The following is a 121,663-nucleotide window of genomic DNA, read 5'->3' as shown; positions in this document are numbered from 1 at the left end:
TAATTGGAATATTATGCAACTAAAAAAATAAAAATAGACAAGTTAGAGCAGCAGAGGATGATGGGTAATGATGGAAGCGTTTGTTTGTCAGTTAACAGCACTTACGTCAGCTGTAGGACGCGGGAAAACCGCTGGATGAAGGCAGCAGCAGCAGTTACTTCCTGCAGTGGATGGAGAGCTAACTGCTAACATGCTAGCAAGCTAGGACTTATGCTAGCTGTAATCAGCCACATGAGTTTATTCCTCAGGATTGTTAGCTCGGTTGCTAATGGGAAAAAGTTCAAGTTCACAATTACTAAATGATGTTTTGATTCATATATAACTGAAATAGTTTAACTGAGGTCATGACGACACTAGCTAGGCAACTGTTAGCGCCTAGAAACCACAACTAGCCTAGAACTAACAGCTAATGTAATAGACCATAAAATTAAAACTTTATATGACTAAATTACAACATAATAACTTACCATCATTCTCCACCATCTCTGAAAACGTCAGCACAACTCAGACAGCAAGCTAGCACGTATGCTAGCTAAATCAGTCAGACTAATTTCTTCCTTTTTACTCTGAACTGGGCTGTTTACTCCTCAGGTTTGTTAGCTTGGTTGCTAATGGGAAAAAAAGGAAAGTTCACAATAAATAAATGGTGTGTTGGTTCATAAGATCACTAGCTAGGCTACTGTTAGCGCCTAGAAGGCACTAAGGCTAGCCGCTGGCCCTAACTAAAGATAGATTTAATAGATTGTAGATGCTAATGAAGGATAAAGTTAAAAAATGGGTAGCGCAAAAGGCTAATTAGCCTAGCCTAGCCTAGCCTAGCAGAGCAGCAGTGACGATATAATTAATTGTAGTTAATCAAACAGTTACAACATCAATACATTCAACATTAAACATTAATTAATTATTACAACAAGAAAATAATCACATTTAAATTACCATCAAAATCATATAATAATAATAATAATAATAATAATAATAATAACAACAATAATAATAATATAAAAATGTAAAGTTTACGTTTTAAATGACGGTAGGGCCCTGTCGTCTTATTAATGATTCTCTTCTATAATAACTGATTATAATAATAATTATTATTATTTGGAAGCAGCCTCTGTCTCTGTCTCTGTCCCTGTCTCTGTCTCTGTCTCTTCATGTCTCTCTACCTGTTTGTCTCCTCCCCCTCCTCCCCTTCCTCTCTCTCTCTCTCTCTCTCTCTCTCAGTCTCGCTGCTGCTGTTCAAACGGTAACAGCTCCGCCCGCCTCTCCGTCCGTCTCCGTCTCTGTCTCTCTCTCTCTGTCTACCTGTCTCTCGGTCTTTACCTGCCTCCCCCTTCCTTCCTTCCTTCCTTCCTTCCTTCCCTCATCCACCCATCCCTCCCTCCGTCCCCTGTCCTCCCCCCTCTCTCGGTGCGGACATGCTCCCGGGGCTCTGGAGATGAGGCTCCGAAATGTCTCCTTCCTGACGGTCTTGTTGTTCGGGCTGTGCGGGCTGGTCTCTCTGTCCTGGTACACCGCCTTCAGCAGCTCCAGAGGTAAGACCCGGACCCGGACCCGGACCCGGTATGGGGGGCGTGGGGGGCGCTCGGTCTGGCCGTCAGTGAGGGGTGCGCTCGGTTTTGTGTTGTGGATGTTGCAGGAGAAAAACGCAGGATGGTGTTGATGTGAAGCTCCATGGAGGTGAGGGGAGCGCTTGGTTTGTGGCGCATCACACGCCAGCAGCGGGAGGGGGAGACATATGATGCAGGTGATACTGGGGGGGGGATGAGATCAGGGTGGGGGGCGTTTGGTTTGTGATGCAGCACATACAAGCTGAGGGGGTCCAGGTGGGGGAGCCGGGTGGAGACTGTCTGGTTTTTATATTGCAGGGAAACACAAAGTGCATGAGGAGGTGACAGCAGTGAGGTAATGGGGGGAGCGCTTGGTTTGTGATGAATGACACGCCTGCTGCTGCTGCTGAGAGAGCGTGGGGTGGATGGAGGGGTTGGTTTGATTTAGTAGCAGCTTCGTCCTGATTGATCTGGACGAATGTCCTGTGCTTGTTTAAAAGGAGCGCTTGGTTTGTGATGCTAGACATTCCCGCTGAGGAGTCTAGATACTGGAGCACCGAGGGTTCGTTTGATTTAACTGTAGTTCAGTTCAGTGACTCCTTGTAGACGTGAAAACGACCCACAGGTTCTGAAGGGAGCGCTTGGTTTGTGGTGTTTGACAGGCCTGCTGCTGAGAGAGCATCGGGGTGGATGGAGGGGTTGGTTTGATTTTGTAGCCGCCTCGTGTTGATCGATAAAAAGAAGTTGTTGTACTTTAGTAAAACTAATAATGAGAGTGTGAAGGGAGCACTTGGTTTATGACCCCCCAGGAACAGACAGAGTAAGGACACAAGCTCCACATTCTGAGACGATGATGGGAAAGGAGCGCTTGTTGGGGGTCAAAATGGTGACAGCAGGAAGTATGTGGTAGACGGGTGGGGTTGTTTTGAGTCTGAACTCTGACAGAAGTAAAGGAAGCTGTCAGTCTGAGGTCGACGTTTGGTTTCAGATACATCACATGGCAGCTGAGGGGGGCGGGGTCTAAGTGGAGGTGGGCGACAGCTACACCATAAAAGAACAAACGACATGGAGGGAGGGAGCGCTTGGTTTACATGTGTAAACGAGGACGCACAGTGGAGGTGGGGTGGGGAGGTTGGTTTGATGTTGTCCGAAGCTTTGTGGAGCTCATGGGTGCGCTTGTTTTGAGAGTTTTAAGGGGACAGCGGAAGCTCCGGAGTCTGGGGCAACCAAGGGTGTGCTTGTTTTGTGCAACAGATGTTGTTGATGCAACAGATGTGAGGATGTTGAAAGTTTGGAGGAGCAGCTCCTGTGGTTAAAGGAGCGCTTGGTTCACTGATCCGTGATGCGCCAACAGAGAGGGGTGGTGTGAATAACAGAGGGGAGGGGATTAGTGCAGCTGCTACAGAGTAAAGGAGGGGAGCGCTTGGTTTATGGTGTGACATCTGATCTGATAAGGCTCATACAGGCCGTGGGGGGAGGAGACAGTGTTGTGTCCTTTGTTAACCTCCGCCCCTGGAGCAACTGTTAACACGCATGAAACCCCAGAAGAAAGAAGGGAGCGTTTGGTTTGTAACACATTACACGCCTGTGAGAGGGGCGGGTGGGGTGTTTACACTCAGGAGCGCTTGTTTTGGGGGCTGTGAGGTGCAGACCCTTTCAGTGAATGAGTGTGTGATGTGAAAAAGGAGCGCTTGGTTTGTGATCCAGCTCACAGCAGGGTGGGAACAGATGATGCTTGGTGTGTTTGTGACGGGGCGGGTGGAGACCAGGTGGCTCCTGAACAAACGGCGGGTGGGAATCAAAACAGTCTCTGAAGCAGCTGTGCCAGGGGTGCGCTTGGTTTAAACACCATCTCTGTGACGAGCGTATCTGTTAAAGCTCTGGGTCTTTCATCACTTCCTTCTCTGTTATTGTTTCATCACGTCTGTTTCTCTGATCATTTAACTTTGAGCATCATTTTCATTTATTACCCGGTTAAAACATTAGAACATTAGAACGTTAGAACGTTAAAACATTAGAACATTAGAACGTTAGAACGTTACGGACTGGCCCTTTAAGTCTCTCAGCTCTCTGCCCTCAGCTCTCAGACGTGTTCAGACTCGACCCAGAGTCTTAAACTCAGCTCAATATTTCCACAGAGACAAAAACTAAAAACAACGTTGTACTTCGTTCAGGATTCATGAGTTTGTGATTTAAAGAATAAAAGTTAGTGTCAGTAGAATATTGTAGCAGCTGCTGTCTCTAATGGATCTCTACCTACCGCTGGATCAGAACCATCAACAGCTGCTGGTTGACTTGGAGACATGATCCAGATGCTGGAACAAGATGGAAAGACTCTCACATGTTAAGATCTGATTTATTTATGATGGTAGTTATTTAGAGAAGGAAGGAGAGAAGGAAGGAAGGAAGGAGAGAAGGAGGGATGGATGGAGGGACTGAGAGAAGGGAGGACGATGCAGTGACGTCCTGAGTCGATTGGTTTTCATTCATCATTCAGTCTGATTCTCTCTCATGTCGCTCGACAAATAATTTCAGGTCGTTCAAGAGTTGGAGTCAAAGCCCCGCCAAAATAAAAGCATTAAAAGGTGCTGCTGACCTTTGACCTCTGACTGAACTGAGTGTTTGATCTTTGTGACCTCTCACAGTTTGACACGTTTAGTTGGAAACAGAAGAAGAAGAAGAAGAAGAGGCTTCTCTCCTCCTCTCCTTCATCATCCTCTCATTCTTTCTATTTCCTGTCTCATCTGAAATGGTTTTTATTCTCAGAGCTTCATCTTCACCTCCATCTCTCTCTCTCTCCTCTACTTCACTTCTTTCATTCTCTCATCCTCTTATTTCTTCTCCTTCACTCCTTTCTTCCTCTTTCTTTTCCTCTTTTCTTAAGCCTACGTTTCTTACCTTTCACTTCCTCTCCGCCCTTCTCCCTCTTTCTTTTCCTTCCTCTCTTTCCGTTTCCTCTCCTTCTTCTCTTTCCTCTGGTTCATCTGTGTTCCATCTCATAAAATGATTTCCACGGGTTTCAGGAGAAAACATTTTAATGTATTGCCATAATATTAGGAACACTGACTCCTGATGTGAAGGTGGAGGGTAGAAGAATAAAAGCCTCCCGCCGTGTGTTTGCTCATAAAGCTTTCTCATCTGTGACTGAAACGTCTCCATGGAAACCGGTCTTGGGGCTCTTATTTTGAAGGAGGAGAGTGTTGAGCTCTGGTTGAATTAAATGATTTGGGTGAAGAGCGGGACGTGTTGTGATGCGGCTGCAGATGTGTGCAGATGTTGGACGCCTCGGAGGCTGATGTTTGAGTCGGTGCAGATGTTGCAGCAGCTGGAGGATCAGCAGCTCTCAACGCTCCGGTTAAAAGTAAAGAAAGATTTAAATGACGCTTGTTTGACCGTCCATCAGCCTCAACCTCCTCCTGGTGTGGACTCTCCTGTCCTCCTGTCAGGCGGCGCTGAGGGCAAAGTTCTTGTTCTGAATTAATGATTAAAAACAAAGAGACGAGTAGAAGAAGAGATGAAGTGGTTTTAATGTTCCAGCGGGACGCGGCCACCACTACTACTGCCCCCCCCACCCCACCACCACCACCCCCCCAGGGCAGAATATCCTCAACCTGCCCCCGCACGCTCTAATGCAGCGGGACAGTCTCTGCTGGACGGGTCACTGATTCCCTCAGGACGACTCACAAGGTCAACGACACTCAGACCTGATGGGATCAGATCAGTTCTAGACCAGGACCTCTGACCTGCACGAGGACTGATACCACTCATCTGCTCAGTCAGTCCATCACCTCTTCATTCATCAGTTCATTCAGAGACAAATCTCTTTCTAAACTAACTCGTGGACTTTTTCCTTCTTTTATTTCTCCTGACCTCTTTTCCTTTCTTTCCACTTCTCACATTTCCTTCTGTCTCTTTCTTCATCTCTTCTTTCCTCTTCTCTTCTTCTCTGAATTCCTCTCATTTCGTTTCCTGTTTTCTACTTCTTCTCCTTTATTTTATTTCCTTTACTTTCCTCACTTTCTCATTTCCTTTGCTTCTTTCCTTCCTTCCTTTCATTTCCTCTTTCCTTCCTTTCTCCTCTGCTTCATTTTTCATTCATCTCTGTGTACAGGTGACTTTTAACCTCCGTGTCCAGTTATCCATATTTCCGTAAAGAAGTTGTATTTGATATTTATCTTATCGTTGAAGTTGATCCTGTCTCATAAACAGTTGTGGTTTTATGGCATCAGGAGGATAATAAAGTGTTAAACAGGTTTGTGTCTCCTGTAGAGGCCGAGGAGCCGTGAGAGGAGCTGATGAATATTTGATGAGGAGGTCGGTTTGCATCTGAACGGCTCAGACTTCACGTCCTCGTGTTTGAGCTGCAGACGTCACCGTTTAAAAATCTACGTCGACCTTTTAGAGGCAGAATAAATAAAACGAAGTGGACAGATAATCTGACATAATAATAATGAAACATGTTCATTCAAGGACACAGCAGTGGTCCTGGTCCTGGTTCAGGTCCAGGTCCTGGTCCTGGTCCTGGTCCTGGTCCAGGTCCTGGTCCTGGACTCTGTCACTATTTCTGTGTTTTCTCCGTCAAAGTTAAACCGACACTGCTGCCTGTTCTCTGGGTAACGTTCATATAGTTGATGGAGGTTTAGTGTCGTTAAAATAAAAGTCTTTAATGAACAATTCAGATGCAGGTATTTGTCTTAATGCAGAGCAGAGCTATTTAACTGTCAGACATGTTGGTCTATATTTAGATTGATTGGACTGAGTCAGATCAGACTGGAGGCAAAAAAACGTAATCATTAACTCAGAGAAAATAACTCGAGTGTAAAGATTAAGAACTGATTGTTTTTATTGGTGCATTCACACATTTCTTTAGATGCAGCTAATTATTTGAAAACGGCTGCAGACGATCCTGTTTTACCGTCACGGGCGTAAATGCAGAAACACTCTGGTGTAGTTCTGCTCCACTAACACGGTTTCACTGCTGTGATTTTGCTGCGTTTACTTGTGTCGAGCCGCTGCAGTAAATCTGAGCGGCGGAGGAACACGCTGTCTGCTGCGCTCGGGCTCCGGCGGCGAGCTGACACTGAGATATGTTGAGTAAGCCGAGTGTGTGCCAGAGGTATCAGGAGGACGACATGTGACCCACTGCCTTCAGCATGTGACGCCGAGTCTGAGAGAGATTTTATGTTTTTGGACGTGACCTCTGACCTCCTGTTCTTTTTTTCTGAGGGCACTGAGTCTTTGTTTTTCAGTCACAGTTCAAACATTCACAGAGAAACCTCTGTGTCTTTTATGAATTCTGTCTGATCACAGTGAAATTATTTCAGGTTTTATAACATTTATTGTGTCTGACAGGCTTAGAGGCCGACACACAACAACAACACAACAACAACATAACCTGGAAACAACTTAAACTGCGTCACAAAGATTGGGCTCAGATTATCTTGTAGTGTGAGGCGGTTACAGATCTGCAGATTCTCCACTGTGATTCATATTGAACATGTCAGATGTTTAGGAGGTCGGTACTTCCACAATAACCGATGTGAGAAATCTACAACAACACGGAACAGCTGACGGTGTTGCCAAGCAACGGTAAACATCCTAGCTCTCTAGGCTAACGTTAGCTGGCATGCTACTACAGATGGATAATAAAACTGACAGTTAAAATCTTAAACATGTCCAGATTATGTTGTAATAAAAGTTTATTATTTAGTGATTAACTGAAAGATTAATGGACGACTCAGAAAATAGATGAATCAAATGAAAAATAATTGATTTTGTGATCAGTTTCAGCAAATGTTAACGTAAAGCTAGATGCTAGCTGAGATGCTAATAGATTTCAAATGCTAATGGATAGCAGTGCAGCGCTGCTTTCTTTTATAGAGCTATAAAACTGTTACCAACCTTTATCAGATCAATAATAACAGCTGACTCAACACTATAGATGCTAAATAAATAAAAACATCGTCATCCTAATTCCTCTGAATAAACTTTGTGATCACGAGTCCCATCAGGTAAAAAGTAAAGTTTTAACGTTCATTCACATTGGAATAAAAGTTCAATGGTGGAAGTTCTAGTTATTATTTAAGTTAAAGGATTAATGGAGGAGATTATTCAGCAGACGTGTTGATGCTAGCTGAGAGCTAAACAAACCCCAAAGATCTTTTCTAACTAATTCTGTAATAGCTAACATAAAATAAATATATTTTAATATCATTTTAAGTGAATTCTGAAACGTTTGTGGACAAACATGAAGCCACTGATTAAACTAGAGAAAATAAAAGTAGGTACGGCTGTCGTTGGTCACAGTTTCACAGCTGGGAATCTAAATAAGTGTTTAAAATGTTTAAAAGAAAAGAAATGTAGACGATGAGTGAAAACAGATGAAGAGAAAATCTATTTAAACATAAAAGGAGGAAACAGTGAAGAGGAGGAGGAAGAGGAGGAGGAGGAGGAGGTGACAGGGAGTCTCTGCTGAATCAGATCAGCTTCCTCACACAGAGCGAACCATCTGTCGACCAGAAACCCTGAGTGTGGTTCACTTTCATTAGATTAGCTGTTTAAATCTCTCTCCGTCAAATCAACTCCGCTCAAATGGATTTATTGGCTCGAGCTCGGTCACATACAGTCTGACTGCAGCTCTCAGGAATATACCACGATATACATCAGAGAGGAGGAGGAGGAGCAGGAGGAGGAGGAGGAGGAGGAGTTCTTATAAAATACACGTTTTTATTAGATGATGCCACGATGCAAACAAAACCTCGTCCTCTCTGCTTCTGTCGTCTCTGAGGCTGCAACGAATCATAGATGAATACGTTGACGTGTCCTACAATACGTCTCAATGTTTACTGAAAAACATGAACACAAACCATGCTAATAGCAATACTGGTGATGCTAATGGTGATGCTAATGACAATGCTAACAGTTAGCATGCCAGCGCTACGTCTCATCAGTTTGTTTCAGTCATCAACAGATTGGTTCAGTAAATAAAGTCCAGTAGATGATATGAGAGGAGCCAGAGGAGAAGCTGAGGCCTGCAGTGAGACCTGATGTGAGGATGAGGTGTTGTGGTTAACTGGTTGGTATTCAGCCTCCCTCCAGATGTGGCCCCTCGCTCTCTAAATGCCCTCTTTGTGTCGGAGGCTGCTCCAGTCTCTCTTCCACAAACGCTCTCATTCACAAGCTGCTACCTGACTCCGTTCACCTCCACCTCCCAGACGGGTCGAGGTCGAGGCGACGCCGTCTGGGCCTCGGTATCCTGCACCCAGGCCCATTCAGATCCAGACCGATCAAAGCTGCCGTTATAACGAAGCCCTGAAACCAGTTTATAGTCAACATGAACACTCATGAAGCTCAGACCGACTGTTAATGTTTTAAGTTTCTACCTGAACGAATAAAACCTGCTGGAAGGTTAGCAGCTGTTAGTCAGTGACTAGTGTAGTGTGGATGTGTGGTGAGGTGGTAGTAGTTGATCATCTAAACAGAATCCATGGAGTCCACTCAGTCAAAGGCTGCACCCAAACAACAACAACAAACACTGAACGTTTAAAAGAAGAGAAAAGTTTCCTGGAGACCACCTCTAGGACATTTAGGACCAGATCAGGATCAATCAGGGTCCACTTCATTAATGTTTATTGGAAACAAAAGGTTTCCTCTGGATGTAATGAATAAATCCTCTGGTGTTGAGGTGAATCATGACCTTCTTTAACGTCAGCGCTCAGTCAGATCTAAATGAGATGATGGAGCGTTTTTATAATGTATTCCTGTGGTGGAGTCGTTCCGGATATAAAGTCCCTGATCAGGACATTAGTCCCTCATCCCATTCACATTAAATTCACATAAATCAGATTAGATGTCTGGGGGCGGGGCTCTGAGCCAACATGGCTGCTCGGTACTCATGGTGATTGCACTGCTGGCCGCCAGCTGCTCTGAGATCAGATGACTGATAATCAGCCAATCATCCGTCCGTCCTGTTAGTGGAGATTTATTGATCACTTTGACTCAGCAGCTCAGGAAATCTGTCTGTGGTTCAGAGAAAGAGACTTAAAGACTCTGAAGGCTTCTTAAACTTCACTCAGAATGAATCCAGTCAAATTCATGAGTCACATTTTAAAAATAACACTTTACACATCAGGACCTGCTGCGGGACGCCAGGATCCCTGACGAGGATCCACTTCATCTACGACTGTCCAAGAACATTTTCAAAAATCCTTCCAAGACTTTGAGTTGGAATGAAGTAGAACATCTCACAAGAACAGCCAGAACATTTTCTAGGACACCTCGAACCTCTCAAGATGGAAAACCAGAAGGGCTGCTGAAACAGGTCATTGATCTGGTTCAGTCCAGGGAGTCTACTGACTCAGATCCTCCTAAAAACAGATGGATGGACAATGTCCATCATAATGTCCCTATAATCTGTCCCAATAATCATCCATGAGAACCCCTGAGGAAACCTAAAACCTGAAACATCAACATGTTGAACGTCTGTTGAAGATTTTAACAAGAAAACTTTAATCCACTGAAACAAATTAATTCTTATAAAACCACAATCATCTTAAATGTACAGTAGGACCACTACAACGTCCTGGAGACTGTCTTTAAGACCACAGATGGACATTCCAATAAACAGTGAAAGTCCTTGAGACAGTAATCAGCCGTGGGAACCCCAGTAACAACCCTGGAAACATCTAGAACATCTAGACTTCTGAAACTCGTGGACCTCCTTAAAGACCACATCTGAATGTGGAGGAGGTTGAAGCAGCAGGACGACGGCATGATAACACAAGTTATTTAGAGTTCAGAATCGGGCCGGTGATCTTCCCGGTGGGGGGGTGGTTTGCGGGGGGGGGGGGGGGGCTGATAGAAAGAGTGGGTACTGTAGTAAAGTAGTAGGTCACACAGGCTCCACAGGGACCAAGCTGATTGGTTGAAAAAGATAAGAATCTCGTTACCATGTCAACGGTTGAGCGCCCTGTCTGTCAAACGTCTGTTCCCACGGTAACAAAAGCTCCCATTTCCCCTGTTGTACCCCCCACTCAACCCCCCCCCCCCCCCCCTCCACCCATGGGAAAGTTTCCATTCACTGCAGACTGGAGACGGGAGCAGCTGAGAGGACTCGCTTCTTAAACGGTGTGTTTGAGGGTTTAGTCTTGTTGTAGCGACGTTAACATTAATGAATATTAATTAGTTAATTATGTAGAACAGGACCATGAGAACATCCTCAGTACAGTCTGGGGTCTGGGTTAGATACTCCCCTGAAGCCATTAAACCTTTAAACCTGACATACATCTCAAACAACTTTTGGAACAAATGAAGAGTTTTAATAAGACGTCAGAAAACATGTACTGCATTCTAGTAGAATCACTAGAACATCTTTAATACCTGATGGGACCGTCCTAGAGACTCAAGAACCATCCATGGAAACATCAAACATCCCACTAAGAAACAAACTAAAACCAGAAACACACACTATGAACATATTGACGCAATAAATGAACGTCTTTGAAACTAATGAGACGTCAGAAAACCTGAAAACCTCTCGAGTCTTTAATACAACCATTAAACATCCTCAGCAGAGTCTGGGTTCTGGGCTGAACCTTTTGAACGCCCTAGAAACCTCTAACTCCATAAAAACAATCAGTGAAGGAGCTCCTCAAAGACCACAGATGGACTCTTCTACTAATCTTTGTTAGTCTCTGAATGTCCTCAGACATAAAACCTGAAACACATCATAAAACAACCTTGAACACACCATACATGTAAACAGCACCAGGTCTAAACATGTAGGACGTCCCACTAAACCTCTACAGAACCTGCAGACGTTACTCATGTTGTCAGAAGGATCTTTGGTCCCATCCATCGTCTCAGAGGAATATAGGGGGGTCTAACCCAGCTGGGACTGGGTAGCACCTCGCCAGGGTGAAATGCTTTGACAAACAAAACGCAAAAATTATTTGTATTTGTCTCTGTTTGGGAGCGCTGACTGCTCTGTGCGCCCTCCATCAACCCCGTCCTCCTCCTGGACACGTTTCATTCATTTAGATCATGATTTGCTGGAGACAGATTCTCCAGATTCAGATCATAGATGCAGTGAATGTTTAACCCGGTGGTAATATGTGACTGTAGGGGTCACGGGTCGTGGTGTCTCTGCTGCTCGTGGACGGGTCGTCCCGTTGAAGGGCCCGCTGAGTGGGAGGTTAACGGCAGTGTAACCCAGACACACTGCTGCCTTGTTTAAAATGAAGTGATACTTGAGCTCAATGAGAGTCTTTGTGAGAACAGGACGCTCAGTGTAAAGTCCATTCACCCGGCCTCACACACACACCCACACACACACACACACACACACACACACACCATACAGTATGTTCTTCTATACCTGTGAGGACCCTACATGAGTCTCAGACTGTCTCTTTGCTGCCGTTCAGTGTTTCTCTACAGTTGTTTTACACTTGTAGTCATTGTGCGTCTCTCACCAGATGTTTGGTGTTTTGTAGTTACGTGTGTTACGTGTGTTCTCCGTCATCCAGGTCATGATCTGAAAACATTAAAGGAAGGAAACGGGACTTAAAGTGAAGTTTCTTGAAGACGTTTCATCTGAGCAGCTTCTTTAGTTCTGAACAGGAACATCTGTGGGTAGAGGCCGTTAGAGACCGACTAGTGTCCATTAATGTCCAGATACTTACCTGATGTTGGGGGGGGGGGGTTGTCTCAGGTCCTCTTTCTCCAGTGAATGGTTCTCTAATGACGTATTATCAGTCAGAGGCTCCAGTATCAAGATGTGAATGGGGATGAAACTTCTTGGGAACAGAAGTTAAGGCTGGGTTGTAAACTGATTAAATCTCTTTGTGGTTGTTTTGTCTCTTTACAGTCTTTTTGTGTGTCTCTGTTCATTCATTCATTGGAGTTGAACCCAGAACCTTCTGGCTGTGAGGCATCAGTGCTCACCACCTCACCACTGTGCCTCTTGGTGCTAGTTTCATATCTTCTTTAGCTGCATGTGTCTCATTGCTGCGACTGTTCATCTATATTCAGACGTTTTGTGTCCTTCATTGTTTTGTTCTGCTTCATTTCTGACTTCATCAAACTCAACACTCATCTTTTCGTTCAGGGGTGTCATGATCAGGGTGGATGGTTATTTTAACTTTAAAGCTTAAACCAGATTTCACCCTGAACCAGATTCAAACCAGAATGTCCCCACTGTCCAAACCAGCAGTCCTCACAAAGACAGACAAACAGACACACAGACGCTGTGTACATTTTCTGGAAAGATCCACAAGCTGAAATTCAGAGAAGAGAGTTTCCAGTCGCCAGAATAACATCAGTGAACAGAAAACACTCAGATGAGTCCGTTTAAGTAAAATAACAGTCGCATCAAGTTGATCTGATCTGATTCTGGTCAGAGGTCTCTGTCATGAGACCAGGAAAAATGTATTAATGTATTAGGCTCAGAACTATGTGCACTGGAGGCAGGTACCTGGGTCTGAGGATCAAACCCTTCTACAGAAATAAAGACATGTTGGTAACAGACCAGATGACGTCCTCTCGTTCACACCAGTGTCATCAAATCATTCTAACGGCTCAAATGGACCAATTACAGGAGGTCAGGGAGCAGCCACAGGTCACCTGACTGGTGAAGGCCCTTATAGGGACTCACACAGGAAGTACCTCTATTCAGACAAAGATTTAGAGATTTTAATTAAATAAAAGACCAAGTTACAAAGAGAATTATTAGTTTATAATCGTTATTTATTCAAATTAAAAACCTGAAAAGAAACAGAATGAACACAAAGAGATGCAAAACATTTCCACAGTAACACAATGAGACACAACAAAACAAAGTGACTGGAAAACAACCACGGACAAATAACTGCAGAGACAGAGACAGAGACAGACCTGGTCCACCTGCAGAGACAGAGACAGAGACAGACCTGGTCCACCTGCAGAGACAGAGACAGGCAGAAAAGAAGACAAAGTGACAGTAAAGAGAGAAGTTATTCATTCCTACTCGTTGTTTATTTTTGTGTGCAGATGGAAACTGAAGGGTCTGGGTTATGACTGGGTCAGCTCCATTAGAGAAGAACTCCAGCGATTAGACGGAGCCCTGTGTTAATGTTAACGTGCTCTAATTAGAACCAGGAGTCGGTTTAATCAGAGCTTCACTAATAATCAGATCATGTGATATTAATTAGAACATGTTTAAGAGTTACTGAACATCTGAACCGTTCCTCTCCCACGGGTCGCCATGGCAACAGTCCGGCCGGGACCGGGGTCAAGTGGTTTAGAGCGCAGACAAACCACAAGATGTGACCTTTGACCCATAGCTCTCAGCTGACAGTCTGTGCCTCGCTCTACCTCTCTCTGTCCGTATCTAGTTTATGTGAGAGTTAGAAATAACTGAGTCAAAAGTTCATAAAATAAATATCAGCAGCACATTCACATCAATTAAAAGCAGAGGATTAGCATACAGAGTGCTGACTTGATGAGACGCTGAGAGCATCTGCTGACTGATTAATTATTTACTGAGTGTATTAACCTCAGTTTGGAGCTGAGTCTGCGTTTTTAGAGGAGGAGCATCGATGAGAGCTTCATGCTAACAGGTCGGACAGCGTGTGCAGATGTAACGCGTCCAGAGACGAAGAAGAAGAAACAAACCTGAAACTAAATACTGCAAATGAAACACCGTCCTGTTCTGAACTCAGTCATTAGTCGGTCTGAGGATCTTTCTGGCTGAAGAGACACGAGACACAAGCAGCTACAAGAATAATCAAGTCAGTGAAAGAAAGATGCAAAGAGCCATAAAACAGCGGTGGAGGTGGATGCTCCTGCAGGACGGCAGGTGTTGGTCATGGACCAACTGGAGGCCAATGAGGAGCAGGGAGGTCACATGTCTGGTGATGACAGGGAGGAATGCATGGACACGGGGAGGGGCTCTTTACTTTCTGCCTCCAGAAGACGTCTGGGACGTAAACAGCGTGGGAACAGAGCTGAGGAGGAAGTGGAGGCTGGATGAACTCTGGATAAGAGAAACATCTGAGAGCTGATAGACCGGAAACTATTATCATAAAGACAGGAAGACGTCTGTCCTCCATGCTGCAGATTAATGTCTCCAAGAGAAAGGAGGGGAATGAGTTAGATCGATCTAAAACTTTATCGATTACATCACCATCTGATGTTGATTCAGAACCAGGAACTTTACAGTTCTCTGTGTGCTACAGGACCCGTCTACTTCCTGGTATTTAAAGTTTGGTTTTAGACTTTAAAATAAAAAGTTGATTTTATTTTCTGTTTAAAATGCTAAACAAGTAAATTCACCGTTGGTCCTTTAATGAAACCAGGAACCAGTGGTTATTAGGTTCATAGAAGAAGAAGAAGAAGATGTTGTTTCCATCATGAATGAAAATCTTTTGTGTTGGTCTAAACGGAGCACGGACATGACTTTGGAACAATACTCATAGTTTAGAAACCAAATGGAAAAACATCTGTAGATGAATCAATCAGACTGATTAGGTTCATGGTTTTAGATTCTTCTCTGCGTCTTCGTCCTTTATCTCTGATGGTCAGATTACTGCTGCCAACATGGCCACCGTATTAGCATGTGTGCTAAAAACAAAGCAGAGTGTCTGAGGAGGAGGAGGAGGAGGAGGAGGAGGAGGCAGCGATGCGTTGAGGATCAGACAGCTGCAGGGAGAAGCAGGAATCTCGTCTGGTTACAGAGCGATGGACCGAGGCCGTCGGTCCGTCTGTCACTCACAGCATCCTCCCGTCTCCGTTACCATGACAACAGAGTCGGGAGGATGCTCCCACCGCCTCCAATCACACACACACACCAAACATAGAGATGAGGGGAGATGTCCTCCAGAACCACCTCTCCATCTGTCTGTCTGTGAAGAGAAGAGGTTTAAACCCTGAACACCGTCTCGTCTCGTCTCGTCTCGTCTTTCTTTGTTTCTCTGTCCATATGTTTCTGACTCGTTGTCGCAGGACAGAGATGCTCTGGACTGAGTTTGGTGGTTGAGATGTGAAGGTTCAGGTTTGATGGAGAAGCTGCAGCGTTGAAGACGCCAGCGCCACCTACTGTTAAAACTAAATAGTCCAGTACCATCCAGAGCTGGTCCCACTTTAACTGACTGGTCCTCAGAAAGACAGCTAAACACAGGCCATGTTAAACTTCACACCTTGTATTTATTCTTTGCTTGTGGCCGATGAACTGACGGTTTCTGTTCCTGTGATCAGAAACAGAAACTGAAATGAATCATTTAATGTTAACAGTTTATTTATGGAGCTGACATCGGTTTAAACCTGGTCAGCTGCACAGAGCTGCATCTCCTCTGGTTTCTGGAGGACGGACCGATCAAGGTTCAGAGGCTCCAGAGTCTCCATCCTTCAGACTGGTTTAGACAGGATGTCATAAAAATATGGCTCTGGAGTTATTCCAGCTGATTCCTTGTGAGATGATTCGTCTGCATAGAAGCTGATGAATGTAAGAAGTGTTGTGATGTGGAGCAGACTGTGTGACTAACAGGAATAAAAGGAGGGAACGAGTTCATGTTCTCTGACAGATTCCTGTCGGTCTCGTCTCTTTGTCCCGGCTCTGATGGGATGTGACAGCTGACATTGAGAGGAAGTGACATGTGAAAAAATGCCAGCGCTGCCAGACCGTCCGGTCTCAGAGTGTCCGACGCTGATAATGACTCTGGTTCATTTCAACACGCTCTCAGACAAACAGAGGCATCGACTAAAGGCTCAAATTAACACAAATCCACTCAACGCATCGACTGAAACCAGAGCTCAGACGGTTTTAGCTTCTCTCTCTCTCAGTTCCTACGATGAAGTCATGTTGTTAGAAGATACTCTGATCGATCAGCAGCCATCGGTTCATTCAGGCGTCATGCAGACTGAAACCAAACACCAGGTTTTACCCTCAGCAGCCAAATGAAATGAGAGAAACACGTCTCTGTCCTAAAAGGTGGAATTATTGCAAAGACACAACAAGTCTTCTTTGGTACCTCGATGCATCGGGTTTGTGATAAGAGGAAACGTCCAAAGGTTGAATTGTGTGTACGTTGCCTCCTGTAGTGGAATCAGGAGGATTTTGTAGCCAGATTCCCTTTCAAGAGGTAAGAACCCAACGTGGAACACTTTGGGTTCTTTGGTTCTCCACATGTCCAGATGGAGAGTGGGCCTGGTTCTATTGTTACTAGAACCTTTGTGGTATTTCTCTAAACTCTTGGTCCAGTTCTAGTCAAGGGGTTGCTGAATGAGTTCAGAATGATATCATTGCTATCAGGGTGTTTTCTACTATCTGATCTAGAAGATGTTTTAGTTGATCACTAATTAATCAGACACAATGTTACTGACACTGAAGTCTGACCTATCCATAGAGACCAGGGTCCATAGAGACCAGGGTCCATGGAGACCAGGGTCCATAGAGACCAGGGTCCATGGAGACCAGGGTCCATAGAGACCAGGGTCATAGAGACCAGGGTCCATAGAGACCAGGGTCATGGAGACCAGGGTCATGGAGACAAGGGTCCATAGAGACCAGGGTCCATAGAGACCAGGGTCCATGGAGACCAGGGTCCACGGAGACCAGGGTCCATGGAGACCAGGGTCCATGGAGACCAGGGTCCATAGAGACCAGGCTCCATAGAGAGACCAGGGTCCATGGAGACCAGGGTCCACGGAGACCAGGGTCCATGGAGACCAGGGTCCATAGAGACCAGGGTCATGGAGACCAGGGTCATGGAGACAAGGGTCCATAGAGACCAGGGTCCATAGAGCGAAGGGTCCACAGAGACCAGGGTCATAGAGACCAGGGTCCATGGAGACCAGGGTCCATAGAGACCAGGGTCATAGAGACCAGGGTCCACAGAGACCAGGGTCCATAGAGACCAGGGTCCACGGAGACCAGGGTCCATATAGACCAGGGTCCATAGAGACCAGGGTCCATGGAGACCAGGGTCCACAGAGACCAGGGTCCATGGAGACCAGGGTCCACGGAGACCAGGGTCCATGGAGACCAGGGTCCATGGAGACCAGGGTCCATAGAGACCAGGGTCATAGAGACCAGGGTCCATAGAGACCAGGGTCAACAGAGACCAGGGTCATAGAGACCAGGGTCATAGAGACCAGGGTCCATGGAGACCAGGGTCCATAGAGACCATAGAGACCAGGTTCCATAGAGACCAGGGTCAGGAATGTGGACCTGGTGGTTCTGGAGATAGTCCTGGTTTATTTTGGGTCTCTTCAGATGAGTTTAACCTTCCGGTCTAGGACTAGAGTCATCTGGGAGTGGTCATAATGTTTTGGGTCATCAGTTTGAACCTCTCTTGTTCTCCAGCAGATGTCTTTTACAGATGTATAGATGAACGGATGAATAGATGGAAAGAAATCATTCAGCATTTGGTTTTCATTTTCCCGTGGTCTTTAAGCCAGACTGGTCTTTAAACCAGACTGGTCTATAAACCAGACTGGTCTATAAACCAGACGCCGTCGTCTCTTCAAGGTGTCGTGATGACACCTGCATCTAAACGATGGGAGACATGAAGGAGCTCTGTGCTTCCTGACAGACACACCTGGCTCTGACGCTTCTTTTTCTTCCTCCATCATCATTTCTCCATCTGGAGGTAAAAGCTGAATCTGTCTTTGTTCTTCTCGTCCATTCAGCCTTTTTTTGGCTAACGTGCTAATGCTCCTAACAGCTTTCTGCCTCTTTAGCTTCTCATGTTTTCTGTTGTTTTCTTGGCCGTCCCGCTGCCTCGGCCCGTCTGGCTCGGATGCTAATGTTCCTTCCAGCTCTGATCTGTTTGAATTAATGGAAGGAAAGAAGAAAAGCGCTTTGTTTGGGTTTGTTCTGCTGTTCAAACTGAAGCTGTGCTCCAGCTCCTACCGTTTGTGTTTAGCTCTTATCACGCTGGCAGGTATTAGCTGTGGAGATAAGACGCTGGAGTTCACCCATCAGGTTGTTGTTTTATTCAGCAGAAGGTTATCTGAGGACGGAGATGGAGGGGGGGGGGGGGTTCTTCACTTTACAGGCGTTGTGTGTTAAATCACAGGCTAGGTGTGAACACTCACTTTCCTCAAAGTTTCCAAAGAATCTTTAATAACCAGCAGCAGAGGGCTGAGGTTCAGACGGGGGGCGAGTCTCCTCCAGGTTTGATCTCCTGGATGAAAAGGTTCAGTCTGATGAGGCTCAAACAACCGTCAGAGACATCTGGTCACTGTCTGTCTTTATATACTGAACTGGTCCTCGAGGACTTGGAGACCATGTCCCTCTGGTAGACCCAGATCCTGGTAGACCCAGATCCTGGTAGACCCAGATCCTGGTAGATCCAGATCCTGGTAGACCCAGATCCTGGTGGACCCAGAGAAGGAGAGATTATACAGAGACAGAGGGAGGGTTGTAGGGTTGGGTTGTTTAATGTGGATGTGCTCCGGGACCCATCAGGTTTATTTTGGGCTTGTTTCCATCTGTTAGCTCCAGGTTGGTTTAGACCAGAGGTTGAACTGTTCTTCTCACTGATCAGATTAGGAACCTGTTCAGTGTCTCTCCATTACCATCCAGACGTCCAGAGACAGAACAGAGGATCTGGACGATGATGGAGTTTAATAGAAAGACAGAGCAGAGGTTCATGGAGTCATCTGGGGATTGAGTTCATTCAGCTCTGTTTGGAATTAAAGCAAATGTAAGTGCTGCTGATGGATTATTAATCCACAGGCAGCTCGCTGTGCGTTAGTTTAGTCACGACTGGACTCACTTTGAGTTTCAGACTAAAAGCTGCTTCGTCTTTGACCTAAAAACATCTGTGATGTTCATTTAGTTCCATTTTTATTTCCTGCTGTCAGAACCTGTTGATGTGTTTGATGCTGTGAAGTTTCTACAAACTAAAGAGTCTTCATCTACTTTGGACTCTAGTTAGGATCAGATTAAAACCTCTCAGACCTGATGGACTCTAGGAGACGTGGTGGTAACCATGGTAACCTTTACTAATCAACATCAGGTGAGGGACAGAAACATGGAGGTAGAAAAACTAGATGAACCAAGATGGAATCAATGTGGACAGAGATGATGGCGACGTGGAGACATCTTGGTCGTCTTCTAAGACTCTACACATTCAGGACTGGAGGAGGACATGGAGGAGGACATGGAGAAGGAGGACATGGAGGAGGAGGACATGGAGGAGGACATGGAGGAGGAGGACATGGAGGAGGACATGGAGGAGGAGGACAAGGAGGAGGAGATGGAGGAGGACATGGAGGAGGAGGACATGGAGGAGGACATACTACTACAACTACAACTGCTCCCTCTACTCCTCTCCTTCCTCCTCCTCCTCCTCCTCCTCTTTCTTCTTCTTCAGTTCCAGTAGACGTGATGCTCCTCTACTGTGGTTGATGTTCTGATGTGAACTCATCTGATCACATCATCTGATCTGGTCTCCATGGTAACAGTTAAACCTCTGATCAGTTGATCTTTACGTCTGATTACTTCTGGATCCAGTCAGACCTTCAGACGCTCGGTCGTTGAATTTCCCACAATTCAGTGGGAAGTAAACGAAGACAAACAGAGAGTTTTGTGTTTCTTTGTCGATCAGACATCTTGAACCAAACTATCATCAGGTCTTAAACGATGGTGTCTCTGCTCTGGTTGACCTCAGATGAAACACAGATCCTGAGATAAAAGATATTTTTGAGTCGTTTGTTGTTGCTGACACTGATAAAGTCCTGGTGTTATATCTGAGTTTGTCGGTGATGACTGGACGCCGTCCTGGGACCCCCAGCGTCCCGTCGTGTCCAGCTGACTCAGCTTCACTTCCTTCCTTCGCTCTGACTCAGCAGGAGAACCTCAGCTCCTCTTCCCGTCGCTCCTTCCTGTTATTGTTTAACTGTGTTTGGAGGTTTCTGACGTTGATGATAATAATAATTCAGTGTGGCTCCGGTAACGAGGTCTAATGTCTGTTAATTTGGTTCAAAGGGCAGAAGCAGCAGAGATCTGACTGTTCCTTCATTTATCTCCCTCTCATTAAAGACACATTTTCCTCTCAACAAGGAAACTCATAATTTCCTGGAGCCGCCTCAAAACTTTGCTCTTTGGTTTAAATTACAGATTATTTCCTAGAATGTTTTTCATTTAGTACAAAAAGCCTGATCAGATCAGTGGAAATCTGATTTCTGTTTCAGTTTTACAGCTGCACAGAGATTTATTTGCCTCAAACAGAGAACTAATGAATTTCCTCTGCAGCTGAAAAGCTCCAGGAAACATTAGAGCTCCACCAACGAGCAGCAGAAACTTGAGTTTATTGATCATTGACTGATTATCTGGATGATCAGTAACATAGAGCAGGAGACATGAAGAGCTTCAGTATTACAACAATTTAAATGACGTAAAAACTATAACAACTGTTTTACTTGTTTTCTTTTCTAATTAGCACGAAACTGTGGAGGACAGATGTGGAAATGATTCACAGCTGTTGTTAAAGTTAAATGAAACTTAATAAAACTGACGGGAGCCTGAGGTGTGACGACGTAAAATATCAACTAATGGAAAGACAGAGGGATAAGGGTAGAGATGAACTGTTTCCATCTTGTTCCAAAATCTGGATCTCAACAAGTCAACAATAGCTGTTCATGGTTCTGAAACAACAGATCCATTTCAGCCTTTTAAAAACATTTTAAACTATGACATTAATCCCGTAGTGTGATGAAATATAAAATAAGATAATTTAAGAGGCACCTTGACTGATCCCTGCAGGAGACATTCAGGCTGACGCTGCAGCATCAGAATAAGACACAGACCATAATAATCAGCATGTGTACAGTGATGCTGTTATTTCCATATGTAATCTGTCCAGTAAACATGAAGCTGATCGGTACCGACGGTAGAAACAGTCCTGACAGGAAGAGCAGCAGCTGCTGTTGAAGCCGGTGGACGTCAGACTGATGATGATTTTAAATGTTTATTGATCGTGAGGAGCAGCAGGACTTATTTACACCAGACCTCCTCCTTCCTGCTGTTAGCTGAAAACCAGAAGACCATTAACTGTGACTCATCCTGTGAGTGTGGGTTGGATGGTATTATTACCTGTGATCACTGCCTCTTATGTTATTATACTCACATTACTACAGTATGAGTCAACCTGACCACTGCGGTGGTATTACAGTACGTTAGCGTCCATCTATCGATCTGGGTTCTCCTCTCTCTGCCTCCTGATCAATCTGAGTCCTCATAACGTCCAACATTCAGTTTCAGGGAGAAGAATCAGTCTGATGTTAGGATGAGGATGATTTTAGATTCTGTTTAGATTGAAGCTTTAATAAAGCGTCGACCAACCGATCAGCTCCAAGAGGCTCTGTACGACGGTTAGCAGCCTCCAAGCTAACAGTAGCTCCTCCTACTTTCCTAGCCTCCACACTAATATTAGCTCTTCTTAGCTTACTGGCTAATTGTAGCACTTCCTGTTTCTTCTTTTGAATGATGAATCCAGACTACTGCCACCTGCTGGTATGAAGAGTTATTTATGTACCAGCTGGTGATTGGCTGTTGAGTCCATGGTGCATTCAAGTGCTGCATTTTGGTCCCGATAAAGAAGACATCACACCGCCCTTTGTTTCTGATATGTCTTTAGGAGCTTTTGCTAGTGTTCAGTCTTTGTGCTAAGCTAATCCAGGCTAATGACATCGTGGCTCCAGCTCTGAGTATTTTCAGAAAGCTGACCTGTTCCTTTAAATGTGAAGTTGTTGTGTTAATAAATAAAACTGAGGCTTTTATGCAGCTCTAATGAAACTGTAGTTTTCCTTCAGCGTTCAGGAAAACAAGAGTTTGCTGTTTAACAGACGGACGTCTGCAGGAAGGAGATTATTTCATCAGAGGAGATAAATAACTGGGCAGGAGCATCATTAAAAACTCATCAGCGAGGAGAGTTGTGGGCTCGTTAATTCACTTCAGTTATCAGCCAAACAGATGTGACTATTGTTCTACATTAACGAGAGCTTTGAGGAATAATTACAGCTAAATGGGAAAGTGTTTTTACTTTTCCAGCTGTTAAACTTCAGCTGAGAGTCTGAAAGAGTCTGATCTCGTCCAGGAAAAACCATTTCTGCTGTTACAGGGCCCGTCTCTGTCTGACCTCCAGCGTCGTTAATGAACAGATAATGTTCACTGTTAAACTGAGAGATCTTCTGACCCGCCACCGTCTGAATAAAGTGAATGGAGAAGCATGCGTGAGTCCATCAGGGATTAACTGCAGCTTTACCTTCCTGTAGCATTAACCCAGCCAGGGATGATGGAGGGATGACCATGTTCACTGCAGCAGATGAAGGATTTAGTCTTTTATTTCCATGTTTTTGCTCAGATTATGTCTTTTTTTCTGTACCTGTTGATGTCGATGAGCCTTTAGAGTAATCCTGCAACGCTTCAGTCCATCTCTGTTTTACTCTCATTCTCAAACGCTGCAATAAATGAAAGTAATGAAATGATTATTAAATCTAAAAAAACGTCCTGTACTGAAATACAGTCTCACGCAACCAGAGCACACACGTTCAGTATTATTTAACCAGTGAGGACGAGTGGATCCTCAGTGAGTCCTGGTTGTGTTTTGTGTTGACACATCTTAGATCTTTTATCTAAGCAGCAGATTATTGTGCAAATATATTCTGTTGTCTCAATTCTCACTTCTGTATCTGTAGCTCAAAGCACAGAGCACTTTTTAATTTAACAGATTTCTTTGGCATCTTGTTTTTAATATTTTCTTCTTTGTAGGTTTTATATTTCTTATTTGTTTAGTGTTGTTGGTAAGGGAGACTTGCAGAGTAAGGATTTCATTGTATGGTCTCAGCATACGACAGTAAACAGCTTGATTCTTGACTCTGTTTCAGAACCATGAACAGTTTTGTCCTTTTTGTTTCCACATGATACAAAAAGTCAAAGATGTTGATCTGTGAGGACTCTTGTTCACCGGCAGCACGGGCTAATCTACATATTATATGATTTGTCAGGATGCAAAGAGATCAGCTGAGAGAACCTCTTCATCTAGTGTGAACATTCAAATCCACAAATATTTTGTTCTAGAATGAATCAGGTGTAGACCAACTGGTCGGCATGTACGACGGTTGGTAGCTCCTCCCAGCTAATAGTAGCTCCTCCTTGGTCAAAACAATGGTTCGCTGCCCTCTGCTGTTTCAGAACCATGAACCTTCTTTGTGTCCATATGGCAACATGATATAAATCATAGAACATAATGAACTGTGAGGCGTCTGACTCACTGAAATCACACACATATTATTTAATTTGTCAGGACGTCTTCACCTCTACATGTGGTTTCAGATTGATGGTTGCATCCTCAGTGGGTCTTGGTTCTGTTGGGTTCTGACCAGTCCATGATCAGATCCTTCATTTGGAGCATAGTAGATGATTGTGCTAAAAGCTGTTTGGTTGTCTCAAACCAGTGGATAAATAATGCTGCTTCATATTAAGCTAGTTAATTGTTTTTTTTATATGGATTGATTGATGTTAATTATTTTATTCCAACCAACACAGAAAATCATCCCAGTTTGCGTTGGTAACCTCGTCCCTCGTCCTCTGTCCCTCTACAGGAGATGTGGTCGATATTTATCAGAGGGAGTTCCTGGCGCTGAGGGAGCGCCTCCACTCGGCCGAGCAGGAGAACCTCCGACGCTCCAAAGAGCTGAACCTGGTCCTGGAGGAGATCAAGAGGGCCATCGCTGAGAAACAGGCCCTCAGAGACATCAACCGCACCTGGAGCAGCCTCTCTGGTCAGTCAGCCTCCCCACACCACGTTAGACTCATGGTCTCCTGCTTATGGAGGAGGTGTTGGGTTAGGAGGTGTTAGGCAACTTAACTGCTTCTTTGAGTTAAAGGTAAACTTCTCCCAGCTAATAGTAGCTCTCTCTAGCTTGCTAGCCTTTATTCTTCCTTATTTATCAGACAGATTTTAATTTGTCAGTTATGGAGTTGATTCTGCAGAACTTTAAAACAGGTGAGACCAAAACCCTTCTAACTGCAGAACCTGGTTCTAGGTTCTAGAGATAACTACACAACACAGGCATCTAGTAGTAACAGTTAGCTTAGCATTGCTATGTAGCATGCCTTGGTGACTGGTTCCCCTGGGGAGTTCCATGTGTGAACAACATGGAGGAAATCTCCATCTTCTTCTGGATTGTATAATGATCACAATGGTAGAATGTGATGATGTCCAGGAGAAATAAAATGTCCAAAGGTTGAATTGTGTGTACGTTGCCTCCTGTAGTGGAATCAGGAGGATTTTGTAGCCAGATTCACTTTCAAGAGGTAAGAACCCAACGTGGAACACTTTGGGTTCTTTGGTTCTCCACATGTCCAGATGGAGAGTGGGCCTGGTTCTATTGTTACTAGAACCTTTGTGGTATTTCTCTAAACTCTTGGTCCAGTTCTAGTCAAGGAGTCAAAGGGAGACCAGGGTCAGGAACATGGACCTGATGACTTTGTCTTTTTAGAGGAGCGTCACCTCCCAGCATCCTTGAAGACTCGTCTGTGGAGCCTCTAGTGGACGTTAGAGGAACGGCAGCTATGGCTCCATGTTTCATGTCCAGAGTTAATCTGGTTTATACTCTAGTCCTAACTGGTCTGGCTCTGGTAGCTCTGATAGCTCTGGTAGCTCTGATAGCTCTGATAGCTCTGATCTATCCTGTCGTCCTGACTCGGTGTGTTTTTGTGTCGTCAGAGGAGACGAGGCTGAAGCTGTGGAACGTGAGCAGCAGCAAAAACGTGCTGCAGCTTCCCTCCATCTTCCATCATCTTCCTCACCTGCTGAACAGAGAGGACAGTCTGCAGCCCGCCGTGCACCTGGGACAGGGACGCACCGGAGGTAAAATCAATCACACCTTCCTCATTTTTCCATGGCTAAAGAAATGCACCAAGTCTTTTCTGCAGGAGCTGAACAGCTGAGACTGTTTAGAGTTTATTTTTATTCCTGCTAATGTTCAACTGTAGATAAGGCGTCAGGGCCAGTTAAAGGACAAACAGGAAGAGGTTCACTTATCAAAAAATGGAAGCAAAAGATAACAGCTAGAAAACAGACAGAGCAGAATCATTCACAGACACAAAGAAGAACCAACATGGACAATAACGTTAACATCAGGGACACCCAGCCTCCTCCTGGAGAATAAAACAAACGCCTCCGACCAGCCGGGCCGACCAAGGTCACTGTGTGGAGCCTTAATCTGTTTCTAACGGGTGTTTTCTGCTTAGTAAAACATTTCATGACGTTCACTGGCCACAGATACATAAATACAGACTGAACCAGAGAGAACATCAGAAAGTGTTGGATGTGTTTGTGTAAAACACGTTAGTGGGACGGAGATAACGACCAAGAAAGAAGAAGAAGAAGAAGAAGAAACACGTTGTTTATCTTGTATTTGTGTGACAGATCTGATTTATTTGTAAAACCTTTGAAACCAAACAGAGAAACTGAGTCAAAGTCTGTGTGTGTTCAGCCTGGTTCAGTTTATAGAACGACTTTCTGTTAATTAACAAACACCTCTGGTCCAGAAAGACCCTGGATGCTTTTAATGTGAAAGATCAGAGCAGGAAATGAAACAAAGACGGACTGAATGAGCAATGGCTCTGTGTACTTCCTGGAAACTTCCCTTTGGCCTTCTTTAATACCTGTTGATGCCAGATCACCTAAAGGGCTCTGTGTATGTCCTGGAAACACTTCTGTACTGTGACTGAGGGCTCTGTGTATTTGCTGGGTTTCTCCATAGTCTCCATAGTGATGGGGGTCCCCAGCGTGAAGCGGGAGGTCCACTCCTACCTGACCGACACTCTCAGCTCCCTGATGTCAGAGCTCAGCGCCGCCGAGAAGGACGACTGCGTCATCGTGGTCCTCATCGCTGAGGTGAGTCTGGTCAGGGTGAAGGATCCTCCGTGTTCTAGTCTGAACCGTTTCCTTTAACCTCTGTTTCCATTTGTCGTTTTTTTTGCTCTGCTCTGATAAAATGTTTAAACTCCTCTCAGCGTCCAGAGAAATAAAGTGGAGAGCCGTGTAGCGTGAATATTACATGACTGGAGCATGTTACAGATCTGAAGACGAACAGATCCTCTGAACATCTAGAAAACTCCAGAAGATAAATCCTGTTCTTTGAGAAGATGTTTCATTTTCTATTGTAACTGGTTCAAAGTGGCGTCATCAATATTTTACTGTGACCACGAGCTGAAAACAGGAGAACAGAGAAGAGTTCCTCAAGGAAACACCGTCCACCATTTTGGTTCCTACCACCAGCTACAAAGATCTGAAGATGTTTATTTATTTAAACTCAGACACAAGAACGTGATCTCAGTCTAACACAGAGGATGAAGCTTTAATCGATGATCAGTCTCCTCCAGACAGATGAGCAGACAGTAACTAAGCCAGGTGGAGGATAAAGTGGGAGTTTGTGTCTTTTTTTGTTTACATTTTAAATATAACACAAGAGAAGATTATAATAATCAACTTATTTAAAGCCTCCACCTCAGTAATTTTAAGATTTCACGCTAGCTCTTCCTAGCCTCCCAGCTAACAGTAAAACACACCACAAATAAAATCAAAGAGGAAACGTTGTTCCATAACGTGTTAATCATAACTCCACTACGTCATCAACCTGATTAACCTGGTCATCTGCCCCCTGCTGGATTCATCCAGGCTCTGCACTCAGCAACTTTTGGCAACCATTTCCAAAATGGCCGCCTTCATAAAAGTTCTAGTTTCAGTGAAATCTTTGCTAATTTAGAAAACGTTTACGTTGTTACTGATATTTAATCAACCTGTAATCATGACGAGGAAACTAAATCAACACAAACAACAACCACAGAAAAGTCTGTTTGTTTCTGAATGTGTGAGAAAGTTTTTCAGTTTTTCTTTCCGTTCGGTGAAACGTGTCGTAGCGTGACGCTGGACGCCGTATTAGCCATATTAGCCGCGTTAAATGTGAAGAGTGAGAAGCCTCCTCATCCTCCAGCCGCTCTGACTGCGTCTGCTCCTCGTTAGCGCGGCGCTAAGCTCCACCCGGCTGGCACCTCCAGGACACCAGAACAAACCACAGAGTCTGCAGCAGGAAACATGTGTGACCACGGCGTGACCTGCACAGCCACATGATTGGTCTCACTGGGAGTCCATCTGCGCTCTGATTGGCCGGAGCGAGAGGCTGAACTCTGATGTCACTGATTGCTCAAGTTGTTGTTTAAGGAGGAAGTGTGTGTGTTCTCATTTCTGTTATGTTGTGGGGGCCACAGTCTTGGAGAGTACTAGTGTTGTGGGGACATTTTTCTGAACCCCACAACTTTGTAGAGGTTAAAACCAGTTCAGACTCAGTTCAGGGTAAAGGTTACAATGAGGTGATGACGGTGGGGGGGCTGGAGCGTGCATTATGTCAGTGGAAGGTCCTCACAAAGATAGAAGAACGAGTTTGTTTTGGTGCAAGAGGTTCTGGTGTTCAGCTTCTAAAATCTGAGAGAACTGTTGATTCAACTTGGCTGTCTATCTGGAGAACTGTTGAACTGACACGTGTTCCTAATATATTGGCTACTCCTAGCCTCCTAGTCTCCTAGCCTCCCAGCTAACAGTAGCTCCTCCTAGCCTCCCAGCTAACAGTAGCTGCTCCTAGACTCCCAGCTAACAGTAGCTCCTCCTAGCCTCCCAGCTAACAGTAGCTCCTCCTAGCCTCCCAGCTAACAGTAGCTTCTCCTAGCCTCCCAGCTAGCAGTAGCTCTTCCTAGCCTCCCAGCTAACAGTAGCTTCTCCTAGCCTCCCAGCTAGCAGTAGCTCTTCCTAGCCTCCCAGCTAGCAGTAGCTCCTCCTAGCCTCCCAGCTAACAGTAGCTCCTCCTAGCCTCCCAGCTAGCAGTAGCTCTTCCTAGCCTCCCAGCTAACAGTAGCTCCTCCTAGCCTCCCAGCTAACAGTAGCTCCTCCTAGCCTCCCAGCTAACTATAGCTTCTCCTAGCCTCCCAGCTAGCAGTAGCTCTTCCTAGCCTCCCAGCTAGCAGTAGCTCCTCCTAGCCTCACAGCTAACAGTAGCTCCTCCTGGCCTCACAGCTAACAGTAGCTCCTCCTAGCCTCCCAGCTAGCAGTAGCTCTTTCTCTCTTAGCAACTCTTTGGTCCAGACACAGAATTAAACTCCTAGAGTTAAGTTCTAATTAATTTCTTCTTCAAAACACAAAGTTTAATCCATTAGAAGAACTTCAGAGTATGTGATGGACGCAGACATCTGAGTAGAAACCCAAACATGTGTCTGGAGAGATTTAAAATTAAAGAGATTTAAAAGGTTGTAAACACCTGAACACCATCTGATGTTTCCTGTTCTGTTAATGATGTGTAAACTGTTTGTGTTGTCAGGCTGACCAGCAGTACGCCAGCAGTGTAGCAGACAACCTGAAGCACCTGTAAGTCCACGTGTATGATGATGGGATGCCGTTACTACGGTAACAGACAGATGTGTGTGTGGTGTTTGATGTGGTCCTGGGTGTGAACAGATGGGAGTGTGTGTGTGCAGCCTGTTAATGGACGCCTTCCTCACCTTTATCTTTATGTTTGTTAGAACAGGACTAGTTCTGCCTGGGGACACCTGGTAGTTTCTAATAATAGCAGGGGTCATCTGAGTCCTGCACCAGTGGGACATGTCCAAGTAAAGCTACCAACCATACTTCACATTTCATCTGTGACTCTGGTTTGTCTGGTGTGTGCTGTGTGCTGTGTCTGCAGCTCTTTCAGATGTTCAGTCAACATCAAAACAAGTTGGAGCTCTTATTAGCTTCCTAGCCTCTGAGCTAATAGTAGCTCTTATTAGCTTCCTAGCCTCTGAGCTAATAGTAGCTCTTATTAGCTTCCTAGCCTCTGAGCTAATAGTAGCTCTTATTAGCTTCCTAGCCTCTGAGCTAATAGTAGCTCTTATTAGCTTCCTAGCCTCTGAGCTAATAGTAGCTCTTATTAGCTTCCTAGCCTCTGAGCTAATAGTAGCTCTTATTAGCTTCCTAGCCAAGTAAAATGTCTGATATTAACTTGAAGCTTTACATCTGATAAAACTCAGAGTTCATTTCTGGATCACATGACGTTCCCAGGTAAACCGGATCCTCAGTTACTGTTGTTTGTTTGTTTGTTTGTTTGTTCTGACTCTCCGTCTCTTCTTCAGTTTTCCTGCAGAGATTCAGGCGGGTCTATTGGAGGTCGTCTCTCCGTCCGTCCACTTCTACCCCGACTTCTCCCGACTCCGAGAGTCGTTCGGAGACCCAAAGGAGAGAGTGAGGTTAGTCAGTTAAATAATTAAATAAATGGAATCAAATCATTGTAATTCATTAACTGATAGTCCTCTCATGTTAATGTTACTCCTCCTCACTTCAGATCCTCCCAGCTCACCAGCTAGCAGTAGCTCTTCCTAGCTTCTTAGCCTCCAAGCTGCATCTTTGACACTTTTGTCTCTCCTTACTTAACGTTGGAGGGGGCGGGGCTTATGGAGGGGCGGGGCATTACACCTATGTTACAAACGGCCACCAGGGGGCGACATGTTCACATTTCAGTTCTTTCTTTCTTTAGAGGCAGATTTTATGATTCACAGCTGATGTTTTCAGATTAAACAACATTTAATCTGGTTAAACTAAATCGATTGTTTCTTTCAAAATAAATTCAGAATTTAATTAATTATATTATTGTGTCTGAGCTCTGATTTAAAGTGACAGCGTCACCTCCTTTAACTTTAAATAACTGCAGCTTATCACCATTAACACACATGTTGTGTGTGTGTGTGTGTGTGTGTGTGTGTGTGTGTGTGATAACAGAGAGGGTTTGTGATGGTGTGTGTCTTTCAGTGTTTGTGTGTTTGTGTTAAATAGCTCCCCAGGCGTCTGTCAGCCTGTCATGGCTAATTCATGAGCCTCTGAAACACACACACACACACACACACACACACACACACACACACACACACACATACATGTTTAAAGGAAACTCATTCGTCAGAGTCAACATGCAGAAATCAATGTGACATCATGTTAGTTCATAAACTGCTGCTCCGCCTCTTTGCTCGTTCCCGTGGTAACGCAGGAGATGGAGGGAGGAGGGCGGAGGGGAGAGACAGGATGGATGAAGAAAGGAAGAAAAGATGGAGGATGGAAGAAACAGGATTGTTACAAGAACCATGTGTTGGTTCCACCATCATAGAGTCATGATCAGATCCACCTGACAGAGAACTGAGTTCTAGTGAGAACCATCTGACAGGAACTAGTGTCTACTGGTTCCTTCTTCATCCTCTTCATGTTCGTCAGTGTTGGTGCTGGTGTCTGATTGGCTGCCCCCTGCAGGATGAAGTCATGTACTGTGACCAGGCTCTTCTCTGTGTTCTTCATCATCTGCAGCCGTCAACATGTGACCACGGTGTCTGTCGTCGTTTTAGTTTTCATTTCAGTGTCTCTTTGCTGCTCATCTTCTCCTCTTCGTTGCATTTTATTCGTTTCATATCAGTTTATTGTGTCCTTCTATGATTATTGTGTCTGTTAGTTTTGTCGTTGCGCCACATTTAAGTGTTTTTATTCTGATGAGATGAACGTGTGAGTCGATAAATGGGATTATCTTTAGACATGAACTCTTTGACCTCTGACTTTAACGATGACTGATGATCAGAGACCGTTCTGCTTCACTAATTAAATGATTAGAGAGAGAATCTAGAAGGTTCCAGTTCTGTCTGGAAACACTGGTGCTCATTGTTTGGAGTTAAAAACCAGGAGAGAAAAGAAAGAAGGAGGAGGAGGAGGGGGAGGGGAGGAGAGGAGGAGGAGGAGGAGGAGGAGGAGGAGGGGAGGAGAGGAGGAGGAGGAGGAGGAGGAGGAGGAGGAGGAGGGGAGCTCATGTGTTCATCACACGCTACATAAACAAAGTGAATCATTTAGTCTCTGAGAACCAACAGCAGCGTCTCTACTGAGCATGCTCAGTGTGTGTGAAACAGGAAGTTTCACTTTTCTGTTGCTAATGTTTATTTTTTATCTTTCTCTTCTTCCTCCCCCTCCTCTTCTTCTTCATCCTCCTCCTCCTCTTCCTCAGGTGGAGGACGAAGCAGAACCTGGACTACTGTTTCCTGATGATGTACGCTCAGACTAAAGGAACGTACTACGTCCAGGTAAAGAAACCACAGAAGAAGAAGAAGAAGAAGCTTTGTCTGTTTTTCATTCAGCATCATTTTAATGTTTTATTTATTTCATGTCTGTTTGTGTTTGTTTTCCATCAGTTTTTCATTTTCCATAGTTTTTGTTCATGTTTCGTCTCATTGTCGTCCTTTCTGTCCAGTCGTGGTGTTGTCTTGTCCTCCTTCTTGTCCAGTCGTGGTGTTGTCTTGTCCTCCTTCTTGTCCAGTCGTCTCTTTGAGGTCGTCTCACGTCTCTCAGCTCTGTGTCCTCTGGGTCTCTGCTCAGTTCGTCCCCGTCGTTGTCTGTCCTCGTGTCCTCTGAGGAAGCTGCAGAGTTTTAAAGACTGGACCGGACGTCTGTGATGAAATGCTGCCGCCGTCTGATGAAACTGTTGCATTGTGGGTAGACTGACAGACAGATGCGTTAATGGGGCGGCTTCATCACAGACGCTTTGTTCCCGTTACAGATGAAAGAAGAAGAAACAGTTGGCTCCCCTCCTCCTTCTCCTCCTCCTCCTCCTCCTCCTCCTCCTCCTCCTCCTCTTCCTCTTCCTCCTCCTCCTCCTCTTCCTCCTCCTCCTCCTCCTCTTCTTCCTCCTCTTCTTCCTCCTTATAAACTTATTTCAACCTAAACAAACAGAGCAGATGATTTATTTAAAGATGGATTCCTTCTCTTCCTCCTGTTTCTTGGGCTCAGGTCAGAACAGAACAGAATATAAATAATTAAAATAACTTTAAGACACAGATTTAGAGACGTAACGTCTGCAAACAGCTGACCTCAGCTCTGTCTCTGCTCCTTTTACCTGGTTAATGATCAGTTTGTGTGGTTTTCTGTTTTTCTTTCATTTCATGGTTTAGTTTCTCTTTCTTGCCGTTTTAAATCATGTTGCATCACTCAGGTTGTCTCCTGTGGTTTTGTTCATTCGTTCAGTGTTGCATCAGTGTCTGTGTGTGTGTTCGTAGCTGGTTTCCTGGTTCTCTGGTCACTTCACAGAGTTCTTCTGTCTCTCCTGGTCGTGCTGATCTTGTCTCACGTCTCTCTCGTCTCATTGTCTTGTATCTTCAGTTACAATCAGCTGCAGAGTTTCCTTCAACCCAGAGGAGGAAAACTGGGACAGACTCCATAATTAGTTCATTTCTAAAACGTTGTGATTTTCCAGCTCATTTCCTGGAAGCTTTGCCCAGAATTTACTAAATCTTACTTTCGATCTGGCTGCAAATTAAAAAGAACATTTCCAAGTGTCTCCATCAGGGTTTGATGTAAATCTAAAAGGAAACAGAGAAAGCTGCAGCCGTTATTAAGATGTTCCTGAGCTACAGTCTGACGTCTGAGTCCTGTAAGCTCCTGGACCATCATCAGGTTTACAGCTGGAGTCTGATGAGACGTTTGTCTCATCCAGGTTGTTTGTAGACAGTTGGTTTAAGTCACTTTCTGTCACTCTGAGGCTGTGTCACGTCTCTTTTTGCTGCTTTTCATCAACATTTTACAGTCGTTCAGTCATGTGGGTCCCTTAGAGTTTGTCTCATGTCTCTTTGAGCTCATTTTCTGTCACATTTACGTCTTTATTGTTGTTTTTCTTTGTTCTGAGTGTATTGATCAGGTTGCATCACGTCTCATTTTGATCGTTTTATGTCTTTGTCCGTCTGTAGACAGTTGACATGCCCTTGTATTTGTCCTGTGTCTGTCTCCAGTCATCAGCTCGTGTTGTTATTGCTGCATGTCCTCATGCTGTGGTGATTTTCCATCGTGTCATTCTGAGGTTTCCTCTTTTCCTCATTCTTTTATCTCTGTAGTTGTTTTTGGATCAGCTGACGTCTTTGTGGTGTCTCATGTCACACTTTGTGTCTCTGTTCTCATGTAGCGTGGTTTGTTGGTCGTTCTGTCAGTCTGAGGTTGTTTCATGGTTTAATCTGGACTCGTTTCATCTGGACTCGTTTCATCTGGACTCGTTTCATCTGGACTCGTCTGTCTGTGTCTTCTTGGATCGGTCCACTGTGATTGTCTTGCGTCTCTTCATTTCATCATGTCCTGCTTGTCTTCAGTCTCGTCTGTGTCTGATTCTTTCTGATGAGGCTCAGGGTTGCCGTAGCGACGCCTTAACGAACCTGGTTAAACATTGACCATGTGGCTGAACTAACATCAGGTCAGCTGCAGTAATCTCTCTCTCTCTGTGTTGCAGCTAGAGGACGACATAGTCGCTCGCCCGAACTACTTCACCACCATGAAGAACTTTGCTCTGCAGCAGCCGTCGGAGGAGTGGATGATCCTGGAGTTCTCTCAGCTCGGCTTCATCGGTGAGTCATGATCTGGACAGACGTCTGAATCCATCCTTCATCTCCAGACGCATCGTTTTACTTTCAGAAAAATCAAAACCTGTTTTTATGTTTGTGAGTCGACGTCTTAGAAACATCTGGATTTTATTGTAACGGAGAGAAAAATGAAAGTCCTCCAACCAATCAGAGACGTTTAGTCACAAACTAACTCAGTCAACAGAAATGAAACACTTTATTTAATTATTAATAATAATCCGTTAAGTGATTCGTTGTGTTATCAAACCTCTCAGGAAGCAGAGAAATCCAAACACAGTGATTATTTCTAGACACTGAACAGTTTCTGATCAAGAAGGTTTTAAGAGGAAACTGAAATAAACAAACCAGGAAGTAAAATAAAAGACACAAGACGAAACAGGAAGTGAAATAAACATCAAGAGACAAGCCAGGAAGTGAACTACCTCATCTCTCTACATGTTCCTCCTCCTCCTCTTCCTCCTCCTCCTCCTCCTCCTCCTCTTCTGATCTTCTTTTCATCCTCCTCTTCTTCTTCCTCATCTCCTTCCTCCTCCATCTCTCCCTCTTCTTCCTCTCAAGTCAAACCTCAGAGTCATTGTGTTTGCTGTGACCTTTGGGATTTGACCCAGCGTCTCGTCCTCCTGTCTGTCCGTCTGTCCACAGGGAAGATGTTCAAGTCGGCCGACCTGTCTCTGATCGTGGAGTTCATGCTCATGTTCTACAAAGACAAACCCATCGACTGGCTCCTGGACCACATCATGTGGGTCAAGGTCTGCAACCCGGAGAAGGACGCGGTGAGTTTGATTCGCTCACCAGCACTAAGGCAGGAAACAGGAGGGACGGCTCACGACCTGCATCTATGAGTCTGTTACCATGGAGACCGGATCAGAACATCCATCACTGGAGGACCTCACTGATGAAGAGCATCAGATTATTAGATGTTTTAACCAGATTATTAGATGTTTATATCAGATTATAAAATGTTTTAATCTGATTATTAGAGGTTTATATCAGATTATTAGATGTTTTAATCAGATTATTAGAGGTTTATATCAGATTATTAGAGGTTTTAATCAGATTATTAGATGTTTATATCAGATTATTAGAGGTTTTAATATGATTATTAGAGATTTTAATCAGATTATTAGAGGTTTTAATCAGATTATTAGATGTTTATATCAGGTTATTAGAGGTTTTAACCAGATTATTAGATGTTTTAATCCGATTATTAGATGTTTATATCAGATTATTAGAGGTTTTAATCAGATTATTAGATGTTTATATCAGATTATTAGATGTTTAGATCAGATTATTAGAGGTTTTAACCAGATTATTAGAGGTTTATATCAGATTATTAGATGTTTAGATCAGATTATTAGAGGTTTTAATCTGATTATTAGATGTTTTAATCTGATTATTAGATGTTTTAATCAGATTATTAGAGGTTTTAATCAGATTATTAGATGTTTTAATCTGATTATTAGATGTTTATATCAGATTATTAGAGGTTTTAACCAGATTATTAGAGGTTTATATCAGATTATTAGATGTTTAGATCAGATTATTAGAGGTTTTAATCTGATTATTAGATGTTTTAATCAGATTATTAGATGTTTAGATCAGATTATTAGATGTTTAGATCAGATTATTAGATGTTTAGATCAGATTATTAGAGGTTTTAATCTGATTATTAGATGTTTTAATCAGATTATTAGATGTTTTAATCAGATTATTAGATGTTTAGATCAGATTATTAGATGTTTAGATCAGATTATTAGAGGTTTTAATCAGATTATTAGATGTTTTAATCAGATTATTAGAGGTTTTAATCTGATTATTAGAGGTTTTAATCAGATTATTAGATGTTTTAATCTGATTATTAGAGGTTTTAATCAGATTATTAGAGGTTTTAATCTGGTTCCATGTTGTTGAAGCTGTAGATGTTAAAGTTTTTGTCTCCTCTGTTTCTCGTCAGAAACACTGTGACCGACAGAAAGCAAACCTGAGGATTCGCTTCAAGCCGTCGCTCTTCCAACACGTTGGGACTCACTCGTCTCTGGCCGGAAAGATCCAGAAACTCAAGGTAACCATCACCTGTCACCTTTGTCATCATCACCATCGCCATCGTCATCATCATCGTCGTCAGACACTGATCCATATGTTGGTGCTAAACAAACAGCAGCTCTTCCTCTTCTTCTTTCTCTAGCTTCTTGTTCCTCCTCTTCTTCTTCTTTTGTCTCTTCGTCTTATCGTCTCCCTCCTCCTCTCCCTCCTCTTCCTCCTTTGTTCTTATTTGATTTATTTTACATTGAATATAACGTCACCCTTTCAAACTAAAACCGTCCTTCAGAGTCTCGAGGAGACAGAGATGATTGTGTTTCCTGTCAACGTTCCTTCCTTTGTATTGTTTTCCAGGATAAGGACTTTGGGAAACAGACTCTTCATAAGGGTCACGCCAACCCGCTGGCCGAGGTGACGACCAGCCTGAAGACCTACCAGCACTTCACCCTGGAGAAGGCCTACCTGGGGGAGGACTTCTTCTGGGCCTTCACCCCCGTGGCGGGTGACTTCATCCGGATACGATTCTTCACGCCGGTCCGCATCGAGAGGTCGGTACCAACAAACTAAAGCCTGCTCCTCCTCCTCCTCCTCCTCCTGCTCCTCCTCCTCCTGCTCCTCCTCCTCCTCCTCCTCTTCGTCCTGCTCCTCCTGCTCCTCCTCCTCCTCCTCCTCCTCCTGCTCCTCCTCCTCCTCCTCGTGCTCCTCCTCCTCCTCCTCCTCCTCCTCCTGCTCCTCCTCCTCCTCCTCCTCCTCCTCCTCCTGCTCCTCCTCCTCCTCCTCCTCCTCCTCCTGGCTCCTCCTCCTCCTCCTCCTCCTCCTCCTCTTCGTCCTGCTGATCACAGATTTATTTCACCTCCTTCTTTCAGGTATTTCTTTCGGAGCGGAAACATTGAACATCCGGGAGACAAACTCTTCAACACGTCGGTGGAGGTTCTGCCGTTTGATGTGAGTCTTTAGAACAGTTATCATGACTATAACTCAAGGAACCTACCGGTACCGGTTCATCAGAATGTTCTGTGACTAACTATCAGTCATACGACATACAACGAATGTCTCCAAAAGATCAGGCTTCAAACCAATAAAAATAACGTTACCCACAATCCTCTCTGCTCCACTCTGCCGTGCTGGGTGTCATTAGAAACTCGAGAAGCTTCTCTTTCCATTGATACCAAGCATCACATAGCTGGAGCTAACCAGCTAGCCTCAGCTAACAGAGAAAACACACAGATAAACTTTAAATGTCTCAGTCATCATGTCATCAAAACCAAAAACAACTGACAACAAATGAACCACATGGTGACTTGACTGATAGAATCTGAGCTCTGTGCCTCTGTTTCCTACTTTGCCTCCATCTAGTGGTGTAATGGTGGTACTACAGTCTGAGAGACCAGGGTCCATAGAGACCAGGGTCCATAGAGACCAGGGTCCGTAGAGACCAGGGTCAGGAACATGGACCTGATGGTTCTGGAGATAGTCCTGATTTATTTGATCTTTAAACCATTTATTCTCTTTGAACAGATTTTATTAAATGTTCTTGTGTTTTCCAGAATATTCAGGCAGAGAAAGAGGCCTTGACAGAAGGGAGGGAGAAGACACCAAAGTACCATCGGACCGAGGACGGATTCATCAGGATAGGTGAGCGACGGCTGATGAAGCTGGTCCTGATGGTTCATCTTTTCAGATGAGTCTGGAAATCGATCGTCTCCTTCGCTCTGTTCATTTCATCCAGAGTCAGAACGGAGGATGAAATGAATGTTTCACTGTGAAATAAAACTTCTTTTTAACATTTAAACACATTTCCATCAGAATTAAAAACATTCATTTAAATAATTAATTATTACTGTTAGAAGAAGACGTTGGTTAAATGATCTTTAAACCAAACAAATGAATAAACAGTTTTTATAGATACGCCTGAAGAGATGATCTCTGGAGATCAAAACTGTTTTAAGAAGCTTCATTAACCCGAGATAAATAAACCAGGAGACGTCCTTTAAAACACGACACACTGAAGCTTTAAACAAAAGGTGCTGGACATGTTGGACATGTTGGACATGTTGGACATGTTGGACATGCTGGACGTGTTGGACATGCTGGACGTGTTGGATGAGCTGATAACGGAGACATTAAAGGAATTAAATGATGTGTTTGTGGATGAGCGGCTGTGATTGGTCCGTCTAACGTCTCTGCCTCGTCACAGTAAAATAATCATTTAGCTTCAGAACTGATTTAATGACTTCAGTAGTAGAAGAAGAAATATGGACATCTGTCTGGTCCTCATGTCTCATGTCCTCATGTCTTTCAGGAACGTTCCAGAAGGGGATAGCTGAGGGGGAGGTGGACGCCTCCTTCGGGCCCCTGGAGGCCATGCGTCTGACGGTGCTGACGGACTCCCCGGTCTGGGTGATCCTCAGCGAGGTGAGACTTTCTCTGAGGGTCAGTAGACGTCTGATGGAGGGATGTTTGGAGGACAGGTCCTAGATGTCCTAGATGTCCTAGATGTCCTAGATGTCCTTGAAGTGGACGAGTTGGACACGTTGCCTCCTTCAGAATAAATGATGAGTTCAGGTTCATCAGGAACGTTAGAGATGTTTCATCTGTTTCCTTCTTCTATCGACGCTTTAGAGGTTTTATCATATTCTGTAGTACTCTATAGTACTCTAAATAGCACATTACAATACTTTGTAATGCTCCATAGTACTCTGTAGTACTCTTTAGTACTCTATATAGCACACTACAATACTCTATAATACTCTATAATACTCAGTACTACTGGGTACTGTAGAGTATTATAGTACTACTGAGTCAGTAGTACTCTATAGTAATCTGTAGTACTCTGTAGTGCTCTATAGTACTCTGTAGTACTCAATAGTACTGTGTAGTACTCTGTAGTATTCTGTAGTACTCTGTAGTACTGTGTAGTACTGTGTAGTACTCTATAGTACTGTGTAGTACTGTGTAGTACTCTATAGTACTGTGTAATACTCTGTAGTACTGTGTAGTACTCTGTAGTACTCTGTAGTATTGTGTAGTACTGTGTAGTACTGTGTAGTACTCTCTAGTACTGTGTATTACTCCATAGTACTGTGTAGTACTCTGTCTATAGTACTGTGTAATACTGTGTAGTACTGTGAAGTACTCTGTAGTACTCTATAGTACTGTGTAATACTCTGTAGTACTGTGTAATACTCTGTAGTATTCTGTAGTACTCTGTAGTATTGTGTAGTACTGTGTAGTACTCTGTAGTACTCTATAGTACTGTGTAATACTCTGTAGTACTGTGTAGTACTGTGTAGTACTCTATAGTACTGTGTAATACTCTGTAGTACTCTGTAGTACTCTATGGTACTGTGTAGTACTGTGTAGTACTCTATAGTACTGTGTAATACTCTGTAGTACTCTGTAGTACTGTGTAGTACTCTGTAGTACTCTATAGTACTGTGTAATACTCTGTAGTACTCTGTAGTACTGTGTAGTACTCGTATATGTCTGTGAAGGTTCTCAGTCTTAGTTTCAGCTTGTTCCGTAATTTAAACCGTGACCTTGACGACTGAGAACCTTCTCTGACCTCTGACCTCTGCCCTCTGACCTCTAACCTCTGACCTCTGCCCTCTGCCCTCTGACCTCTGACCTCTGCCCTCTGACCTCTGACCTCTGACCTCTGCCCTCTGACCTCTGACCTCTGCCCTCTGACCTCTAACCTCTGCCCTCTGACCTCTAACCTCTGACCTCTGACCTGGGTCAGTCTCTGTCCTGACGTCGTGTCCTCTCCTCCGTCAGATCTTCATAAAGAAAGCAGAGTGACGCTCGTCTCCTTCGTCGATACCTCAGCAGCCTTGGGTCGATCGGACCCGAGGCTCCGCCCACCAGACGACCCGCGGTGCCACAGCGCCGCCGTCTGGCCGGACCTGACGCTGCGGGCGCCACGCACACAGATGGACTTCCTGTATTTATGTGTACATACAGTAAGCTAAATGTTGAATACACTGGTTGCTACGGAGACGGCATGGTGTCTCCTCCCTGCGGGCCCACGGCGGGCGGGGGTCCAGACGTCGTCCCAGAGATTTGCCTTAATGAAGACGACAGGTTTACGTCACACGGCCTCCAAACATGTAGCGCAGAATAATACCCACAATCCTTTGCTGCAGCCTCGGACCTTCTCACTTCATGGTGGCTTCAAACTACTGACGATGACGACGGATGTTTCCTCTGCTTTCAGATCCTGAACAACGCTCACCAGAGTACTCTACCAGAGTACTTTATACTCTGCAGTACTCTGTGGTACTAGATTAATCTATGCTCTATAGTACTGTACCACAGTACTCTGTAATCTGGAGTACTCCACAGTATGCTATAGCACTCTATAGTACTCTAGAGTACTGCAGGCTACTATAAAGTTTTATAGAGCACATGAGAATACATCAGAGTATTGTAAAGTACTGTGCAGTCATCTGTAGTAGTATAATGTGCTGTAGTCTCCAGTACTCTACACTACTCTGTAGTACAGTGCAGTACTCTACACAGTACTCTGCAGTACTCTGTATAGTCCGGTAGAGTACTCTCACTGTCGTCGTTTCTTTCCTTCTCGTCGTCGTCCTGACGGCGGCAGACGTTCAGCTCGTCTCTTGGTTTTTATTCTGTTCCTTCAGATCGTTTCATCGTTTTCTCCTCAAACACAAAACAAGCAGACGAGCGATGAGGCGTTCAAGTGTCTCTCTTTAAAGTAGAAGAAAGTAAAGCACCTTAGACGAGTAGAGTTGTGATGTATTACTTCGTGGATCTTCTTTCATCTGAAGGAACATAATAACTGAAGCGTTTCTTCTTCAGATGAGTGACTGAGCTCAGATCTGACCGGCTCCAGGAAACATCCCAACGTGTTTTCTTCTGTAAGATGCACTGGAATGCATTGCTGTCATCTCGTACGTGTCTTTTTGTATCCTTTAGATAAACTCTATTTAACAGAGCTCACACTTCTATCTGATCTGTGAATTGTAATAAAGATAAAATTTAAACCAAGCTTCGTTTCTCTTCCAACACGTGTTTTATTAAATGGAGTGAATAAAATATGCATTAAAGGGTTGATCAGCCATAACATTATGACCACTGGGTGGATATATCAGGCAGCAAGTTGAACAATTCGTCCTCAAAGTTAATGTTAGAAGAGGAGGAGGAAGACGAAGAGGCTGAAAAGTGTGGATGTCCCTTTGACTCGTAGCTCGTAGCCCGTCGTCGCTGCAGACCATGTCCACCCTCTCATGGAGACGGGGTTCTCTCACAGCGTCTCTCAGCAACATAATGAATGAAATAATGAAACATTTGCAGAATAAACAAGGACTTTAAAGCAGCGTTCTGCTTCGTCACGGCAAATAAAAAAGATAAAAGGGTAAAAAGAAAGCTTTTGTTTGGTGCTTCTGCTCACATGGTCAGAGAACACATGACCCTCACAGCTCGGAGTCCACATGATCAGGGTTTAATGACAAAGAACTCCTCTGTAGTTTATTATTGACAAAATAAAACCAAACACATATTAAATCATTTTAACAGCAGTTATGATCAGCTGCAGTTTTTGTTGGGACTATTTTCTGCAGCGGATGAATCCTCTGTCCTCTCACAGTTAAAGAAACATACTCATTTATTTTATTAACAAATCACGAACAAACTTCTAAATAAAACAAATCTAAATCAGTTAAAACATTCTAAAACTACAGCAAACCTGTTAGCGGTGCACATTTTAAATGTAGATTACAACCAAATAAAGGTTTGCTTTTATGCGTTTACTTCACTTTTATTTCCTTTTAATGAATAAATATTTCCGCATTCATCATGTTGAAACTTTACTTTTACATTTTTTGCAATAATAAAGCAGTTTATAATCAAATAAGTGACCTCTGTGCTCTCAGTTTTGTTGAATGTGTTTTGATTGATTATTTAATGAGCTGCTGTCAGATTATATCCAGAATAAATTGTGTATTTGCGCTTTGTTTTTCATGTTGAAGTAAAGAAACATGCAGCAAAATGAGTTATTAAAATAGAAATGAGTATTTAGAGAATCTAAAACGGAATTAGTTTAATACATTTTTATTCAAACCTCTCAAAATAAATAGATTACATAAAAATGCCTTAAATCTCTCATACATTTTCATTTAATTAATATATAAATCAGAATAATGTTATTTTTCTTTTAAAATAAAATCAGTGTCAATCTCAACCCCCTTTTCTTAAGCGTCCTCACAGCCAATCAGCGTACACTTCCTCTCACGGCTCGTCCAATCATAGCTGTCCACGAGGTGCAGCTTCAGGGGCGGGTCGACCGAGATTTCCCTTCGACCAATCAGCGGATGACAGTTGACCGGAAACGTCAAACGTTGGCTCTCGCTGACCAATCGGTGGCCGAGGAAACCAGGCTGTGCCCTTCCAATATCCCACGTGACCCCCCTCAGTAGTTCCCAGGCGGTCACATCGCAGAGCCGGAGGTGAGTGAAGAGACGATAAATGACACTTTTTACGCGACAGCGCAGCGACAAAGCGCTGTTTTCTGAGAAATGTCGCTTTATTCCCGCTCCCTGTGCTCTAATTGATCTAATAACGTCAGTTTTAGCGGTTAGAAATAAATCTCCGTGTTTCCAGCATGCTGTTAGCATTCGGCTGAGTGGCTAACTAACGCTAATTAACCACAGGTGAACACAGCTAGCCTGTTAGGCTGCTGCGATGGCCTTTAATTACATTTATTAATCGACATAAACATTAAACATGATGCCATATTTATTTAGGTAGTGGTTTCACTCTTATAGTATGTAAATTTTACTTGGCTGGCTTACTCCCTTCCCTGGCAGTTGTCTCGTTAGCCACTGAGCTAACGTTAAGCTAATCGAATCAACCGTGTTTTCGTCGTTGCTCTGATATCGAGGCTTTCTGTCAGCCTTAATGAATGGATGGAAATTTTAACTTTTATTTTAAGTGCCGCCACAAGAGTGTAAACATATACGTATATATATATATATATATATATATATATATATATATATATATATATAATTTAATCCAATGAATGAGTGTGTGTCGGGGCTAAGCTAGCATGCTAGCTGCAGCGTAGATGGCAGCTAACAGAGGCTCCATCCTAGCAACCCAGTGTTATGCAACCTCATGCAGAAGTTAGTGTAAAACGGAAAGAGATAAATCCTTCTAAAGTCTGAAAAATAGAGGAAACGTTGCTAAACATGTGTGAAACTCTAGATTAGTTTCCTGGGTAAATTATTAGTCCATAAAATGTCCAAGATATTAGAAAATCAACATTAAACTAAACTAATACTTTCAGTTTATACTGATGTAGATTCATGAGTTAAATTTACTCTGAAAATATTATTATTAACAATATCTTTTATTTAACCGTTAAGATAATCCTATAGCTTTTAGATTTAGATGAAATTTAGATTTGTGTTTTTTAACAAAGTAAATTAATGTTATACTAATATTAATGCCATATTAACTCTACTACATTTTAATAACACGTTTTAGTTGTAAACACCTTTTTCCTTTATGTTACTTAGTGGTTGAAGATTCACTGAAACACAAAGAAACTAGATGATCTGTTTTGTTAATGATTAATTTACTCATTCACCAAAAAAAACAACATTTTAAGACAGAAATAATGAAACAAGAGATTTGAAATACTCTTGTTTCATTCATTATTTTTTGTATCTTTCAGGACGTCTAATAAATAAATGAGTTTCCTGTTATTTATTGCTAATATGTTGACACTAAAGTCGTCTGATTTTTATTATCAACTCATCTGTCAGTTAACTTTAGTATCTGACAAAGAAAAGAAACAAAACTTTCTCTTTTCAGATGAAGAAGAAGAAATGTGACGTTTATTTGCTCAATTATCAGAATATTTTCTCATAATTCGGTCGACTAAGCTCTGTTACGATGGTTCAACTTTACTTGGACTTGAAACAAAAAGTCAGAATGAGGTTTATGTGTTAGAATAAAGGACAGATGTGCTTTCACTGCCACATGCTGGGATCCAGTTCATCAGGTGAAGCCTGCAGCTGCATGACTGGTTCAACCCGCTGCTTCCTCTCAGGACGCGGAGCTGAAAACTTCCATTCCTCTGGTGAAGGGAATCGTTTCCAGTGAATCAGTCACTCTTTGTACTAGTCCTCAAAACACATGGATATCATGTTGGTGTGACCTTCACCTCCTGAAGATACCAGAGTGTCTCGGGGTGATCAAATGATTTTACTCTTGATCATTTTGTTATTGAGTATCAGCTGATCAGCTCAGTAAGTCTAATGTAAGGTTAAATAGCTGTTCCTACAGTGGAGCCTTCTTCATTATGCAAAATAAATAACGGTACAGAAAGTACAACAACAACACTTACAGCTGTTTAGTTGTTCGGTTTAGTTTTAGTTGTTTAGTTTGGTGAAGTTTTATCTTTGCCAAATTAGGTTTTACCTCTTACGACATCATACAACTATGGTGATGTTACCTTGACAACATGCAGCTAGATTTTAGAGCAGCTAATAAACTATTGTGTTCATTTTCACAGACGTTTAATTGAGTAAAAATGCAGATTAGAAGAGAAAGTATTCCTGGCAGCACTGTATCAATAAACTTATTACAAGCAGCTCTTCACACAAAAACATCAGTTACAACATTAGGATTTAAAATGCAAATTAAAACTAAATTAAAGCAAATTAGATGAAATTACAGCACAAGTACAGACGCATTTTAATCTTTGTATTAAATGATTATTAGACTGTGACATGATTTAGACAGATTTAAGGTTCAGCACTAAAACATTATCACTGGAATACAGACTCAGTGTGTTCAACAGGATGCAAGTGATTTATGGAGAGGTTCTGTTGTTGCAGCACAGACGGTTTAAAGTCAGTTACTCAGTTTATTTGCATCAGTTTAAATAGTAACCTGTCCTTCCAGTTTGATGACGAGTGAACTGAAGCAGGTCTGACTCCTCCTCATCCAGAAATACCCCAAACAGGGGTCTTTGGTGTCAAAACCATCTCTTTATATCTGTCTGACTTGACTTATTGTTTAACTGAATCTAATCCAAACATGTCAGGATGATGTTCTTTAAATGTGGAAACACATTCAAAATAGTTTCTTTATTTTTACGAGTAAAAGTCTTATTTTTAAATAAATGTTAATATTTATTGGAAGTGAAGCAAGTTTCAGTCTCTGGTAATTAATGATCTAAAATAAAAATATTAAAATATTTAAATTATGATATTTATATATGATTTGATTCATAAATGATAAAATTAAAGATTAAATATAAATAAATATAGATTAATGAGCAGATGAACCGCTGCTGCTCATGTTGTATATTATATATTATATATTAATTAGTCATTTTTCTGTGTGAACCTGGTTTGGAAGCAGCAGATGTCATTCAGGATAAACTCGACTCTAATGTCAGATTAACGGAGCAGCAGTAACTCTTCATGCTGCTGTCGCTCTGAACTGATTAAGATTAAATTGTTGTTTTCTCAGCCAATCAGAGGCCGGTTCAAAGCCTATTACACCGACACTGTGGCTGACACAAGAGAACATGAGATTAATTTATTAAATTAATTCTTCCTGCAAAAGTTAAAATCATCCTGTAAATAAATAAATACTCGTTTAGTCTAAAGTCCAACGTCTTCTTTACAAACTAAACATTAAATCCAGCAGGTCAGTTTCAGAGTAACACGGCCCTTCTCTTGCTCTGTCAGCCATCTTGTTTGAATAACCTTTATTGAACTGTCAGTTGACATAAAGAGACAATGACAGGAAGTGTTACGTCACATGACTCGGTCCCACCGCTGGATCAGAACCATGATCAGCTGTTTGTTGACTTGTGGAGATGATTTTAAGTTATTTATTTATTTCCTCGTCTTTCTTTGTTATTTTGGAGACAAACGATTTTAGAGGCTTTAATGCTAAGCTAACAGCTAATGCTGCTGGTCACAGTTACAGTGTGTCCGTTAGCCATGCATGCCAATCCTGCTAATCAGATTAGCCTTGCTGGGGAAGATGTGCTGATCTGAAAACGTACTTCCTGTGTCCGTCTGTGGATCTGTGGTCATGTGACCTGTCTGTGGATCTGTGGTCATGTGACCTGTCTGTGGATCTGTGGTCATGTGACCTGTCTGTGGATCTGTGGTCATGTGACCTGTCTGTGGATCTGTGGTCATGTGACCTGTCTGTGGATCTGTGGTCATGTGACCTGTCTTTGGATCTGTGGTCATGTGACCTGTCTTTATAGATTCACTTTAATAAAACTGATCAGATGAATGAATTAATGATATTGTTGGCTTCATTCATGAGCCGGTATAAATCAGACAATAAAGTTGACTCTTTTTGAGGATAAGCAGGTAAATGAAGACTTCCTGTACGTGCTGTTCTTCTTCTTCTTCTTCTTCTTCTTCTTCTTCTTCTTCAAATCTGTAGAAACAGGAAGTGAGTGTTTTTACTGCAGACTCCTGAGAGTGAACCACCTGTGGGGTGCTGCAGTAATCCCTCGGGGTGTAATCTCATTTAGGCCGAAGGAGCTCTGCGAGTCCTGTGGGTGCTGGTTGGTTGGTTGGTTACCATGGTGACGGGAGATGGAGGTTAACGATGGAGGGAGTCAGTCAGTGATTAATGAGGCGGGGGTTGACAAACCTGCTCAATGAATGTAAACAAACACAACAGGAAGTGAATTAACTTGATTGTAAATAATAATCATTTCTTCCACATTAAAGTTTCTAAACATTTTCTCCTAATAACGTATTTAAACATATTTATACTTTTACTGTTTCTGCTGTTGGCTTGCCCCGGGACCAGAGTAACTCGTGTCGTTCCACCTGATGTACCAACATCTGTGAAAAGACAATAAACTCCTTAAAGTTTAACGTTCAGCATTTGTTCGAGCATCGATCTGCTGTCGTTTGGTTTCATTTTATGTCAGAAACAAACTGCAGCTTATAAAGACTGCCATGCTAACCGCTAGCGTCTGCATTAACGTCTGCTCTAGAGCGTCTTTGTCGTCCTCGTCCTCAGCGTGTCCTCACTGTCCTCGTCCTCTCTCTGCAGACTATGGATCAGAGGCTCGGGTTGTTCGTTCTTCTTGCGGCGGGACTCCTCTGTCTCAGCTTGGCCCCCGTCTCTCGGGCCGACGATCTGGTTGAGGACCAGGGGGACGACATGGACGTGGAGGACGAGATGCACCTTGATTTGGCCGGAGCTGAGGAAGAGGATGAGCTGGAGGAAGAGGGAGACGTGCAGGATGAAGCTCCTAAAACTCCTCCGACGCCCAAGGTGAGATTTATTTTAAAAGTCACTTTTAGATTTGAGTGAAATGTGGAGGAGAGTGTGTTGTTGTGATTCGTGTCTGTTACTCATTTACCAGGAAGTGGGTTTGATCAGTGACCAGCTGATCCACTGACTGAACTGATTAACTTTTACCATGAGGAGGATCAATGTCCTCGATAAACACAAACAGTAGATTATTTCCAGGGGTTGATTAACTGAACAAAGACATGAAGAGAGAGAAGAGTTGACCTGTGGACGTCCTGAGTTTATAGTCTATGGAACTGATCAATCAACCTGATCAGAGATTTAACAAGGAGGCTCTGCTGGAAATAGAACAGAAGAAGAAGAAGAAGAAGAAAGAGATGGAGGGGGAAAGGAAAGAGAAGAAAAAGAAAGGAGGAAGGAAACAATGGTCAAGGGAGAAGAGGAAGAGGGAGGAGAAGAAGAATCTCCTCCTCCATGTCCTCCTCCTCCATGTCCTCCTCCTCCATGTCCTCCTCCTCCATGTCCTCCTCCATGTCCTCCTCCTCCTCCATGTCCTCCTCCTCCTCCATGTCCTCCTCCATGTCCTCCATGTCCTCCTCCATGTCCTGAATGTGTAGAGTCTTGTAGACGTGGAGACATCTTGGTCGTCTTCTATCGTCTCTGTCCACATTGATTCCATCTTGGTTCATCTTGTTTTTCTACCTCCATGTTTCTGTCCCTCACCTGATGGTGATTAGTACAGGTTACCATGGTTACCACCGCAGAGAATGGGGATTGGTTGTGGTTTAACTTGTATTTCTTTCTTTCTCTGTGTAAAGGTGACCTACAAGGCTCCAGAGCCGATGGGGGAACATTTCTTTGCTGAGTCTTTTGACCGAGGGACACTTGACGGGTGAGTTAGTCAAAGCACTGACCTCTGGTTGAGTCTGTAACAGATGACACATAAACACAAAGACTGTCCAGATTACGTTTTTGAGAGAGATTAACGGTTTAGGTTTAGATTGTGTTGCTCGTTGTCTGCTGTTAACTAGCTGCTGGTTACAGGTGGGTCCAGTCCAGCGCCAAGAAGGAAGACACTGATGAAGACATCGCTAAGTATGACGGTAGGTGCAGCTCCAGTGTCCTCTGGTAGAACCTGGATGCTGGGATGAAGAGACGTCCTGTTAATGTCTCATGATGTTTGATGAACAGGTAAATGGGCGGTGGAGGAGATGAAGGACAGTAAACTGCCCGGAGATAAAGGTCTGGTCCTGAAGTCTCGAGCCAAACATCACGCCATCTCTGCTCAGCTGCTGCGACCTTTCACCTTTGACACCAGCCCCCTCATCGTCCAGTAAGTAAAGCAAATGAACCAGGTGCTGGTTATGAGCCAATCACTGATTTAACATCAGCCTTAGAACGTTTTCGTTGCTGTCGTCCATGAGTCTGATTCTGTCCTCAGGTACGAGGTGAACTTCCAGTCCGGCATCGACTGCGGCGGCGCCTACGTCAAGCTGCTGTCTCAGACTCCTGACCTCGACCTGGTCAGTCCTCACACTTTATTTAGTCTTTAATCAGTTTATTAGGTCGACTCTCACAATCAGTCACTTTAAGTTCTTTATTTATTGATCAGCTGTACAATAACAAACTATATCTATTTTATTTGTAAGGAATAAACTAGGGATTAATTCTCCATGGTTCCAGCAGAACTGACGTTCCTCTTGGTGTGTTTGTGTTTCCAGGACCAGTTTGTGGATAAAACCCCGTACACCATCATGTTTGGACCCGATAAATGTGGAGAAGATTACAAGCTCCACTTCATCTTCAGACACAAAAACCCTATAACTGGAGAATATGAAGAGAAACACGCCAAGAAACCAGACAGTGACCTGAGGACGTACTACACCGACAAGAAGACTCACCTGTACACGCTGGGTAAGGAACTCTGACTCATTAAACGTTCTCTTCTCTCTTTGTTTCCGTCTTTGTTTTAACAGTAACAGTTATTTATTCTTTTCTATTTTAACGACAACCAGTCTTTATTGTCTCACTGACTCCTCCCCCTGTCGCCCCCCAGTGGTGAACCCTGACAACAGCTTCGAGGTGCTGGTGGACCAGACGGTGGTGAACAGTGGTAACCTGCTGACGGACGTGACCCCCCCGGTCAACCCCCCCGCAGAGATCGAAGACCCCGACGACCAGAAGCCGGAGGACTGGGACGAGAAGCCCAAGATCCAGGACCCCAGCGCCGTCAAGCCCGAGGACTGGTCAGTACCAGAGACGCCATCTTTGTTTAGGGTCACCATGGTTACGGACCCCCCAGAGTCTATAATAATAATAACTGAGTGTCTGTTTCCAGGGACGAAGACGCTCCGGCTCAGATTCCTGATGAAGCTGCGGTGAAACCAGACGGTTGGCTGGACGACGAGCCCGAGTACATCGGAGACCCCGACTCCGTCAAGCCTGAGGACTGGTGAGTTACCACGGTAACCAGATGTCGGCGCCGGTCTGGGCATCGTGTCCCGCCTCGCTCCGATAACAACGTCTCTGTCTTTGTCCGTCAGGGACGAGGACATGGACGGTGAGTGGGAGGCCCCCCAGGTCCCCAACCCCGTCTGTGAGGCCGCCCCCGGCTGTGGCCCCTGGAAACGGCCGATGATCGACAACCCCAGCTACAAGGGCAAGTGGAAGGCCCCCATGATTGACAACCCCAACTATCAGGTGAGTCTGTGAGCCGTGATGGCTGCCGTCACTCTTCTGGGTTTTAAATAAAGCTAATTTAAATTTATTTTTTGGTTTCAGGGCGTCTGGAAGCCACGCAAGATCCCCAACCCGGCGTTCTTCGAGGACCTGCACCCATTCAGGATGACAGCGTTCAGCGCCGTGGGGCTGGAGCTCTGGTCCATGACCTCCGAAATCTTCTTCGACAACTTCTTCATCACCAACGACAGGAACACGGCCGAGCGCTGGGCCACCGACAGCTGGGGGCTGAAGAAGGCAGCGGAGGGCGCCGCCGAGGTGGGTCCACGCCGGTAGAAACGGAAATCAGTTCAGGGTGATGAGATCCTCAGAGGACGGAGACAGAAATAGATGTCTACGGTTTCTAAAGGCTCATTCATCATCATCAGAGATGTTCAACGGACGATCCTCTGAGTCTAGACTGTAGCTGGAACATCTCAACATCGTATTTCTTTCTCTCTCTTTCGGATCCGTTGAGGTGTGTTCAGGTGTCGAGGTAGATGTGAAACACCTGAAAGCATCACATTAAAGACCATAAATCAGTGTTGAAGCTCAGGAGGATGATGATGATGATGATGATGAAATCCTCTGGAGACAGAGACACAGATAGACGTTGTGATGTTAATAGTTCGTCCTTAGAAACCTTCAGAGACGATGCCTTCAGGGACAATACGACGAAAACAGACGATCCTCAGAGTCTAAACTGTAGCTGGAAACTCTACGTTGTGTTTTCATCTTTCTTTCTTCTTATTTTCACCGTCTCTCTCTTTTGTTTTCTTTCTTTACTTTAATAACTCGTGACGTTAACAGTAATTAGACAAAGATTACTGGTGTAATAATCACATTATTAAAGTCACTGACAGATTAATAGTCAGATTAATTCAGGTGGATAATGATGACAGTGTAATAACGACATAAATCCAGATAAAGATGTGTAATAATGACTTTCATAAAGATTACTGATGGTGTTAAGAGTAGTAATCAGATTACTGATGGTGTTAAGAGTAGTAATCAGATTACTGATGTGTAATAATACCATAAAGGTTGTTAATGATTGTTGTTGTGTGTCTGCAGCCTGGTCTGGCCACGCAGATGCTGAACGCTGCTGAGGAGCGTCCGTGGCTCTGGGTCGTCTACGTCCTCACTGTGGCTTTACCGCTGGTCCTCATCATCGTCTTCTGCTGCACCGGAAAGGTAACGCACACACACACACACACACACACACACACACACACACACACACACACACACACACACACACACACACACACACACACACATTACAACATTAACACAGCTCTGAATTAAACTGACTTTCCATAATTTAAAAAACTAATTTCTGCTTTCATGTGTAAATAAACACAGTAGAATATTTTAACAGCTGTTCTGTCTCTAAACAGTTCATCACTATCTACTGTTATTTCAGAACCATGAACAATTGTTTGTTCTTGGTCAGAACCAGTTTTTGATTCCCACCTCGTCAGATCTGTTCGATCTGAACATTTTAAAGTAGTGAAGACGTTTTACTTTATTCTTTTACGTCCTGACGACGTTTTAATTATTTCTGTTTTGTGCTAAGAGCGTTAGCATCGTTCAGACCGGATAATGTCGTAAAGATTAGAACCAGTTTTTGGTTCCCGCCTCTCGTCAGTACTGAGTTAAACCTGGACGCCTGAAAAACAACCTGTTAAATAAATAAATGAAGAGTTCTCTGTGCTGCAGGATCAGTCTACTTTCTGGTATTTCTAGTTTGGTTTTAGACTCTAAAATATAAAGAGAAATCCATCTAGGTCAATGAATTCCCTTCCTTCCCAGACCAAAGAACACATGGACCCTATAGATGAGGTGATGTGTTCAGTGTTGATTCATCAGATTCTCTCTAAAACGTTAACTGACTGACTAACTGTCGGCGGTCGGCTGTCCACAGACGTCTTCGGAATCAGCTCAGGGTCATTTGAGTCTCACCGTCTTACAGGACGAGTTTAACGAAGCCGGACGTCCGAACCAACTGGCCTCGTCCTCCTCGTCCTCGGTGACTTTCACTGTGTCTCTGTGGTGCTGTAGCGTAGTTTTATCGTGTCCTCGTGGATGAAAAATGAATTTAAAGGTTGTCTTTGTCCTCAGAGGAAGAACAGCAGTCATTGAAGGTTAAACTAAACTTTTGTTCTGTTTGTTCTGCAGAAGAAGAGCGCAGCTTCACCAGCTCAGTACAAGAAGACAGATGAACCTCAGCCAGACGTGGTGGAGGAGGAGGAGGAGGAAGAAGCAGCAGCTGATGAGGCAGACAAGAGTCCAGGTTGATATGATGCCCAGATTCCAGACTCTTTATTTCCTTTGTGTCGTTAAATCTGGTTAAATCTGATTAAATCTGTTCCTTTCAGCTGCAGAGGAGAAGAGCGACGGAGAGGATAATCCTGCAGAGAAGGAAGAAGAAGAAGAAGAAGAAGAAGAAGAAGACGAAGAGAAGGACGCCACAGCTGACGAGGTGAAGAGACGACTTATTTAATTTCCTTTAATCTCTGCTGAAATCATTCGAATAAATCAGAGAACTATGATGTACCATCAGCCCACATGGACGACTGTCCTGTAAAGTTACTGGGGAACCATCAAGGGGCTGATCTTCCTGAGTTAGCATGCTAGCTGCCTGAAGTAATAAAACTTCTCTCTTCTCTGCAGAAGTTGGAAGACGACGTTCTGCGGAGATCTCCCAGAAACAGGAAGGTCAGAAAAGACTGATATCTCTGAAACAGCCCTGACCTAAACGTCTACCCCACCCCACCCAGCCCCCACCTCCACACCCCCCGAGTTACCCCCCCGCCCCTCCTCCTGTTCTTCTTCTACTCCTCCGCTCCGAGGTGATGAAGCCTGAATGGAACCAGTGGAAGCAGCGAAGCCAACGGGAAACTAATCAAGATTTCCAACATGGACGCCTGTTGTTGATGATTCCAGTATGAACAGGACTGAGTTAGCGTGATTTTTTTTTTTTTTTTGTGTGTTTTTTTTAAGAGATTAACTGAGATGAACTAAAACTTCCTGCATCATTCCGTGACAACAACTTGAGCAGAATAGAACCCGCGGGGCCCGATGCCCCGTCTGCTGAACCACCACCCTGAGCTAGCCATACCAAGCTGCCTAATTAGCCTGTTAGCATCTTGCTATTAAAGTCAGATAATTGGCACCCACAATTTGAGGTAGTCTGCCATGATGTGGCTTGCGTGTGTTTTTTATTAGCCTAGCAGCCAGATTATTCATCTGTAAGCAGTGAAAGTAGCTCAGGCTAATCAAGCTAATGAGGCTAAGTCAGATGGTCATGGATGTAAAAGCTGCTAATTAGCCACTGAACAGACAGGACATTTGGCTAATCTGAATTAGACCACCTTCAGTTAGCTTGGCCTAGTAACTGCCTGCTAATTAGCCTAATTAGCATTAGCAGTGAGCATTTTAAATGGTCTATAAACTGTTAAGTAATCTGCTAACAGCCAGGTAAGCTATCATCAGTCATTAGCTAGTGAACAATCTCAACTATCCAGCTTCCTGTTTGGACAAGCACCTGAATGCTAATTAGCCTGCCAACATGATGCTAATTAGGCTAGTGGAATTATTCACCAATGGTCAAGGAATCATCATCGTTATCAACATGCTGCTAATTGGCATCAATGTATAGTTTTGTCCAACTATCAACTAGCTTGTTAGACAACTCACAAGCTAACAGTGATTAGCTCTCTGGGATTATCCCACAGTCAGTCAACTGTTCAATTAGCTTATTAGCACCTTGGCTAACCTGTCTAATTTGCTTACTAAGAAATTGACAACTATCTTGGCTAACAGCTTTTTATTAGCCTTCTGTGAGTCTGGACGTTAGCCTACCCACAGTTAACATTAGCCTGAAACTGGTAAGGGAATATTCTCATGTAAAATGTTGCTCATTAATTAGCCTCTGAGCTACTTGGTAATCCGACTGCTTGTGCTGCAGGCTTATGTAGGCTACCATCAGCCCACATGGACTACAGAAAGGCTGCTTACTAGCCTCTAAAATTACTAGCTTACCGGCAATGAGCTACTAACTGTTCCTAGAATTTATGAATTAGCACGCTAGCTGCCTAAAGTAACCCAGAACATAGTGATTTGCCACAGTAGGCACCTAGCAGATATTTAAAACGATTAACAGGGGACACTCCTACATTTTCTTCCCTTTTCCATCTTTTTTTTTTCGTGATATATAAATGTGTTTAGTTCTAAAGCAGTTAGCTACATGTTAGCCACATGCTAGCTCCTCAGAAAACAGTTGTCTCACATGGATGAGTCGTTGCAGCGGTTCAGAGGTCGGCTCGGTCAGAGATGTGACTGTAAATGTAGTTTTGGTCTTAGAAGGTTAGATTGAGTTGTTTTCAGATGTGGTCGTATCACTTGGGTCATTGTACCGAGCAGCAGCAGCAGCAGACGACGAGATCAGAACGTTTTTATCTCCACTGTGACACCATTCGTTTAAGAGATTTCAGTCCAAACAAAGATGGCGGCTTCACGATTATCTTTAATAGGCAACTGACCAATCCTCCTTCCTCCCTCAGGACGGAGATCCAGAAATAAACATCTTAAATTGTGAGAGTCTTTCCAGCTTGTTCCCAAATCTGGATCATGTCCTCAAGTCAACAACAGTTCAGCTCAGTTTATGAAGCTGGCATCTTTGGTTTTGGACTGAAATGTCACCATCAGCAGGTGGACAGAAACCCTGTCCCTCTTTCACTGACCCCGTCTGAAAAGCAAAAGGCACTAAGGGATAAAAACACGGCGCTTAACCTCTCACCTGTCCACCTGTGACTCCTCCTCCCGACCCTCCACCGTTCACAGTTCAGCCCCATGTTTTAAAGACACGGCACTTGAAGGTGATTGTTCGTTCTTTTTACCAAACCCTCTGTAACTAGCTTTCAGTCACAGCTCATGGTCTTCATCAGGACACGGAGGACGACTAATTTATCTGCTCGGGGAGACCTGGAGATGTGGCTGAAAGCTAAAGATCAGGTTTTTCTTCTTCCTGTCACCAAACACGACTCCCAGCTCAACGATCAAAGCTCGTTTTGTCGTCATCTGCTGCTGCTGCTGCTACTTGTTTGTCCGTCCAGACGGTGTTTAGTGTTTTTATTTTAGATTAATGAGTCATCAGGACTGTCCATCATCCATCATTTATTAAGTGGTCAAAATAAGTAATCAAGTCAAAAACAGCTCTTTTTCTTCTTGAATGTCAAGTTGAGAGGATGAAATCTAACTGTTGCATTTGATTTGTTGCAGATGTGATGATATAAAGATGATTATTCATGTTGATTCACTCATTCTAAATGTGGGTTGTCTACTTTTATTGATCTTCTTGGCGACCAGATGTGATTGGCTCGTTCCACTGCTGACCTCCGCTGTGTCCGGCTGAAGCTGCCTCGCTGACAGACTGTAGACTGAACACTGTCATCTGCTGGTGAAACTTTACGACTCTAACTCTTTTTGCTTTTTCGTTTTTGTGTCGACTCGTTTTGTGTTTGATCGAACGGTCGAGTCGGGCCGCCGACCGGAATCTCCGGCTTTGAATAGAAATACTGTGATGATGGAGACGACGAGTGCGTGAGGTCAACGCTTGTTTTGATGAATAAAAAAAAGGAAAAATGGCCGAATGGAAACTGAAGCAACGTCTTTGTCGTTATTCTGTTCTTTAATGGACGTCTTCTATGTTTTACAGCAATATACTAATTATAAATATAAACAATAAGTCTTCAAGGTTAAAGATGGAGGTCCAGCCTTGTCAGCAAATAAATAATAAATCTTAACTAAAGTTTGCAAATGTTCCTTCAGAGTCCATCTGCAGTTACCAGTTTATCATTAAACCTTTTAGGAGGCATAAAAATATTATCTGATTAAGTTCTGTTTGTTCAAAAATATGTATTGCAAGAAGAGAATGCAGATAAATCACAGTAAGATACAGAGCTTCCTTATAAATCAGCACGATTTTAAGTTTTCTTCAGTAATTATTTTATAACTGTGTTTTCAACACGTCTAGCTGTGTGTGTTAAATATGAACTTCTAATAGTAAATTCAGCTGACTTAGTTTTCAAAAAATGTATATAAATTGTAGTTTTAGTCAAAGTGTAAACCATTAATACAAGGAAGGCAACATTACTTCCTATGTAGCTACTGTATGAAATGATCATATCGCTGTTTATGACAATAAATACACATAAATATAAATAGTTGACTAAAAAAATGTCTGCTTCTGTTGTCGGACCTCTCCTGCAACGAGTGGGCGGGATCTAAGCTCTGATTGGACCTCGTTCCTGTCAGTCACATTTGACAACGGTTCCTGCTTTCTATTGGCTGTTCTTGCTTGTCAGTCATCAATGAGGCGGGATCACGGGCATTCCTCCTGTCGCTGATGGAAAAAAAAGAGAAAGTTTCCAAGATGGCGGTGAAGACCTGCTTGTTCGCTGGAAAACAATAGAAGCAGCTCAGAGGGACAGAGTTAGCCAGTTCTTTCTGACGAATCCGCCCTCGAACCTCACACATCCAGGCGCGAGCTCGACCGGGAGACGGATTATCCGCGGCGGCGACTCGGGAGAAAGAAAATTAGACTATGATGATTTATTTAAACGTTTCGGGCTAGCCACCTTGCTAGCTAGCTAGCCAGCCAGCCCGCTAGCCGTCGAGCTATCGTTAGCCCGTCTACCCAAAACATAGCCGTTAGCCGCTAGCAGCTAACGGCTACAAGGAGGCGGAGAATCAGCTGTTTGCTACACAGATGCTGTAGGAAGAGCAGGCGGCTACACTTTCACAGTAAGTGGATTTTTTTTAAAACACAACTGAGCTTCAAATGTGTTGTTATGTTAAATTAAACGCGTCGATTTATATACACACACATATATATTTATATATATGTTTATTAACTGAGTAGTTGTTGCCAAGTTGTTAGCTTGGCTAGTGAGCAGTAGCTAACTGGCTAACTCCTTAATACTTGGTCAAAATAAAAAGTTTCAGACAAGTTGTGGAGCCGCTAGGACGTTCGCTGGGAGTCTAACTGTGTCCCCAGCGGAGGCGAGGACCTGGAGCCAGAAGACAGACTAATAATAACCTCCTTTAAATGACATCTTTGGTAGTTTTTTTAGGAATTTTCGTCGCTCCAACTTTGATTTAGAGTGGAGGAATGTGTGCTAACTCGACTTAGCCTAAAGAGGAGTTAGCTTGAAACAGGAGTCAGTTTCATTGAATACAAGTGATGTAAATGTTTAATACAGAAGTAGCAGTCATTGGTTTATTATTATATCATTATAGGACCGGGTTAAATTTGTGGTTTGGGGTTAAACTGAGGTTGACTGTGGCTCTAGCAGGACTCCAGCTGAACACAGCAGCAAGTTAAAATGAGCTGCTGTTTGTTTTTAACGAGAATCCGTTGAATATATGATTTAAAGTTGATAGAATCAGGAGGCTGGATGGTGCTGCAACCAAAAACCTTCATTTTCCTCTCCGGCAGTGAGTGCCGCGGTGACTGAAGGCCATTAGCAAGACAAAGGTCGCCTCCATGGAGCCAGCACAGGAGTCTTTGTAAAGGGCGAGGGGGGTGTATAGACGCCCAGAGAGAAAAAAGAGCCAAAATTCAGCTTTTTTCTTTTTATGGACGAGACCTGAGCCGGGAGTTTACTGCACGTCTTTATTGATGATGGCGGATTTTGTTACACCGCGACACAGCGCGGTGATGGAGAGGCTCCGGCGGAGGATCGAGCTCTTCCGACAGCATCACAACAGCTGCGAGAGCCGCTACGACGGCGCCGCGATGGAGCGACTGGAGCTGGAGCGGCAGCAGACCTTCGCCCTGCACCAGCGCTGCCTGCAGGCCAAGGCCAAGCGCTCCAACAAGCACCGGCAGCCCCAGGCCAGCGGCGACCAGGCCGGCCAGAGAGCGCCTGGAGGCGGAGGAGGAGGTGGAGGAGGAGGAGGAGGAGGAGGAGGAGGGAGCAGCGTGGACCACGGGGAGAGTGGAGGGACAGCAGCGGAGCAGAGCCGGAACAGCACCCTGATAGCGGTGAGTACAGGCTGCTGGAGCAGGGGTGGAGAAGACAACTGGTTTATGATCTACATATATTTATTCACCTCTTATTGTCTCACCATCGACCCTGCAGCTGTTTGTCCTAAAACATACTTTTAGTTGAGCTTCTTTTCCACCGATTACTGTGTTTATGTACTTGTTCTGTGTTGTCATGGGGACTAAACCACTATTTATATAAAATAATGTCACATGAAAATATTATAAGACGCCTCCAGTTTGACCTGGAGCACAGCAGGAAGGTTACACGTACAGTTTGATCAGTAATAGGGACAAAGTAAGAGCTTTCTAATTTATTTTTAAACCAAAGAACAACGGGTGTCGCTGCTGATTTCCTGATTCCATTCTACATAAATTCATTCAGTGATACTTCACGTTCAGAACAGTTTTATTTTCAAATACTTCAGTTTAAGACATTTATAGAAGTTTTGTAATATTTAAGTGTCAGTGTAATTCTATTTATTTAATTTAATCCGTAAAAACAAAAACTAAATCCCCGATTTTTAAAAATGTATTTCTGCAATAGGAGAATATCTAAATCAGGACATTTAACTGGAAGCCAACAGGTTCATGTTTAATACAGCTCAGTAGAATCACAGCCGTCGACATATTAACAATCACAGCTTTCTGATTTATTATGAAACTGAAGAATAACTTGTGTTGCTACCAGTTTCAGATATTTCAGTTTCAGAACAGTTTTATCTCCAGAGTATTATCCCTGTAGTCTCTTATCTTTCTACAGTCTAAGCTGTTAACAGTAGTTGAAGTGCTCCAGGGAGGTTTAGGGTTCTGGTGTGTGGAGAGGACGTTCCAGGGACAGTTTAAGATGTTGGAGTTCATTTATGAGCTGCTAGGGTTTTTTTTTTATCAGTCCTTTATTTATACAGGTCCTTTTAAATGCTCTAGTGTCTAATAGGTTGTTAGGGTTCGGGCTCTTTTATCGGTTCCTGTTATACGCTGAGGTTGTTCTAGGGGAACGTTAAGATGTTCATTACTGAGCTGCCAGTGGTCACTGAGGATGTTTAGGGTTCCTTTACTGACTTCCTGGTGTACAATGAGGTTGTTCTAGGGACAAGTTAACATTTTAGAAGTGCCAGGGTTCTTTATTGACGTGTCTAATAGGTTGTTTTAGGGTTCCCTACAGAATCCAGTGGTTACTGAGGAGGTTTAGGGTTCTTGTACCGGTTTGTGGTGTGTAGTGAGTTCCTTTTTGAAATGCCAAAGGTTCTGTGTGGTTCCTTCATGGATCCTTTATTTCTTGGGATCCTTTTAAGTGCTGCTATGGTAGAGTTGTTATTTTGTAGATTCAGATGGAACACGAGGAAGTCTCCAGAGCTCTGAGGAGTTTCATGGTTCCTTGAAGATGTTCTGGGAGCCCCTGAGGAATTTCTTGGTGGCCATTAAAACAGTTCCAGACTACTTTGAAGATTTCTAGTGACTACTGAGATTATGTTTGTCACAGATATACGTGTTGGTTTGTTTTCCACCGAGCGGAGTCCTGAGAGGTGACTCAGTCTGAACAGAAACTACCCTCCGCCCCCTCAACGCTGACTCACCGCTGGTTGGTCCTGAAACGCTGCTAAGAACATGTTAAAGAGTTCATACTGTCAACTAGTTAGAAGCTACACATATAATCAATCTACCAGGTATAAATGTAACTGTCAGTTTAACACAAATAGTCCTTTCTGGTTATTTAGTTTGTTACTAAATTAACATAAATGGATTATTTCCCTGATTTTCTTTAATTAGTTTTTCCAGAAAAGTGTCTGAAATTAAAGAAAAGATGGCAGCCATGACTTTTAATCTTTATTTTATTTATTCAACCAACAACTAAAAAGAGGTTAATACTGATGTATAAATGAAGAGAATGGTCTATGAACATGAACATTTGTGGCAGTGGTGTCTCTGTATTTGGGTTATAAAGGATGTGTCTGATCAGTAAACCAGTTTAAAAGTTTATAAATTAAAACACAATAAAATCTGTTAAACATGAAGTAAAAGCAAAGAGCTGCTCATAAAACCGTTGCTCTGACGCGTTGGTCTGCGTCCAGTAGACATAATAAATACTGAAGAAGTTTAAAATACCAGAGGAGAGGGGTGCAGTCACGCTGACACAGATATTTAGAATTTTTGCGGCTGAAAACTCAAGGATGAATCGCTGAGGAGTTATTCAGAAGCTCCTTTATCTGCTGAGCGTCGTGTCACAAATGAACTAATCGTTTTAGTTATTTATTCTGGATTAAAACTTTCATTTATAACCAGTTTAATTAAGGAAAGCAAAACATATTCACTCCAGTGAATGAATGAGTAGTAGTAGTAGTAGTAGTAGTAGTAGTAGTAGTAGTAGTAGTAGTAGTAGTATGAGGAGGACTTGTAGTATCTGTGTGACTAGTCCATGAACTCAAATACCCATAATCCCGCTGTGGTACTACTCTAACGTGTGTAACAGTAGTTTCCTTTACCTCAGGACTCTCTCTCTTTTTCTTTAGGTCTGTTTCCTCCCCCTCAGTTTATTATTATTAGTTATTTTAATCTTTTTCTTCTTTAATCAAATAATTAAAGATCTGTTGAATAAAATGTCTAATGTTAAATCTGTTCTTGTTTTAGATGCAGCTTTAAAGGCTTATTCCTAAATCTCTTTAAAGTTTTTAGCTACTCTTTCTAATCCTTGTTACAGGAGACCGTTATAGTTTACACAACATTAACTCCTCAATTAACCACAAAATACACAAACATTGGACCACGAAGCGTCGGAACCAATCACATTTAGAACACACAGAATTATAGAATAAGTTCCTCTCAAACCCGTGTGCTGTTGTTTTTAGCTGCAGCCTTGGAAGCTAGCAGTTAGCAGCGGTGTATGGCAGTTTACAGTCAATAAATTAGCATAGACGTTAGCTATGGAATCAGCTGTAGAGACCCCCTCTTATTGGCTGCTCTGAACAAGAGGAAGCTGCCTGATTGGTCCTCTACGATGCCGTTAACTCTTATCATGATTCGTTAGTCCAGCAGGTACTTCCTGTCTCTCCTCTGTGACTCAGTTTCTGTTGGTGTGAAACTTTCCATATTCTGAGAAATATCAGCTCCTTTTTATAAGAAACTGAAACTTTATTATTTTATTTGCCAAGTTCTAGTTCTGAGAATCAACTGGTTTCAGCCATTTTCACACAACGTTAAGTTGTGACTCTGAAGTTCAACAGATTCTGGTGGTTGTGAAAAAAATAAATTACTCAAGTAAATAATTTAATGTCGGAAAGTTTACTTCAGTGGTCTTAAAGTTGTTTTTCAGCTCTCAGGGGTTTGCTTCAAAACAAATGTACAACATATAATCCATAGGAAACATTACTCTTTACTGTGGATTATATCAGATTAAATTAAATAAGTAAATTAAGTAAACTCAGTGAATAATCCCAGTACAAAAACACACAATGGAAATTAAAATTTAAGAGACGAACGTTCACAAAAGAGAAAGTAGCTGACGACTAAACGGTAGAAACTGAAAGTGAGCGGTTTCCTCTGACAGACAGAAGTGTTAACCTGAGATCTAGTGGATGTGAGTTCACGTTAGACTTGGACGCCACGGCCCAGCTCCCCTGTCTGAATGTTTAGATGCGGCCATTTTGGCTCCAGTCGGGCTAATCAGGAAATTCTCTGCATATTTTAGGGAAGACGTCGTCGTTCTACTGAAACTTTGACACACTTTTTTTTTATCTTCTCCAAACAAACCTGATCTAACGGTTCAGACTGACCCTGACTCTGTTTCCTCCTCAGTTTAACAAAAACACACCAGTTATTTCTGTCAACATACTGAAGTGACGCTTGAATCATTTAGAGTTTAACTGAGATTAATTAAGGACTGTTTCTGTGTTCATCACTCTTGGAGTTAATTAAAAAGGAGAATGTTTAATATAATAATAATGAACCTTTAAGAGATTTAATGCTGCATTAATTCTCCATTTTCTTGGTTTTGCTGGTTTTGTCTGAGCGCGCTAACGATAATGCTAATAGTGACGCTAAAGACGATGCTAATGTTGAAGCTAATGCTGATTCTTGATTCTAAAGGTTCTGTTTTGTTGCTTCAGCTTCAGGAGACGGTGAAGAGGAAGCTGGAGAGCGCCGGTTCTCCTCTGGGCAGAGATCAGGTTAACGGCTACGGCGATGGTTACCCCCCCAACAAGAAGGCCTGCCTGGACAACGGCGCCGCCCACGGCTCTCCGCTGGACTCCAAGCTGGGTATCAGCGACGCACTCAACTCCAACGGGACCCACGGGTCGGCGCCAGGGGAGTCGGCGGACGGCGCCGGGGACCTGGTTTCAGACTTCCACCCGAAGGAGCTGAAGCAGGAGCCTGACGACATCCTGCCCATCATGCCCCCGTCAGGAGGAGGCAACAACAGCCTGTTCCCTGACCTGAACCTGAACGAGCAGGAGTGGAAGGAGCTGATGGAGGAGCTGAACTGCTCCGTGGCCTACGAGGACATCCAGGACATCCTGAGCGACAGCTTCGAGCACAGCAAAGACCCTCTTGATCTGGTACCCGCGCCCGGAGGAGGAGGAGGAGGAGGAGGAGGGGGCGGTGGTGGAGGTGGTGGAGGTGGAGGTGGCGGTGGCGGCGGCGGCGGCCAGTCATCCACGGGTCTCCTCCCTCCAGACTTGGCCTGTGTCAAGGCTGAGTTCTCCCCTGGCTCCCCCCACGTCAGATCCTCCTCCTCTGGGCCACCTCCTCACCCGACCAGCTCCCCCATCGCCGCCACCTCCTCCCCGGCTCTTCCTCAGTCCCAGACAGCTCCTGCCCCAAGACAGCTCCAGCCTCCTCCTCCTCCTCCTCCTCCCAACCACCACCTCCCCCCAGGGCCCCCAGGGCCCCCGGGCCCCAAAGACCTGACCCCCGCTCAGCAGCTCCAGCAGTTGGCCGCCCAGAGAGCCCTTCACAGCCACATGCAGCACAAACAGCAGCAGCAGCAGCAGCAGCAGCAGCCGGGGGCCAAGTTCCACAACCAGGGGCCCCATGGCCACCCATCGCCGTGGCCCCAGATAGCCAACCCCTCTCAGAGCCCGCTCGGGACTGCGTTTGGTATGGACAAACCCACAAGCCCCTCCCTATACCCACAGGACTTCAACCCCAACGCCCAGAAGCAGCTGCTGATGCCCGGTCAGCCCAACAAGGGGTCCCCGAAGGCAGGGGCCGGCAGCTACATGCCGGGGCCGGCCGGGCACCCCAACATGTTGGGTCACCTGACTTCGGGGCCGCCTCTCGGCCACCCGCCGGCCACGGGACCCCAGGCCCCGGGATCAATGCTGAACTACAGCAACACCAAACCTCTGACGCACTTTGAGGCGGGTCCCGGGCCCCCGCGGCCCCCAAACGCCCAGAACCACAACAAGGCGGCCCTGCTGACGCTGATCCGGCAGCAGCAGATCAAACAGAAGAACAACATGAACTTCCGTCAGCACATACCACACTCACAGGTGAGGAGCAGAAACATTAACAGATGATGCTAACAGATGATGCTAACAGATGATGCTAACAGATGATGCTAACAGCTAGCATGGCGCTGCTGCTTTCTGTCAGACCTCTAAAACTAAACCAGGTAGGTTTCAGGTCGGGGTTAGCTTCCTTCAGCCGATCAATAATTACACCAGACTCGGTTTCGGCAGATGCTAATGTAGATGCTAAAGGCTAGCATGTCATTAGCATCGACTCCCACTGACATCATCAGATACTTTGCTGTTGGACGTCCTGGGACGGTCCACCAGGTGCAGATGAAGTGCAGCAGGGAGTCCTTTTGTTCAGCTTCATACCGGCCCTGGGCCCCGGGCCCCCACCCTTTAACATCCAGGGATGTTGTGTGTGTTTGTGGGTTGAGCAGCTGGTTGCTAAGGGGTGGGGGGTGGCTGGGGGGCCTGGGGGGCCTGAGGGGCCTGACAAAGCAGCCTTTCATTTTCTGTCTCTGTGTTTTTAAATTTAGCTGCTGCTGCAGGACGCTCTGTTCCTGCTGCACTTCTCTCATTTATCCTGATAAACTTTATCGACGATGTTTTGCTCAAAGATAAAGATATTCATGATGTTTGTGAACACATGACCTTTGAGTTAAACATTTAAACTTTAGCCGTAGCTTTGTGTCGTTAACGTTAGCGCCGATGTTTAGCTCCTTCTTTCTCCGTGTCGCTCACAGGACCAGAACACCTACCCGGCTCCTCCACACGGCCCGGGCCCCTCCAACGCCATGACGTCGGCGCCCGGGAACAACGCCATGACCGCCCAGCCGGGGGCGAACGCCATAGCAGGTAACCACGGTAACGCGGCGGTGTACATGAACAACCAGGCGACGGTGGCGGCGGCGCTGAAGCAGCAGCAGCAGCAGCAGATGCTGGAGCAGCAGAAGCAGCAGTACCTGCACCGGCAGCAGCTCATGGCTGAACAGGTGAGACGTTCGTACGCTGGTCGGCTTTACGTCTGAGTCAGTTATGACGACATTCATAGACTTGTCATTGACTCTGTTGTTTTCAGTCATTAATAGTTGATAATATTTTCTAACCTCGGTTTAATCAGCTGTAAACTCAGATGTGATTCTTAGTTAAACTAACTTGTCCTTGTTGACACTAGAGGGCGCTGTCGGCTCATAAAGCTGCAGTCTGACTGGACCCGTCTGTCCGTCTGTCCTTCTTCTAAAGTGGATTTATTTCTGTGCAGGAGAAACAGCGGCAGCAGGACCAGCAACTGCAGAGACACCTGACCCGACCTCCACCTCAGTACCAGGACCAGCCCGGACCGCCGGCCAATCAGAACCCCTTTCCTCAGCAGCCAGTCAACCAGTTTACAGGTGAGTCAGGAAACTTCCTCAAACAGTATGTGTGTGTATAATAAAACATACCACGTTAAAGGTAAAACATGTCGTCACTGATCCAGACTAAAGCAATAATATTAGATGAAAACCAACGATGTTGAGACGGGAACTGATCAGAAGGGTTTCCTGATCATTCTTCTGTCTGGATAATCATTTTCCCATTGTATTATCTCCCCCTGGACTGGATGGCCCTGGTCCTGGACTGGTCTGTTCGGCCCTGGACTGGTCCTGGGCTGGTCCTGGACTGGTCGGCCCTAGGCTGGCCCGGACTGATCGGCCCTGGACTGTTCGGCCCTGGACTGGTCCTGGGCTGGTCCTGGACTGGTCGGCCCTGGACTGTTCGGCCCTGGACTGGTCCTGGGCTGGTCCTGGACTGGTCGGCCCTAGGCTGGCCCGGACTGGTCGGCCCTGGGCTGGTCGGTCCTTGGCTGGTCCTGGGCTTGTCCTGGGCTGGTCCTGGACTGGTCGGCCCTGGACTGGTCGGTCCTGATCTGGTGCTGGACTGGTCGGATCTGGACTGGTCGGCCCTAGGCTGGCCCGGACTGGTCGCCCCTGGGCTGGTCGGTCCTTGGCTGGTCCTGGGCCGGTCCTGGACTGGTCCTGGGCTGGCCCTGGACTGGTCCTGGACTGGTCGGCCCTAGGCTGGCCCGGACTGGTCGGTCCTGGGCTGGTCGGTCCTTGGCTGGTCCTGGGCCGGTCCTGGGCTGGTCGGTCCTTGGCTGGTCCTGGGCCGGTCCTGGACTGGTCCTGGGCTGGCCCTGGACTGGTCCTGGACTGGTCGGCCCTGGACTGGTCCTGGACTGGTCGGTCCTGGGCTGGTCGGTCCTTGGCTGGTCCTTGGCTGGTCCTGGGCTGGTCCTGGACTGGTCGGCCCTAGGCTGGCCTGGACTGGTCGGTCCTGGGCTGGTCGGTCCTTGGCTGGTCCTGGGCTGGTCCTGGGCTGGTCCTGGACTGGTCGGCCCTGGGCTGGTCCTGGGCTGCCCCTGGACTGGTCGGTCCTGGGCTGGCCCTGGGCCGGTCCTGGGCTGGTCCTGGGCTGGCCCTGGACTGGTCCTGGACTGGTCGGCCCTAGGCTGGCCCGGACTGGTCGGTCCTGGGCTGGCCCTGGGCCGGTCCTGGGCTGGTCCTTGGCTGGTCCTGGGCTGGTCCTGGACTGGTCGGCCCTAGGCTGGCCTGGACTGGTCGGTCCTGGGCTGGTCGGTCCTTGGCTGGTCCTGGGCTGGTCCTGGGCTGGTCCTGGACTGGTCGGCCCTGGGCTGGTCCTGGGCTGCCCCTGGACTGGTCGGTCCTGGGCTGGCCCTGGGCCGGTCCTGGGCTGGTCCTGGGCTGGTCCTGGGCTGCCCCTGGGCCGGTCCTGGGCCGGTCCTGGGCTGGTCCTGGGCTGGCCCTGGACTGGTCCTGGACTGGTCGGCCCTAGGCTGGCCCGGACTGGTCGGTCCTGGGCTGGTCGGTCCTTGGCTGGTCCTGGGCTGGTCCTGGGCTGGTCCTGGACTGGTCGGCCCTGGGCTGGCCCTGGGCCGGTCCTGGGCTGGCCCTGGACTGGTCCTGGACTGGCCCTGGGCTGGCCCTGGGCTGGCCCTGGGCTGGTCCTGGACTGGTCGGACCTGGACTGGTCGGCCCTGGACTGGTCGGCCCTGGGCTGGCCCTGGACTGGTCCTGGAGTTTGGGCTCAGGTTTCAGTTTTTGTGTGGTTCCTATGACGACCAGAAGGGGGAGACAAACCTCAGCTCTGTACCTTCAGTGAGAGTTTAGTTATTTTGGCTCAGATCTGATTTTAATGTTAAATAAATGTTTTCTATTGTGAAGAGAATGTTTAATCTCTGATGGAAGGAAAATTATTCTACAAGTGTTTTAAAATAAGTCATGAATTCCAAATTAAACATCTAATTAACATGAATCAACAAACTAGTTCTTATTTACACTTTATTATTTACACATTCACTATTTTACTATATTTCTTATTATTGTTCAGCTTCAACATTTTACGCCTCAAACAAATAAATGAGTGACAGACGACCTGAGCGTCAGAACAATAAGAACAAAGACCAGTCTGTTTTTCTGTGGAAATTATTTTCACCACTGATTTGAATGTGAAATGAAAGTAGCTCAGTGTTTCCTGTGTGTTTACGGCTCGGGGCGTGAGGCGGCGGCGGACCTGACAGGTGACGGTTAACAAACAGGAATCATTATTAATAATAATACTTTACAACACTCTTTTACAGTATCTTTCTTTTTTGTACAAATTACAGATACAGTTACTTACAACTGTTTGCTATAGTTTTATCCATTCATTCTCTGTGTATCTATCCATCTCCTTCCATACTTTTGTTTATTTATTTACCTATCTTTATCTATCTATGTTTTATTTGTTTCCGTACGTATTTATTTTATCTTACCGGTATCAGTGTTGTTCAGCCAGGAGGAATACTTCCTCTCCACCAAGTTTGCCTCGCCAGAATCACTTATGGTGCTTTAAAAAGAACGTGGATATTTTCTCCAGTGGGTCGACGCCACATGTCGTCCTCTGTGTCTGGTTATAGGTGTGTGTTCAGGTGTGTGTGTGTGTTCAGGTGTGTGTGTGTGTGTGTCGGCGTGGAGCTCTACCCACCGTAAAACAGAGAGGGGAGGAAATGAAATGAAATATCTTCGCTTGAATTAGATCAGAAACGTCATTATTTATTAACAGATCACGATCCAGGGACCTGAGATGACGTCTGCTGTGAGATAAATGAAGATTAACTCTCGGGGGGGCGCGGGGTCCTGTTGGGGGGGGGGGATTAAAGTTTGATGTCGTAAACACTTCCAGGTTTATTTTAAATCTCATTAATTCTTATTTTCTGCCGTCTAACTGCTGATTGGTTCTTCACAGCTTCCTCTCAGCCAATGGGCAACGTCGGCTCCATGGGAGGCCCCGCTCCCGGGTCCCGCATGTTCCCCCAGAACCAAGGCATGATGGGTATGAACATGGGTCAGGGCGGTGGGCCGGCAGGCGGCGTGGCTCCGCCCCCAGCGGCCAGCCAGGCCGACATGAGTCTGGCGTCCTGCGGCGGCGGAGGGGGCGGGGCCGGCGTAGACGTCCTCTACAACAACATGAACCTGCACCCCAACCACCCGGCCCAGCAGGGCGGCCTGCAGCGCCAGCCTCTGGGCCCCATGAGCGCGTCCTACAGGCAGAACCTCCTGGCTCAGCAGCAGCAGCACCTGAAGGCGCCGCCCAACGCCGCCATGTTGAAGCAGCAGCAGCAGCAGCTCGCCATCGCCCGCATGCCGAGTGCCATGCAGAGTAACATGGCGTCCAATCTGCCCGGATCCATCGGCCAGAGCGCCGCCTGGCAGCAGCAGCTCGCCAACCAGCCCCCCTCCAGTAACAACGCCTTCAACAACCCCCCCAACGCCTTCCACATGCAGCAGCAGCAGGCCCGCCTCTCCAAGCTGCCGCCCGGCGCCGTCCCGTTCGCTACCAACTCGGCTGGGCGGCCCATGGGAGGTCTGAACCCCGCGCAGCAGATGATGCAGACAAACATGGCCGCCGCCCAGCAGAGGGCGCCGCCCAACCCTCAGAGCCTGGGCCAGCCGATGGCCAATCAGCAACAGACTCAACAGCAGCAGGCCAATCAGAACCAGGCCGTCCTCTCTGACCTGGCGGCGTTCGGACCGCCGCAGGGCAACGGGCGCCAGGGGCTGCAGTGTAACCAAGGATACCAGGTGAGCAGGACTGCCAGCCAGCAGCAGCAGCAGGTGTCCTTCGGCTACAACGTGGCGTCGGGGAGCTTCGCCGCCGAGAGCGAGCTGGTGGACTCCCTCCTCAAGAGCCAGAGCACCCAGGAGTGGATGGCCGACCTGGACGAGCTGCTCGCCAGCCACCACTAGTCGCCAACGAGGACGTTTACCTGCTGGTTAGAGCGGCGCCAGAGAGCACTCGGGTCAGACCTGCTGGTCCTGGATCAGCTGGAGGCTTCAGACCAATCAGCTGTGAATAGAAACAGCTGCACTCCTGGTGGGTCAGAGCGGGAGGAATACGTCCACCTCGCTCAGACCAAACATTAACACCTGTCCAGGTGTGAACACTGATCTGGTGTCAGTCCACATGTGGAGCTGGTCTGGGACACACAACGAGTCCTGGGTCACATTAAAGACCACCTACTCAACAGGGCTGATCTGAGGAAGAGGAGTTTAACTCTTCATTCAACCACTAGTAGAAATGATCACATGATCAGATTTAACAAACTAAATAAGAAATAAATATTTAACACATTAACTTATTTGACTTGAGGAGCTGGAACCAGCTGTAAAGTCTCTCTCACTGGAAGCACATGTTAAGTTATTTTTATTTATTGATCATCGTTCTGACGTAAATAAATAAGAACCGTCTGCGTTTTCACTGAGAGAGAAAAAGACTTTACAGCTGGTTCCATGATGTGGATCATCTCCCCACGCCATCACACACGTGGACAGACGTTTATTTCATGTGTTAACACGGATCAGATGTTTGTGAGAGGTCTGAACGGGGTCTTTACTTACAGGAAGGAACCTCCAGGAACATGTCCTGCTCTTAAACTGGTTTCAGACTGGTTTCAGACTGGTTTCAAACTGGTTTCAGACTGGTTTCCAGCTCTTTCCTACCAGGAGTTAATCTGAACGCCTCCAGTCTGACCGTTGTATCGATGGAGTCGCTCTAAGACTACTACTGATCCTGTGGCTCAGTGTTTAAACCACTGTACTCGCCCCCCACAGCGCCACCTACAGACTGTTTCTGTAACTGACGTTCCACCTTAAATGCTAGCATTAAAGAGTCGCCTTTAAAGGACCACGGCTGTTTTTACATGTTTGATGCGTGTCAACAGGAAACCGGTTCTCGTTACGCCACGGACTCATGACCCCACTGTGGTGTTACTGTTCGTGCAGCTCGGTCATTTTCATATTTAAAAATAAATGCTGCCGGGCAAACTATTAAAATACCTCAAACAGTGGAGCTGGGTTTGTTTAGGGAAATCACCGCGCTCAGTGATTTCCTTGTGATAGACTTCTGTGGAGTTTATTTACCTTTTATAACCTTTTCTTTATGTTAAAACGTGTAAAAACAGAAACGTGGTCGCTTTAAAATGTGATGTTCTCCATGACGTTCTCCTGGAGAACCCCCACCGCTGTAACGCTGCGTTTCTACCTGAGAATCTAGACCCTGAATTTGGTCTAACAGGCTGCGTGCACGTTTGAGGTAAAAGTTAAAACAATGACGTTCTTCAAAAGAGGAACAACGATGGACCAACAGGTGGTTACGGCTTTAAATGAATTAAAATGTTCACTAAGAGTCGTTAGAGCTTTGAGGTGGAAAATCATTTCTGCCTGTAAGACCAGATGTAGGGCAGTAAAAACCTTTTATAAATGTTAAAGTTTAAAAACGACTTTAACTTTTAGACTTTGTTTAATGAACTTTCCAACAAAAAAACAAAAGACCTGAAACTATGAATGTGAACGGTTCCTGGTTCTAGACTCAATTTAAATTTAGTCAGAATTAACAAAACAAAGCCGAGTGTTTTAAATCATCTGATGAGTTTTACTGAAGCTCAGATTCTTCCAGCGCTCGACTGTTTTAAAACTTCTCTAAATGTCAACGTTGGAAACGCAGCGTTACAGCGCCTCCTTAAAAACAGTTCAAGCTGCATCAGCATCTCTGATCCTTTCTGACCGGTTTAAGGTGGACCTACGGCCAGTGGTCCGGTTTAAGGCGGACCTGCGGCCGGTGGTCCGGTTTAAGGCGGACCTGCGGCCGGTGGTCCGGTTTAAGGTGGACCTACAGCCGGTGGTCCGGTTTAAGGTGGACCTGCGGCCGGTGGTCCGGTTTAAGGCGGACCTACAGCCGGTGGTCCGGTTTAAGGCGGACCTGCGGCCGGTGGTCCGGTTTAAGGCGGACCTACGGCCGGTGGTCCGGTTTAAGGCGGACCTGATGCCTTGTGGCCCAGTTTAAGGTGGTATTCTTATCTACTGTACTGTTCAGACTCCTTCAGAGCTGCGTGTTGTCTGTCGTGGCTGAAGGAAGCGCTGGCGGCCGGTCTCTTCTGGTTCTGTCGTGTAAATGTCTATAAATATATTTTTTGTATGTCGGCCTTTCCTAATGATCTGGAGAAGATAGATGTTATTTTTATATATTGCAGCGGAGGTTTTGTAAGTATTTTATACTTTTGATATGTTCTCTGTAAAACAAAGAGTATTATGTAAATATAGTTCTTTAGAAACACTCGACTGTCTCTGTTCTTATTGGTCCCACACAAGTCCACCTTAAAACATCAGCAAAACATCATTTAAACATTTAAAACATCTAAAACTTCACAGTCGGTTTAATTTATTAAACTGGTTTAATCGTTCTTTTAAATGTTAACGTCTCATTCTAAGCCGTGTGTTTACAGGTCGTTAGGAATAAAAACTCCAGAGAAATAAAAACTGAATAAAGTTCTCCTCAGTTAATATTTGACATCATAGACTTATTACTGTTAGCTGTTGTAGTATTTGTACCTTTAGCCATTTAATGTAATTTAGTAGGAATTATAGCGACTCATTAATGAGCTCGTTAGCTGGAGGTTGATTAATGATTAGCTCAATGCTACGTTAGCTCCCAGGCTGCCTAGTTACATTAAACCCTTTTAATTTATTACATTTTACCTTTCATCGTTTTCATCCTTTGAGTCAAACAGTTTCATCAGGTCAGGCACTAACCTGGTCCAGACAGCAGCTGAGGTTAAGCCCCTCCCCCTGAGAGGAGGGCCCACCTGGCTGTCACCTGTACCCTCCTCTCTGTCTCTGTCTCCGTCTCTGTGTCCAGGTGAGTTGTTTCAGTCGTATCAGTTGCTTCCGTCTCTCGCTGGCTCAGGGTGACCAGGGTCTCGCTGCAGACATGTTGGAGGACGCGGTCTTCCTCGGCGCCGTCACCGTGCTGGGCGTCCTGGAGCAAGGTGAGGAGAGGGAGGGAATGCTGGGAAATATCAGGAGACTCTTAAAATCTGCAGAAAAATGAATGGAGTCTGGTTCAGGTTCTTTGTTTCTGAATTCTATTTCCTCTGTTTTATTCCATATTTTTACATGAATTAAGTTTTTTAACTTTTATTCTACTCTGACTAGATTTAGATTCTATTTCTTTTGTCTCATTTGTCACATGGACGTTAAACTCTGTTTGTTTTTCTGAAACAAATTTGCATCAACGTTAAACTCAGACTGACCTTCGCTCTGCGTCTCTGACTCGTTTATTCACGTATTTAACGTGTTGGTATGATTTAAGGTTCTTCTTCTGTGTGCAGCCTATTTCTCTCTGCAGGTCATTTACGCCAGGAGGAAGTACTCGGTGTCTCCGCCCACCACGGCCGGACCGCCGGAGTTTGAGAGGATCTTCAGAGCTCAGTCAGTTTGTGTTTGTTTGTGCTGATGTTCCTCAGACTGTGGAGACGATTCACTCAACTTATCAACATGAATCTGTTCTGTTTGTCCAGAGTGAACTGTTCAGAGTATTTCCCCATTTTCATCACGGTGATGTGGACGGCCGGAGTCTTCTTCAGCCAAGGTGAGGAGACAGGAAAGAGAGATAGGAGACGGGAAGTAGAGATAGGAGACGGGAAGTAGAGATAGGAGACGGGAAGTAAAGATAGGAGACGGGAAGTAAAGATAGGAGACGGGAAGTAAAGATAGGAGGCGGGAAGTAAAGATAGGAGGCGGGAAGTAGAGATAGGAGACGGGAAGTAAAGATAGGAGGCAGGAAGTAGAGATAGGAGGCAGGAAGTAGAGATAGGAGGCGGGAAGTAGAGATGGGAGACGGGAAGTAGAGATGGGAGGCGGGAAGTAGAGATGGGAGGCGGGAAGTAGAGATAGACAGGAAGTAGAGATAGGTGACGGGAAGTAGAGATAGGAGACAGGAAGTAAAGATAGGAGATGGGAAGTAGAGATAGGAGACGGGAAGTAAAGATAGGAGACAGGAAGTAGAGATAGGAGGCGGGAAGTAAAGATGGGAGGCGGGAAGTAAAGATAGGAGATGGGAAGTAAAGATAGACAGGAAGTAGAGATAGGTGACGGGAAGTAGAGATAGGAGACAGGAAGTAAAGATAGGAGACGGGAAGTAAAGATAGGAGACAGGAAGTAATGTTATGTGTATTAGGAAGTGAAGAATTGAGAGACAGTGAAAATGTGTGACAGGAAGTCAAGTTGTGAGAAATGAAAAGTTGACTGTGTGTGTGTGTGTGTGTGTGTGTGTGTGTGTGTGTGTGTGTGTGTGTGTGTGTTGTTTCAGGTCTGGCTTCAGTCTGTGGTCTGTTGTATTTATACGGACGCTTCTGTTACTTCCGTGGATATTCAGAGTCGGCTCAGGGACGGTAAGAAACCAGGTTTTAATCTGAGGAACCAGGAGAAAGTTCCTGAGCTGCTGGTTCTGGTTCTTTCTGATGATTCAGGAACAGAACCAGACCAGTGAGTCTTTAGTTGTTGTAAAGTTAAAGTTCCTAAAATCAAGTTTTTCTTCCAGTCTGGCTCCGCTCTACTTCAGCGCTCAGGTTCTCTGGGTTCTGATCGGGTTCTCTGCTGTCGGCGTTTTCCTCTCGTTCTGTCGAGTCTACCTGAACGTGGATCTTCTACAGGAGGTCTGCTCGGCCCTCGGCCTGTTCTGAGGAGGAGGATGAAGCTGATTGTGTTTCTGTTAAATCTTCATCATGTGATTGTCGTTCAGTAAAAAGTGAATTAAATCAGTTTGTTTAAGGTGGACTGTGTTCATGCACCGATCAGATCTGAGCAGCAGATGGAGCCAAACTTCATCTTTTGTCTCATCAGCTGTTCGTCTCAGATTCAAAGTTAAAACTGTTTCGTTGTGTTTCTGATCATAAATGTTTTTAAATGCCTTTAAACGTCACACGATGCCTTCAGGTGTAATTAACCCTCTAACACATGGTGCTGCCATCTGGTGAGACTCAAATAAAATGATTTTAATGTTTTATTGTGAAATTTGGTCTTTTACTTTGAAACTCCAAATATCTGATGTTTGCCTCATTTTCCATGAACATGTGACACTGCAGAGGTCAAGGGTCAATATTCAGAGAGAGTGAATATTATCTGGGTTTAGATCGTTTTCAGTGTTAATGTGATAAAGTTTCTGTAAAATACTGAAATGAAGGAACTCAGTTATATGTTGATATGACAGTAAAGTGTGTTCATAACGTACGGTGAGCTAGCTCCATAGCACTGGGCTGCTCTACAGGCACTGGTATTAATGTCTTTTATCCACATGTATGATGTATAAATAGTAACATTACTGAAGCATTTATAAGTCATAAAACATGTTAGCTAGCGAGGAGGCCGTTGGTCTACTCATCATTCATTCATTCATTCATTCATGTTGTTGTGGAAACATTTGAACATTCAGATGAGGTTCACAAGATAATCCAGAATCACAGACGTTAGCCGTCGGCCCGACACGGGTCAACATCCGTCTGTTAAAGATCCACCTTCAGAACCGAGATGGTTCCACCACAGGAACGTTGATGGTTTTAATCAGTTCAGGACGTTTCACGGTTCATAATGAGAAGAGGTCTGAGCTCCTGTTGGTCTCATCCACGTGGTTTCACCATGAACCTGAGCCTGTCACAGGTGGATTGTGGGTAATTTGTGAGTGGGGTTTGGGTTTTCTCACGGTGGACTGAAGTCTATTTGTACGGAGAGCTGCGGTCACGTCTGAACGTTATCACTCAGACGTGTTGATGTAGGATCCACGCAGACACACGCGTTGTTGGCGTCAGGAATGTGGATGTGGGTTTATTTTTAGCGTGTTCTTCAGCAGCAGTTGTTGTTTTCAGCGTCAGAATAACTTTCCATCCAACAACAGCTGTTTCATTTTCTGTTACCGCCTGACTCCGCCCACCAGAAACGACCACGGTCACTAAAACAAAGGCTTCCATCACTCGTCCATCGATCCAGAAGGATCAGGGACGAAACAACAACCAGAGACAAAACACTTTAAAGGAGACAAAGATTACAACAAAGAGTCAAGAAAATACAGAATGTTTTAAAAGATGTTTTCTCTGCCCTCCATCCACCCCGACCTCCTCCTGCTGCAGATCATTAACGGTGATACTGAATAAAGGCCAAAGCCTGAGATGACGTTCGCTCTCGGTCCTGATTGTCTCGTTGTCGTTGTTTTTCTCTGGTGTTGTGTTGAACGGCTTTATCTCCTGAAACTCTGCAGATGTTTGAGTTGGTGAGAAACGTCAGGAAAGAGTTGGAGATAAGGAGGTGGCCTGATCCTGATCCTTAGTTTCCCTTCATGAGATCATGGACAAACACCAGTAACCTGGAGATATTCCCTCCTCTCTGGGCCGCTCCATGTCCTCACTAGTGCAGAACAGTCTCAGTGTGTTTCAGGGTTTTACGAGCTTTACGTTTTCCTCGTATAAACGTCTATAAAACAGAAACAGGACGAGGAAAACATGGAAACCTGCAGAGCTGCACGGCCTTTAAATCCAGACCTCGTCCACCGAAACTCAACTTAAACTGTATTTAATGGACTTTCAGTGAGGAACACATTGACTCAAGTACTGAAGGAAGGTTTGAAGATACTGTGGGATACGCCCTGTACATATATCTGATCTAGATTTTAAAGAATTTTACCTTAAAAATTAATCTGAGTTCTACCTTGAATGATCTCAGTTATCTTATTTTAAACGACTGGAATCAGTTTAAACGAGATATAAATGTGAACCGCAGAACATCAGCCTCTCTGTGGTTTAAATAACGTAAAGTTATTTAAGTTATATATAAACCAAGACACCGTTTAGAAATGATTTCTCATTAGTGACCAAGCTAACAACACTGAGGAGTGAAAATGATGCAAGCTAGCATGTTAGCATTAGCTCTCCAGACCTCCAGTAACTGTTGGTGCCATCGTCATATTAATGGCGCCATCTTGTGGTAGTCATGACCTCACACAGACCAGAGCAGATGGGGTTAGCTTTAGCTAAAGCTAACTGTGAAGGCCCTTTCTTTTTCTTTTCTTTTTCTGTAACTGAATAATCATGTCATGTTCAAAAAGTCTGATTCTGGTTTTAAATCAGTTTTAGATTTAACGTGAAAATGTGATAAGTGGGCGGGGCTTAATATTTAAAATGTTATGATCTCAAGTAGCCTATTTTAAAGAATATTTATTTCATATTTACTTTCCATTGATGTGTAACATATACTGTGAGAATAAATTCATATTTGATCTAAAGTTAAAATGTAAATCTAAATTAAAATCAGATGATTGAGTTTAAAGAGTGACGTTCTCCTTTATCTTAATCATCATCTTCACCTTATTTCTTCATTTTTTAATATATTTATTATCTATATTACTTCTGTAATAACACTTTCCTCTTCCAGTCATGTTTACATCCTCCACGGTCTGTTTGGAAAGTTAAAACATTTATAACATCGTTTTTTTATTCTATTATTCTATTTTCTGTTTTTTGTTCCTTAAACGCGTCTCGTAGTTGATGCTGCTGACTTTAAAAGTTTTCTGAATCTGAATCTGAATCAAATTCTCAAACCTTTTCAAACAATAGATTCGCTAATGCGCATGTCAAATGCTGCTGCCTTCATGTGGTGTAGGACTTTATAACTCCAGGTCTGTTTGAGTGATTCTCATGTGAATAATAGAGAAAGTTTGGCGCCTTACATCCTGATTAGAGAATAAATAACTGTGTTAACGTAAACATGTGTCGAGTCTGTGTTTATTTATTGATCTGTGTCTTTCTGTTGTGGTTTTGCAGCTACTTTTAATCACGTCACTTCTCCTTTTTATTAGTTTGACTTCATTCACTGAGTCATCTTGAGGTTTAGTGAGGTTTGTCTCCCTTTGTGTCTCTTTGTAGACACATGGACCTGTCCTCTCATCTCACTACGTGCTGCAGCTGCTACATGTGGTTGAAATGAGAATAAAACCGCTTTAACCTTTGACCTTTGAGGTGGAATTAAAGCAGAAACTGAAAATGTCTCTTTTTGACCTCATAAAACGCGTACGTAGCTTTTCCACCGTTATCTCAACAATCATGCAACAACAACAATCTTCTTGTCGCCACCTCACAGCTCCACAGCGCTTCGTTCTCTGTCTCCTTCTTTCATTAAGTCTCATAAAGTGTTACACACAAATACAAACGAAAGACAAAACTCCGCCTAAAACAGTTCAAAGAACATTCTCAAACCAACAGATTATGGTATTTTTTCTGGTTGATAATCCAGATTAAACCCACGTAACCACATAAATACATGAAGATGCCGAGTGTCCCTGAAGGCAGCACCCGTAAGCTCCGCCCCCCGAGGCCAAGTGGAGATTTTCCCAGAGAGTTTGAAAGTTGTCAACAGAGAGAAGAAGAAGAAGAAGGAGAAGGAGAAAAGGGAGGAGAAGAAGAAGAAGAGTTATCGGCTTCATCCCGACAGCAGAGCTCGGAGGAGGAGGAATGGGCTGCGGCCACAGCAAGGTGAGAAACACCGGCGGAAAACGCTCGAGTCCCGGTAGAAGGTGACTGAGTTTCGGCGGGCGGGGGTTCATTAGCAGGCGGCCGGCGGAGGCTGCTGCCGCCGGGGCCGCGAAACGTGCCGGGAATGAAGGTCCGTGGAGCGGGGCGGGTGTCCGGAGACATCCCGCCTCATTCATCAGGTCATCACAAACCACCAGAAACAAGATGGAGGTTTAATCAGACGGAGGAGAGACGATAATCAAAATAAATAAAATCACCGGGACCGTTATGTTCCTCCTCTGAACATCTGTTTTTAATCATCGGCTCTGAATCTCACAGATTTCTCTCGGTTCCTTTTAAGAAGATTAAACGTTTTAAACCTCTAATATCATCCTGTTTGAGATAAACTGATATTTTAACGCGTTTATTGTGATTTTAAAATGAAAAACGTGAATGATTAGAGTCAAAACAGTCACTTTTCTGTGTGTTACTTCACTTTTGGGGTGAATTTAATGTCTAAATATTAATATTATGTGTTGTTAAATAGTTTATAATCGCAGTTCTTTAATTTCAGACACTTGAACTCAGCTGAAGTTTGACAGCTGGTGGTTATTGATAGAAAATGACTTCATGTGTTGTCCAGTATGAGGTCCGCGGGCTGATGTGTACCGGAGGCCTACTTTTATACGGCCACATATTTATTACATTTATTAGTTTTACGACAGAGTGCATCGGTTTTCTGTTTCTGGTTTTAGAGACTGAATCAACTGAATATTTGAAGCTTATTTTTGTGCCAGATGTGAGAAAAACATCTCTGCTTCTCGTCACTGTTAAGATTCGAAGCCAGAATCTGTCAGAAATGGGAGCGGCCATCTTGTTGGGGTGACAGTGAAGACACGCCTCCTCCCAAACATTAGGACACACCCCTTGAACGTCACCTACATTATCTAAATAACAGTACCTGCTAGCTTGCTAGCCATAAGTCAACTACTTTCCCCAATAGATTAGCTGTGCTCTTAGCTTGCTAGCTGTGCCATTAGCGTTTACTAGCTAATCATAGCATGGTTCATTTATGTCTCCCAGATTTTTCTACAATAGCCGAGTAATGTTGAGGTCACTGATGACAATGATGCAAACAAATCTGAGAAAGTGTGGAGACATACGGAGACCCAAACACGTGGACAAACGTATTAATCCAGATAAGGGACGTCCTGTAAGGAGCCCTTGGACTCTTGTTCTGAAGCTACAGCTAAGCCTTGTGTTGGTAAAGTAAAAACATTCAGATAATAGTTGATGACGTGATTCCTCCTTTGTCGGAGGACCAGTTTGAGAAGGTGTTGTGTCACATGAAAGCTGAGTGAAGCTGAGTGAAGCTTTGATTAGCTCAGAATAGAAACAGACTGCTGAAAGAAGCTTAAGAGTCTGAGCTGCTGCTGGAGGAGATCCACACTGATGCCTTTAATGGCATTTGAGAGTTTAAGACATGAAGAAGAAATGTATTTACGTGTATTTACTTATTAGAAACGATGATTAAGAGGTTTTTATTCCGTCTTTTTGAGCCGGTGTCGTTCCTCCTGTCGGTCTGTTGTGTTGCTTGTGTCATGATGTGTTTGCGTCTACACTTGTTCTTATAATCCATCCAGAACCAGTGTGTAGTTGTGCCTTATTTGGCCTCCTCTGATTGGTCCATTGACCAACAACCAGAGAGCTCAGTGTTTCCTAACAAAGCCTGAAACCAAATGTTAAAAGTGAAGAAATATATCAAACCCAGATGATGAATTACCAAACGCTAACGCTAACGCTAACGCTAACCCAGAGGCTGGAGGGAAGTGTTGCTATGACCACTCCCTGCTCCAGTGAGTTTAGTCTGGTTGTTGGTTGGTGGTTAGATCCTGGGAGTCACTGTGTCCTCATCAGCTGTTTTTGAGAAAAGATGTCAACAGAGACTCCAGGGCAGATGCTAATGGTGATGCTAATAGTTAGCATGTCAGAGCTGCTTCCCTGCAGTTTGTTTCTGCTCATGTAGACTCTAAAACTAAACCAGGAAGATTTCCATCAACGTTCTGCTCCGAGTGGATGTTAGCGACCCGTAGCAGTGGTTAGCATCGTAGCATGTAGGTTATGGGTTCTAACCTGCGGGCTGGTTGGGTCTTTCTGTTTAGTTGTGAACTAATTCAGCTCCACGTCTCTCAGATGACGTGTACGTCTACTGTTCCTCTTCTCGCTCCAACATCTGTAGTTTTACGGCCGACACGTGGAGCTCTGTAGGACAGCTGTCGAGTCATGATGGAAGATGGAACGGCTTCATTTTACACGTTTAAAGATTAAAATATAAGACGCGCTGGAGCTGCGTTTAAGACGCCACCTTGACATTAAGACGACCTGAACCTGAAACTAGATGCTCCAGCGTTGACTCAATATTTGTGGCGTGTGGACGTTAACAGCTCGTGTTGTGATTCACGCCCGTCCAGTTGTTTCTGCCAACAGATGGTCCGACCGACGCGCCGAGGCTGAAGTTTTCCACCGTCTGCATCGCAGACCTGAACGCCACACGGGCTTCATGTCTGTGAGCAAGATGTTTTTAGAAAAGTTAAAACCCTAAAAGAATTGAACGGACTTCTGTGTGGCTAGTTTCTGCTCCTCAGTCAGAACTAAATGACCTTTAAGGGTTTGATTTAAAGAAACTCCCCACGACAGGAAAAATAAAACAAAACAGGAACTACTAGAGTTCTTATTGAACATTCACCTTTCCACAGAAGATTGAGCGAGTCAGGAGGAACTGAAAATGACCCAGATGGCCAAATATTTCTATTCTCTAAATGAATGTAGTTTGGTTTGATCAACAGTTGAAAACTAGAGCTGTTCAGTTTGTTGTCATCTTTAACACAAACCAACAAAATGATCAAGAAGTTAGAAACTAACCCCTGACACACGTCTCGATGTAATCGCATCCGTTTGTTTCCCCAAACCTCAAAAGTGATTAAATTCTTTAAACAGAGACAAAGATGCCTGTAGATACTAAAGAGTGATGCTGCGTTATGCTACGCTAACGCTAGCAGCAAGACAACGAGCCCAAGAACACAAGTGGTTCTACAAAAGAACGGTTAAAGAAGAACAAGATGAATGTTTAGGAACGGCCAAGTCAAAGTCCTGACCTTAATCCAATAGAAATGTTGTGGAAGGACCTGAAGCAAGCAGTTGATGTGAGGAAACCCACCAACATCTCAGAACTGAAGTGGTTCTGTTCTGAGGAATGGGCTCACATTTGGGTCGTTTTTATGCAGAACTGTAGAACGTTCTCTGTCGCTGCAGCTGCTGCTGCTCATAATGTGAACGTACCATCAGCAGTAAAGTCTTTACTCATCTGAACCTCCAGCTCTGATCCTAACGAGCTCATTAAAACCAGTTAAACTCGTAAACTCTTCAAGGGAATCGACCGAATCTAAAGCATCGGTCGCGTTTAACTTCACAGCAGTTTCTCTTTTGATAGATTTTATTTAATTTTATCCTTGTGTCATAGCGAGCACTCTTCTTCTTCTTCTTCTTCTTCTCCTCTTCCTCCTCCTCCTGTGTCTAGCTGACCGCCATTAAAACACAAGCAGAAGTAGTCTTCCTCTTCTTCGTGATGAGCTTCTTCTCGTCTTTCAGTTGGTCTCTGGTTGGTTCCTGCTGAAGCTTCTTCCTGTTTTCACTCTTTGACTTCTTCCAGTAAAACGTGAGACATTCAACACGTTGAAGCTTCGTCTCCATGTGCGAGTTTAACCTTCGTTCACGGGACGTTGACGCTCATCCCGACGACCTCCGGGGAGTATTTAAACTCCCTGAGTATTTCTGACACGAAGCCGAGAGTCCAGGTTAAAGTCTGGTTGATTCAGAGGGAGGGTGTGGGAGGGAGCTCCTGAGACGTAGCACTCTTCATATTTTGTGTTCTTGTGGTTTTTCTGAGGAGGAAAACAGTCATTACTGTCGCACAGAGACACGACAGGAAGAGGTTGAAAAATAAATCAGGAGCGGCTGCAAGAACCTTTCAGATCCCAGTTCATAGAGTGATGCTCCATATGTGTTCTTAGAAGCTGCTCCTCATGATGCAGAACTACAATAATCATTTATTGTAAATACATTTACATGTGTTTGTTAAAAACTGGAGCTGCTCAGCTTCTAAACAGTGGTCTCACATTAGTGGTTGTAGTGACACTGATCTCTGCAGCGTCTGATGAGTTACAGGATGTGTGACTCGCAGGTCAAAGGTCAACCTTTGTTCAGATGTGAATCTGTCTTAAGTCCTAAGACCAGTTCCTGATCTGGTCCTAACTGTCCTAGAGTTGGTCTCCTGTGTCTTCCTAAAGTCTGTCCTTGTCTTCCTTGTCTTCTCCTATAGTTGGTCTCCTGTAGCTTCCTAAAGTCTGTCCTTGTCTTCCTTGTCTTCTCCTAGAGTTGGTCTCCTGTAGCTTCCTAAAGTCTGTCCTTGTCTTCTCCTAGAGTTGGTCTCCTGTGTCTTCCTAAAGTCTGTCCTTGTCTTCCTTGTCTTCTCCTAGAGTTGGTCTCCTGTAGCTTCCTAAAGTCTGTCCTTGTCTTCCTTGTCTTCTCCTATAGTTGGTCTCCTGTAGCTTCCTAAAGTCTGTCCTTGTCTTCCTTGTCTTCTCCTAGAGTTGGTCTCCTGTAGCTTCCTAAAGTCTGTCCTTGTCTTCTCCTAGAGTTGGTCTCCTGTGTCTTCCTAAAGTCTGTCCTTGTCTTCCTTGTCTTCTCCTAGAGTTGGTCTCCTGTGTCTTCCTAAAGTCTGTCCTTGTCTTCCTTGTCTTCTCCTAGAGTTGGTCTCCTGTGTCTTCCTAAAGTCTGTCCTTGTCTTCCTTGTCTTCTCCTAGAGTTGGTCTCCTGTGTCTTCCTAAAGTCTGTCCTTGTCTTCCTTGTCTTCTCCTAGAGTTGGTCTCCTGTAGCGTCCTAAAGTCTGTCCTTGTCTTCCTTGTCTTCTCCTAGAGTTGGTCTCCTGTGTCTTCCTAAAGTCTGTCCTTGTCTTCCTTGTCTTCTCCTAGAGTTGGTCTCCTGTAGCGTCCTAAAGTCTGTCCTTGTCTTCCTTGTCTTCTTCTAGAGTTGGTCTCCTGTGTCTTCCTAAAGTCTGTCCTTGTCTTCCTTGTCTTCTCCTAGAGTTGGTCTCCTGTAGCTTCCTAAAGTCTGTCCTTGTCTTCCTTGTCTTCTCCTATAGTTGGTCTCCTGTAGCTTCCTAAAGTCTGTCCTTGTCTTCCTTGTCTTCTCCTAGAGTTGGTCTCCTGTAGCTTCCTAAAGTCTGTCCTTGTCTTCCTTGTCTTCTCCTAGAGTTGGTCTCCTGTAGCTTCCTAAAGTCTGTCCTTGTCTTCCTTGTCTTCTCCTAGAGTTGGTCTCCTGTGTCTTCCTAAAGTCTGTCCTTGTCTTCCTTGTCTTCTCCTAGAGTTGGTCTCCTGTATCTTCCTAAAGTCTGTCCTTGTCTTCCTTGTCTTCTCCTAGAGTTGGTCTCCTGTAGCTTCCTAAAGTCTGTCCTTGTCTTCCTTGTCTTCTCCTAGAGTTGGTCTCCTGTAGCTTCCTAAAGTCTGTCCTTGTCTTCCTTGTCTTCTCCTAGAGTTGGTCTCCTGTAGCTTCCTAAAGTCTATCCTTGTCTTCCTTGTCTTCTCCTAGAGTTGGTCTCCTGTGTCTTCCTAAAGTCTGTCCTTGTCTTCCTTGTCTTCTCCTAGAGTTGGTCTCCTGTAGCTTCCTAAAGTCTGTCCTTGTCTTCCTTGTCTTCTCCTAGAGTTGGTCTCCTGTGTCTTCCTAAAGTCTGTCCTTGTCTTCCTTGTCTTCTCCTAGAGTTGGTCTCCTGTGTCTTCCTAAAGTCTGTCCTTGTCTTCCTTGTCTTCTCCTAGAGTTGGTCTCCTGTAGCTTCCTAAAGTCTGTCCTTGTCTTCCTTGTCTTCTCCTAGAGTTGGTCTCCTGTAGCTTCCTAAAGTCTATCCTTGTCTTCCTTGTCTTCTCCTAGAGTTGGTCTCCTGTGTCTTCCTAAAGTCTGTCCTTGTCTTCCTTGTCTTCTCCTAGAGTTGGTCTCCTGTAGCTTCCTAAAGTCTATCCTTGTCTTCCTTGTCTTCTCCTAGAGTTGGTCTCCTGTGTCTTCCTAAAGTCTGTCCTTGTCTTCCTTGTCTTCTCCTAGAGTTGGTCTCCTGTGTCTTCCTAAAGTCTGTCCTTGTCTTCCTTGTCTTCTCCTAGAGTTGGTCTCCTGTAGCTTCCTAAAGTCTGTCCTTGTCTTCCTTGTCTTCTCCTAGAGTTGGTCTCCTGTAGCTTCCTAAAGTCTATCCTTGTCTTCCTTGTCTTCTCCTAGAGTTGGTCTCCTGTGTCTTCCTAAAGTCTGTCCTTGTCTTCCTTGTCTTCTCCTAGAGTTGGTCTCCTGTAGCTTCCTAAAGTCTGTCCTTGTCTTCCTTGTCTTCTCCTAGAGTTGGTCTCCTGTAGCTTCCTAAAGTCTGTCCTTGTCTTCCTTGTCTTCTCCTAGAGTTGGTCTCCTGTAGCTTCCTAAAGTCTATCCTTGTCTTCCTTGTCTTCTCCTAGAGTTGGTCTCCTGTGTCTTCCTAAAGTCTGTCCTTGTCTTCCTTGTCTTCTCCTAGAGTTGGTCTCCTGTAGCTTCCTAAAGTCTGTCCTTGTCTTCCTTGTCTTCTCCTAGAGTTGGTCTCCTGTAGCTTCCTAAAGTCTGTCCTTGTCTTCCTTGTCTTCTCCTAGAGTTGGTCTCCTGTAGCTTCCTAAAGTCTTTCCTTGTCTTCCTTGTCTTCTCCTAGAGTTGGTCTCCTGTAGCTTCCTAAAGTCTGTCCTTGTCTTCCTTGTCTTCTCCTAGAGTTGGTCTCCTGTAGCTTCCTAAAGTCTGTCCTTGTCTTCCTTGTCTTCTCCTAGAGTTGGTCTCCTGTAGCTTCCTAAAGTCTGTCCTTGTCTTCCTTGTCTTCTCCTAGAGTTGGTCTCCTGTAGCTTCCTAAAGTCTGTCCTTGTCTTCCTTGTCTTCTCCTAGAGTTGGTCTCCTGTAGCTTCCTAAAGTCTGTCCTTGTCTTCCTTGTCTTCTCCTAGAGTTGGTCTCCTGTAGCTTCCTAAAGTCTGTCCTTGTCTTCCTTGTCTTCTCCTAGAGTTGGTCTCCTGTAGCTTCCTAAAGTCTGTCCTTGTCTTCTCCTAGAGTTGGTCTCCTGTAGCGTCCTAAAGTCTGTCCTTGTCTTCCTTGTCTTCTCCTATAGTTGGTCTCCTGTAGCGTCCTAAAGTCTGTCCTTGTCTTCCTTGTCTTCTCCTATAGTTGGTCTCCTGTAGCGTCCTAAAGTCTGTCCTTGTCTTCCTTGTCTTCTCCTAGAGTTGGTCTCCTGTAGCTTCCTAAAGTCTGTCCTTGTCTTCCTTGTCTTCTCCTAGAGTTGGTCTCCTGTAGCGTCCTAAAGTCTGTCCTTGTCTTCCTTGTCTTCTCCTAGAGTTGGTCTCCTGTAGCGTCCTAAAGTCTGTCTTTGTCTTCCTTGTCTTCTCCTATAGTTGGTCTCCTGTAGCGTCCTAAAGTCTGTCCTTGTCTTCTCCTAGAGTTGGTCTCCTGTAGCTTCCTAAAGTCTGTCCTTGTCTTCCTTGTCTTCTCCTAGAGTTGGTCTCCTGTGTCTTCCTAAAGTCTGTCCTTGTCTTCCTTGTCTTCTCCTAGAGTTGGTCTCCTGTAGCTTCCTAAAGTCTGTCCTTGTCTTCCTTGTCTTCTCCTAGAGTTGGTCTCCTGTGTCTTCCTAAAGTCTGTCCTTGTCTTCCTTGTCTTCTCCTAGAGTTGGTCTCCTGTAGCTTCCTAAAGTCTGTCCTTGTCTTCCTTGTCTTCTCCTAGAGTTGGTCTCCTGTGTCTTCCTAAAGTCTGTCCTTGTCTTCCTTGTCTTCTCCTAGAGTTGGTCTCCTGTAGCTTCCTAAAGTCTGTCCTTGTCTTCTCCTAGAGTTGGTCTCCTGTAGCGTCCTAAAGTCTGTCCTTGTCTTCCTTTTCTTCTCCTAGAGTTGGTCTCCTGTAGCGTCCTAAAGTCTGTCCTTGTCTTCCTTGTCTTCTCCTATAGTTGGTCTCCTGTAGCGTCCTAAAGTCTGTCCTTGTCTTCCTTGTCTTCTCCTATAGTTGGTCTCCTGTAGCGTCCTAAAGTCTGTCCTTGTCTTCCTTGTCTTCTCCTATAGTTGGTCTCCTGTAGCGTCCTAAAGTCTGTCCTTGTCTTCCTTGTCTTCTCCTATAGTTGGTCTCCTGTAGCGTCCTAAAGTCTGTCCTTGTCTTCCTTGTCTTCTCCTAGAGTTGGTCTCCTGTAGCGTCCTAAAGTCTGTCCTTGTCTTCCTTGTCTTCTCCTATAGTTGGTCTCCTGTAGCGTCCTAAAGTCTGTCCTTGTCTTCCTTGTCTTCTCCTAGAGTTGGTCTCCTGTAGCTTCCTAAAGTCTGTCCTTGTCTTCCTTGTCTTCTCCTAGAGTTGGTCTCCTGTAGCTTCCTAAAGTGTGTCCTTGTCTTCCTTGTCTTCTCCTAGAGTTGGTCTCCTGTGTCTTCCTAAAGTCTGTCCTTGTCTTCCTTGTCTTCTCCTAGAGTTGGTCTCCTGTAGCTTCCTAAAGTCTGTCCTTGTCTTCCTTGTCTTCTCCTAGAGTTGGTCTCCTGTAGCTTCCTAAAGTCTGTCCTTGTCTTCCTTGTCTTCTCCTAGAGTTGGTCTCCTGTAGCTTCCTAAAGTCTGTCCTCGTCTTCCTTGTCTTCTCCTAGAGTTGGTCTCCTGTAGCTTCCTAAAGTCTGTCCTTGTCTTCCTTGTCTTCTCCTAGAGTTGGTCTCCTGTGTCTTCCTAAAGTCTATCCTTGTCTTCCTTGTCTTCTCCTAGAGTTGGTCTCCTGTAGCGTCCTAAAGTCTGTCCTTGTCTTCCTTGTCTTCTCCTAGAGTGGACTGGATTCAGTCCAATAAATCTTTCAGTCAAAGTTAATGTAGTGTGGAGAGGGTAGCTGGTACCTTGTGTTCTCTACTCCAGAAATGTTCTGGTCATCCAACGCTGCCATAAACTCCCTAACCCTCTCTGGAAGATGTTTCTCCTTGACGCTGTCTCCAGGAAACTTTTCTCTTCTTTTAAACGTTCAGTGTTTGTTGTTGTTGTTTGGGTGCAGCCTTTGACTGAGTGGACTCCATGGATTCTGTTTAGATGATCAACTACTACCACCTCACCACACATCCACATTACACTAGTTACTGACTAACAGAGGACGACCTTCATGGTTACACACTGGGTTCTAGTTCTTCTTCTTCTTCTATTTTTACCAGCCTTGCTAAGATAAGGATCATCATTATCAGCTGATATTCATCCTCAGTAGCTGTAGATATTCATCTCAGAAACCTGATCACATGACTCAAGAATCTCCAGATAGTTTCTGTGAATGTCCTCCAGCTCCAGACATCTGGTCGGTCTGACGTCCTGGTTCTTGGATTTTACTTTATCACAAGAACCAAACATCTGGACTCTACCTCTGTAGAGGAGATAAGAGAGAGTCTGGTTTTGGTTCCATATTCTTATTTTGTTCCATCAGTGTTCTGCGTTCTATCAACTATCCAGGAGTAACTGATGATAAAATCATTTCTCATTGGAGCAGACCTGGATCAGAGGAACCTTCATCTGCAGCTAACTGCTAATGCTAATCCTAGCTTAGTGCAGTCTGGGGCCAAATGGCTGCTGCAGTCTTTGGATAAAATATGATCATAAACAAGATGTTCCAGCTGCTGGAACGTAAACCAAACAGAAAGAACACGCAGCAGCTCAATCATACGTTTCTGTGCAGAGGAGAAGGAGTCTGCTCTGATTTACGGCTTTTTGTTTTAAGAGCGAGGGCCCCTGTGATGCCTGCAGGAACATATGCTTCTCCTCACCACCACCACCTCCTCCTCCTCTACCACCACCTCCACCTCCTCTACCTCCTCCTCCTCCTCCTTCACCTCCTTCCTCATCTTCAAACACGTCGACGTGTTTGAACCAGAGATATTTATTGTTTCAGCTCCGAGTTTAAATAAAGCGGTCGTCCAGTTTGCAGAGCAGAGTTTAAAGTGTTTCTACACAGTGTGTGTGTGTGTGTGTGTGTGTGTGTGTGTGTTTTTAGGGTGTGATAGTTTGGCCTCGCTGTGTTTGAGCAACGTGATGGTGTGATGAAGCAATACAGTAAATATTTCTGTGTTTGGACACACGCCTCAGCCAGAGAGTGAGCTGCAGAGATCAGGGCTGAGTGTCGTTAGTTTAACCATCAGGTCTTATCAGTGTTTAATAGCGTTAGCTTATTTAATGTTCCCTCTCTGTTTATATGGGAAAATATTACAAAGTGAATTCTGGCTTCACGTCAGTTGTTGAAAAACTTACTTTACAAGGTTGAAGCTAAAGTTACTGTTAGCATTTAAACTTTAGCTGCAACTTTGAAAGCTAATGTTAGCATTTACAGCTAAGTTTAAATGCTAATTCTAATAAAGCCACAGCTAAATTTAAAAGTAATCTGAGCGTTTAAACTTCAGCGCTAACTTTATAAACTTTAATTTTAGCAACTAAACTTTACCTGTATCTCTGTAGAGTTCATCAGGTTTAAATACTAACGTTAACTTTATAAAGTTGATGTTATTCCTTAGCTTAATATTTGCTTTTAACCTTTAACTGTGAACAGCGACTGAATCGATTAATCAGGAATGTTAATCTTTGCTGCAGCTGTTCATATAATATTTTAGAGGTGACATTAATCTAGTTATGCTATCAGTGTTTTGGTGGAACAGGTTTTATGTTCTGATCTGAGCTCCACCTCCATGTGAGGAGAGGGTTCAGGTATGTGCACCGGCCTGAAGTCCTTTGTTTATCTGAGCGACAGCAGAAACTGTCCAGTAGCAGCTGAAGTTACGTAACGTCGCCAGAAAGGAGGGAAAGTTACAGCATCAGTCATGTGGAGGCTAATGAGACGCTTTCATAACAAGCTCCCTGCTCCAGTTCAACACCCAGACCTGGACCAGGGTCCAGCAACAACGCTGCTGCTGCTGCTGCTGCTGCTGCTGCTGGTCCAGCTTTAGTTTCCATTTAATACCTGTTAACATAAAACAACAAAACACTCAATCAGTCCATGAGTCTGAAAGTGTCTCTGGGTGAGAAACCAAACCTCACTGCTCTGAATGGTTCATGGTTCTGGGATCATTTTATTCTTTCAGGCCTTTTCCACCAATAAAACCTTCCACACATGTTCACACAGTCTAGTGTCTAGTTAGATCTTTCCTGACACTGAATCCTTGAACACGTTGTCACTGAAACCTTTTCCTCTTCTTGTTGTTATCAGAAGAAAAGCAAAGGCAAGAAAGGAGAGAGGAATCAGAAAGGCAACAGCAGCCGAGATGACGGAGGTGAGAGCTTTATTAATATTCATATTTCTACTGTATTTACATGTGTGCGTTCAGACTGTGGTTTCCTCTTCTGACTCTCTCACTTCCTGTTTCCTCCTCTTGTTTCTGGCTGATGCTGAGATGTTTCAGTTTATAAAACCACTCTCGACTTTAACGGTTCAGACGTTACAGCAGAGATGGCGTCTGCTAGTTCTACTTTATAAACTCTAGGAAGTGTTTTATTGGAGTGATGTGGTGAAATGAGGTCCAGACGCACCAAGCTAACATCAAAGAGCTACCAGACCGGGACGTCTCCACGCCAGAAAGTTGCACTTGAACGTACCACAAACTCTACAGCTGAAGGCCAGCTGGTACATAAATAACTCTTCATACCAGCAGGTGGCAGTAGCTGGTATTCATCATTAGAAATAGGAAATGGGAAGCGCTACTATTAGCTAGGAGGCTAAGAATAGCTAATATTAACTGGAAGGCCAGGAATAGCTACTATTAGCTAGGAGGCTAGGAATAGCTAATATTAACTGGAAGGCTAGGAAGCTAGGAAGAGCTACTATACAGGAGCAGATTAACTATGTGTTTTGTTTTTCAATTGCTAACTGCTAAGCTATCAAACCTGAATGGCCTGTTAAGTGTTTATTAACTAAACAGAGACATATTTTTAGATGAGCTAACATTAGCAGTAAATGACGCCCAGTTCAGTAACAGGAAGTGAGATGTGACCACATGAGTTCATTCTACAGCGAGCAGGTTGTTGTTGTCGTGTTTCAGTCAGGATGTCACCGTGTCTGCTCTGTGGTGATGGCATTGTTTATCTCTGAAGATGCAGGTTAGCTAGGTAGCTAGGACATGCTATGATGTTAGCTGTTAGCTTCACAGTCTCTGGGATGGAAACAGACGGATGCTGTGTTGTAGAGGAGTCAGCACTGATTAATACGATGTGAACAGAGGAAGATGATTGTTATCAGTTTGAGTTCCTGAACACACGTCTGCTGTGCAGGTGTGACTCATGGCTGACGGTTAACGCCGTCGTCATTTCCTCCTGTTTATGAGACACAAACCGCTCGTGTCAAGCCTTCAGGATGTCGTCATCCAGCTCTTTGAACTCACTTTAACATTCATGACTTTTACCCGTTAATCAGAATAAAATAACTCTCTGGGTTTTAGGTGAGTTTTGGTCAAAACGCTAAAATCTCTCCCCTGAAATAAAAGAATAAAGAATAAAACAAAGGCCGGTCTTTGTGTAAGTATCTTCAGACAAGCTCCAACCGGTCAACTCCTGAATTTACTTTGGGATTATTAGAAAAATACAGAAACAACAGGGACAAGAAAATATTATATAAAGCCTGGAAGCCGCTTTAGTTCCCACCACATTCAGCTTTTTAACTCATTGTGTTTGTGGCGGTTTAGACCTTAGTGTTCAGGTTCATCCAAACTGAAGACGTCATTGAAGCTGAATGTTTTTATTCTCCTGTGTCTACATGTCCATGATGTAATTACCAGGTGGAAAGAAAAATGACAGTTTGTGGGAAACATGAATCAGTGAGTGTGTGTGTCAGGAGCAGGAGGCCTCAGAGAGAAACAACAGAAACATAAAAGGTCGTAAACAAGAGAACAGATGTTTTCATCACTGAGTCTGTTACCAATTAACAGATTCATTATTCTGATTAGAACTTTGTCTAAAAGTTAAATGTCACCGAACTTCAAATGTTCAATAAAGTGTCTCATTACTTCCTGTCTCTACCTGTAGAGGACAGTGTCTCTTTACTTCCTGTCTCTACCTGTAGAGGACAGTGTCTCATTACTTCCTGTCTCTACCTGTAGAGGACAGTGTCTCTTTACTTCCTGCCTCTTCCTGTAGAGGACAGTGTATAATCTGTTTATTGTGTTGAATCGTGTCTCGGCAGGTAAAGGTACGTCAGGGGACGTCTGTCTGGAGAAGCAGTTGGAGCGCTTTGAGTGGCAGTTGAGGACTTTAAAGGAAGTGCTCTCAGCCAATGGGAACTCGGAGAGGGCGGAGCTACTGAGAGACCACGCTGATGAAGAAGTGTGCACCCTGGTCCTGAGCATCCTTGATAAGGTAACGAGGTGCTGACGTCACATGACTCCCAGAAGAGGAGCGGCTACGAAACGATGAAGAAATGTTTTTATTTTAATTAAGGCGTCGTCATCTTGTCCTTCTGTAGTTCTGACCACAGGGGGCAGTAGTGAGCATCGGTCCATCTTAGTTCACCAGTATAAAATCGTTGCTTTTAGTGTTAGCATCTTCACAGTGGAGGTGAACGCTAAGCTAACACCAGTATTAGCACCGTTAGCTATACCCTGTTATGTTAGCATGCTGCAAACACTGGCTAGTTTCATTAGCATATTTATATAAGTTCCAATAATTGTTAGCATTAGCCATATTATTTCACGCAGCAAAGTGCTGTATCTTAAAATATGCACCGTCTACCTGGTCTTTTTCATGCTAGCATGCTAATGCTACTGGAATCTGCAGGTTTTTCTCTGTTTACGTTTTTCCCATCTTTGATTCTTCAGGTGAAAACGGAGACGACGGCCGATCTGAACGTCCTGCACGAGCAGAAAAGTAAATCTGCTACAGAGCAACATGAGAGACATGTGGAAGGTAACAAACAAATCTAAAATCATTATTATTCACTGTGCTCCTCCTGGGTTTGTTTATCTGTGCTCAGATTACAGACCTGTTTCCAAACTGTTTGTGCTAAAAGTCAATAATCTGGACTTTTAACCAGAACCATGAATCAGGATCGTATCAGTCCGGTCCTATCAGGTCTCCTCTGGCTCCAGAATGGATTTTAAGATCTCCTTCGTGGCCCCTGGCTCTATCTCGGACCTTTTACTTTGAGAAAACAAAATGTGACCAAGGATCAAACCAGATCAGCTGACTCTGTCGTCTCCTTAAAACAAACTTTTATTGGAGAACCTTCCCTGGTTTTAGTTGAGTTTTATGTGTTTTTACGGTCTTGGTTTTATGTTTCTGCTTCTAAAATAATAATACTAAAAAGATTATTAGTGTTATAATGACATTACGCTGCCTGTCCAGCTGCAGGGCGTTGGATCACATGCTGCTATCAGTAGTCGTAGCTTAGTTACTGCAGAAAACAACAAACAGAAGATGAAGCACATGAGAGATAAAGTTTTAGAGGCGTAGTGTTCAAATATAAAGACTCAAATATGAAACCATTAAAAAAGTGCAGCATCTTGTTTGAATTGAGCTGTGTCAGTGTAGCTTTAAATGCTAACTCTGCTAGCATGCTGCAGCTGATTCACAGTGACCAGAGCTCCGACTCAAAGCTCTTTGAGAAGTGGAAGGTTGGACCTGGACGGAGCAGGGTTGACCCGGGTCACATCGTGGTCTTCAGATCATGTGACGCTGCCGTCAGAATAAACTGAGCTGGTCTTTGTTTCCTGTAGAGCTGCAGACGAAGCACCAGCAGGAGAAAACTCAGCTGACGGAGAAGTTCCAGGAGGCTGAAGACGTCCTGAAGGTGAAACATGTGAAAGAGAAAGTCACGAGCTGATAAATGTGTTTAATAAAACCTCTGAGGTTCCTCTGTTCACTTCTGATTCATGAAGATAAAACCAACAGCCATTAATAACGTCTAAAAAGTTTTACTTCTACACTAGGAAGAACTTTTTTCCTTTTCTCCTTCTTCTTCAGTTTTTAGCTAGTAGCTTTAATGCTAGCCAAACGTCATTTAAACAGAGTTGTGACGCTACAGTGCCGTGGTTTTAGTTTATGGCAGAGATGAACTATTAAATGTTAAAATAAACTTTAGCGGAAGCAAAGAGTTTAGCTGTTGAGCCCCTGGTCATGAATCTTTGACATCTCCTTTGTGTTTTTTATTTCCTGCTCTGACCGAAGGACGAGGTTCAGCGGCTGACGGCGGAGCTGCAGGTTTACAACGAGCTGAAAAGACGAGTCCAGGAATCCACCTTCAAGAAAGACCTGCAGAGAAACATCCAGGTGTGTGTGAAGCTCCGTTTATATGTGTCAACAACCGGTGACTCCAAGCTGATAATTATCTTCCTGTCTAGGCCCATGGTAGTCCAGGTGCATTCTGGGAGTCTGAGCAGGAGTCTCTGCTGTTTGTCATTGAGATGAAGAGTGAGCGCGTGCAGGAGCAGAACAGGAAGTTACAGCAGATGGACGAACTGGTAGGCGTTAGAGCTTCCTGTTGCCTTAGCTCTGGGAAAATTAAACTCTGAAACTAAAATAAACGCTTCTTCTTCTTCTTCTTCTTCTTCTTCTTCTTCTTCACTCGTGATCCTCAGATGGAGAAGAATTTGTCTCTGGAGGACCAGATCGTCCACATCCTGCAGCAGAACGAGGACCTGAGAGTCCGGATAGAGAACTGCCAGAGTCTCATTCAGTACGTCCTCCTGGATTTAACACATGAATAACTTATGAACACATGAATGTGCTGCCACCTGCTGGACAAACCTGAACAGAGCAGCATAAACACGACAGAACCACGTTAGGATTCATGTCAGAATATTACACAAACTCTTTGAGGGAAATAAAAGTCGAGGAATAATGAGTTTATCTCAGTCTCATCTTAAATAATCACTTTTATTTTTTAATTTAACTATTTTAACATTTGACTCATGAGTCTCTGAGACCTCTGCTCCATATTTACCAGAGTCACAGACATTATTAGTTGTTTTAACCATTTTTATAAAGCAAAAATAAAATAAACTCTGGTTTAAAATGTTAAACCAGACAAACAGAAATGTTTCAGATACAGTTTTAATATAGTTTTAAGGTTCTATAAATACTTGTATTAAAAATCTAAATTCTTTCATTTTTTAAATCTTCAGGTGTTATTTGTTTATCTTGTGATTTTAGTTTAAAGCTCCCATAAACAGTTCAGTTAAAGAACATATCGTTTTCTGACTCAAGCTTCACAGTGTTGACATTTATCAGGAGGTGACCCTGGTCTGAGCGTCGGTGTAATTTCCCTCCCTCTTGTCCTTTAGGCAGCTATCGAAGGAGCAGCAGGACCTGAAGGTGGCGCTGGAGAGGCAGGCGGTCGTCAACCAGAAGCTTTCTCAGGAAAAAGAGCAGCTGATGTTCAAGCTGCGACACAGAGACTCGTGTTCGACCATCCACCTGCCCGTCATGATGCAGGAGATCGCACCGAGATGACTCACACACAGGGTAGCGCTACTGTTAGCGGGCTAAACTCAACCTGGGCCCAGAGCTGGTAACCATCTGGGTCCAGGTTTAAAGGCTCTGAGGCCGAAGACGTTACTGCTACAGACAGATGGTTCATTTTTATTCCTTTCACAATAATCAGTTTGATCATCGTGAAGGTTTAGATGTTTCAGAAAGACTGGAACTGAGAGAACGAAGAGAAAGTTTCATTAGTTACAAAACAAACATGGACAGAGTCACGTTACTAGGCTAACACGTTAGCTAGGTGCTAACATAAACAACAATAAGACCAGATATGTTCTAGGTCGTACAACGAGGGTGCTGTTAGCCCAGCTGAGCTAGCTTGCATGTAGTTAGCAAGCTAGCTCAGGTCAGCTCAATGAACAGCAACATGCTAGGTTCTGTTAGCAACATGCAGTTAGCAAGTTAGATGGCTTAGCTTAATGAACAGCATGTGTCCTGTTAGCAGCCATGCTAGCTAGGAACCATGTAGTTAGCCACTGTGGACTCCGTGGGTCGCCATTATCCAGTGTTTGCCTCCACATCTGGGACACGTCCGCCCTGTTCTGACATTTGGTGCCTTGATTAGCGGCTCAAGGGTTTCGCGGCTCCAGTTTCTGACGTTAGACTTCAGATCAGCCATGTTTAATAAAAGCACTCAGTCTAAATAGGAAACTAAACAATAACTAAACTCATACTGTGATTCTTCTGCTCCTGAAGCCAAATGTTTTCATCTTCACTGTCGTCATTTCTTTAGTTTTCTCTTCTCGTGCCTTTCTCACGGTTTTAAACTCATACCTCTCTGACCTTTTAATTTACATCTTTCTTCATCGCTGCCGTTGGGTGAAGACGTGTTTTAGCATTAATTTACAGTATTTAGAGACAGAAACCTTGTTGTTAAAGTGTTTAATGAGCCTCCAAAACAAAAATGACACTTCAGCGACTTCGTTTCTGTTGGTTTTGTCTAAACAAGGTTTGGATTTCATTTTCAAATGATGTCAGTTTTGTAAATCAAGCCACTTTTTATCATTCAGTATTTTTCGCTACATGCCTCTAGAGCTAATGCTAACAGAAAAATGAATGTTAGGAGGTTAGCATTCAGCTAAGAAACAAAGATGTCAACATGCTAACAGGGAGTGTTAAATAGAGTTCCTGTTAGCATGCTAAGCATCTTGTTTCAGCTCAGTCTTGAAAATTTATCACACAGATTAATAGAGTTGCTGTTTTTTTTTTTTATTCTAAACATAGCCAAAACCTTAGCATGTGACTCAGCAGAATTGGATTTATTGGATTTTATGAAGCTATGTGTAGCTAACAACAAGTTAATGTCACTGGAATGCTAACTTTCTAGTGCACCAAGCTAGCTGGCTTGCTAGTGTGTGTGTGTGTGTTCTTGTCATATTTGAGTTAGCATGTTCACCAGTTTACATTAGCGCTGCTTTTATACAACCATCTTAAATTACATTCACCAGTTAGCTTGATCAGTTGCTAGCATGATTTTAGGATGGTTATTTTAAAAGGGACATGTACCTAGCTAGCTAGCAAGTTGCTTACCGTTTGGTGGAGCACCTTTATATTAAAGCAGCGATGAGAACTACAACATGCTTCCTCCGTTTCAGATCATGAACTGAACATCAGCACAGATTAGCATGCAGGGCTAGTTACAATGGCTTGTGAACATGGGAATTATTTCCAGCTGCATCATGTTTGATCCGGACACAAATGTCAGTTGGCTAGCTTGCTAGCTTAGCTGCTAACTACTCTATAAGCTGGTGAGCGTCTCTTGTGGATGAGTTTATTATTTACTAACAGAACAAATCTTTGTGGTAAATTCTAACATGCTAGCTTCCTCCAGTTTGGATCACTGGCACCAGAACAGCTGCTTACAGTGGCATCAGTGTTTGGGATTATTTTCTGGCTGTAACGTACGATCTGAACTCGAATGCCGGTTGGCTTGCATGCTAGCTTAGCTGCTAACTCCTCCATTAGGTTGTGGTTCAGTTTGCTATTCACTGAAATGTTTTAACATTTGGATATGTACCAAATGCTAACATGCTAGCTTAATCCATTATGGATCATTACCAACTGAACAGCAAGCTAGCTAGCTTAGCTGCTAACTGCTCCTTGTTTTTATTAACAGAAACGGAACAGAGCTGTGTGCTAAATGCTAACATGCTAGCGTCCTCCATTTTGGATCATGATCTGAACACAAATGCAGTCGGCTAGCTTGCTAGCTTAGCTGCTAACTGTACAATGGTTACTTTAAACTGAAACAAAACATGTCTGCATGTCTGTTTTGGATGCTAAGACGTTAGCATCCTCCATTTTTGATCGTTAGCTCCTGACTAGCGGTGCAGATTAGCATGCAGGGTCACGTTTACTGTGGGTTGAACTACTTGACAACAATCAGAACAATAATCACTGTCTACATGCTGCCTTTATTCAGTGTGAGGATATTATTTTTTAAAAGATGTGAAAATTATTTCCATTTTATCAGTTTAGTGTTTTTTGTTTTTTTTGTGGGATGTGACGTTTGTATTGCCAAAAAAATTGTCATCTTTTGACAGCTTGTTCTTATGCACCAGCACTTTGTATTTCACCAGGAGTTTGTATAAGAGAGATTCTTGTTTTCATGTTGTACAGTTTTGACTTTTCTCCTCTTACTTGTAAAAAACTCTTGTTTTGTTTTGGCTGATTAAAGATGTAGCTCAGAAAGATTTCTGTCTTTGTGTTTGACTCCGTTAAATAAAAACCTGGATCTAAATGTGTTTTCTCTGCTCCTCAGTCCTACAACTATAATACGACTAATACAGATTGTTGACGCTACGTCTTTTTATTTTAATCTGCTTTTAAAGAGTAAATTAAAGAAAATATACATGTCAAATATCAAATGACATGTTTGTTTTCAGTCTAAATGTTCCCAAAAAACAGTTTAAATTAAATTTTTAGATTTGGACATTTCAACAGAAATATTAATTTTATTATTTTATGCAGAATTCTTTAAACCTCTAATGTCAGACGTTTAATATTTGATTCTTGAGTTTCAGAGACCTACTCCACCTGCATCAGTGTTGATCCATGTCATCTGCCCCCTGGTGGATTAATTCAGGCTCTGCAGTCAGTAGCTTGTGGCAGCCATTTCCAAAATGGCCGCCTTCATGGACTTTCTAATAAATCTGCTAATTTTGAAAAGATTAAGAAAACCATTGATGTTACTGATATATCAATATGAATATTTATTTTACCGAAGCCATATAATATTATCTTATAATTGCTTCATACTTTATGTTAAAGCAAATCATGTTGAAGGGTTGTGGATCAAATATGATGGAGCAGGGTTTTTAATTTAATTTAATTCAACTAAATATTTAAAATATTAAAATGTCTAAAATCTTTAAATATGCATTAATGTATTCCATATTAGTGATTTTTGTTACTTACCAGGATATTCACTTATTAATTATTGCCAGTTGGACAATTGGATAGATGGATGATTGAATGAACAGATACAGTTCAGAGACACAGACGTCAGTTTTTCTGTCCATCTTTGTCTGAAAAAGAAAAAAGAAAAAAGACTTTTTTTTTCTGCCGAAAGTCAAAAATAAATAAATAAATAAAACATTGTGTGATTCACGATGTGGCCACTAGAGGGAGGCAGAGGACAGTGAGCTACTGAGAGACACAAGAACTGATTTATGACAAATAAATATAAGTCATGATGTTTTAACTACAAAGAGGTTTACTGATTTAAAATGAAGAATAAAAGTGTTTAGAACTTGATTCTAAATTAATCAAGATCATGTTAAGCTTCATCTTTATTGGTCCACTATGTGAAAGAGGGATAAAGGAAGGAAAGAGGGAAGGAAGGATAAAGGAAGGGAGATAAGATGAAGGAAGGAAGCGACTAACTCTGAGTTCAGATCAGCGTTCACACCTGGACACTTGAGATCAGATCAGATTTAACTTTAACTACCAGTCGTCTCTAAAGCTGAGAGCAGGTCTGAACCTCCAGGTGAAGGTGTTCTGTTGTTCCTCCTCTGGGGGGCGCTGCAGTCAACCTTTACATTTAAAACTGTTTATTTTTAACACGGTGTCACATCAGACGACTGTTTACATTCTTCTTGTGGAGTCCTTGTCTTCTAAGGCTGTGATTGGTCGAGGGGCTGACACGGTGTCCGTCTCATGTCTCAGGCCCTTCAGGTTTGACACCTTTGACCTTTGACCTCTGAAGCTGAGCGGATGTGAAGGGATCAGAGAGTCGGCGTCCGTCTGACGAGCTGAAACCTGCCGAGAGGCTCGTTCTACTTTAGACGTCGCTGTGTTGACGTGAGATGGACGACTCGCTCTGAAGAGTTTTAGATTCTAAAGAGACGACGTGACGAGAACACGAGTTAGTCACGGGTCAAAGCTTCTGCTGCCGTGTCACAACGTTCCCAGGAAACTTTCCTGACACCTGGAAACACCTGAAGCTCAGAGAGGAAAGAGACTCTACTGCCGGTGGATCCTGATTAATAGACACAAACACTGAGGTTCATAAAGATCAAAACCTTCAGCTGCAGTAAAGGAGAGAGGAGCATTAAGAGGCAGAGGTCCAAACACAGAGCCTTGTGGGACGCCACAATAACCAACTACAGGAGGAGATGATTTTAAAACAGCCACATGTTCGTCGTCGTCCTTCACTTGTTCTTGACTGTTTAATTATCTGCAGGTTCTTGAAGACTCTGAAAGAAGAAGCTGTTTTAGTTTTTAAAGAGCTGTTGATTAGTTAAAATGTCTTAAAATCTACAGGCTGTGATGAACTCGTTCCAGTTAAATGTGATTTAATTGTCAGATGAACTAATAATTCTAAACGGTCAACAGTCTGAGGAGTTTGTGTAAAGAGCTCTTCGTTCTGCAGGTTTCAGCTCTTTGACGAACAGGAACCGAGACTCGTTCGTACGTTCGTCCTGAAACGTTTCTCAAAAACAAAATAAAACTTCTGTCGTGACTGGACTGTGTCGACCCCCCCCCCCCAACCACCACCCTCTAGGTTTTGAAGTGGACCTTTAAAGAGCAGAGATTAAAAGTGGAAAGAAGAAATTTGCAGTTATTTCCTGTTAATATCGTCCCCTTGTTGGGCCCTAATGAGAGGAGTGGCCCCTTCACTTTCAAGAGGGCTTAGCAGCAGTGAGCTGGCTCCGGGCCGCGGGGACGACAATCACACTTTAACTCACAATGACTCACACCACTTAATTCCTCCTTTTCAGCGCCGTCGATGAAACGCCGGAGGCAAAATTAATAGATGCTAATGGGCGCCCTTCAATCAAAGCCGAGCGGCTCCAAGTCCTCCGCCGGCCGGGACGATTAATTAACACATGGAGTGGGAGGAGGAGGAGGAGGAGGAGGAGGAGGAGGAGGAGGAAGGAGGCCGACATACTGAGACTACAGGATGGAGCTCCTGGTTCACACGGGGCCTCTGCAGGGCGGCCCATTGAAGGTGCAGACCGGGGGGGTGGGGGGGCTTTGTGGAGCTTCCAGGGCCACAATTAGAGGCCCCTGAATGGGCTGACATTTGTCCTCCAGGTCCCAAAGCTGAACAGGAAAGAGTCAAAAAAATAATAAAAACATGAATTAAAAATACTAAAATGATGGAGTCTGACCTTTGACCTCTGTGTGGCGCCCCCCCGCTGTCAGAGCATGTCAACAGGCTGCTCATTAAACTGACGTCAGATCAAACTAATAAAACTATAAATATGTGAAAAGAGATTAAAAATAAAGATGAATCCTCTGTTACATTAAATCATCAATTTCTATTTAAACTGCTCACTGGCTCCAGGCATCGTGGTGCGTTCAAGTGCTGCTTTCTGCTGCTGATCCTACAAAAACAGAAACACCTGAATGCATCATCATAAAAACCTAAAACAGTTCAGTCAACGTTAGACCGACCTGCTCCTCCTCCATCCACCCTGACCTCCTCCTCTTCCTCCTCCTCCTCCTCCTCCTCCTCCTCATCACTCAGATCAGAAATATTCATTCATTAAAAAAATCACAATAAAATTAAATTAAATCACAACGAATGTGAATAAATAAAGACATAAACATATAAATCTTCATGAATTGATTCCTTTAGTTGTTGTTTTATTAATATAATTAATAATCGATGAAGACTGATTCATTTTATAATTAATTATTAGTTGGAGCCTCGTCAGTCATCATCACCTTTAACCTTCCTCCTCCTCCTCCTCCTCCTCCATCAACAAAATGGCTGTCGGAGCGGCTCCCCTTGTGCGCATGCTCAGCGCACCTCTGGCAGGCAGGCAGGGAGGGCAGGGCAGGTATCCGTGCGCAGCCTCCTGCCTGACAGACTCCCCCGGCTCGGCTCAGACTCCAGCATGTGGCCGCAGGAGGCGAGAGGAGACACCGCCTGATCAGAGCTCCGCTGCCCCGCCGCTCTCTGCTCCGACCCGGCGTCCTGCCCCGAGGATCCGCGCTGTGTCCGGCTCCGTCTCCCCGGAGGCTCTGAGAGGAGTTTGTCATTTATTTATTTTATTTCATTTAGTTTTTTATTACCGAGAGAAGAAGCGCGGCAGAGACACCGCCCCGGACCCGGACGCAGGTGTGAGGAAACTTCAGCCGCCTCCAGGTGCACGGAGCCCGGATTAGTGCGCCTTTACGCACCGGCGGACTGCGCTGGAGAGTTATGGGGAAACTGGGAGCGTGAGGAGCGGGGCCACGCGACTTCTTCATCTTCATCTTCCACTCAACGCCAGGTGCTCAACATGTTCCAGCACAGCAGCAACAAGAAATGCTTCACCATCGAGTCTCTGGTCGGGAAGGAGGCGAGCAGCCACGGCGGCGGCTCCGGGGATGAGCCCATCCGGCCCACGGCGCTCCGCTTCCCGGAGTCTCTGCACCCGGCCGCCGCCGCCGCCGCCGCCGGCGTCTTCGGCACCTGCTTCCAGGGGAGCAGCGGGAGGACTTTGTTCTCCGCGGGGCCGGACATGGTGCTCCAGGAGCCCGGGACGCACGCGCAGGGCCACGGCGGGCTGCCGCTGCACCCGCTGCAGATCCCGCCTCAGAGCTTCTTCAGCCCGCAGCACCGGGAGGCGCTCAGCTTCTACCCGTGGGTGCTGCGGAGCCGCTACCTGGGACACCGCTTCCAAGGTGAGCCCCGGTCCCGGTCCCGGCCCCGGCCCCGGTCCCGGTGACACTTTTATTGGTCTGAACTGATCCAAAGCTCCAGACTGATCAGTCCTCATTAATTCTGTTATTTATTCTCATGATAGAAAAATAATAACTTTGAATATTTAAATCATTGAAACAGTTTTTATTGAATCATTCAGTTCAGGTTTGTAATTTAAAATCTAAATTATAAAATCAGTTTATTTATATTAAAGCAGGATCTGAATCATCATTTAAAATATATTCTTATTGGGTTTTTTTTTTTTTTTTTTCACAAACTTTCTCCATTTATTTCTTTATTTATTTAAGTCTCCTCAGAGTTTCTGTTATTTTCTGTCTTTTATATTAAAACAGAAACAAACGTTTTAGTGGAAATGAGACTGAAGGAGGATTTAAGGTTCATTCAGTTTCCTTCTGTCTTAAAATGAAGCTAAATAAATTTAATCATCATAAACGTTGATTAAATATCTTGAACATTTATTTTCTTCTAAACTTAATGAACATTATATATTTATTAATATTATATATAAAGTACATTTATGATGTTTCATGTTTGGCCTGTTCAGTTTAAGAAAATTAAATAAATGAAATATATATAATTATAATTTCCATAAAATCAATGAAAATGAGAAAATATTTAGAAAAATAGAAAAATAACGTAAGAATAAATGTGTTTTAATATGTTTTAGTAATAATAAAAGAAGAAGAAGAAATCAAATGAAAAGTAATAATAAATACGACACAACTCAACGTTTAGTTAATAAATGAGATGATTAGAGGTCGTTTAAAAACAATTATAAATAAATGAATAAATGAATGAATATGATGCTGTGATTTGAACAAAGAAGAAAATCATCAGATTCAGATAAATCACTGGAACATAACAAACGCTTCTTAGAATTAAAAAGTAAATACTAATTCTAATCTTTCCCCCACGACAAACACACACAGACACACAACGACTAAAACATAAAGATGAAATAAATGAAACATTTAAATAATAAAAGAGAAATAAAAACACGATAACCTTTCTCCTTGAGAACATCATTTAAATAACTTTAACAGATTCATTTGAATCAAATTATGTTGAAAAAACTAATGACAACAGAATAATAATAATAATAATAATAACTGTTTAGTAAAATAAAACTCAAAGAGTTTGAACAAAGTTTGGAGAAAAACAAACCTCATGGATGTTTTCTGCAGAGTTTGGATCAAATGAAAAACTTTCAGTGTGATTCTCATCTCAGTCACACATTTATATTTATATCAATAAATAAATCAAAGGTTTACTCACACGTCTCTTAAGTTTTATTATTTATTGGTGTTAAATATATCAAATATTCTCTCTCTGGTGCTTTACCTAAAGTAAAAATAATTTTATAAATAGTTTTATTTATTTAAAATGTATTCACACTTATCATCAAAATACTCAAATTAAATGTAAATTCACTTCCAGATCAGATTATTAATAAACTGTTTATAACTGATAAGTAATTAATTTATATTTAGAATATTTTCAGGTTAATTTCGGTTTAAACGTTGGTGAAGGGACTACTTTCAGTGGCGGATGGATCCAGTGAAGGTCAAAGTAGAATCTCCTTGATCTGAATAAATGATCATTAGTGGTGATTTACCTGCTTGTTTAGACACCAGGTGAGTTAGTGTCAGAGTTGGGATCATGTAGAGTCTCTGTGGTTTTACAACAGTAGTTTAAATGTTTGGTGTCTCTCTGTTTTTATTTTATCTCTTTGTTTTTATTTTATTTTGTCTCTTTGTGTTTGTCTTGTCTTTTCTTTTTTAATGAATCTTTGTCCATAATCTCAGTTAATAAATTGTCAGAGCGGCTGTGGCTCAGTGGGTAGAGCAGGTTGTCCATGAACCAGAGGGTTAGTGGTTCGATCCCCAGAATGGGCCACATGCTGAAGTGTCCTTGAGCAAGACACTGAACCCCCAGCTGCTCCCAGTGTGTGAATGTGTCGATGTGTCTGCCAGTAGAAACGCTTTATATAAAAGCAAGACCATTTACACGTTAGCCTCGTTAGCTCTGTTAGCTAATCTGTAAAATAATGATCTGGGACAGTTTTCAATCATCACTTGTTGTTGTAAAGGCAAATTTTTGTCGTCATGGCAACATCACATCCTTGTTGCTGCTCTCCTGTTTTAATGTGACTTCCTGTCTGCACTCAAGAAGAAGAGGATGAGGAGGATGAGGAAGCATCAGTGCTGAAGATGATGCCTCTTCTTCTTCTTCTTCTGTCGTCTTTCCTCTGAAGTTTTCTGTTTTCTGTTTCTGTTTTGCTTTCAACTCCACTTCTACTTTTTCTTCTTTTCCTCTTTTTTATTTTGTTCTATTCTTATTTTCTTCTTCTCCTATTCCTTTTCTTCTTTTCTCCTTATTCTTTTTATTTCCTTCTCTTCTTTTCTCCTATTCCACTTCCTTCTTCTCTTCCTTCCATCCTACCTCAGTCTCTTATTCTTCAGGTGTAGTTGTTGTAATGATCATGTGACCAGAGTCAATCTGATCAGATCTGATGTGTCGACCTCCTTCCTGCAGCCCTTCAAAATAAAAGTCTGCAGAGACTAAAAGCAGCACATTGTTGGGACGTGTCTACGATCAAGGAGTCGATAGATCTGTCTGAACGTTTTTAAATGTCTAAACGTTCAGATTATTTCCAGGTGAAGACACGACAGATGATTAATAATTAATAACTGATCAGATCTCAGACTCCTTCTTTAAACTAACTCTTATTAAATCTAAACATCTCGCTAACGTCCAGTTTGACGGAAACGTATTTTTTTGGCGGGTTTTCTGTCCGACCCTCGTGGACGTAGTTTCTCTGTGACCTCTCAGTAAACCTCAGCGTCGTCACATTAAAGATCCTTTCAGGTTATCTGACACTCAACAGAAACATTTGCAAACCGACGCGTCCATCAGTCACGGCTGCCGCCTGCAGAGTTTGCATATGAATGTCGCTAACATTGGAGAAAAGGCGTGAGGACGCGTCGGGCGCCATTGTCCTCCTCGCCGCCGGTTAGCCCACTCTTTTTGCGTAGCGCCCGTCGTTGCTTTCGTCGTCGTCGGCGGTGACGGCGGCGGCGTAGCCTTCGAGGACGGATTTGTTTTTATGTAAAGACACATTCACGTATTAATTTTAATAAACGGTCAGAAACATCGGAGGCGAAGGTCGACGGCGACTTTTCTTTCATCGGCTCATAAACAAATGAGATGTTTTCAATCTGCGAAAAACTTCACTTCAGGAAAATCAGCTGAACCGAGATGGAAATCATTTCGTGGAGGCGTGAGCTAACGTTGGTCGCTTCAATCTGTTCAGTAGAAAGAGTTTTAGTTTGATTTTCATCGTTTCTCTAAAACAAAATGGCGGGAACTGGTGGGTAAGAGTGGCCCGAGGGAAACGATCGAAACGTTGACGCTTTTTTGCATAAAATAAAAGATTATCTGATCGATCTGCAGATTTTCAAACTGAATCGTCAAACAAAGTTTTCTTTTTATTTTCCGCGTGTTTACGTTTTTTATGTGAAGCTTGAACCAGATGTTCCTGTAAAACAGTTTTACTGCCGCACGGCTGAGAGACTGTGGGCGTGGCGTTTATGACTCTGACGTCACAACGGACAAAACAAAGGAAGCAACAAAAGTCGACTTGTCTCTGAATTAAACTTCAGTTTTATCTCTGAAAAGATGAAAAAGATGCAAAGAGTCATTAATCTTAGTCAGTTTAAACGGTCTGAAGCTCAACAAGATGAGACTTTAATCAGGTTCATCTGATCTGATCATAAATGATAAACTCTGAGCAGAGCGCTGATATCAGACGTGGTCGGTTCAGTCCCTGCGTCCTCTCAGAGCTTTAACTGAGTCCTGTGTGTAACTTATTTATTCAGATGAACAGATTTAAATGTCGTTTACATGTGAACACCGTCAGGTTCTGGGTTTTGTGGGTGTGTTTGTCATAAAATCCAGATGCAAATGTCAAACAGACGAAGTGTTTGTTCATCAGCCACAGGCTTCTCCATCCCTGTGAGGACCGGTTTACTGAGGATGACCGTTACCCTGGATCATGTCTGTCAGGCTGCATCCAGTCTGACAGACATGGTTCAGGGATTAAACTTTATTTTTATATTAATTAACATCGACTATTAGATCAGGAGCAGACGATTGTCCTCAGCTTGTTGTCTCTTCTTCTTCTTCTTTCCTTTTTTGTCTGTTTCTCGTTCTTTTCTTCTTCTTTAGTTTTTCTTTTTCTTCCTCTTTCCTTTTTTGTCTGTTTCTCGTTCTTTTCTTCTTCTTTAGTTTTTCTTTTTCTTCCTCTTTCCTTTTTTGTCTGTTTCTCGTTCTTTTCTTCTTCTTTAGTTTTTCTTTTTCTTCTTCTTTCCTTTTTTGTCTGTTTCTCGTTCTTTTCTTCTTCTTTACTTTTTCTTCTTTCCTTTTTCCTTCTCCTTCTTCTTCCATCTGATTAGAGGTGTATTAACAAACCCTGGACCTTGTCTGTCAGGCTCCATCCAGTCAGGTAGAGCCTGACAGACGTGATCCAGGGATGAAACTTTAATTTCATATGAATCAAAATCAACTTCAGGCCCAGACATTTGTCCTCATCTTGTCTGTCCTGTCTTTGTCCAGGGGAGGACAGCAGTCCAGAGAACCTGCTGCTCCACGGCCCGTTCTCCAGGAAACCCAAACGGATCCGGACGGCGTTCTCTCCGTCTCAGCTGCTTCGTCTGGAGCGAGCCTTCGAGAAGAACCACTACGTGGTCGGAGCCGAGAGGAAGCAGCTGGCCAGCGGGCTGTGTCTGACCGAGACGCAGGTGAGCATCATGGGAAACGGAGGAGGAGGAGGGAGGCATGATGGGAAAATGAGGCTGATTATTTAATGCTGAAATACACAAATGAATCAGTGAACACATGAACTGATGAAAAACTATTTAAAAAACGAATGAGCACATGAACACCCAGCAAACTGATGAAAGCATGGATGAAACAAAAGGCCTGAATCACTGATGAATGAATGAAAACTAAAACAACAAGTTAATGTCGTTAAAGAAAATATCAATCAATCAATCAATCAGTTAAAAGTCACATCATCAGAGTAAACTAACAGTTATGATGAAGTGATGTTCGGTCGGTCGGAGGATGAGTCGACCGTTAGTCAGCTCAGGATGATTGACAGCATTTCATCATCAGGTCGCCACGGCAACGCCACTGATTCATCCCCAATTATTAATGAGCTCATTTCCCAGAAAGAGATCCGTCAGACGTCAGAGATTATTAATCCTCATTAATCACTAAGATCACGTCACTTCCTGTTTCTCCTCCTCTTCATCCTCAGCTCCAGTTATTTATTCATCAGACAGAGGCATGCTGGGAAATATTTCATTACTGATCAGATATATTTATATATATAATCACTTCTCTTTATTTATTATTGTTCTCCTCTTTGTTGTTTTCTTTCTTTCTTACTTTTTCGTCTACTCTCTTCATGTCTGTTAACGTGTCCCGTTCATGTGTTCATGTCTGTTAACGTGTCCCGTTCGTGTGTTCATGTCTGTTAACGTGTCCCGTTCATGTGTTCATGTCTGTTAACGTGTCCCGTTCATGTCTGTTAACGTGTCCCGTTCGTGTGTTCATGTCTGTTAACGTGTCCCGTTCATGTGTTCATGTCTGTTAACGTGTCCCGTTCATGTCTGTTAACGTGTCCCGTTCGTGTGTTCATGTCTCTTAACGTGTCCCGTTCATGTGTTCATGTCTGTTAACGTGTCCCGTTCATGTGTTCATGTCTGTTAACGTGTCCCGTTCATGTGTTCATGTCTGTTAACGTGTCCCGTTCATGTGTTCATGTCTGTTAACGTGTCCCGTTCATGTGTTCATGTCTGTTAACGTGTCCCGTTCATGTGTTCATGTCTGTTAACGTGTCCCGTTCATGTGTTCACAGGTCAAGGTTTGGTTTCAGAACCGCAGGACGAAGCACAAGCGTCAGAAGTTGGAGGAAGAGTCTCCGGAGGCTCAGCAGAAGAGGAAGGGAAGCCAACACGTCAGCCGCTGGAGAGCAGCCACGCAGCAGCCTGGTGGGGAGGATGTGGACGTCCTCAGCGACGACTAGACGCCAGCGAACGCACCGCGTTACGTTTACTGACTAGACGCCAGCGAACGCACCACCACACACTCAGACACAAAACCTGCCATGAAGTCAGGAAACATGACAGAACTGTTATCTGAACGGATTTAAACACAACCATGAGACCCTGAACGCACCGTGTTGTGTTTACTGACTAGACGGCAGCGAACGCACCGTGTTGTGTTTACTGACTAGATGCCAGTGAACGCACCGTCACACACTCAAACCTGCGGTGAAGTCAGGAAACACGGCGTCAAACATCTGGAACGATGAGACATTTTAAAACAGATTTAAACACACGATCACAACCATGAGACCCTGAACGCACCGTGTTGTGTTTACTGACCAGACGGCAGTGAACGCACCGTGTTGTGTTTACTGACCAGACGGCAGTGAACGCACCGTGTTGTGTTTACTGACCAGACGGCAGTGAACGCACCGTGTCTTCTCCACGACCTCCACTTCCTGTTTCATCCTCTAAAACAAACCCAACAACATTTAGACGTTGGTCTGAAGCCCTGATTAAAACTAAAGTACTTAAAGTCAAACGTTGGTTATTTAAGGACAGAAAGACAAACTGGAGCTGAGAGGAGGAGGAGGAGTTTATGTAGCTTTGAATTATTCAAACTAAACCGACCAATACATGAAATGTATTACATTAATGTGAAAGTAAGAACAATCTGAACTTTAGGAGTTTTTAATTCCTCTCTGATGACGTCTGGAGCAGCGACTCTGACGGTTTCTACTAAAAACTACAGGATGATGTTTAAACCTTTAAAAGGAGCTGACATGAAGTTGGAGCTGCAGGAAGAAACAGGAAGATGTTGAATGAATTCTTTTTAAAAGCCTTTAGAATAATCTGATATCAGACCATAACACTCATAATGTACATTCACGTGACAAACACTCGGCTCGGTGTCCTGTTACAGACGGAGACAAAACAAAAGAGGAACGACTGTTTTACTGAAATGTCCTGGTGGAGTTGGACAGACGAGGATCTGAAGCGTCCAAGAAGCGAAGCGCTGTCTGGGCTGACTGAACGCTCGACGACGCCAGCGTCTGGAAAATAAAAACTGAGACGACTGAAGGTTTCTGAGCGTCCGTCTGCAGCAAAGAGAAAAGTTATCTGTCTGAGAACTTCTCACGTCCCAGAGAACAGCTTCTTCTCAGGAGGAATATTTCACAAAGATGAGACGCTGAAAACATTAAAAAACTAATCAGTTCTTTTTCTTTCTGGCAGCTCTGAACCCAAAACAAGCAGGAACTCATGGAAAATCAGTTTCAAGCATCAGACCAGGTTGTTTCTTTGAGTCTTTGAGGAGTTTCTTTTATTTCTGAGAGAATCTGAGACATGAGACGAGGTTCATCAGCTCCGGTTAGCTTCCCCCGCTAGCTAGCTAGCCTGCGTTTACATGCGCTAGAGCAACTAAACCGGATTATGTCTGAAATCAGATCAGGAAAGTGACACCTGCAGGATGAGCTGGACGTCACAGAATCTGGAAACGTTTAATATTTTCCTCATTGTCAACAAACGAAACAACAACCTGAAGATTTCACTGACAGACGTTAGTGTTTAAATAACAAACAGCTGCAGCGCCCTGGGACAAATAAATAAATAATAAATAAATAAATAAAATCCACATGATATTTAGGACATTTATGTAGTTAATGGATTTCAATGAACAGTTTTATTTTATTCTTAATATTTCTTTTTTTTTCTTTTTATTTATAAATAAAAGAAGTTTTCACATTTCCCATCAGAAGTTAAATTAAAATGTTAATTGAATAAATCAAATCTATTTTTAACAACAGACCTGGATATATGTTTACAAAAAATATATGAATTAAAAGAAAAGATTAAAAAAAAAAAAAAATGCTCGGGACTATTTTCAGCGGCGGATTAATCCACATTCATTGACTCTTCTGTTCTAGGAAATATACACGTAAAAAAAAAAAAAAAAAATCCCATAATATTTATAATATTCGTTTTATTTATAAAAACAAAATAAAGGAAAAAATATGACACAGACCTATAAATAAAATAAATAAATAAATAAATGATTGGGACTATTTTCAGAGGCGGATTAATCCACATTTATTATTGAGGGCTTCTGTTTTATGGCATAAATTTACAATTAAAAACAGTTTTTTATTATTATTATTTATTCTTAATCATCGAAATAAACAGTTTCTTCTTGACAGAACTTAAATCTTGATGTTGGGAAATAAAATAATTTTTTATCTTATTAGATAAAAATAAAAGTAAAGCCTTTACTATTGACGTCATCCTCAGGTGACTCAGAACACCTGATAGAAAGAAGACGGGGTTTCTTGGGACTATTTTCAGCAGCGGATTCATTAATTAAACGAGTTTCTGAGCTACTTCCGGGTCTGCTGCTCGTCTTAAAGGTTTGTTGACACTGAGGAAAAGAAGCAGATTAATAATTAATAATAACTGTTATTTCCTTCTGACTTCATTCAGACTCGTTCTTCTCAGAGACGTTCGCTTCTCTTTTCACTCTGCTGGTTGTTTCTTTGTGTTTCTGGAGGAAATGTAGGTATTTATGTAAAAAAAGAAAAGTATTCTATGCATCTGACGTGTAAATAATGAGGAGGATGAGAATAATAATGAGAATGATAATAATGTGTGGACTCTTTGTTTCTTTCTCTCAGCATCTCTTCAGTTTGGTTCTTCTTCCTGGACACAGTTACCTCATCACCTCCTTATGTAGCACTTCTTCTTCTTCTTCTTCTTCTTCTTCTTCTTCTTCTTCTTCTTCTTCTGTTTCTTCTTAGATCTATTTTTTCATCGTTTAGGACTGAATGCACTAACTGTACCACTCACTTCCTCTGGAAAAATAAAAAAGAGAAAAGACAGAAGCTTTGTACTTCCTGTGTTCAGATTTGGAAAAAAATATAAATAAAAACAAACAAAATAAATGAAATCTTCATGTCTTTATTCTTTGATTTATTTATTTATTATTTCATTTTAGAACATTTTTACGAATCACATTAAAAAAAAAAAATAAGCCAACAATGTATTTAATTATGAAGGAAGTCAACTTTTCTTCATTATTTTATTTATAACGTTTCAAAGATAAAGGTCAGATTGTTAATATATACATTTTTTAGATTATTAAATATTTTTATAATTTCATTATTATCAGAGTACATGTAATACGGTTTATATTTTATTTTTTTAAAGAACAAAATTTTATTAAAATTGCAAACAAAAAACGAATTATTATTTTATTGATTCATTTTTATTTTTATATATTATTTATTCACAGTCATCTGTTAGTGAGCATCTACTATAGTTTGTATTTTTAACATTTTTAGATCAACACATCATTTTATCCTTAATGTATTTTATTTTATTTTATTTTATTTTATTCTAGTAGCAGGTTGTTAAACATATTCATATGATGTGATATATTTCTGACACACACTATTACTGCCTCTGCACTTAATAAGAATAATATAATTCTAAATATATTTTCCATTAAGGATTTTCTCTAAAATATATTTAGTTATAAATGTATTAAAATAAAATTCTGGCCGAAGTGAAACTACAAACGTCGTGTTTAACGTGTATTTTAACAACCTGTAAAGTTTTTACATCAGAATCGTTTTGAAGACGTTTGATCGTTTTTAATGTTTCTGGTTCTGAACTCTTATATAATATAATATATATAATATAAATAAACATATATAAATTAAAGATTTAAAGTCGGTGACAGAGCAGCGGCCTCAGTCCCGTCAGTCCCCCGCCTCCAGCAGCTGTTCCCCGGCTGCTGCCGCCGCTCTGTCCCGGTGTCCCTCTGCTCCTGCGGGCCGCGGGCTGCGGCCTCTGGCGGCTCCTGGAGCCCGGTGTCCCCGTCCTGTCTGCGGCCTCTGGCGGCTCCTGGAGCCCGGTGTCCCCGTCCTGTCTGCGGCCTCTGGCGGCTCCTGGAGCCCGGTGTCCCCGTCCTGTCTCTGGATCAGTGTGTGTCCGTGATCTCAGTTCATCATTAAACGTTTAATTAAATTAAACTCCGCTCGTGTCTGACACCAGTTAACTCCTACAAATTAAAGTTCCTCGACTTTCAAAATAAAATCCCCGTAGAATCTGTTCATGTTTGTTATTTATCGTCAGAAGAATAAATCTAATGTCATTTAATTAGACAGTAAAACTATATATACTGTAGTCTGTGTAATGTTATAAACTACTCAGCTTTAAATTCACCCTCGTGTGTCTCAGACTGATGTGATTTATGTAAATGTTCTTTATTTACATAAATCACATGAACCAAGGTGCTTCACAAAAGATTAAACAACCATTAAAACAACACACCGGAAAACAAGTACATTAGTAAAAGAAAGCTAAAAAAAAGAGAGAGAGAGAGAAAGAACAAAGTAGAGAAATAAGACAGAAACAGAAGAAGATAAAGAAAGAAAGAAAGAGAAGCAGATCTTTGAATGTTCACTGAAGATGAAGAACCAGATTCAGACCTTAGAGGTGAAGACTCAGGACAGACTGAAACATAAAGCATCAGAAATACTACTACTACTAGTACTACTACTACTACTACTAGTATTACTACTACTACTACTACTACTAGTATTATTTTACTTCTAATCTAAAGCTCCATGATATAAAGACACTGGACGAGTCTCTGACTATGAGTCCTAAAACTCTTCTGTCAATCACCACATTAAGCTCCGCCCCCACACGATCTGATTGGTCCGTCAGATCTTTGCTGGAGCAGAATCAGTTCCCAACAGAGAGACTCCAGATAAACTTTACTACACCATGAATAAACTGGAGGAGGAGGAAGAAAGAGGAGGAGGAGGACAAAAAGGAGAGAGACATGAAAGAAAGAAAGAAAGAAAGAAGGAAGAAGTTTATTCAGAAAGAAAGGAGTCTGTTTCCAGATGTTCTTAGTTTACTTTCTATCTCTTTTATTTAGTTCCATCTCGCTGCGTCTCCCTCTAACGTCCTGAGTCATGAACGATGTTGAGTTTACAGAGAAACATGAATCCTGAGAAGAACAGATTCATTTAGAGAACAAATAAACTTTAAGGTGATAAAAGACGACTCCATGAAGGATGATGGAGATGTATGCCTCCTCCTCCTCCTCCTCCTCCTCCATCGCTGCTACCTGCCTGTATGTTGGTGCCGTTGCCGTGGAGACGGCTGAGATGTAATAACAGATGGTGGGCTGCATGTAGGTGCACGACCGGCACGAAACAAATCATCACTCGTCTTTATCTCCTCAGAGCTGAGACGAATAAAATCAATTATCAGAATAAAACTGATCGACCTGATCAGTGACCCCGGCCAGAGGGTCAACGGTTACCATGGAGACCAGACCATCAACCACCGGAGAGGAGGAGCAGGAGGAGGAGAAAGAGAGGAAGGAGGAAGAGGAGAAGAAGAGGAGGAACGAGGAGGAGTAGAAGGAGGAGAAGAAGAAGAAAAGGAGGGGGAGAAGGAGGAAGAGGAGAAAGTGAGGAAGGAGGAAGAAGAGGAGAAGAAGAAAAAGAAGGAAGAGGAGAAGGAAGAAGAGGAGTAGGAGGAAGAAGAGGAGGAGTAGTAGATGAAGAAGGAGAAGGAGAAGGAGAAAGGGGGAGGATGAAGAGAAGAAGAAGATGAAGAAGGAGTAGGAGGAAGAGGAGAAAGAGAGGAAGGAGGAAGAGGAGGAGGAGAAGGAAGAGGAGAAGAAAAAAAGAAGGAGGAGGAGCAGGCGGAGAAGAGGAACATGGAGGAGGAGGAGGAGGAGGAAGAGGAGTAGAAGGAAGAAGAGGAGGAGGAGTAGATGAAGAAGGAGAAGGACGAGGAGAAGAAGGAGAAGGAGGAGAAGGAAGAAAAAAACAAGAAGGAGAAGGAGGAGGAGAAAAATGAGGAGGAAGAGGAGGAGGAGGAAGAGAGGAAGGAGGAAGAGGAGGAGCAGGAGGAGAAGAAGATGAAGATGAAGAAGGAGTAGGAGAAGTAGTAGAAGGAAGAAAAAAGAAAGAACAATGAGAAGGAGGAGAAGAGGAGGAGAAAAAGAGGAAGAAGAAAACAGAGGAGGAGGAGGAGGAGGAGGAGGAGGAGGAGGAGGAGGAGGAGAAGCTCCATGTATTTCTTATTGATTATATATATACGTATATACGTATACATATATATGATTATATTTCCCAGCTGATCCATGAGGAGGTTTTCATGGTGGTTAGTTTGTTCTCCTCCAATCAGCGGTAATTAGCGTCAGCCACCTCCTCCACCTCCTCCACCTCCTCCAGCTCCTCCTCCTCCTCCTCCACCTCCACCTCCTCCACCTCCTCCACCTCCTCCAGCTCCTCCTCCTCCTCCACCTCCTCCAGCTCCTCCACCTCCTCCTCCTCCTCCTCCTCCTCCTCCACCTCCTCCTCCTCCTCCTCCACCTCCTCCTCCTCCTCCTCCTCTGTGACATTAATCACAGTATTTAATCCAAACAAGACAAATGAACGTCTCGTTATCAAACCTCTCATCAACCAAATCAACTTAATTGCTGCAAATGAGAGCGATTAAACTGAGAGGCTGTCGTTCTCCAGATCTGTCCGTTTATACAAAACACTCCTCCTCCTCCTCCTCCTCCTCCTCCTCCATGACTCACTCAGGTCTATTTACATGAGGAGCAGTATTTACATGCTCATCAGTGCATTACTGTACAAACCTAGGACAGTAACCCGACGCAGAGTTTTACAGAGGCAGAGCAGACGGAGGGGAATTCCACCTCCCTCTACTCTGTCCTCACCTCCTCACTCACCTCCTCACACACCTGGCTACAGGAGGAACCCTTCAGGTGGAGGTAAACCTGGAGACAAACCACACCAGGCTCCTACCAGCCTGTTTCTGAGCAAACATGTCAGGAAGTAAAAACAGAGTCAAGGTTACAAGACAAGAACAAACTAAAGACCAAGTTATTTGTCCTAAACTAACCCTGACCCTAGGACCCTTTCTATCTAGGGCAGATTTTACTGGTTTGGACCGTGGGGGTACCACACCACCCCCCACCCCCCTCAAGAACCAAGGATCTCTGCTGTGTATCAGGGGCCCGTCTGTGACTTGTTGTCGTACCATGTTGTTAAATGAACGTATGCATGTTTGAGTTAGGACTGTTTTTATCAACACCTTCCGTCACCTGTCCCTTTCACGGCCTCAAGCCTCAAACCCACCTGCCTGAGGCCCGGTTCTGCTCAAGGTTTCTAAAGAACATTTTCTTTTTTATTCAGAAACCTCTGGAACTTATCACAAAAACCAAAACCAAATCAGTTTTCAGAAGGAATCATCTGCTTGAGGCCCGGTTCTGCTCAAGGTTTCTTCCTGTTAAAGAACTTATTTTTTTCCTGCCTTCGTCGCCTCAGTGTTTCTGTGTTTGTGCAAAACCAGCAGAAAGAACGAGGTGGATTTACTCCAAATAAAAATGAACACTCTTTGGCATATTTTGCAATGACAACCACAAATCCCCTTAAAGTCCACAACTCTAACCCTAGGACCCTTTCTCTCTAGCCTCAGGAAGATTTTACTAACTTATGGACAAGGAATCATGTTTCTATGTAGCTTTAACGTCTTCTTTCTTTCTTTCTTTCTTCATTGAACAAATGTTTCAACAACAAATGTTCATCAGTCACTTCAGGCAGAATCCAGAGGAGTCGGTGATCCTCCCAGGTTCAGAGTCGTGACAGATTAATGATGAGCATCGATCATAAACACAGTAAATTAAACTTTCTGTTGTAATAAAGAAGTTTGCAAACGTAGATTGAAGCGTGCAGCAGCAACTGCCAGAAGACTTTGTAAAAAAGGAACAAAACATCTATAAAAGTCAGTGATTCACGTCCATCGATTATCGTGCAGCATTTACAGACTGCTCCTCCTCGCTAACTGCCACATAAACTCCTCCGTTTTACGAGCAGCGCAGGTGATGGATGGTCTAATGTTCCTCCCTAATGCGATGAAGACCTTCAGGTGAGGAGAAGCTCTGCACGCCAAATCATGTGAAGACGCCACAGAGCGAAGTCCTGCAGAGAGTAAACCACCTAAAGTCCGACTCATCCATCTATCAGTACTGTCAACTTTCTCTACGAACTCATCCGACATGCCAAAGGCCCGTCAGCTCTGACACGTCTTCCTGATTTGTAGGTCACGTCACCACGACGACAGAGTTGATTTATGGCCGCCATGACGGGCTAATGACGGGCTTTCGGTTCCCGGGCGGTGTTTATAGACTGGAAGAGCTGGTTCAGCCGGAGCAGACGATGGAGACCGGCGACCAGGAAGATCTGATCCTGAATCAGCACCCGGAGGCGGCCTCGCCCATCCTGACTGTTTCCTACGGCGCCACCTGGACGGGCCGCTGTGATTGGCTGAGAGGAGCTGCCTCCAATAAACTGTAAATTATGTTTTTTTTTTTATGATTCACTGAAAGAGCTCTAATTAAGTGTAATGACGGCTGAGGACTTGGACGAGAACGCTGCTGTGAGTCTGCAGAACAATGATTGAGATAATTACAGTTAATCATGGAGAAAATAACATTTTAGTTTGACGTTAAAGCAGCGACGCAGGCTGCACTCACCGTTATTTAGATTACTGCTTAATTTCTAGGTCGGCTGGTCGACTGTGAAGCACGACTCGAGGAGGTGATGGATAAATAAATAATTTCATGGTTTCACATTGATTAACTCACTTCTGGCAGGAAAAAGGAAAGAAAACAAAACAATTGTCAAAATCTATATTAGTCCCTCGAAGAAAAGAAGTTTAATGGCAAAGAAGTTTGTTCTTTTCTTCTGATGAAACCGTAGTTTTCATTTCAATATTTGGGAGTAAAAGCATCAGTTGTTCAGGTTGAACATGACGTTTAATGTTAAAATAAAAGACACATTTATTTTTAAATAATTACTTTAGGAAACATTTAAGACAAATTATTTAAAACAAACTTTTTAAGACAAGTTTAAGACTAGCTGAAGACAGAATTAAAGACTAAGTCACATTAGGTATTAGTATATAGAGCAAAAAGGTTTATTTAAGTCCCAGTGAACAGGACCTCGTAGTAGCGCAAATCATTTTCTGTAGAAAGTTATGTTGACATGCATCGCTTGTGACATATAAAACAGAGTCATCAGCGTATGAAGAGACATTAATATGTGGAGCGTTGAAAATAAGGTTAATGGGAGAGGACCGAGAGTAGATCCTTGTGGGACACCTTTACTAACCTCACTAACACTTATATATATTTAGTCCCAAACTAAATATAATGATGAACAAACTCAGATGCTTCCACTTACAGTCATCTGACAATTCATTAGGTACACTAGGGGCAACATGTGAAGGTTCTGGTGTTCAGCTTTAGTTTTAGAGATGTTGATTCAGGTGTGTTTTTATTTTGCAGAACTATTGAACCGACACGTGTTCCTAATGTTTTGACGCAGTAGTCAGTGGCACCACAGTGATCATCCAGGTCAATCACTTATTTAGATTGGAATGACTTCACTGGTGTACCTAATGATCTGGACAGGGAGTCTATATATCAGTATTGTAGCTGTGTCTTTTCTGGTGATGAGCAGGTTTATGAAGCAGTGAAGATGAAAACATGATGTTAGTTAAAGATCTTAGATCATCTCCTGGATCAAGACTCAAAGTGACAAACTTTAAACTACAGCAGTGGCAACGGGCTACGTTTTCCCTAGGAGACCTCCCTAACGGGTCAGCTTTGTTTTAGCCACTGCAGTAGAACATTCATCTATCAGCCATAACATTATGACTAACACTGTGTAGGTCCTAATCCTCTAGACTCTGAAGGTTAAACTTTACAACGACTTCTAGTTCAGTTAAAAGTGAAAATTAAGGTTTAAGAGATTAATTAATAAACTTTATTAGCTGAACACTGTCGATTTGTCTCTGTTAAATCATTATTTAAGAACTCTGAGGAGTTGTGGTTGAGGTGTAAAGCTTCATATATAACTGTGCGATTGCAGAAATTGATTTAACACGTAAACCACATATAACAAGATCACAGCATAATTATTTTTGTGATCTCGAGAGAAGCATAATTTTCTGGTGATTGTGATATAACGCTTTCATTTCTGGAAGAAAAAACACACAACAACGGTGGGTTCATTAGTTTGGTTCTAATGATCGGGAGGAGACGCCTCGGTCGTTTGTCTGAGCGCAGGAGAAAAACGTGTTATTATCGAGATCACAAAATAATAGATCTGTGACGTGTTTCTGTAGAGGAGGTGAAAGTGTAGAAAGAAATATCAGCACACAGATCTCACCTCAACACAAACCTGTCGTACAGGTGAGCAGCAGCCACATAAACACCAATTACACCAGTGTTTGGGATGCAAACAGCCGCCAATCACGCTCTGAAAGAAAGGACGGCGGTTTCCTGCAGACGTCGTCGGCCGCCGCCTCCATCTGTCAGCAACCAGCACCTGCTCGAAAACTAAAACAGCTGAGTCTGCAGACGAACGAGAACGAGATGGACACGAGGAATAAATAAACAAAACAGGATGAGACGCTGTGTCTGATATTAAACTGAACTCATGATATTTAATAATGATAATTATTCTTAATTACAATAGTTAAGTCAATAACTGTAGAAATATAAACTGCATGATGAAAAGGTAGAACTGACCCTGATCACACCCAGAGTCTCTGGTTTATTAGAGAAGCATTCACTGGGAACAGGTATCTGATCATTAACTGACTCTGGTCATGTGACACCCACCGACGTTCCTGATTGGATGAAACATCAACAAGTCAAGTGTCTTTGCTTCCAGCTTGTTTTCTTTAGATTGTCCTCTAGTTAACAGAGTCCAGTGGTTTCAAACTCTACTCCTGGTTGAAACTAACATGAAAACTGTTGTATTTCAGTAAAGAGAGTCTGTAGACAGACGGAGACAGTGAGCAGAGAGTTAATGTCACAGGAAAAAAGCTACGACCACAACTATTACCACCAGGACAAGCTTCAGTTACTACTCAATTTAATTTATAATTTACATCACAGAGAAAGAGATGGAAGCTGAGGTTCAGTTTGATCTGTTGACGGGTTTAGAAGGAGGACAACAAGCATGAAAATGTTAGAATAACATCTTTAAAATGGACGTAAAGGAGGAGTAAATTTATTATAAAATGTGCTGCCATATTTTTAACCTGAAATATAAGATAAGTGCTGTAAACTGACCATCACAGCCAAGTTTGTTCTGTCTGACTTGTTGAGATGATCCAGATTTTGGAACAAGATGTAAAATCAAAGGTCTTGTTTATTTCTGATGTTAGTTACTGGAAAGTGGAAATGAAGGAAGGAAAGGAAGGAGAGAACGAAGGTAGAAAGGAAGGAAGGATCACTTGTACTAGTTTTATATCATGAATGAATAATCACATCCATCTTTCCTCCAGAGGATTGATCACTGAAGCTCAACCCATCAGTTCATCCGTTCATCAGCTCATCCATTCATCAGCTCATCCATTCATCAGCTCATCCATTCATCAGCTCATCCATTCATCAGCTCATCATCTCAAAGCCATCTGATGAGGTGGCAGAGATGAAGCTGACGTGATCTCCTCGGGGCTGTGAGGAAACATGACTGAACATCTTCCTAGCTGGCATCCAGCTTCCTGCAGAGTGACGGTGGAGGGGTGAAAGCTGCCAATGGGACCGTCCCCTGTCATTAATTCACCTCCAACACAAGTCAGTACAGGTGAGCCGGCACAGGTAGGCACCTGCAGGGTCTCCTTTCATGACGCTTTATTAGCGGAAGGAGGCGGGGGTGGTTTCTAGATTCCCAGAAATTTAAAGCATTTTAGTTTTAGATGAGTGTTACTGGAGGAAAACCAGGAGCTGGACTGAAGCTTTAATGAAGCCTTCGTCACAATGAATCATCAGAACATGAACAGTCAACGATAGAAGAACTAAAGCTATCTGTCTATCTGTGGTGAACTATGAACGCAGCATCAGATCAAACCTCCGTCTGTCTGATGACTTCATATTCTTTTAGGGTCTGAGCGTCTTCATCAGACCCTCACTCCGTCTAATTGCAGCGTTACGTTGACATGGAAAATCTTCCAACAGCCGCTCTTCTCCTTCTCCTTCTTCTTCTTCTTCTCCTTCTTCTTCTTCTTCTTCACTGTCGGAGCACAAACAAACAAACAAACAAACAAGGTCTCATTATGACGAGGCCGGAGGTGAAGCTGAGCTCAGTGTTAATTATTACCACTGGGTCTCATTACAGCTTGAACTTAACGATCAGTGGAGGAAGGACGGAGGGAGGGAGGTCAGTGGACCTTCTAACATCTTCTCGTCTGTGTCTTTTCTTTAATCGTCAAAGCTGAGACAAAGATAATTGGACATGTCTCCTGAAGCAGCGTCTTCAGTTCCTGTCTCTTATAATCTTTGCTGAATCGACGGCAAAACATGAACAGATTAATGTGACGTGTCAAAAAGATGCTGCAGCGTGAGGGACGGAGGTTAATCCAAAAACCCAAAAGACAAAACTCAAGTCAGGAAGTCAACGGAGGACTTGACAAGGACAAAACAAAAACTCAGGACTGTATATTTACATGAGAGCTGATTGGTAGAGGAGAAACCTGTCGACCAATCAGTGGAGACAGGAAGTAAAACAAGAAACAAAACACCAAAGAAGAAACTTTCAAAACAGGAAACAGGAAAAACCAAAGAGGATTACAGAAAATGTTTAAAAGTCACCATGACAGAACGCTGGTGTTCATCAAATAATGAGATTTATTTTACATTCTATATATAAATATGATTCTGGATGATTATGCGACATAAAAAAATGAATTGAAAGATCAGATATAAAATCCTGAGATTAAAAACCTGCCATTTCTTATAAACAGACGTTAAAGACGTTAAAGATTTAGTGAAGCGCTGACGGCGACTCATCACAGCTCAGCTTCAAAACGAGGCCAGAAGAATTTCAGATGTTAAGTCTTGCCGCTGTTCCTAATTAACCCCCCCCCCCCCCCCCCACACACACACACCCTCAATTAAATGGGACGATTTTTATTCAAATTAGCTCCTCTTTGCTCGTTAGCACACCTGTACTCTCTCCTGCACTTAATTAAAAGCATCCGCCGTCGGTGGCTCTGTTACCAAATATTGAGCAAGGTAGCACTGTGCTAATTAATGTTAGATGGGGGCGGGGGGGGCATTGGGGAGGGGGGAGTGCACGGCTCATTTGCATAAACATGTGCAGATGAAGAAGAAGGAAAAAACAACAGGACCCCCATCCGGGCGGTCGCCCCCGGGCACTTTCGTCAGCTGAAGCAGGTTCTTCTTTTTCTTCTTCTTCTTCTTCTTCTTCGTTGGTAGTTGGAGCTTCATCGCTCTATTTTGAATCGATTGCAGAAACAAAGTGTTAGACTGTGGATTATAAAAAGAGGATCCTGCAGGTTTGGAGGTGAATATTCAGTTTCTTTGCACCCAAAGCCAACGTGTAAATAACATCTGAGTTCATTGATGCCAGCTGAGCGCTAATCACATTCAGACAGACAAAGGAAAATTGAATATTGCAACAATTAGCGGGTTTGATGGAGACAGTCACACAACCTTAGAGCGGTGCTTATATTTAACTCTAATAAATGACTAAAACAGTGTCTGAGGAATTGTAATTAGGCACCAAAAGAGGTGTCAGAAGGAGGCAAACACCGCCGGAAACTAAAGCAGCGACGAGAGACGAAGATAAAGGAAGAGGAAGAGGAGATGATGGAAAGACGACAAAGCAGGAAAATTACAATAAGAAGAAATAAATCTGAACTAGAATCAACTCAGGAAATAAATCAGATCTTAACATGTAAGAGTCTTTCCATCTTGTTCCAACATCTGGATCATGTCTCCAAGTCAACCAGCAGCTGTTGATGGTTCTGATCCAGCGGTAGGTAGAGATCCATTAGAGACAGCAGCCTTCCCTCCTTCCTTCCCTTTTTCTTTCTTCCTTGTTTCCTTCAATCTTACCTTCCTTCCTGCCTTATTATGTTTCTTCCTTCCTTCCTTCCTTCCTTCCTTCTCTCCGTCTTTCCATCCTTCCTTGGTACTTTTCTCCTCTCCTTCTATCCTTCTTTCTTTCCTCCCGTCCTTCCTTCCTTTCTACTTTCCATCCCTCCTTCCTTCTGTCCTTCCTTCCTTCCTACTTTTTCCTTTCCTTCCTTCCTTCCTTCCTTCCTTCTCTCTTCCTTTCCTTCCGTCACTTCTTTCCATCTTTGATTCCTACTTTTCTTCCATCCTTCCTTCCTACTTTCCTTCTTCCCCTGAGGAGTAAATAAATAAGTCATTCTAGTCCTACTCTATTTTTTTATTATTATTTTTATCATGTTTAATTCGCGTCCTGTCTCCAGATCATTTTCACATTACACCTCGTTCATTTCACTCTGCAGCAGTTTAAAGGTGTTTAAAGCAAACATGTAATTTAACCTTTCCTCCATGCAACATTAAACGTGCTT

General features: G+C 43.6%; 6 protein-coding genes across 7 annotated transcripts; all 6 read left to right on the top strand.

Moving 5' to 3' along the window:
* Positions 1–1,247: 1,247 nt before the first annotated feature.
* mgat4b (alpha-1,3-mannosyl-glycoprotein 4-beta-N-acetylglucosaminyltransferase B) lies at positions 1,248–41,049 on the top strand. Its single transcript, XM_084550508.1, has 15 exons — positions 1,248–1,532; positions 24,135–24,314; positions 25,262–25,405; positions 26,304–26,437; positions 28,911–28,957; positions 29,704–29,817; positions 31,605–31,680; positions 33,867–33,981; positions 34,639–34,769; positions 35,951–36,058; positions 36,391–36,584; positions 36,903–36,981; positions 37,584–37,671; positions 38,339–38,451; positions 39,814–41,049. Exons 1-15 carry the CDS (start codon positions 1,436–1,438, stop codon positions 39,835–39,837), a joined length of 1,644 nt encoding a protein of 547 aa, XP_084406634.1. The 5' UTR covers positions 1,248–1,435; the 3' UTR covers positions 39,838–41,049.
* A 1,414-nt stretch (positions 41,050–42,463) lies between these two features.
* canx (calnexin) lies at positions 42,464–55,699 on the top strand. The gene is made up of 15 exons (XM_084550507.1): positions 42,464–42,506; positions 47,110–47,334; positions 48,132–48,205; positions 48,358–48,416; positions 48,505–48,646; positions 48,755–48,836; positions 49,035–49,227; positions 49,370–49,559; positions 49,652–49,765; positions 49,857–50,013; positions 50,095–50,310; positions 51,106–51,225; positions 52,213–52,327; positions 52,413–52,516; positions 52,708–55,699. The coding sequence occupies exons 2-15, from the start codon at positions 47,113–47,115 to the stop codon at positions 52,765–52,767; spliced, it is 1,848 nt and encodes a 615-aa protein (XP_084406633.1). The 5' UTR covers positions 42,464–42,506; positions 47,110–47,112; the 3' UTR covers positions 52,768–55,699.
* A 471-nt stretch (positions 55,700–56,170) lies between these two features.
* maml1 (mastermind-like transcriptional coactivator 1) lies at positions 56,171–71,274 on the top strand. Of its 2 annotated transcripts, none has more exons than XM_084549568.1 (6): positions 56,171–56,841; positions 57,751–58,084; positions 62,188–63,573; positions 64,281–64,529; positions 64,799–64,928; positions 67,822–71,274. In XM_084549568.1, the coding sequence occupies exons 2-6, from the start codon at positions 57,758–57,760 to the stop codon at positions 68,820–68,822; spliced, it is 3,093 nt and encodes a 1,030-aa protein (XP_084405694.1). In that variant the 5' UTR covers positions 56,171–56,841; positions 57,751–57,757; the 3' UTR covers positions 68,823–71,274. The 2 variants fall into 2 exon arrangements, with proteins under 2 accessions (XP_084405694.1, XP_084405693.1); XM_084549567.1 differs by having other exon boundaries at positions 57,536–58,084.
* A 481-nt stretch (positions 71,275–71,755) lies between these two features.
* ltc4s (leukotriene C4 synthase) lies at positions 71,756–73,881 on the top strand. Its single transcript, XM_084550509.1, has 5 exons — positions 71,756–71,899; positions 72,242–72,341; positions 72,431–72,501; positions 73,222–73,303; positions 73,453–73,881. Exons 1-5 carry the CDS (start codon positions 71,842–71,844, stop codon positions 73,592–73,594), a joined length of 453 nt encoding a protein of 150 aa, XP_084406635.1. The 5' UTR covers positions 71,756–71,841; the 3' UTR covers positions 73,595–73,881.
* Positions 73,882–77,232: 3,351 nt separating this feature from the next.
* Positions 77,233–96,633, top strand: ccdc69 (coiled-coil domain containing 69). Its single transcript, XM_084550350.1, has 9 exons — positions 77,233–77,428; positions 88,680–88,743; positions 90,645–90,817; positions 91,276–91,363; positions 92,173–92,246; positions 92,624–92,725; positions 92,797–92,916; positions 93,034–93,131; positions 93,739–96,633. Exons 1-9 carry the CDS (start codon positions 77,408–77,410, stop codon positions 93,905–93,907), a joined length of 909 nt encoding a protein of 302 aa, XP_084406476.1. The 5' UTR covers positions 77,233–77,407; the 3' UTR covers positions 93,908–96,633.
* A 4,041-nt stretch (positions 96,634–100,674) lies between these two features.
* Positions 100,675–108,804, top strand: emx3 (empty spiracles homeobox 3; the record flags this gene model as incomplete). Its single annotated transcript, XM_084550608.1, has 3 exons — positions 100,675–101,059; positions 105,714–105,898; positions 107,023–108,804. The coding sequence occupies 3 exons, from the start codon at positions 100,675–100,677 to the stop codon at positions 107,188–107,190; spliced, it is 738 nt and encodes a 245-aa protein (XP_084406734.1). The 3' UTR covers positions 107,191–108,804.
* Positions 108,805–121,663: the final 12,859 nt, after the last annotated feature.

Source organism: Chelon labrosus, assembly GCF_963514085.1.
Source record: "Chelon labrosus genome assembly, chromosome: 8".
NCBI lineage: Eukaryota > Metazoa > Chordata > Actinopteri > Mugiliformes > Mugilidae > Chelon > Chelon labrosus.
Note: the sequence above shows the minus strand (reverse complement) of the source record. Positions and strands in the feature narration are given on the sequence as shown.

Coding starts and splice junctions, on each gene's coding strand:
- ltc4s (XM_084550509.1), top strand. CDS start 71,842: ATGTTGGAGGACGCGGTCTTCCTCGGCGCCGTCACCGTGCTGGGCGTC. Junction 72,342..72,430: donor GAGAGGATCTTCAGAGCTCA/GTCAGTTTGTGT, acceptor CTGTTTGTCCAG/AGTGAACTGTTCAGAGTATT. Junction 73,304..73,452: donor TCAGAGTCGGCTCAGGGACG/GTAAGAAACCAG, acceptor TTTTTCTTCCAG/TCTGGCTCCGCTCTACTTCA.
- mgat4b (XM_084550508.1), top strand. CDS start 1,436: ATGAGGCTCCGAAATGTCTCCTTCCTGACGGTCTTGTTGTTCGGGCTG. Junction 33,982..34,638: donor CTCTCAGCTCGGCTTCATCG/GTGAGTCATGAT, acceptor GTCTGTCCACAG/GGAAGATGTTCAAGTCGGCC. Junction 36,982..37,583: donor TGGAGGTTCTGCCGTTTGAT/GTGAGTCTTTAG, acceptor TGTGTTTTCCAG/AATATTCAGGCAGAGAAAGA.
- canx (XM_084550507.1), top strand. CDS start 47,113: ATGGATCAGAGGCTCGGGTTGTTCGTTCTTCTTGCGGCGGGACTCCTC. Junction 49,766..49,856: donor TCCGTCAAGCCTGAGGACTG/GTGAGTTACCAC, acceptor TTTGTCCGTCAG/GGACGAGGACATGGACGGTG. Junction 52,328..52,412: donor TGAGGCAGACAAGAGTCCAG/GTTGATATGATG, acceptor TGTTCCTTTCAG/CTGCAGAGGAGAAGAGCGAC.
- maml1 (XM_084549567.1), top strand. CDS start 57,719: ATGATGGCGGATTTTGTTACACCGCGACACAGCGCGGTGATGGAGAGG. Junction 63,574..64,280: donor AGCACATACCACACTCACAG/GTGAGGAGCAGA, acceptor TGTCGCTCACAG/GACCAGAACACCTACCCGGC. Junction 64,929..67,821: donor GCCAGTCAACCAGTTTACAG/GTGAGTCAGGAA, acceptor GGTTCTTCACAG/CTTCCTCTCAGCCAATGGGC.
- ccdc69 (XM_084550350.1), top strand. CDS start 77,408: ATGGGCTGCGGCCACAGCAAG. Junction 88,744..90,644: donor CAGCAGCCGAGATGACGGAG/GTGAGAGCTTTA, acceptor GTGTCTCGGCAG/GTAAAGGTACGTCAGGGGAC. Junction 92,917..93,033: donor TACAGCAGATGGACGAACTG/GTAGGCGTTAGA, acceptor CGTGATCCTCAG/ATGGAGAAGAATTTGTCTCT.